A 144,179-nucleotide genomic window follows, 5' to 3' on the forward strand; every position below is an offset into this window, starting at 1 on the left:
ACTTATGTCCATGTGGTTTCCATGTAGGGGACGCTGGCTATCCCAACATGCCATGGCTGATCACACCTCTCCGCAACCCCAGCACGCCGGCCCAGCTCCGCTACAACACCGCCCATGGCCGGACAAGGCGAGTGATAGAGAGGACATTTGGCCTCCTGAAGAGCCGATTCAGGTGCCTACACAAGACCGGCGGCGCCCTCCCATATGCCCCGGCGAAGGTCTGCAAAATCTTCATGGTCTGCTGCATGCTGCACAACATGGCAGTTGAGAAAGCTGTGCCACTCATCCTGGATCAAGATGATCAGGACCATCCACCTGTGGAGGACGAAGGGCTTGGCAATGGGGCTAGTGATGTGGAGGATGTGGTACCGCAAGAGGACATCCGGAGTCGGCTCATACGCGACTTCTTTGCTTAGTGGTGAGTACCAGTGTCTGAGTGTGCACGCATTGGTCCCCGTGTGGCATGTGTGTGTCCATCTGCATGTATGCCACGTGAGTCAGAGGTGTGTGTGGATGTGTCACTCGAGTGATGGTGCCAGTGATGAGTGTATTTCCACAGTCATAATTGTGACCTAGCATGTTGTCATCCTTACATGTGTCGAGTACATGCACATGCAAGTGGATGTGCTTTTTGTGGCTGACTTCTTGTGTGTCTCTCATCCCCAGGTACTTGCGCATGCCGTCTGCTGGTTGCATTGTTGTGGCACTGCTATTCCTCATGGACACGTCATCGTGTGCTGACTCAGCGTTACACGCACGGACAAGTTTGGAAGTCTCCTTAGGGTAAGGGATGCATCAGGGGTGTATTGGGTGTGGCAGTTGTTTCCGATGTGTGCACACTGCCCCTGTCGATGTTTGGTTCCTCTGCAGACATGTCGCATCACCATGGGACACATGACATGTCGCTGGATACACCTGAATAGATGGTCAGACTTGTTGACAGTCATCTGTAATGGGATAGTGGATTGTGATGATGGCCTCCATGTGTGTAACACTGCCCTCGGACACATACGGTTTGCATTGGCTTGACATGGTGTGGGACTTCCACATCAGAGGATCAATGGTGTATGGCAGGCTCTCCGTGAGCAGCAGGGGGTGTTTAGCTGTTACCCGACACTTGTGTGCCAGTTCCATGGATATCAAGCATTTGTGGTGCAGAAGGGGGGTGCCAGTGTTGGACTCACATGTCACTCCACATGACCTGTGTATGTGTACTCCGAGTTGCCTCTGCATTCCGGAATACATGACTAATAAAGGTGTCCCTATGCCTCCAAGGTGCCTCTTCTCAGTCAATGCTGGTGTGTTGCCACGGTGCATACGGCATGTCTGGCATGGTTTTCAGTGATAGTGGCTATGTGTCTATGTGTAGAGTAGCAAGATGCAAGCTGTTTGTCTGGGATTAGACTCTGTATTGTGCATGATGTCCATGACTGTGTGGGTATTGTGACATGTGCCATCCCCATGCATCCAACGTTGGCCAGGCCACCATTCTCTGCATCCACCTGACTCAAGCTTGCAGGACATGGTTCTGCCACCTGTCTACACATACCTGGGTGCCCCCCAGGACACTCCACATGATCCCTGACCTCTGCGCATGACTGTTGCTGTACTCAATATGTCTGTCAGCACGGTTGTGCGGCCACCCCCTCAGCTGGTTGGGCCCATCACGGGTGTGTATGGTGCTCCATGTCTGTCTTGCCTAATACATTGTGACCCATGTGTGTCCTGTGCCAGACTCAGGCCCCAGGGTATGGATGGTTGAAGTCATATGAGAACTCAGGCATGGTTAGACTTTACAAAACACATGACAGGTAATAATGCAAAATGTAGGCATCATCTCTTGATCGTGTAAGTTTTTATTTGTGTTGAGGTACGTGTGGGGGGGGTATGACAAGAGGGGCTTTCCGGGTGTGTGGAATCCAAAGATCACTGGGGGAGTTGGTGTCCTTGCCATTGGAAATCATCAGAGTCTATGCCACAGTCTTTGTCAACATTGGTCAGACAGTGACCAGCAAGTCCATGTGGCAGAGAATGTCATTTGCTGATGTGCTGCTGTTGGGCCAGTGGGCCAGGTGCCAGGCCAGGTGTCCTGGGAGATGGTGCTGTTGCGCCGACCCTCACGGGCTTTTCCGTGGACGACCCGCCCTCCTGCGGGAACCCTCAGAAGCAGGCCGTGACGATGTTTGGGATGCTCCGTCGGATGTATCCTCCTCCTCCTGATCCCTCCCTGTGGGTGGTGATGTTCTTCGCCTGGTGGCACAGGGAGGGTTGCCCATGTTGTCGGCAATCCGACGGAGTGAACGGTTAATTCCTGTGAGCACCGTCACAAGCTCAGCCTGTTTGTCCTCCATCCGTCCTTGGTGTCGCAGTTGACAGGCATGTTGCTCCGCATGTTGCTGGGCCTGCTGGGTCTTGATCTCCTCGAGGGTCCCCTTCATCTCGTTGAGGGTGGACAAAACCTGGCTCATGCCCGTGGTGTCCTGCCGGTATGTGTCCAGGATGTTTCTTACATGGGAATATACCAGTTCCGCAGCCAACTGGTCAGGCTCGCGCCTCCGCCGTCCTCCATTCCCACCACCCCTGCCCACTTGCACCTGGCCTGCCCTTGTGGGCACATCGGGTCTCCGGGACCCCTGAGGGGTGGCATTTGCGTTGTCGCCTGCCTAGTCCTGGGTGCCCGGTACACCGTGTTCCTCCTGGTCAGCCTGGCTGCGTTGTGGTGGTGGGGCAGGGATCCTGGGTGTCTCCTGGGATGTGGCAGGAGTGGGGGTGGTGGTTGACCCAATTGTACCTGACGCAGGTGCTGCAGGTGGTTGGACACCAGAGGGGCCAGGTTGGTCGCGGTCTCAGAGTGGTGAGAGTCGTCGCTGCCGGTGGGATCATCCTCCCGCAGAGCCAGGTCCTGTGAGTCTTCCCCCCCAGTGTTGGGGGGTGATCCACGACGTTGACCTGTGTGTGAGAGAGACAATGTTATTTTTGTTCCATGCAACATCCATGTTTCATTCGTTTCAAAGTTGGCACATTTCCTCTGGGTATTTGGATATGTCTTGCATTCCACTCACAGTGCACTTGTGCATGGGTCTGTCCCTTGGCCACAGCTTTTGAGACTTTACCTATGTGTGACACAGTCTTACTTGCTGCGTCAGTTGTGACTGCAGTCAGCAGTGGAGTGAGCAGGTGTGGCGAGCCATGCATTGGCGCCTTCCGTGTTGCACTGTACGTGGGCACATTGAGTTGTTCCACGCACTTATATGATGCAGGTAGCTGGCGTTGTGCTCGTGCACAGGTTGAGACATGGCCCAGTGTTTTGCCATGGAGAAGAGAGGGGGATTCAGGCACTGGCCACCCTTGTCTACATGCACGCTGTCCACCTGCTGACGAGCAGACATTCCCAAACCACCCAAGGCTGAATTGGTCTCCCTGTGTATCCCTTTCTCACTCCCTCTCTGTCCCCCTCTCCCTCCCTCCCTGTGTCAGCCTCCTCCCTCTGTCCGTCTCCCTGTGTCTCCCTCCCTCTCTCTCCCCCTCTCCCTCCCTCTGGGTGTCACCCTCTGTCACCTTAGGCCAGCTTCCTAGGCACACACTTTTTGCAGATCTTTGAATGGCCCTTGGCTTGTTCATGTGAGTTTGTTTCTGATCTCCAGGCACCCATTGGGGGTAGTGTCTGTGTCTGCGCTGCTGCTGTGGTGGTGTGTGCTGCCACTCTTTCACAGTGTTGGCTGTTCATTGGCTGCTGTCATGTGCAAAAAGTGCCTTCACCCCCATGTCTTCATGCAAGGCGTCCGCCATTTGCAGGCAAGTCTTTCCTGTGTGGGGACACACTGTTTGTCTGGCTGTGACCTAGGCCATATGGGGAGAGGGCATTGTTGTCTGCTTCTGAGTTGCACTATGTGATTTTTGAGGCCCACACTCCCGCCATCCGGGTTAGCGTGTCTTGTGTTGGTGTTTTCTGTGGCCTGTGACTTGGCATTGTCCAGCTGGGTGCATGGGGCATGGTGGCGCTAGTGACATGTGCGTGTTTATGGAGTGTGGTTGAGTCATGCGATAGCTTTGGGGTGGTTGCGTGCATGATTGTGTGTTTGGTTGTGGATGACGTTCCCCCATGTGAGGTGAGTTGTTTGTGTACTCACCAGGCTCTTGGAGTCCTTCTACTCCCTCCACTGCCACCACCGGCAGTATGGCCATCACCTTCTCCTCCCAGGGATGGTATTGTACACGTCTGCGGGCCGGCCCTCCTCCAGTGATGTTGGCCTGGTTGTGGTCGTCGGTCATTTTGCGGCGGACCGTCCTCCGCAGATCGTACCACCTGGCTTGGCATTCATGCCTGGTCCTTCTGGTGGACGCAACAGCATTCACAGCATCGACAATCGTCTGCCACATGGCTGTTTTTTCGGAATTGCTGGTCTGTCTGACCAATGTTCCGAAGAGGTGTGGCTCGACTCTGAGGATTTCGTCGACAAGGACCTCCAACTCTTGGCTAGTGAACTTTAGATTCTTGTTAGTGGGCATGGTGAGGGGTGTGGGTGTGGATGGTTGTGGGGGGTGTGGGTGTGGATGGTTGTGGGTGTGTGGGTGTGGTTGTGCAGGTGTGTGAATGTGATGAGGGGGTGTTTGTGAAGGTGGTTGTGTGAAGGTGTGCAGGTGTAAGGTGTAGTGGAGGTTGTAGTATGGTGCAGTTGTTTCTCTGTGTGGTCTGGCAGCAGTGGGTCTGTTGCAAAGGATCATGGTTTGTGAGTGTTGGGCCTTTTTATTGGTCCATTGGTGGGTGTGGCTGTGTTTGAACTTTGGGTGGGTGTGTTATAAGGAGTGGTTGTGTTTTGGGCCTCTGTTTGGGGGTTTGGCAGTTGCAGGTCAGTGAATAGGTTGTATTTGTGCTTGTTGGACATGTTCTGTGGCTTTGTGCGATTCAAATGGAGTCTTCTGGTGTTGTTTTGCTTTGTCCTGGTTGTGTACGTGTGTTTTTAGCATCTGTACGGTGCGTACATCGCCCATTTTGTTGTACAGTGCTGTCCTTGTCTCTGGCTTGGTACGACTCGTACATGCGCGATGTTGGGTGAGGGTGCTGGTGTTGGGGCCTGGGGTGCGCTCCGTACTTAGACTGGTGGGGTGTGTGTTCGCTCCGTACATACGCGGGTGGGGCTACGGTCCGTACATACACTGTTGGGGTGGGGGTACGCTCCATACATACGCGGGTGAGGGTACGGTCCGTACATACACTGTTGGGGTGGGGGTACGCTCCATACATATGCGGGTGGGGGTACGGTCCGTACATACACTGTTGGGGTGGGGGTACGCTCCATCCATACGCGGGTGTGGGTACGGTCCGTACATACACTGTTGGGGTGGGGGTATGCTCCATACATACGCGGGTGAGGGTACGGTCCGTACATACACTGTTGGGGTGGGTGTACGCTCCATACATACGCGGGTGAGGGTACGGTCCGTACATACACTGTTGGGGTGGGGGTACGCTCCATACATACGCGGGTGGGGGTATGGTCCGTACATACACTGTTGGGGTGGGGGTACGCTCCATCCATATGCGGGTGAGGGTACGGTCCGTACAGACACTGTTGGGGTGGGGGTACGCTCCATACATACACGGGTGAGGGTACGGCCCGTACATACACTGTTGGGGTGGGGGTACGCTCCATACATACGCGAGTGAGGGTACGGTCCGTACATACACTGTTGGGGTGGGGGTACGCTCCATACATACGTGGGTGAGGGTACGGCCCGTACATACACTGTTGGGGTGGGGGTATGCTCCATACATACGCGGGTGAGGGTACGGTCCGTACATACACTGTTTGGGTGGGGGTACGCTCCATACATACGCGGGTGAGGGTACGGGCCGTACATCCACTGTTGGGGTGGGGGTACGCTCCAAGCATACGCGGGTGGGGGTACGGGCCGTACGTACACAGGTGTATATACACGGGTGGGTGTACGGTCCTTACGTACGGGGGTGTACATGCACGGGTGGGGGTTCGGCGCGTACATACGAGGGCTGGGGGGGTGGTTGGGCGCGTACATACGGCGGCTGGGGGGGTGGTTGGGTGCGTACATACGGGGGCTGGGGGGGTGGTTGGGCGTGTACATACGGGGGCTGGGGGGGTGTTGGGCGCGTATGAGGGCACATGTCTCCATGGTTGCTATAGGAGTTCGGTGCGGACGGTGTTTTTTCCATCCGGTTGTACCATCGGACGCATGGGATGGATCGTACTTGCGCGGTCGGACTTCACTTTTCACATTTGTACGGTAAATCGTCCGGGGACGTGTCGGACACATTTTCCGACCCGAGGACGTGTGGGGAATTATTCCCAATGCGATTCGTATGGACTTTTTCCCATGCGAATCGTACTTGCCAGTTTGTACGGCACTTGTACGATTTGTACGGTAAAAAGACCGGATACGGGGTATTTTTTTCCAGGATCATAATCGGCACCAAAGTCAGGGAAGATGCTGAACAGTAACCCTATTTAATTTACTATTCCCACTCCAGTTAACATAAAGTCAGGGAAGATGCTGTACAGTAACCCTATATAATTTACTATTCCCACTCCAGTTAACATAAAGTCAAGGAAGGTGCTGGACAGTAACCCTATATAATTTACTATTCCCACTCCAGTTAACATAAAGTCAGGAAAGGTGCTGGACACTAACCCTATATAATTTACTATTCCCACTCCAGTTAACATAAAGTCAAGGAAGGTGCTGGACAGTAACCCTATATAATTTACTATTCCCACTCCAGTTAACATAAAGTCAGGAAAGGTGCTGGACACTAACCCTATATAATTTACTATTTCCACTCCAGTTAACATAAACTCAGGGAAGGTGCTGGACACTAACCCAATAAAATTTAGTATTCCCACTCCAGAAACATGGTTGCTATAGGAGTTCGGTGCGGATGGTGTTTTTTCCATCCGGTTGTACCATCGGACGCATGGGATGGATCGTACTTGCGCGGTCGGACTTCACTTTTCACATTTGTACGGTAAATCGTCCGGGGACGTGTCGGACACATTTTCCGACCCGAGGACGTGTGGGGAATTATTCCCAATGCGATTCGTATGGACTTCTTCCCATGCGAATCGTACTTGGCAGTTTGTACGGCACTTGTACGATTCGTACGGTAAAAAGACCGGATACGAGTCGTACGGGGTATTTTTTTCCAGGATCATAATCGGCACCAAAGTCAGGGAAGATGCTGGACAGTAACCCTATATAATTTACTATTCCCACTCCAGTTAACATAAAGTCAGGGAAGTTGCTGGACACCAACCCTATATAATTTACTATTCCCAATACAACTACATTAAACTCAGTAAATGTGCTGGACAGTAACCCTATATAATTTACTATTCCCACTCCAGTTAACATAAAGTCAGGAAAGGTGCTGGACACTAACCCTATATAATTTACTATTCCCACTCCAGTTAACATAAAGTCAAGGAAGGTGCTGGACAGTAACCCTATATAATTTACTATTTCCACTCCAGTTAACATAAACACAGGGAAGGTGCTGGACACTAACCCAATAAAATTTACTATTCCCACTCCAGAAACATCAAAGTCAGAGAAGGTGCTGGTTATAACATCACTTAAAATATTAAAAATATAAATTTATTAACTATAAAAAATATTTTAAAAACAATCGAATTTAACAATAATATCGTTACAACACTACCCACCCCTATCCCATATTAACCCTAATTCCATATAAAAAATGTACAATATTTTTTCCCTAAAAATTGCAAATATACAATTATTTAATTAAAATTGTTCTTTAACATTTTAAATTTCACAATATTTACTAATCAATTTAATTTTTTTAATATCTATTTTTATACTATTATTTTTAAAAATAACTCCCCACCCTTCTCCCCTAATATACCCACATCCCACCCAAAAATACAAAATAGAAATAGAAATTAGAATTTCCAATAAAAAGTATATAATTAGGATTTTACATTAAATTTTCACAAATTTAAATTATTTCCGATTAAAAACTTTAGTAATTAATCTATAATTTTGTAATAATAATTTAAATACACTCCACACCCTTACACCCTAATAACCCAACTTCCCAACCATGAAACAAAAATATAATTTCGAAATTAATTTAAAAAATTTAACAAATTTTTGTCTAAATTACATTAAAATGTATAAATTTCTAATTCTTTAATATTAAATTTTAAAATCTATTATCTGATTTTACTGTAATATTTTAAAAACACTCCCCACCCTTATACACTAATAACCCTACATCCCACCCATAAAACAAAAATAACATTTCATAATAATTTTCTAATTTTAAATTATATAATTTCGAATTTACATTAAAATTTAGAAATTTCTAATTCTTCAATATTAAATATTTTTACATTATTATCTGATTTTAAACTAATATTTTTAAAACACTCCCCACCCTTATCCCCTAATAACCCAACATCCCGCTGCTAAAACATAAATATAATTCCTACATTATTTTCAAAAAAATTAATATATAATTTCGAAATTACATTACAATTTAGAAATTTGGAATTCTTTAAAAATTAAAAAGTTTATATTATTATCTGGTTTTACACTAACATTTTTAAAACACTCCCCACCCTAATCCCCTAATAACCCAACATCCCGCTCCTAAAATATAAATATAATTTCGAAATTATTTTCTAAATTAAAAATATATAATTTCGAAATGTCATTACAATTTAAAAATCATAATTATTTAATATTTAATATTTTTAAGTTATTATCTGGTTTTACACTAATATTTTTAAAACACTCCCCACCCTTATCCCCTAATAACCCAACATCCAGCTCCTAAAACATATCATACAATAAATTACTTAACACTATTAATTATATTTTAAAAAATAATAACGTAATTTTACATATAATTAAACAATGTACTCATTCAATATACACTAAATAGACATTTTAAACATTATGGTGCCGATTCCAATTCGGAAAAATAAAATACCGTACGACTCGCATCCGTATTTTTTTACGTACGAGTCGCTCAAGTACCATACAAACTGGCAAGTACGATTCGCATGGGAAAAACTCCATACGAATCACATCCGGAAAACTCCCCCACACGTCCTCGGGTCGGAAAATGTGTCCGACACATCCCCGGACGATTTACCGTACGAGTCGGAAAAATGAAGTCCGACCGCGCTAGTACGATCACTCCCGTCCTTTAGATTTTACAACTGTATGCTAAAAACACCGTACGGACCGAACTCCCACAGCAAGCATGGAGACACGTGTCCGCTTACGCGCCGAACACCCCACCACAGACCCCGCATGTATGCGCAAAATGCCCCCCGGCCGCGGATGTACGCGCCGAACCCCCACCGCACCCGTGCATGTACGGACCGAACCCCCACCCCACCAGTGTATGTACGGACCGTACCCCCACCCGTGTATGAATGGAGCGTACCAACACCCCACCCGTGTATGTACGGACCGTACCCCCACCCCACCCGTGTATGTACGGACCGTACCCCCACCCCACCAGTGTATGTACGGACCGTACCCCCCACCCGTGTATGTACGGACCGTACCCCCACCCCACCAGTGTATGTACGGACCATACCCCCACCCCACCAGTGTATGTACGGACTGTACCCCCCACCCGTGTATGTACGGACCGTACCCCCACCCCACCAGTGTATGTACGGACCGTACCAACACCCCACCAGTGTACGTACGGACCGTACCCCCACCCGTGTATGAATGGAGCGTACCAACACCCCACCAGTGTATGTATGGACCGTACCCCCCACCCGTGTATGTACGGACCGTACCCCCACCCCACCAGTGTATGTACGGACCGTACCCCCACCCCACCAGTGTACGTACGGACCGTACCCCCACCCGTGTATGAATGGAGCGTACCAACACCCCACCAGTGTATGTACGGACCGTACCCCCACCCGTGTATGTACGGACCGTACCCCCACCCCACCAGTGTATGTACGGACCATACCCCCACCCCACCAGTGTACGTACGGACCGTACCCCCACCCGTTTATGAATGGAGCGTACCAACACCCCACCAGTGTATGTACGGACTGTACCCCCCACCCGTGTATGTACGTACCGTACCTCCACCCCACCAGTGTATGTATGGACCGTACCCCCCACCCGTGCACATACGGACCGTACCCCCACCCGTGTATGAATGGAGCGTACCAACACCCCACCAGTGTATGTACGGACCGTACCCCCCACCTGTGTATGTACGGACCGTACCCCCACCCGTGTATGAATGGAGCGTACCAACACCCCACCAGTGTATGTATGGACCACACCCCCCACCCGTGCACGTACAGACCGTACCCCCACCCGTGTATGAATGGAGCGTACCAACACCCCACCAGTGTATGTACGGACCGTACCCCCCGTGTATGTACGGACCGTACCCCCACCCCACCAGTGTATGTACGGACCGAACCCCCACCCCACCCGTGTTCGTACGCACCCTACCCCAGGCCCACACACCAGCACCCTCACCCAACATCGGGCATGTACGAGTCGTACTAAGCCATAGCAAAGGACAGCACTGTACAACAACATGGCCCATGTACGCACCGTACAGACGCCAAAAACACTCCTACTGAACCATAACTAACCAAAAAAACACAAGGACAGTCAATCCGAGGCACACAACACCACAAAACATATCCAACAAGGACAAATACATCCTATACACTGACCTGCAACTGACAAACAACAGATAAACAGAGGCCCAAACCTCTACCACTCCTTATAACACACCCACCCAAATTTCAAACACAGCCACACCCACAAATGGACCAATAAAAAGGCCCAACACACACAAACCATGATCCTTTGCAACAGATCCACTGCTGCCAGACCCCAGAGACAACGCACTGCACCATACTTCAACCATCAATACACCTTACACTTGCACTCCTTCACACAACCACCATCACAAACACACCCTCATCACATTCACACACACACACCTGCACACCCACAACCATCCACACATACACCCATCCACACCCCCACCCCCACAACCATCCACACCCACACCCCACACCATGCCCACCAACAAGAATCCAAAGTTCACAAAGGACGAGCTGGAGTCCCTTGTCGACGAAATCATCAGAGTCGAGCCACAGCTCTTTGGAACATTGGTCAGACGGACCAGCATATCAGAAAAAACTGCCATGTGGGAGAGGATAGTCAATTCCGTGAATGCTGTTGGGTCCACCAGAAGGACCAGGCATGAGTGCCAAGCCAGGTGGTACGATCTGTGGAGGACGGTCCGCCGCAAAATGACGGACGAGCACAACCAGGCCAACATCACTGGAGGAGGGCCATCCCGCAGACCGGTACACTACCATCCCTGGGAGGAGAAGGTGATGACCACGCTGGAGCCGTTGGCAAGTGACGGACTAGAAGGAGTCCGAGAGCCTGGTGAGTACACAAACAACTCACCTCACATGGGGGGAACGCCATATACAACCCAAATACCAATCATGCACGCAACCCCCCCAAAGCCAGCACCGGACACAACCACACTCCAAAAACACACACATGCCACTAGCGCCTCCATGCCCCATGCCCCAAGCAAGGCCATGCCAAGTCACAGGCCACACAAAACACCAACACAAGACAGGATGTCCCTGATGCCGGGAGGGTGGGCCTCAAAACTAACATAGAGCAACTCTGAAGCACACAACAATGCCCTCAGCCCATATGGCTTAGGGCACAGCCATACCAACAGTGTATCCCCACACAGTACTGTTTTGCCTGCTAATGGTGGCCGCGTTGCAGGACGACATGGGTATGAAGGCACAATTTGCACATAACAGCAGCCAATGAAGACGCAGCACACTGAAAGAGTGTCAGCACACACCGCCACAGCAGCAGCGCACACTCAGACACTCCGCCCAATGGGTGCCCGCAGAGAAGAAACAAACCCACATGAACAAGCCAATGGCCTTTGCAAGACCTGCAAACTGTGTGTGCCCAGGAAGCTGGGCTGAGGTGACAGAGGGTGACACACAGAGGGAGGGAGAGGGGCAGAGAGAGGGACACAGACAGAGGTGGACACAGGGAGACAGACAGAGGGAGGGAGGAGGCTGACAGAGGGAGGGAGAAGGGGAGACAGAGGGAGACGGACAGAGGGAGGAGGCTGACAGAGGGAGGGAGAAAGGGAGATAGAGGGAGACGGACAGTGGGAGGAGGCTGACAGAGGGAGGGAGAAAGGGAGATGGACAGAGGGAGGAGGCTGACAGAGGGAGGGAGAAAGGGAGACGGACAGAGGGAGGAGGCTGACAGAGGGAGGGAGAAAGGGACATGGACAGAGGGAGGAGGCTGACAGAGGGAGGGAGAAAGGGAGACGAACACAGGGAGGAGGCTAATAGAGGGAGGGAGAAAGGGAGACGGACAGAGGGAGGAGGCTGACAGAGGGAGGGAGAAAGGGAGATAGAGGGAGACCAAATCACCCTTGGGTGGTGTGGCCATGTCCGCTCTTCAGCAGGTGGACTGTGTGCATGTAGACAAGGTTTGGCAGTGCCTTAACCCCCCCTTCTACCTTTGATAAACACTAGGCCATGTACCAATCTGTGCACGAGTACATCCGTGCTGCAGGCACAAACAGAACCGTACACCCAGTATACCTACCCACTGTGTTCGTCAGAACCCTGTCACAAATTGTTAAGTTACCTACCTGCATTCTCAAATAGCATGGAAAAAACACCATTTGGCCACGTACAGTGCAACACTTAAGGCGGCTCAGCATGGCTTGCTTCGGCCGCTCACTACACTGCTGACTGCGTTCCCAAAATATGCATCAACTAAGATTGTGTCACACATAGGTAAAGTGTCGAAAGCTGTGGCCAAGGGACATACCCATGCACAAGTGCACTGTGTGAGGAATGCTAGCCAAATCCAACCACCCAGAGGAACTGTGCCAAATCAAAAAAGAATGAAACATGGATGTCGCATGTAACACAATTAACACTGTCTCTCTCACACACAGGTCAACGTCGTCGATCTCCCCCCAACACTGGGGGGGAAGACTCACAGGACCAGGCTCTGCGTGAAGAGGACCCCAACACCAGCGACGACTCTCACCACTCCGTGGATGACCCAGACCAACATGGCCCCTCTGGTGTCCAACCACCTGCAGCACCTGCGTCAGGTACAACTGTGCAAACCACCACCCCCATTCCTGCCACATCCCAGGAGACACCCAGGAGCCCTGTCCGCACACAACAACGCAGCCAGTCTGTCCAGGAGGGACAAGGTTCTTCGGGCACCCAGGAGGAGGCAGGCGACACCGCAAATGCCATCCCTCAGGGGTCCCGGAGACTCGATGTGCCCACAACGGCAGGCCAGGCGCAAGTGGGCAGGGGTGGTGGGAGTGGAGGACGGCGGAGGCCCGAACCTGCCCAGTTGGCTCAGGAGCCGGCTATGGCACATGTCAGAACCATCCTGGACGCATAACGGCGTGACTCCAGAGGCATCTCCCAGGTAGTGGAGACCCTCAATGAGATGAAGGCCCTGCAGGTTGAGCATCATGCCAGGATGGAGGCAAGACATGCAGAGCACTTGGCGGTGCAGAGGGACCTGAGCCAATCCCTCCGTCAGATCGCCCAAAGCCTGGCAAACCCTCCCTGTGCCAGCAGGCGTAGAGCAGCACCAGCCCCAGGGAGGGAGGAGGAGGAGGAATCATCTGACGGAGCGTCCCTTGCACCGTCAAGCCAGGCGTCTGAGGCTCCCCGCAGGAAGGTGGGTCGTCCACGCAAGAAAACGTGAGAGTCAGCGGAACATCACTATCTCCCAGGTCACCTGGCCTGGCACCTGGCCCTATGGCCCAACAGCAGCACAGCAGCAAAGGACATTCTCTGCCACATGGCCTTGCTGGTCACTGTCTGACCAATGTTGACAAAGACTGTGGCACAGACTCTGATGACTGTCAATGGCAAGGACACCAACTCCCCCTGTGAACTTTGGATTCAACACTCCCGCCAAGCACCTCTTGTCACCCCCCAAAACACGTACCCCAGCACTAATAAAATTCATCACAATCACAAGATGATGCCTTCATTTTGCATTATTCCACTACATGTGTGTGTTGTAAAGTCAAACCATGCCTGATTCCTGAATTAACTCAGAACCACCATACCCTGGGTTCTGAGTCTGGCACAGGACACACATGGGTCACAACGTACCATCCAAGACAGACATGGAGCACCATACTCACCCGTGATGGGCCCAACCAGCTGAGGGGGTGCCCGCACAACTGTGCCCACAGACCTATTTAGAAGAGCAACAGTCATGCGCAGAGGTCAGGGATCATGTGGAGTGTCCTGTGCTGTGAGTCCCAGGTATGTGTAGACACGTGGCAGAACCATGTCCTGCATGCTTGAGTCAGGTGGATGTGGCGAATGGCGGGCCAGCCAAGGTTGGATGCATGGAGATGGCACAATAGGGTGTTGGATCACAGTGCCACAAGGTTGTGTTGTGGGTGTGGGCTGCATCCTGAGGGTGTGCGTGGATTGAGAAGGTCATCCTGCAGCTGGCAGTGATCCACTCCCCCCATCTCTGTTTGATGTTGATGTGGCCTGGTCGCCGGATGTAGTAGCAGAGCTGTGCAGATGCACCCTGGATGTGGACAAGTATCATGGGATTTCTAACGCACATGTCCGTAGAGTGAAGGGTAGGAGTAGACACGGATGTCATAGTTGACCTGGGGGATGGTCTCCCTCTTGCCTTGAGGTGGATGGAACTGGGGATCTAGTGCATGATGCAGAGTGTGCTGCCGCATGAGGCACAGATGCTGCTGATCAGCATAGCACATGTCAGCAAGCAATCCATGATGCACACCAGCTCGTTTGCGTGGACACTGGGTGCCCTTGCAGCAGGGCCTGCAGCAGCATGCACCATGTCAAGGAAACAATGCCACAAGTAGCACACAAAGACAAGGATCTCAGGAAGGAACCATGCAAAAGGTGCATGTCAAGGAAGGAATGTCTGGTTCAACATGGCACACACACACACAATGGATTCACATGCGGCACAGTGGCCGTCGTGGAGACTGACAGGCCACAAAACCTACACAGCCATGGACATCATGCACAATACAGAATCTAATCCCTGACAAACAGCTTGCATCTTGCTACTCTACACATAGCACCAGCCCCAGGGAGGGAGGAGGAGGAGGAATCATCTGACGGAGCGTCCCTTGCACCGTCAAGCCAGGCGTCTGAGGGTCCCCGCAGGAAGGTGGGTCGTCCACGCAAGAAAACGTGAGAGTCAGCGGAACATCACCATCTCCCAGGTCACCTGGCCTGGCACCTGGCCCTATGGCCCAACAGCAGCACAGCAGCAAAGGACATTCTCTGCCACATGGCCTTGCTGGTCACTGTCTGACCAATGTTGACAAAGACTGTGGCACAGACTCTGATGACTGTCAATGGCAAGGACACCAACTCCCCCTGTGAACTTTGGATTCAACACTCCCGCCAAGCACCTCTTGTCACCCCCCCAAACACGTACCCCAGCAGGATCATGTGGAGTGTCCTGTGCTGGGAGTCCCAGGTATGTGTAGACACGTGGCAGAACCATGTCCTGCATGCTTGAGTCAGGTGGATATGGCAAATGGCGGGCCAGCCAAGGTTGGATGCATGGAGATGGCACAATAGGGTGTTGGATCACAGTGCCACAAGGTTGTGTTGTGGGTGTGGGCTGCATCCTGAGGGTGTGCGTGGATTGAGAAGGTCATCCTGCAGCTGGCAGTGATCCACTCCCCCCATCTCTGTTTGATGTTGATGTGGCCTGGTCGCCGGATGCCACACACAGCCCAATGCGTGCACACTCAGACACTGGAACTCACCACTAAGCAAAGAAGTCGCGTATGAGCCGACTCCGGATGTCCTCTGCCGCATCCTCCTCCTCCACATCACTTGCCTCGTGCCCAAGCCCTTCATCCTCCACGGGTGGATGGTCCTGCTCATCTGGATCCAGGATGAGTGGCACAGCTTTCTCCACTGCCATGTTGTGCAGCATGCAGCACATGAGGAATATCTTGCAGACCTTCACCGGTGCATATGGGAGTGCGCCATCGGGCTTGTGGAGGCAACGGAATCGGCTCTTCAGGAGGCCAAACGTCCTCTCTATCACTCGCCTGGTCCACCCATGGGCGTTGTTGTAGCGGTGATCGGCAGCCGTGAGGGGGTTGCGGAGAGGCGTGATCAGCCATGGCATGTTGGGATAGCCAGCGTCCCCTACATGGAAACATCATGGACAAGAGTGGGTCAGGAGAAGCAGTAAGACAGGAAGATGACGTTAAATACAGGACTGCCAGAGTATACCCACCAACAATACATGCTTGTTCGTTTCGCAGCTGCAGCATCATTTCAGGCACCCTGCTACGCCTCATGATGTACGCATCGTGTGCTGATCCTGGAAAATGAGCACAGACATGTGAAATCGCCATGTTGGCAAGACACACCGCAAGGGCATTAATGGAGTGGTAATGCTTGCGGTTACGGAAGGCTACCTCCTGTGCCTGTGGTGGTACCAAAGCCACATGTGTTCCATCTATGGACCCAATGACAAGGGGCATCCCTCCCAGGGCATAGAACTCACGCTTGACAGCTGTCAACTGCTCAGGAGTTGGGAATTTTATGAACTCATCAAGGTGCTCCAACATGGCCTCTAAAAAATCATGCAGAACACGGCTTAACATGGTTTGGGACATCCCACCCACATGGGCAATGGTATGTTGAAAGGTACCCGTGGCCAAGAAATGTAGGGCTGCCATCACCTTCACCTTGGGTGTCAGTGCACCAGGATACCTGTGTAGCGGTTGGAGGTGTGCTGCCAGCCGTGTCGTCAAGTCCTGAATCAAACGTTGGGGGAAGCGGTAGCGGCGTGTACAGTCATTTTCCCGCATATCAGCCAAGTCCGGAATTGCTCGAGGGAGAGGCAGAGCCCTGCAGTGAATTAGAAGGGACAACGAAGAGTGAGTCCAGTACACCACCAATGTCAATGTACTGAGCACATGGTCAACAGGCAATACACATATGCTACATACAGAGTCAGGTCTGTGCAATATGCCCTGGACTCGTTTGCCAGCCATGTGACACTCCTACCAAGAGACAGCTCCAAACGTTTATTCTCAACCTCATAATGCCATGCCATGAAACTAGCTGTGGGCCAGTGTAAGTGAGCAGGCAGACGCATTGCAGGAGTTACAGACAACCAAATATGTGCAGAGGAAGGATGTTTATTGTACAGACCGGTTGCGGAACACTAGAGGCACAGGTCACATGTGATAGAAAAAGGACAGACCACACACCTTGCCATGAAGGATTACATTTCAAGAAAGATCCCACATACATTGAGAGGATGCAGATATGTCCTTATTTTGAAACTCCGTGTCGACGCATACACACACACCTTACGTCGGATTCCACATGTGGCATGGTATGCGTAACACTGTGCCATGGCCATCTACACACAGACGCATGTTGGTTGCAGCAACTGCAGATGCATTTGACCAAACACCTACAGCAAGCTAATGGCAACACACGACACATACATGACATAGTCACATCGTGCAACGCGGGTAGTCACATGTCAGGTGTGAAAACCCCTGTAGCTGGCATCAGGGGACAGTTGCGTGTGTTGTTGACTGTGCCATGGCAGTGACGCTTTTCACAAGTGTTCTGTACTACATGCACACATGTCAAAGGAGTGAAGGGGATGTCTGGCACACAGTCCACCATCACACATGACATCTGTACACATCTCATCATACATCTATTGCCTTCACAACTCAGGAGTAATGTGCCACATTACAGCCTGACACACCTGTGCCCCACACATGTAGTACTGCACAGACAATGCCTTGATGTCCAGCCTTGGACAAGTATGTCAGCTCTATTCCTTTCTGTGTGCTGCCTGTCACCACTGTCAGGTGTGAAATGCACCGTACATGCGCTCTGAGGGCGTGTGTACGTTCCCCATCACTATGGGAGTGTTGCCGTAGGCCTACCCATAGTGAAAAGGCCCGTACATGCATGTGTACGGGGCGTATCACTATGGGTACGCAGACGCGAGCAAAGCCATAGCGAAACGGCTCGTACACGCGCGTGTACGGGCCGTTTCACTATGGCTTTGCTCGCGTATGCATACCCATAGTGATACGCCCTGTACACACGCGTGTACGGGCCGTTTCACTATGGCTTTGCTCGCGTATGCGTACCCATAGTGATACGCCCCGTACACACGCGTGTACGGGCTGTTTCACTATGGCTTTGCTCGCGTATGCGTACCCATAGTGATACGCCCCGTACACACGCATGTACGGGCCGTTTCTATGCTTTTGGGGTTCCCTAGGGCCCTGGAACTCACCGTACCTGTGTGTGAATGTCCAAATTACATAGGGGACACATGAGGGACAAGTATAAAGCCCTACATGCATGCTGGTTGTCATGGAGACCGAGTTTCAAGTTTGAATTTTTTCATCAGTTGCCCAGCTAAAGTCGGTTTGAAAGAATCTACATTGTTGCAAAGTGGTTGTAGAGTTGACATCATGCTCATTTAAAAAAAATGCTAAGGCACTGACTGTGGTAGGTTTAAAGTTATTGGAGGAAACATAGGATGCAAATGTGAGTGACCAATCACTCTGTACTCCTGTGCATGAAACAGGGCAGCTAGGCAGATATAAGGCAGCCAGGTCCCATGAGAGAGCACTTGCCTGCACTACCTTTGATTCCACACCACAGCTGCTGCTCTGATTTCTCTGGCACCATGTCCAGGTCTGTGGAGAGGGCCCAGCCTTTCACCCAGGAGGAGAACCAAGCCCTGCTGGATGTGATCCTCCCACAGTACCCCATGCTGTATGGTCGACCAGGGGTTCAGGTGAGTGCTGAGTCCACTAGCAAAGACTGTGCCCCTTTTTGTGACTGTGACTTCTGCCATTGTGTCCAGGTGTAACACACATGCAATGTACTGTAGGGTGGGTCACGGGTGGGGGAATGCCTAATGTCTCCCAGCCAGAGCAGGCTGTGGTGCATGTCTGCTCTCCTCACTTGCATTGTGTGTACTGTGACAATCACTGCATGTGGCATTACACATTCTGCCTGTCTAATCCTCCTGGGAATGTTGTTACTACAGTCCTAATGTGAATCTGTGCTCCCCCCAGTGTGACAGGTGGCAGTACCCACAGATGTGTGTTTGTTTAGTGTACCTGTGCTGACAGTGTACAAATGATGTGTTTGTCCCCTGGACATTGGTGGGTGGGTGTAAGTCCCCTGTCATGTGGGTGAGTGCATATGTGGAGTGTAGCACCCCAGCTGCATGAGGGATGGATATACCCTGCCCATCTGATGTGAGCAGGGAGCAGTGCTGTGTGTCTGCGGTGATGGGCCAGCCCCACACCTGTGACACCCCCCAGTCTAGTGGCACATGTGCAGAGTGAGGTGTGTAGCTGCAGTCGGCAATGGCAGGTGATTGTCCCGTGGCTGTGTGTGTCTGTGTACTCTGCTGAGGGCGCCTCAGTGGCCTGTGGCATGTGACTGCTTTGAGGTGCTACACATAATCCTGGTGTCGCTTGTGATGCACAGTGTGTGGCTGGATGATTGATTGTGTCGTACCCCTCATGCCACCTGTGTACTCTACAATGCCACCTAGTGCATTTTGCCTTCCACAGAGGAAAATGTCCCTATGACACAGGTGTAATGAGTTTGATGCATTCTATGCCCTGTTAAAACCAGCCAAATTGTCCTAATGTGTGTCTCTGTGACATGTCGCAGGTGTATTGATGTTGTCTCACTTTTTCTTCCTCACAGGTAAGCACCTGTGCCAAGGAGCAAATCTGGAAGGACGCCGTCAGTGCCGTGAGGCAGACCGATGGTCGGAAGCGGCGCCTAGCCCAGGTGAGGAAACGCTGGCAGGGTATCTGGTGCTGGACGCGGAGGATTGCACGGGTCCTGCTGGGGGACTCACCTGTGAGCCAAAAGAACCATGGGCGCCGCCGTCTGACCCACATCCACAAGCGTGTGCTGGCGGTCGTCTATCCTGACATGGACAGGCGCTTACAGGAAAAGCAGCAGCAGGAAGGGGGTAGGTACATGTGTGTTTGTTGTGTGTCACCAGCATTTGTAAGTGCACAGTTGCATGGATACACTGCCAGGGTTTACATGTGCAGTGCAGTTCCTGGTCCCCAAAGTGTAGCGGTGCATTCCTTCCTCCCTTCCCCTCCTTGCCATGTGTACCCTGGTCTGTGTGTAGTCACACTTGCACAAGGTTATCTAGGCTGCCAGTTTATCGATGTGCCCAATGCTTGCAGCTTCATGTGTGGGGGTGGTGTGTAACAGGTTTTGGGACCTTGCCTGTGCCCTGTCCAGTTCAGTACTTGTGGGGTCCATGTCAGTTGGCACTGATGCTGAGTCCAGACATAGGAGTGTCCTATCTTGTGGCCTGTGACATGATGTGCATGAGTGTGAGATATGCTGAGTGCAGGGATGGTGGCTTGTGTTGCAGTCAGTACCATTCAGGACCATGGAGTAGTGTGGCCACTACTGTCCCCTGGGGCATCTTTTCCTAGGTATCATGTGTGTAATCCAAAAATGTCGACATTCTCCGTGTCTACAGCATAGGTTGTGCTCTGTGCCATTGTACCCTGCCACCATTTGTATTTACGTGAACTCTGCTACATGTGTCCACTGTACAGGCTGACCAAATGTCCCTTGTTCATACTCACGGGGGCCAGAGCCTGTGTGTCTTGGTAAAATGGTCTGATGATGGCCATTTGTAGATGATGTATTTGTACCGGCGCACCAGGGGTTTTTTGTGTCCAATCAGGATTTCTTGCAGGCCATGTGTTTTTATTCCAGACTAAGAGATGTAAGTGCTTCCTGTGTCTCCAAAAATTGTCTCATGTAGGGGGTGGTTGGTGCGGGCAAGGCCTACATGTCTAAACCTGGAGTCTCCTTGCTAGGTCTAGGCAGTGTGTGATGTTTGTCTGGACATACACTCAAGGTGCAGTGACCCATTAATGTTGGGCATGCTTTTAAGTATTACCTTTGCAGCATGTGCCTACAGTTAATAGACATGGTTCCTGCTCATCCCTTTTTACTCCAAAGCTGTGTGCCGCAGATGCTGTGCTGTATTGTCCCCAGTGCCTGGCTCCTCTGTCCTAATCCATATCATGTTATTTGCTTTTGTGTCATGCTCTCCATAGTTGCTCAGTGGCATGGTGGGTCAACCAACTGTGTGTTGCAGGGCCTACATATGTACCTTGTATTGTAGATGTTACTCATGTTGCTTTTCAGGAATAGCACTGTGACCTATGTGGATTCTACTCATGTGACATATGTATACAGGTGTCTGATTATTTTCTGTCTCTTCACCTTGCCCACAGCATCGTCGGGGGACACCGAGGGAGACACTGGCACGGACCGTGTGGAGGGAGCGAGCACCAGTGCCAGCAGTGCCGAGCTGTCTGGCACATCGAGTGGCACTGAGGCCGACGGGAGTGCAGCGGAGGACCTGTCCAGTCACACCACCAGCGACTATGACGCAGACGGGTCCAAGGCTGAGCACTCCGAGGGGGCAGTGGCTGGTCCCACAGCTGACACCAGCACTCCATCACTACCCGCCCCCTCCATTCCGATCACCGGCCTCCCACTTGCTCGTGTCCCTTCCCGCCGTGCTCGGTCACCACGTGTCTCCTTCTTGCCAGGCACCGCACCCCCTGCCCCTGTCTCCACTGCTGCCACCAATGCCGAGTCTGTGGACATCCTGCGGCAGTTGCGGGTTGGTCAGACTGCGACGCTTAATGTCCTCCATGGCCACAGCCAAGTGCTGAACCACATGGAGGCATACTTGGAGGGCATTTCAGCCGCACAGTCTGACCAACGCAACTTGCTGAGGTCCATAGACTCGACACTGACTGCAGCAGTGGGTCTCCTGCAGCGCTACGTCCCACCCCCTACCCCTGCCCCATCCACACTTCCCACTCCCATGCCTGTCCCACGTACACCCAGACGTCAGCATGCACGCACCCCACCAGACACAGGCACCACACCAGCACGGCAGGGCAAGCGCACACCTCCTGGCACGCACACACAGAGTGAGGTAGGCACACCCACTGGGTCGGGGGGCAAACGTAAGTCACGTAGCCAGAGTGGGAGTCCGCATTCCGCAAAATCCACTCCCTCCAAATCCACTCCCCTCAGCTCTCCTGGCCACGAATCCAGCAAGGATTCCTTCATGGCCGCTCTGTCCCTGAGCCCAACAGTGTCACCACCCCGCAAGCGGGCAAAGGAGTCCCCGGTCAGGGTGGTTGAGTGCCCCCCCTGTCCACACCCTCCCCCAGTGGCGCTGCGACCCATTCATCCGCCCTCCCTCCTTGGGGCCTGTGGTTCCTTCGGGTGCAGGGGAGACGATGGGGGACCTTGCAACCGTGTGCAGCTCCATCCTCACCACCTCCTTTGGCGCTGCCCCACCCCCTGTGGTGGAGTCCTCCGTCTCTGCACCCACAACGCCTGCCCTTGCCCCTCCTGTCCCTGCGGTGCCTGGTCCTTCCCCCCCACATGATGCCCCCCCCAGTGGAAGACAGGGTGGTCAGAACTGTGCAGGCAAGCTAGGGGGCACGCTTCCCACTGTGTCCCCCATCCAGCTGTGACTCATGGACTGCCCTATGGGCTTTGTAAATATTGAACTTTCTACGAACAAACAATTTTTGATCATGCTGATTAAAGCCATTTTTGTTTCCTTTGAACACTACTGCTTTTCTGATATTGCTGTTGGTGGGGCTGCTACATGATTTTGGGTGGTGATCATGTGTTGGGTGTGTGGGAAATGTAGTAGTGTGCTGGTCATAGGGGGGACCCTGGTATCTGTGTGCCATCACAAGGTGTTAGCTAAGTTTCTTTGTTCATGTAAGCAGTTACTGCATGGTGAAATTGTCCCAAGGTGTGTTCCTTCCTCTGTGTACCCTGACATCTTCCCTGCAGGGTGTTTCCAATATGTTGTGCTGAGCTGTGTGTACATTAGCTGGGTGTGTGACGGACCCCTTCAACTTTGGCCATGCATGCAGAGCGATGTCTCCACCTGCATCCTTCGTGGCATCCTTGGTGATCACTGTACTTGTGTATGTGGACTGTTGACATGACTTCATGTGGACATGTTCCCTTTTAGGCAGTATGCATGTGTGTACTCCTAGCCTCACACACATGTGTTACATGTACTGCAGGGTCTTTGTGCACCTGACTGACAATTGTGGCCATTGGATCTGTGGGTACTCCAACCTTTTTCTTTCCATGGGCACTGCTGGGGGCCGCTGCACACACCCCTCCTGTGTCTGGGCACTGCTGGGAGGACTCTGCACCCACCCCTCCTGTGTCTGGGCACTGCTGGGAGGACTCTCCACACACCCCTCCTGTGTCTGGGCACTGCTGGGAGTGATAGGCACCCACCCCTCCTGTGTCTGGGCACTGCTGGGAGGACTCTGCACACACCCCTCCTGTGTCTGGGCACTGCTGGGAGTGATAGGCACCCACCCCTCCTGTGTCTGGGCACTGCTGGGAGGACTCTGCACCCACCCCTCATATGTCTGGGCACTGCTGGGAGGACTCTGCACACACCCCTCCTGTGTCTGGGCACTGCTGGGAGTGATTGGCACCCACCCCTCCTGTGTCTGGGCACTGCTTGGAGGACTCTGCACCCACCCCTCCTGTGTCTGGGCACTGCTGGGAGTGATAGGCACCCACCCCTCCTGTGTCTGGGCACTGCTGGGAGGACTCTGCACCCGCCCCTCATATGTCTGGGCACTGCTGGGAGGACTCTGCACACACCCCTCCTGTGTCTGGGCACTGCTGGGAGTGATAGGCACCCACCCCTCCTGTGTCTGGGCACTGCTGGGAGGACTCTGCACCCACCCCTCATATGTCTGGGCACTGCTGGGAGGACTTTGCACACACCCCTCCTGTGTCTGGGCACTGCTGGGAGTGATAGGCACCCACCCCTCCTGTGTCTGGGCACTGCTGGGAGGACTCTGCACCCACCCCTCATATGTCTGGGCACTGCTGGGAGGACTCTGCACACACCCCTCCTGTGTCTGGGCACTGCTGGGAGTGATAGGCACCCACCCCTCCTGTGTCTGGGCACTGCTGGGAGGACTCTGCACCCACCCCTCATATGTCTGGGCACTGCTGGGAGGAATCTGCACACACCCCTCCTGTGTCTGGGCACTGCTGGGAGTGATAGGCACCCACCCCTCCTGTGTCTGGGCACTGCTGGGAGGACTCTCACCCACCCCTCATATGTCTGGGCACTGCTGGGAGTGATAGGCACCCACCCCTCCTGTGTCTGGGCACTGCTGGGAGGACTCTGCACCCACCCCTCCTGTGTCTGGGCACTGCTGGGAGGACTCTGCACCCACCCCTCCTGTGTCTGGGCACTGCTGGGGGGACTCTGCACACATCCCTCCTGTGTCTGGGCACTGCAGGGAGGACTCTGCACACACCCCTCCTGTGTCTGGGCACTGCTGGGAGTGATAGGAACCCACCCCTCCTGTGTCTGGGCACTGCTGGGAGGACTCTGCACACACCCCTCCTGTGTCTGGGCACTGCTGGGAGTGATAGGCACCCACCCCTCCTGTGTCTGGGCACTGCTGGGAGGACTCTGCACACACCCCTCCTGTGTCTGGGCACTGCTGGGAGTGATAGGCACCCACCCCTCCTGTGTCTGGGCACTGCTGGGAGGACTCTGCACACACCCCTCCTGTGTCTGGGCACTGCTGGGAGTGATAGGCACCCACCCCTCCTGTGTCTGGGCACTGCTGAGAGGACTCTGCACCCACCCCTCCTGTGTCTGGGCACTGCTGGGAGGACTCTGCATCCACCCCTTCTGTGTCTGGGCACTGCTGGGAGGACTCTGCACATACCCCTCCTGTGTCTGGGCACTGCTGGGAGGACTCTGCACACACCCCTCCTGTGTCTGGGCACTGCTGGGAGGACTCTGCACCCACCCCTCCTGTGTCTGGGCACTGCTGAGAGGACTCTGCACCCACCCCTCCTGTGTCTGGGCACTGCTGGGAGGACTCTGCACACACCCCTCCTGTGTCTGGGCACTGCAGGGAGGACTCTGCACACACCCCTCCTGTGTCTGGGCACTGCTGGGAGGACTCTGCACACACCCCTCCTGTGTCTGGGCACTGCTGGGAGGACTCTGCACACACCCCTCCTGTGTCTGGGCACTGCTGGGAGTGATAGGCACCCACCCCTCCTGTGTCTGGGCACTGCTGGGAGGACTCTGCACCCACCCCTCATATGTCTGAGCACTGCTGGAAGGACTCTGCACACACCCCTCCTGTGTCTGGGCACTGCTGGGAGTGATAGGCACCCACCCCTCCTGTGTCTGGGCACTGCTGGGAGGACTCTGCACACACCCCTCCTGTGTCTGGGCATTGCTGGGAGGACTCTGCACACACCCCTCCTGTGTCTGGCCATGTACACTCCATACATACACGGGTGTGGGTACGGTCCGTACATACACTGGTGGGGTGGGGGTACGCTCCATTCATACACGGGTGGCAGTACGGTCCGTACATGGACTGGTGGTGTGGGGGTACGGTCCGTACATACACTGTTGGGGTGGGGGTACGCTCCATACATACACTGTTGGGGTGGAGGTACGCTCCATACGTACGTGGGTGTGGGTACGGTCCGTACAAACTCTGTTGGGGTGGGGGTACGCTCCATACATACACGCGTGGCGGTACGGTCCGTACATGGACTGGTGGTGTGGGGGTACGGTCCGTACATACACTGTTGGGGTGGGGGTACGCTCCATACATACACTGTTGGGGTGGGGGTACGCTCCATACGTACGCGGGTGTGGGTACGGTCCGTACATACACTGTTGGGGTGGGGGTACGCTCCATACATACACTGTTGGGGTGGGGGTACGCTCCATACGTACGTGGGTGTGGGTACGGTCCGTACATCCACGGGTGGGGTGTTGGTACGTGCCGTACATACACGGGTGGGGGTACGGCCCGTACCCAGGCCTTTAGAACGTGGGTACGGGCTGTACCGCCATTATTGGGGTGACGTAGGGGTGGGCGTGGTACGACTCGTACCCACGCTCTTAAGGCGTGGGTACGGTACGTACCGGACTTGTTGTGTTGCCGGTTCGCGTCTACATCCACATCCGTTGCTAGACACGCCCCCACCCCCTCGAAGTGACCAGGCCCTGAAGGTCAGGTATGTCCAGGGCATGTATGCATTGTGACTTGGGTGGGGGTTTTGTGTCCTGCCCCTGCCCCCCCCCTTTGCCCCTGGGTGTTGTTCTGACCTTCTGCGGCGTCTGCGTCGGTTCCTGTAGAGCAGGTGGACTGCTATGAGGGCTGGGATGACACGTAGGTTCGGGTCCATGGCTGTCCGTCGCGTACAGGTGCTCCTTGTGCGCGTCGTCCTGATTTCCCGGCAGTTTTTGGCAGGCGGAGAATTTAATCCGTGCGGGGTGACGTCGGTGCGGATCGTACTTCCTGGTTCGTGAAACGCAGCCTGCAAGCGTCCAGACGTCACGTCGGCGCTTTCCCGGATCACATTTGCATGTATATTTTCGTCGGTCGGTGATTTGTACGATTCGTACGGAAATGGTGTTTCCGTGCGAATCGTACTTGCATGTTTGTAATGTTTTTTAACCGGGTACGAGTCGGACGGGGAATACGCTCCGACCGACGGTTCGTACCCGGTTTTTCCCGGATCGGAATCTACACCTATATATATTATATTTCGATATTTCTAACAAAACTAATCAATTGATATTATCTACAAACGATATTACTACATCGATATTTCATACTTCGATATTTTACTAAACACAAAAAAAACGATATTACTTACATCGATATTCTACACTTCGATATTAATGTTATATCGATATTTCAACTTCGATATTATTGTTATTCGATATTAAATTTTCGATATCATGTCTGTTTACCCAATTGTTGTATCCCGTGACTATCCTTATCTTGTTTTCATCCTTAGTCACTCCTACTCGTTCTTTCAAAGTGTCAGTCCTCTTAACTTGATCAATTCTATGTTCCGCCTTCCTCAAAGTTTCCTGATTGTACCCCATGTTCTTAAATCTCGCAAGGGTTCCCCTTTTAAATGTCTCAAAGTAAGTGTCTAAACTACAGTTACGCCTCACCCTGACTAGTTCCCCGTAGGGGATGGAGCGTATCTGGTGAGGTGGGTGTGAGCTAGAGGCGTGAAGTAAAGAATTGCATGCTGTTTCCTTTCTAAACAGTTTACTCTGTATACAGTTGTCTTTCACATAAAATTCTACATCCAAAAACGAGATTTTATCTCTGCTCTGTTCAGAGGTGAAATGAATATTATATTCATTCGAGTTAAGATGTCCGATGAAGGCAGTCAATTTGGTCTGAGACCCAGTCCATATCATGAAGCAATCGTCTATGTATCTTCCCCAGTCAAGTATGGAGTCATTCCACTCGGTGCCCAATGGGCCCCAGATTCTCATCGCCTCAAACCATCCCATAAAGAGATTCGCGTATGAGGGAGAAAATCTAGAGCCCATTGCGACACCTTGTTTCTGCCTATACCATCTCTCTTGGAACAGAAATACATTGTTATCCAGTATCAATTCTACCATCTCCATTAACAATTCTGTGTGACTCCAAGCATTAGCCGATCTGTTATTCAACATTCTTCTGATAGCCATCAACCCTACTTCCCTTTTAATGCTGGTATATAATGCTGTAACATCAAGAGTCACCATAATCATGTTTTCATCCCAGTTGAAGTCAGCCAGTATACTAAGAATGTGTTTGGTGTCTCTAATGTAGGATGGTAGATTTATCACCATAGGTTTGAGAAATATGTCCACGTACTCGGATATTCTTTCAGTAGGGTCCCCAATTCCCGATATAATGGGTCTACCTTGGGGAAAGGGAACTACCTTATGAATCTTTGGTAACGTGTACATGCACGGAAATCTCGGCCTGTCCACCTTTAAAAATGTGAGTTCATTATCATCAATCAAACCCTGTCCGTGCCAACGTTTCAAATGTGTGTTAATATGATCCGTGAGAGCCCAAATCGGGTTGATGTGTAGTAATTCATAACATTCTTGATTTTCGAGTTGGGTAAGAATCTCATTGTTGTAATCTTTACTATGCATAATCACCATGTTGCCTCCCTTATCCGCCTCACGTATAGTGATATCACTATTAGTACTTAATTCTCTTAAGGCAATACGTTATTTCACAGAGAGGTTGTTTGATTTGGTTTTAGATATAGTGTTCCTATCATCATGTTTGTCTAGATCTGCTAATACCATTTTGTGGAATAAGTCAATATTATTACCTGAAACCAACGTCGGGGTCCATTTAGACTTTTCTTTTAAATTACTAGAAATGCCATAATCAGTAGTGATATCTAGGTCTCTCATAATCACATCTGCAGTCATCGCTTCATCCTCACAATCTGTTATTGATAAAAGCAGCCTAGTATCCAAAATATATTGAATTGAATTATCACTCAACAATGACATACCCAGATTCCTCTGCATACTTTTATTGCCATCATTCATAGATTCAAAGTGCTTTTTTAATTTCATCCACCTGATAAATTTAAACAGGTCTATCTTAACATCACACACATTTCCAATAGTGTTCGGGCAAAAGCTCATTCCCCTGGTTAGCACAGAAATGGCATCTTCCGAGAGTTGCATGTCAGTCATATTCACTATATTGACGTTATCTACTTCTTCCGGTTCCATGACCTGGTCCTGACTCCTGGCTGTTCTTCTGCCCGTGCCCCCTCTCTTGCTCTTCCTGGTTTTTCTGCCTGTGGTTGTCGCCTGTATTCTTTGTTGCCCTTTTTGATTCTTGTTACCGCTAAAAATAAACTGTTACCAATAGTAGAGGCATTACTATTCTCTTCTAATTCATTACCACTTGTGTGTGTCGTGTCTAGAGAGGTAGAGCTAGAGCCAATATAGCCGCTCAGTGTTCATCTGTTGTTTCTCTTTAGGTATTAGGTGATCATACTTCCTTGCGAACGTGAAGATGCGACCGTCACAATAATCATGTTCGTCCCTTCGTAATTTTCGTGCCTTGCGTATTTTGATATCCGAAACGTGGCGTTCAATGATGTCATTTAAGATGGCATAGTTTTTAGTGGTACCTTCTGGTATATTAAGGTCTTTGATTTCTGATTCTAATAGATCTATATCTTTCTGTAACTGCATAACCTTCCTTTCACAGTTTTCTTTCAAAATCCCCATGAGTTTATTCGAGTTGTTATTCAATTCTTTCTCCCACTCTGTTAATAGGTCGGCTTCAAGATCTTCATATGTAGGAATGATTTGCGACCTCAAACCTCTCGGAATCCTTCTGAGCTTAATATTTTTTTTCAGAGTGGCAGCGTCCCACCACCGTGAAAGCTCATTTTTCTTTAATTTTTCCAATCTGACGAATTTCTCTTAAACCCTCTTTTCTAGAAGTTAGTCCACCTTGTACAAGTGTATTTAAAGGTGCGTTATTTGCAATGTTACTAAAGAGGTCTTCCGCCTCCTTGTCCCTATCAGGTCTATCTCTTGCATTTGAAGTCATTGTGCCTTTTGGGCTGCCACCTATTTATAACAGTTTTCAAATAGCAACGTGGTATCAGTCATAGGTGTATAGGTGCCACTAAAAGATTCACACACTAGTTTCCTGTTCTCTACTTCTATGACGGTGCTGAAAGTTGTAGAGAACCACAAACTCTACAGAAGGAAGCAAAGCTAGCACAAATTATTCTTATTCCCCAGCACACGTAAATATGAAAACATTAAAGTATATGTTTGATAACAGCAATTACAGCAAGCCAAAATGTATCGAAGAATCATGAGTCACGTCTTCTTCTTTTCTTTTTTATTCAAGAAGCCTTCATAAAAAACTCCACAGCCAACACGTGTTTCGTCGTATAAGGATAGTAGTCCCACGACTTCCTCAAGGCTGTACAAGCGAAAAATACAAGTAAAAGGCCAGTACATTGATTAAAAATTTCCAATATAATGGTTTCTATCGTGACTAGTTAAAATGATAAAGAGTGGAGAGAAATTCCATAAATTAAATAAAGCATTTCCATCACAAATCTCACAAAAACCAGTGAGTGGAATGGTGAATACATGTGAGAGCTAAGAAATTGAGGCTATGACCCCAAAAGGATGGAGAGAGAAAAGATAATCCAATCGCAAACACCGGAGATGGTAAACCCGAGCTCCGCAAAAATGAGTGATCTGAAAAGTCCCTTATGCCAACGTCAAGTGTCCTTCATGTTACACATGCAAACTCGTGATGGCTTCCACAGCCATATTTCACCAATACTATTCAAATTTACCTAATTTCCTCCTTTTGTCTTACTCCTGAAATTAGATGAATTGTGGAAAGAAGTGAAAGAAAACGTATCAGAAACAATTCAAATCGAGTCCGGTTATATCCTTATTTGTGCTAATATTTCAGGACAGTCACCTACTTGAAATGTGGTATAAATTCCAAACCACACAGGGTTCTAATATTCGACGGTGATAAGGCAAAATTATCACAATCCTGTTCACTCGTGTTACATCAAATCCACAGTAGGCTGTAAAAATCAAAAATAAACCACCGTGAAAACTCATATCAAGTACCCGGCTCTTTTGTATCAGGAAAAATCATCAAGAACATCCTTCAATCTCTAAGGGGCCAATATGCTCTGTTAACTAAACGGGTTAAAACCAAAACTCAACCCGAAAACACGCAGAGTACTACTGTTTGGACACAAAGGTGGCTAAATTTTGCTACCACATCCGTCACAACATGCGTTATTCAACTACTATTAATCACTCTTATATACTCTCACTATAAACAAGGACCAAAATCCTCTACCCAGAAATGTTTACGTTATCTCACCTATCAGTATGGTTGTGAGTGTGGGTACACCGTCCTCTGAAACCACGGCTAAGCCGAGTGCAGCAGCCTGTCTCCTGGCCATTTCCACCAAGACCTTGAATATTCTACAAACGGAAGAAACTCCCCCTGGTGACGTTAACGTATCGCGTCATCCATTAGTAATAAACATAGAAAGAAGACTCCGTAGTGTCTTAGAATCTCTCTATTTCGAGTTATGAAAAGAAGTATGTTTGAAGAGATATCTCTCTGTTTATAACTATGTAATTATCCAAAATTATAGATCCTCAAATAGGAATCAAAGGTGATAGTGAATTTCTAATTTCTTACTTAAGATGTGAATCGACGTCAAACATGTTGCGTTAATAAAGCGATTAGGTAAAGAAATATCTCCAAATAGCCGCTCCACAAATTTTGTGTGGATTTCAAATTCCGTGCCCTTTAATCTCTCCATCAATTCAGGTCATTACAAAATTCAATTCTATTCTCTAATTAGTCAAACGTGTTGCATGTCCAGTAAAAAAAACGATACATTTCAGTAAAATGAGAGACAGGTTATACATACAGTACAATATAGATATAAGACATCTTATTTATACTCTTCCAGTTACTTTCCCTTATTGAGTCAGGAGGCAGGCGTATACAGTTCTCCAGCTTGGATACAGTGATTAGCATTACATCACAGCCTGCTCCTGATCAGGTGTTCAACAACTCATACGAATATCAATGCCTGTCAGACATGACCACAGACATTCTATCTGCCTAGGAAATAGTGCAGCTCCTGATCAATATTCAAACCACACTCTGTACTCCTCAATTTCAGAATCCAAAGAGCTTCTTTTCGTCGTAATGTCAGTTCCTTATTCCCACCCCTCGGGTGTCTAGGTATGTGATCTATTCCATAAAATTCAAAACGTCTATTGGTAGTCTGTTCTGAACATACAGACATATGTGCCGCTAGAGGGTATCTCATGTCCCCGTGTTTCACAGCCCGTATGTGTTCTCCAATTCTGTCCCGTAGTGACCTGATTGTGCTGCCAATATATCTCTTACTGCATCTGCACTCAATGGCATAGACAACAAACTTGGTAAGACAAGTAATGTTGGTCCTGATCTTATATGTTTTGCCACCAGGTCCTTGAAATTCAGTTATCTTAGGATGTGCCCATTTACATGCCGTGCAACGTCCACAGCCAAAAAAAACACATGAGTTTTGGGTCAACCAATTTCCTCTATTCTTGGGTGTGGGATAACTAGGGCTCAAAATGTTCTTTAACGAGAGGCCTCATCTGTAGGTAATGTCTGGTTTGTCTGTGATGACTTCCTTAAGGGATCTATCAGCCTTAAGCAGGTGCCACTGTATATTCAAGCTTCGTCTGAGCACCCCTGACCAATTGTTGTATCCCGTGACTATCCTTATCTTGTTTTCATCCTTAGTCACTCCTACTCGTTCTTTCAAAGTGTCAGTCCTTTTAACTTGATCAATTCTATGTTCCGCCTTCCTCAAAGTTTCCTGATTGTACCCCCTGTTCTTAAATCTCGCAAGGGTTCCCCTTTTAAATGTCTCAAAGTCAGTGTCTAAACTACAGTTACTCCTCACCCTCACTAGCTCCCCGTAGGGGATGGAGCGTATCTGGTGAGGTGGGTGTGAGCTAGAGGCGTGAAGTAAAGAATTGCATGCTGTTTCCTTTCTAAACAGTTTACTCTGTATACAGTTGTCTTTCACATAAAATTCTACATCCAAAAACGAGATTTTATCTCTGCTCTGTTCAGAGGTGAAATGAATATTATATTCATTCGAGTTAAGATGTCCGATGAAGTCAGTCAGTTTGGTCTGAGACCCAGTCCATTTCATGAAGCAATTGTCTATGTATCTTCCCCAGTAAAGTATGGAGTCATTCCACTCGGTGCCCAATGAGCCCCTGATTCTCATCGCCTCGAACCATCCTATAAAGAGATTCGCGTACGAGGGAGAAAATCTAGAGCCCATTGCGACACCTTGTTTCTGCCTATACCATCTCTCTTGGAACAGAAATACATTTACTTTTGATTTTTACAGCCTACTGTGGATTTGATGTAACACGAGTGAACAGGATTGTGATAATTTTGCCTTATCACACTCGAATATTAGAACCCTGTGTGGTTTGGAATTTATACCACATTTCAAGTAGGTGACTGTCCTGAAATATTAGCACAATTAAGGATATAACCGGACTCGATTTGAATTGTTTCTGATACGTTTTCTTTCACTTCTTTCCACAATTCATCTAATTTCAGGAGTAAGACAAAACGAGGAATTTAGGTAAATTTGAATAGTATTGGTGAAATATGGCTGTGGAAGCCATCACGAGTTTGCATGTGTAACATGAGGGACACTTGACGTTGGCATAAGGGACTTTTCAGATCACTCATTTTCGCGGAGCATGGGTTTACCATCTCCGGTGTTTGCGATTTGATAATCTTTTCTCTCTCCATCCTTTTGGGGTCATAGCCTCAATTTCTTAGCTGTCACATGTATTCACCATTCCACTCACTGGTTTTTGTGAGATTTGTGATTGAAATGCTTTATTTAATTTATGGAATTTCTCTCCACTCTTTATCATTTTAACTAGTCACGATAGAAACCATTATATTGGAAATTTTGGATCAATGTACTGGCCTTTTACTTGTATTTTTTGCTTGTACAGCCTTGAGGAAGTCGTGGGACTACTATCCTTATACGACGAAACACGTGTTGGCTGTGGAGTTTTTTATGAAGGCTTCTTGAATAAAAAAGAAAAGAAGAAGACTTGACTCATCATTCTTCGATACATTTTGGTTTGCTGTAATTGCTGTTAACAAACATATACTTTAAAGGTTTCATATTTACGTGTGCTGGGGAATAAGAATAATTTGTGCTAGCTTTGCTTCCTTCTGTAGAGTTTGTGGTTCTCCACACCTTTCAGCACCGTCATAGAAGTAGAGAACAGGAAACTAGTGTGTGAATCTTTTAGTGGCGCCTATACACCTATGACTTATACCACGTTGCTATTTGAAAACATCACTGGGAGTCTGTCCCAGCTTTGGTACCGTGATTCCTCCCCCCAGGCCTCCTGCCAGACGCACCACAGCATTTTGTCCCAATTGCAGTGTTAAAGATATTTTTAGCCATGCCTATAGACTGTGCATTTGTGTCATCTATTATGGAATTCACGGCGGAGCCAGTAATCAGAGTGAATGCACCAAACCAACCTGCCTCGGCGAGGGATACAGAACATGTCTGTAAAAACAAGAGTTTATCTCAGGTGAGGTGAGCGCTAAAAGTCACATCAAAATCCAGCTACAAGAAACCGCTCCAGAAAACGTTTTCTTTAGTAACTCTGTTTTGCGCACAATTTGGAGGAGGAGGTCGATCATGGGGTAAGTCGTGAGGGGGTGACACCATGGGTTGCGCACTGGGTGACACCAATCCTAGTGACGCCGCTGTTTTTTAACACAAACCAGAGACAAAATGGTGTGGTGGAATTTACAATCAAACTCAAATCGCAATTTGCGTTGCATTGAAACCTAAAGAAAGGCAAGTGTGTGCAATGCGCTACCTTGGGTTACTCTGCATCAAGAGTGTGTTCCATGGGCATTCCCATGCAACCTAGGGTAGAGGATGTAGCCTTACGGCTAGAGCGGTCGAACTCGGACCTGGGGAACCGGGTTTGAGTCTCGGCAATGACGATCAACATCCTGTGATTGTGGGCAAATCACTTAATCTCTCCCTGCCTAACAAATATGAATGTGTTTATCTGTAACAAAACTGGTGCTCATGTAAAGCGCTCTGATACCCAATGCCTCAGGTCTAGTTTGCTCTATATAAAACTCTAAGAAATAAACCTCCCATGGCTTTTGATGCAAATCCCTAACTACAAAGAATTGTAGAAAAGAATGTGTGTACAAATCCTGCGCCTCCTTGATACAGACATAATGAGGAGAAATGTTTTCGCTTTCTCTTCTTTTTCCCACTTTGCATGTATGCTGCATTATACAGCACACATGCAATGTGGGAAACACCGTAAACCATAGTTTTTGTACTGAAAGGAACTCCCTTCACTACATGATCTATGCTCCCTACAATGCAGACAACCTTGCTCTATGGCCCAAGGGTGTTGGTGTTGGTGCATTGTAGACAAAAGTGCACCAGCTCAGGAAAAGAGCAGAAAAGTGCCACATCTTAGAGGAGATGGTGCTTTCCTCCTCTCTCTCTCTTTCATGCAGCGCAGCCAACAACTTTACTTGCTGCACTACATTTTGTTAGTTCTATGCAAATCTAGGCCTTAGAGAGCACGCCAGATAAATCACCAGACCTTAGTTTAATGCCCAGATGCATTTGAAGTTTGGCATTAGCCCCTACTAAAAAGCTCTGGGTCTCTTCATGATCTATTTTGGTGCATATACCTGTCTCAGGAAATTCCTAGCAGAAGAAAACAGAGGTTTAGCTGCCTGCATTTGTAGTTGCTTATTTTATGAAAGTGGAACTTGATTCCAAAACAAATACGAATGCCAGACATGTCCCCTACAGGCTATCTCAGGAAGAACTTCTTTCAGGATCCTGACCTCCCTCTTCCATGTCAAGACCACAGACCATAATACTTAGACAGTGGCATAGCTTGGTCAGTGTGCATTGGGGGGGAAGGGGTAGGGTCGCTTGACAATCACGCTACATAATGTTAAGTAATATTTGAACATATGAGAAGCATTAGGGAGGCTTAAGGGTCAATGGAAAGGGAAAGGAGTGCGGACTGTGAGGTCTACTTCAAACATAGTAATTTGTAAAATACCAATCTTTTAAGACCTTCAAACAAAAGTGTGAGTTTTATCTGAGTGAGTATTTAAAAATTCCAGGTGAAATCAGACAGACACCTTACCATACTAGACTGAAAGCTCCTGTACCCCACTATTTATTAAATAATACATTTATTATGTGTGTGTAACACCCCAAGCACCCTCCCTGAAGCTACGCAGCTTTACTTAGACCACTTTGAGGGCGATCATTTTGCCAGCAGTGCTTCCATTAGGAATGCCAAAAATGAAATGCTGGCCATCTGATTGGTCGTGGTAGGCAGTCAGCATTAACTTTAGATTTGCTGAACCAAATTGGCAAAATAGGTTATTTTCAGCATAGCAAATACCAGTGCACTTAAAAAAAGAAAGTTTTCCCGCATAAATAGAGCAGATTTGAGCGTAAGTCACAGTGCAAAACTCAGGTCAGCAGTTGGTATGCAAAAAACATTGTGAACCTGTAGTAATCTGAGTCGAAAGTCTAACCTTATGACTTTCGGTATTCACAAAGGGCATTTACAAGTAGTGGTTAGACTTTTGGTCAAAGTTTAGACCCAAAGTCTAACTTAGACCAAAAGTCTAACTTTACTACTACCAAAGTTGGACTTTTGGTCTAAGTTAGACTTTTGCTTTAAACTTAAACCAAAAGTCTAACTTTACTACTCGTACACGCCCTTTGTGAATACCAAAAGTCATAAAGTAAGACTTTCGTCTCAGATTACTTCTGTGAATCGGGCCCACGGTGCTTTGTGACCTCAGATCCTCTAATCTCTGTGCTGCTATCTGATCACTGTTTCTTTTCACTGCCATGTTTCTGACGCACAAGAAACTCAAAATACAATTACGATTCTGCGAGGTTTCTGCTGTAGAACCAGAATGTTATAAAAGACTGAGTCTAGCATATGCAATACATTTTCTAGTGCCGCTCAGACAGCCCCTTTATTTTAAGGATCTTAGAATACAATAAAGCATAGAACGTCCTTGAACCAGCATAAAAAAACTCTGAAATTCGCCATGCTTCGCTTGAACTCTCTGAACTCAGTTTATTACAACGAATGAATGAAAACACAAAGCAAACCCTGGAGATTTTCATCTTCAATATTAGTCTCAGTCCTATGATACCTCTATCTTATTACTCAGCAGCTGAAAAGAAACAACAGATTTAAAGCGCAAACTCTACACAAAGTGGCAGAAAAATACCAAAAAAGGATCACGATAACCTTACCATTACCTGTCATATCATTATATAGGAATTTGTTGATTTAATATAAGGCCACACTAATTCTGCAAAGCCCTAACTATTTCTACACATTTCTGAAATACATATACCACATTTGTATAGATGTGTATTCCTCTAGATAGGATAATGCTGCCTTCCACGGCAAAAAAAATTCACAAAGGCAGACTAGCATTACATCTTTTTATGGCCCCATACCACAATTTACTGCTTTCCATCAGAGTTATAACCCTTACTTACTATTGCATTCCAAGTGGAGTGCATGGTAATGATGGTCATATTCACCCCTCTTTCACTATGACTTTCGCTCTTCTCACCAAAGTCAGGAAAGATACCATACTGGGAATGTATTGTGAAGACAGCATTTGGACCTAACCTAGTGGATACAAGAATGGGATCTATTCGCACACTGCATTTTGTAGTATGTAAAGTATCACTTATGCAATACTAGTCCTGCACTACAAAATGCTATTCACAAGCCAGGACCTCTTCCTGTCCTGTCTTTTCTGTGCGGAGGAAAGGACTGCAACACATGCAGGCATACATTTCAGTAGTAAATGTGGGGGGACAGAGGGTGATGGCTGGAGAATGGGAAATAGTTACTCTTAATTGGGAGAGATTCTAGGAAATTTATTGAGGGGTTTAGTGAGGGACATATTGATACAAACACACACCAACAAAACAGTAAGACGATTGCTATTCACCAAGCTGCTAAGGCGCTAAAGGTGTGAAAAAAGGACGTATTTAACTTCAGCCCAGCTTTGGAGTGAGTGTAGCGTCACACATCACCACTCAAAGGTACTCATACACATTCCCATAGAGAACAGTGGAAGGAGGGAAATAAAATAACTTCCATTAGGAAATAATTAAATTAAATTATTTCAACATTTAAACAAACTTTAACTTTTCTTTTAAAATTAGGAATAATTTCAATTAATTAAGCACAAGTTTTGACAACATATAGTGCATATTAAATAAAAAGTAAACGTTTAGTGTTTTTTTTATTATTGTTTAAAATGATTATTTCTAAAGTAAAATAATATATCTAAGTAATTAATTATTTAACTCTCATGTACATTTATGACTTGGGGCCTGATTATGGTGTTGATTGAAATGACCGTCTGACCGACATGGGGGCATATTATCAAGACAGGCGATAAAATTATCACCGCTTTAGCGGCAGAAATCTGCCACTAAAACGGCGATAATGGGCTTGATAATATGCTCTATGGAATTCCATTTGAAGCCCATGTTAGATGTGAAGGACATCTAACCTGAGCTTCAATTGGAATTCCATAGAGCATATTATCAAGCCCTCTATCGCCGTTTTAGCGGCGGTTTTCTGCCGCTAAAGCGGCGATAATTTTATCGACTGTCTTGATAATATGCCCCTAGGTCACTGTGAGATTCTGACATATATCAGGCAATTTTCCGGCTGCCTCGGTCGGAGATGACTCGGACACGACCACGTCGGTCGTAAAGGAGTCTGATATGACCGTGTCGTCAGAAAGGCTGTTCTATATGTATTCGAACTCCACAAATGTATCGGTTGTACCGCCGAGCCGATTATGATGCATCCGACGCAGTTGCGGTTCCATGGCGGCAGGTCTGCCACATGACAAGTATAAATCACAGAGACTGATGCCAGTTAACACAACACCAACCATAGTATGCCTTTACAAACCTGCACAGCTGATGTCAATTCAAAGAGAAGACACACCTACCAATCCAACTATAAAAAAATAACATTTCCAGACCATGATCTTTTGCTATCACAATCCAGTAGAGTCTGATAGAGCACATTGCTGTTTCCAGTTACACTGCAGCCAGCCTTTCACACATTCATGCACCCCTATTGTATCACTCACTGCACATTTCACAGTTTTTTGGTTCTATCTTGTCTTGTACACCCCTTCAACCTCACACTCACACTCACTAATTCATGATGACCAAAAAGAGGCAGACACGTTTTTCAGATGAGGACTTTTTTTTTTTTTTTTAATTTTTTTTAATTAGACAACTCCCAAAAAATCACAGACAATGAGATCATCAATAGCGAAAGGAAAAAAAAAGAAAAAAGAAATAGGAAGCCAAACTTACATCAATGCCGGTACAATCGAAGTGAAAAATGGGAGCATAAGAATTTGTATATAATCCAAAATAGACAATAGGAACTGTTGCATTGTGAGAAACTTAGTACCAAGGGTTTATAAATTAATTTGGGACAGCTGCGATGCACCATAAAGTGACGGGGGACCAAATCTTATCTCCTTTTCTTTTGGCCTTAGGGCCCCTAGTTGCGTATATTGCAAGCTCGTAATTATATACAGACAGAAATCTAGAGAGCCACATTTGGAAACTAGGGGCATCACAATTTTTCCATAGAGCAGCAAGAATAATTCTATATATCGCAGTTCCGATGAAAAGGATAGCTTCCTCGTTGGAGTTCAATTTTAGCGTACAATCATATCCAAGCAAGCAAATCGTAGGGGACTCGGGCAATTTATGCCCAAAGATCGCCTCCCAAAATTCCCAGATCATTTTTTTTAATAATGTCAGCTTAGCACAATAATAGAACATGTGGGTTAACGTTGCGGGTCCACAATTGCACCTTGGACATTGATCATTGGTTCTTTTCCCCCATGAGAATAGCTTAGCTGGAGTGAAATAAAGATTATAGATAGTTTTGTAGAGTTGGGACCTCAGATTAGTGGAAAGTAATAGTTGTGTTGACATGGCAAGAACCTAATTGATGTCTATATCTGAGTTATCGAGCCTATTTACCCATTGTAGTTCTGTCTGTATTATATCATCTGGTGAGTTCTCGTGTAGAAACGTATAGATCATGCCGATTCTGGAAGAAGGACTGGTGGTGGCTTCAATAAGAGGGCTTCTAGTCCAGCTTACGTTGTGCAACTGAGAGTTTATAATTGATCTAATTTGGAGAAATTTTAAGTAATCTGTCGCAGGTATATTAAATTGATTTTGGAGAGTAGTAAAATTGGCCTTCATGTCTATACCCAGGAAATCATAAAGGGATATAATTCCTTGTCTCTCCCACCTGGCAGAGATAGCATCATTCATGTTTTGCGGTAATAAACATGAATGCCAGAGTGGAGTATATCGACTAAGTCTGGGGATATTCATAAATTTTTTGATTCTGCACCAGACTTTCCATGCCCCGATGACAATCTTGAATTTGACTTTCTTATAGTAACTGGGCTCGAGTTGTCTTAACAAAAGTCCTCTTGCATTATGTCCGAGGGCTAGTTCATATATGGACGGAATATCTAGCTCTTCCCGGTTATCTGCTAGGGTAACCATTAGGGTGAGTTGTTTCAAAAAGCAAGCCCAGAAATAAAGAAGTAGCTGTGGAATGGCAAGCCCCCCTCTGTCAAGTGGAAGAGACAAGTATTTCAGCGATCTTCTGATCTTGCCATTTTGCCAAACGAATTTAGAGAACTGTGAATCCAGAATTTTAATAATTGTATCGTCTACTAGCAAAGGGATAGCACAAAATAGATATAATACTTTAGGAAAAACAGTCATTTTGATAAAGTTCCCTCTCCCTATAATAGATAGCTGCAAACTATTTACCCTTGTGAGATCTTGGCTAATTGAGTCAATCAGTGGTTCATATTTAATTTTGATAATATTTTGTGCTGTTGTACATATATGGACCCCTAAATATGTTGCTAGTTCGGCCCGTCTCACATCCGCGCACTGTGTGTTTGCTGTACATAATATTATGGTTTTATTTTTATTCAGGGAGTATCCTGAATAGGCACCAAACTGCTGTGTGAATTCCTCTATCTCGGTTATGGCTGTCTCGGGATCACGTGTAACAATAGCAATGTCATCTGCATATGCTAGGACTTTTGTTTCATATCGGCCTGTCACCACCGGTGTAATCCTGTTACTTTCTAGCATTTTGAGTATCAGAGGATTAATGTAGAGGGCAAATAATATCGGGGAGCACGGGCATCCCTGCCTTGCTCCTCTTGAGATTTGGATGGTGTTAGATTCGCACCCCATAACGTGAAGCTTAGCCCTTGGGTCAATATACATTGCCTTGATTGATTTGATAAGCCCTTGTCCAAAATTAAACCGTTCTAAAATAGCCCACATAAATTCCCATGATACTCTGTCGAATGCTTTTTCGGCATCGAGGAGAATCTTTGACATCTGGCCACCCGTTGTTGCAGTGATATCAAATAATGTAATTACTCTACGGATGTGGTCGGTAGTGCCCTTTCCTGGGATGAAGCCATGTTGCCATGGCGTGACCAGAAGCCCAATGACCCCCCTGAGCCGATTGGCGAGTATTTTTGAGTAGAGTTTCGAATCTGAGTTTATCAGTGAGATTGGGCGGTAGGAGGATGGAGAATCAGTAGGTTTGCCTTTTTTAGCAAAAATGACAATATTTGTGTCCTGCCATGATGCTGGCGTGTGGCCGTTCCACTGGAATCCGAGAAATAGATCTAATAAAAATGGTAGTATTATTTTACCTAAGACTCGATAGATCTCTAACGGCAGTTTATCTGGGCCTGCTGCTTTCCCCGGTGCTAGTTCTGCCAGGGCGAGTTCTACCTCGGTTATTGATATTTCTTTCTCCAGATTATTTTTGATAGCATTATCTAGTCTCCTACCTGAGCAAGCTACAAAGTTACCCAAAAATGTATTAATATCCTCTTTATTATACAAGATGTCGTTCTGATAGAGGTTCTGGTAGTAGTGTTGGAAAATGTCAACTATATCTTTTATTTGCGTATAATCTTGTCCGTTTGATTTGATTAAGGAGATAGTGTTTTGAGATGCCTTTTGTCTTGCCCGTAAGGCCAATTGCTTGCCGACGTTTTCGCCATTCTCGTAGAGATTTCTTTGCTGTGTTCTATAAGTTTCAGCAGACTTTTTTGAAATTGCCTTATTTAGGTCGTTTTTTAAGATCAGGATCTGTCGTAGTAGATCTGAGCCATCCGTTTTTTGTGCTAGTGATATGGTATGCGCGGTTTCTAAATTGGCTAGTTCGCCCAATTTATTAGTGAGGTCGGCGGTCTGTTGTTTCTTGGTCCGAGCTACAAAGCTAATGGTTTCCCCTCTAAGCGAGGCCTTAAAACAATCCCACACTATGTTTCTAGGGGCGCTATAGCGGTTAATATCAAAATACCCCTGAGCCCAATTCCTGATAAAATCAACATAGTCACTGTTGGCCAGTAGTTTCCTATCAAACGTCCAGACTGAAGGTTTCCTGGTGGTGTTTGTTAGATTGATAGTAAGCACTAGGGCGTTACGATCAGAGACTAACTTAGGATATTTGACGATGGTTGCTGAATTGGAGATATTTCTGGTGGAAAATATATAGTCGATTCTGCTGTATTTATTGTGTGGGTTTGAAAAAAATGTAAACCCCGGATCCCCTTGGTGTTTGACCAGCCAGATATCGGCTAAATTATGACTCGTAAGGAGTGAATTAACAGCTTTAAACACCCTAGGTTGACGACCATAATACCTATGCCTGCCTAGAGTTTCCCGAACTGAATCTAGTGTGATATTGAGATCGCCAGCCAAGATCAGCGGGCCTGGCCAATCAGCCAATTCTACTTCTAAGCTTTCAAACATAGATGGATCGTCTATGTTTGGTCCATATACAGCACAGATGGTTAGCCCTATAGCAATCTCAACAATTATCCACCTGCCATGCTGGTCAGTTGCTTGGCGTATAGGGATTCCTAAATATTTCTTACCTAATATCGCCACACCTCGATTATTAGTTGTTTGAGTTGTAGTGGCCAAGAGGTTGTACCCCTGTATTTTTAATAGGCTTCGCATTGACCAAGGTAGGTGTGTTTCTTGCAGACAAATAATATCGAATGAATTTTGCGTTACTATCTCAGAAAGCCGCCCTCGCTTACCTCTGTCGTGTAGCCCTGCAATGTTCCAGCAACAGATACTTATCCTCCCCATATAGCTAAGGTTTCAGTCTTTTTACTAGTAATGGAATTTGATTCTAGATTTGTCTTGTAATACCGAAATATTTTATGATGTGTCATGATAGTTTGAGTTCCTTTGTTTGGAGTTGTCAGCATTTTCCCCATTTTGCTCCCTTCCCCGCCCTCCCCACCCTCCCCCCATCTTCCTGCCCCCCCCCCTGCTCCCACGTTCTTCAGATGAGGACTTAACAGTGCTTGTGGATAAAATCATCAGAGTTGAGCCAGAGTTATTTGGGACCCAAGTCCAACAAACTTCCATCACCCAGAAAAACCTGATGTGGGACAAGATAGTCAACAAGGTGAGCGTAGTAGCCAGCACCCTGCGTACAATGGAGGATATCAGAAGCGGTGGTACGATGTCAGGAGGAAGGTCAATCTCATGGTCAACGGAAACCACGGAGTCGCAGAACAGACTGGTGGTGGCCCTCCCGTGCCACCTGTTCCCTTTACTACCTGGGAGGCGAAGTTGTATGCCATCATGTTGCCGGAGAGCTTTTTTGGAATACTGAAAGGAATGGAGTCTGATAAGTAACCACTAAATATCTGCCACAAGTCAGCCATAACACCTTAGCACATATAACTGCAATGGTCCATTTTAAAAATTATGATTTTTTTGTACGAAGCAGTAGCCAAAGTATTGTATATGTGTAACTAATGCTGACAATCCGTATACCTGCACTGAACATCCATAATTAGCCAAACAATCACATTTACATGTAGGCTGTCAGTGTATACCCATTAACCCATCATGGCACCAACAACAAAATCTGTCAACATTCCCATAAAATGACCATTAACTATAGTAAGCAGTTATCAGGTATGTAATGCCAACCATTTCATCAAGTAATTCGATCTCCCAACAGGAAAGGACTAAACCTACCATCAGCCACTCACAATCCACCTAAGAAAAACTCTGCCAGCCATCTCTCCTCGCAACTTCCCCTCACTGGCAGGAAGCAATGGGCCCAGGTAGGCTGGCTGTGAACGGAGGAGGAAGACCCATTGCACTGACCACACTTCCCAGCAGGCCTTCTACTCCAAACTACAGGCACCTCTGTCAGCCATCATGCTACTATACTCCCCTCACTGGCAGGAAGTAATTGTTCAAGTGGTGGGGGAGGGAGGAGAGTTAGAAATGACTACACATCCCAGCAGGCCTTCTACTCCAAGCTACAGGCCAGGCACCTAGGTCAGCCAACTCTCTACTTCACTCCCCCTCACTGGAAGGAAGCAATAGGCCCAGGTGGGCTGGGTGTGCTGGGTGGGAGGAGAACACATTCCACTGACCACAAATCCCATCAGGCCTTGGAATCCAAAGTAGATGCACCTCTGTCAGGCATCTTTCTATCTTCACTCTCCCTCACTGACAGGAAGTCTCTGGTCAAGTGGGTGGAGGGAGGAGTATTAGATATGACCACACATCCCAGCAGGCCTTCTACTCAAACTACAGGGACCTCTGTCAGCCATCTTGCTACTACACTCCTCCTCACTGGCAGGAAGTCTTTTGTCAAGTGGAGGGAGGGAGAAGTTTTAGAAATGACCACACATCCCAGCAGACCTTCAAGTCCAAATCACAGGTGACTTGGTCAGCCAATTCTCTACTTCAGTCTCCCTCACTGGCAGGAAGCAATAGACCCGGGTTTGCTGGGTGTGCTGGGTGGGAAGAGGACACATTCTACGGACCATAAATCCTATCAGGCCTTGGACTCAAAACTACATGCACCTCTGTCAGCCAACTTTCTATCTAACTTCAATGTGTCTGGTGATACGGAGACCATGCACAACACACAGGAATAACAACAAATAAAATTTCTAATTGAGGAGTATGTATGTCATGCCAATTATTTAGATGTGTATCTCACTTATCCTCAAGTGCCATCTACAGAGCGTCCAGTACAAGTTAATGTCAGTAGACATGTTACAATTAAATTTGAGAACATGACCATATCAGCACAGAGGTGGAGCAAAACCATAATCCACATAATGATCAAGTTGCATTAGTAATGCCTAATAAAGGCTAACATCATGGGGATGAGTGTCAATTCCTCCATCTAAAACTGTTTTAGGATCCAGGGATTTACAGAATGTGTACCAGTTGAGGTACAATGTATAATCACATATTTGACTGTGTCATATCTGTACCAACAGGGCAATCTGGGAACACCTCCATGCCGAGTGAAGAAATCAGCCAGGCTCAGTCTCCAACCCTGAATGAGCTTCCCGGTGAGGAAGACTCTCCTGTACACTTGGGCGAGGAAGAGGAACTCTGCCAATTAGGTTTGGCTCAGCAGACGGCACCAGCATTTCCAGTAGGATCCACTGCCACATCTCCCATCTCAGTTACTAACACACAGCTGACCCCTATCATAACAGATACACAATCAACCATGGGCAACAACATCACCAAGGCAACACAGTCCAATCTGGAGTTGACGAACGCAAACCCAATCAATGAGGAAGGAGGATCATTTTTGTCTGTGCAGGCACAAACCGTGCCAGCCCGTGGGGGTAGTGGTGGTGGGAAGGGATGTGTGGATCATGTCAGCAAACAGCTGGTGCCACTGATGCCTAGTCTAAGCTCTCCTGGGTACTGGATGCCTATGAGGGGTACCAGGGAGCAATGGACCAGGTTTCTGAACACCTCCGGAACATTGAACAACTGCGGGCGTCCCAAGACCAAAGACTTGGGCGCTTCAAGGAGCAAATAGAGGAGGTCATAGGGGTGCTGAGAGAGATCAGTACCACCCTCCACCAGGATTTTCACAGATAAGTACCCGTCCCTGTAGGATGTCTCCATCTGTGTCCTCAAAATCTGTGTAAGCCAAAGGCAGAGACGCTGAGACTGGTGGAGTTGGCAGGGTATGCCCAGACGTGGGTCCCTTGCTCACTTTGCCACTGGATTCAAGCATGCCTGACTGGTGATGGCTGATTAGCCAGAAACCGTTCCCAGGATGCTTGTTTCTGGTCCAGGGAGGACATGACTTGGCAGTTCGGGCTGGACTGTTCCTATGAGGCACAGGGTCAGACTGATTTGCATATGGCCATGTCTGAACTGGGGTGGCGGAGTAGGCTAAAGAATGATGGTGGATTAAACCCAGATCAGTTGACTGGGAGTGAGTGCTTGCATTGTTCAACACTCCGTCCATCGTCCCCTTTGGTTTTGCTTTGTTCGCCCTAAGTTGGTAGGGTATGCCCAGACATGGGTCCCTTGCTCACTTTGCCACTGGATTCAAGCTAGCCTGGCTGATGATGGCTGATTAGCCAGAAACCGGTCCCAGGATGCTTGTTTCCGGTCCAGGGAAGACATGGCTTGGCAGTTCAGGCTGGGCTGTTACCATGAGGCACAGGGTCAGACTGATTTGCATATGGCCATGTCTGAACTGGGGTGGCGGAGTGAGCTAAAGAATGATGATGGATTAAACCCAGATAAATTGACTGGGAGTGAGCACTTGCATTGTTCAACACTCCGTCCATCATCCCCTTTGGTTTTGCTTTGTTCACCCTAAGTTGGCAGGGTATGCCCAGACGTGGGTCCCTTGCTCACTTTGCCACTGGATTCAAGCTAGCCTGGCGGATGATGGCTGATTAGCCAGAAACCAGTCCCAGGATGCTTGTTTCCTGTCAAGGGAAGACATGGCTTGGCAGTTCTGGCTCGACTGTTCCCATGAGGCACAGGGTCAGACTGATTTGCATATGGCCATGTCTGAACTGGGGTGGCGGAGTGAGCTAAAGAATGGTGATGGATTAAACCCAGATCAGTTGACTGGGGGTGAGTGCATGCATTGTTCAACACTCCATCCATCATCCCCTTTAGTTGTGATTTCTTCGCCCTAAGTTGGCAGGCTATGCCCAGATGTGGGTCCCTTGCTCACTTTGCCACAGGATTCAAGCGAGCCTGGCTGATGACGGCTGCTTAGCCAGAAACCGGTCCCAGGATGCTTGTTTCTGGTCCAGGGAAGACATGGCTTGGCAGTTCAGGCTGGACGGTTCCCATGAGGCTCAGGGTCTGACTGATTTGCATATGGCCATGTCTGAACTGGGGTGGCGGAGTGGGCTAAAGAATGATGATGGATTAAACCCAGATCAGTTGACTGGGGGTGAGCGCTTGCATTGTTCAAAGCTCCGTCCATCATCCCCTTTGGTTTTGTTTTGTTCGCCCTAAGTTTGCAGGGTATGCCCAGACGTGTGTCGCTTGCTCACTTTGCCACTGGATTCAAGCTAGCCTGGCTGATGACAGCTGATTAGCCAGAAACCGGTCCCAGGATGCTTGTTTCTGGTCCAGGGAAGACATGGCTTGGCAGTTCAGGCTGGACGGTTCCCATGAGGCTCAGGGTCTGACTGATTTGCATATGGCCATGTCTGAACTGGGGTGGCGGAGTGGGCTAAAGAATGATGATGGATTAAACCCAGATCAGTTGACTGGGGGTGAGCGCTTGCATTGTTCAAAGCTCCGTCCATCATCCCCTTTGGTTTTGTTTTGTTCGCCCTAAGTTTGCAGGGTATGCCCAGACGTGTGTCGCTTGCTCACTTTGCCACTGGATTCAAGCTAGCCTGGCTGATGACAGCTGATTAGCCAGAAACCGGTCCCAGGATGCTTGTTTCTGGTCCAGAGAAGACATGGCTTGGCAGTTCAGGCTGGACTGTTCCCATGAGGCACAGAGGCAGACTGATTTGCATATGGCCATGTCTGAACTGGGGTGGCGGAATGAGCTAAAGAATGATGATGGATTAAACCCAGATCAGTTGACTGGAGGTGAGTGCTTTCATTGTTCAGCACTCCGTCCATCATCCCCTTTGGTTTTGGAGAATCCTCAGTACCACAGTAGCCTGCAGTTGTTGTCCCGCTGCCAAATGTACGGTGGGTCATCCAAAGAAAGATAAGAGGGGGTCTGATGGTAGTGCAGAACCCCCAGCCAGTAAAAAAACAGCGTACCCAATATTCTTCTGTATGTGCTTGCCAATCACTTTGTTGATTATTCATACCAAATGTACCACATCAGATTAAAGTACACTGTTGGACTTTGGACTCTGATAACTGTGGCTATGATTTGTTGGATTTCATCCAACAACCCTTTCAACTTCTCTAAGTTGATATTTTAATTTTTATATTGATCCATATTGTGTGCCATGACCTATTCACAAAATGTGTCAAATAAAAACACTTTGCACATCAATTCCAGCTCATGTTGTGCCTTTGACATCTATCTCAAATTGTTGTAACTATTATGTGATCACTCTGATGAAAGAGTGCCACAAAATCAATAAAACATGGCACCACAAGATAGTCATACAGATTCAGTGTCTCATACAAACTTTAGTCCACTGTACCTATTCACCGATAGTCAGTTGTATGAATACTCATCACAGTTTGACATTGCACTCAACAAACTATGCCATCAACTTGTGTTGTCATGTTCAATCAACTAAACAACAATTTAGGATGAGCTACATCAGACAATGTCAACTTCAATGCGAGACACCATTTTTATTTTTTTGTGAACACCTCATAGCAGATCAGAAACACCATAAAAGCCATACACAATCAGTAGACAAAAGCAAAGCAAACAGGACTGTACTAATGGCCAGTGCGAACAGGTCCCATTACAACAAGTTTTGCTGCATCTTTAGGTAGGTTAAAAGCATATGTCAGTGGTGTGGCACTTGCAATGTGACATACAATAAGGACACACATCTGCCGCTACGTTTTCCCACATTGATTATCGAGGTAATATGAATGGAAATCATCATGGACTATTCCAACAACCACATTGTTTTTGAGCACACGATGGTACACATACTACAAAACAAAGTACACACAATGGGATGAGAGTCCATTGGCATTGTGGCAACTTACATTCCTACTATTGCAAGCAAGTGTCATAACATATATGTATCTTTAAAGTCTGTGTGGGACATTACCAGGATCCTTCAGGTTGTACTCAGACACAGCATCATGTTACTGGTGATGGCACAACTCAGAAACTCCCCTTATTTGATGACATGGCAGAGTGAACTGAAACAACAAAATGAAATATGATTAGCAAGGACAAATCATCTCTCACAAGTAAGGGCAAACTGAAACTTCAGCCAGAACAATGTCACTGTAAACCCTAGTTAGGCATGAATGACAAAGTGTGCATGTAAATATAACCATAGCCCAGACCTGTCCTGCATAAACATTGGCACAATCATCCTACATCCTGATGTGTACATACACATAGTCCACACAGCTACACAACAAGAAACACTGTTGAATTGGAAATACATCTCAGTGCATACTTACAGCCATGAAAGAAGTTGTTGATAAGCTGTTGTCGCAGGTCAACTTCTTCATCCTCACCACTGTCTCCATTGCCTAGTCCCGGATCCTCAGCCGGTGGCACCTGCTGGTCTCCTTCATCCTCAATCAGAGGGATGTTCTTCCTAATTGTCAAGTTGTGGAGCATGCAGGTGGTAACAGTGATCTAGTACACCTTTCCAGGAGAATATTGTAGGGACCCTCCAGTTTTGTCAAGACAGCGGAATCTTGCCTTCAGGAGGCCATAGGTCCGCTCCACTTTCCACAGGCTTCATTGAAGCAGAATTCTCCTAGGGTGACTGGATTCCGCAATGGCGTTAGTATCCATGGCTGGTTGGGGTATCCTGTGTCTCATCAATGGAAGTTAGACATGAGTACAATGTTCAATCAAGCATTCATGAAATAGACACACAAAACCACTCTCAACAAACATTATTAAAAAGCTTACTTACCAACAAGCCAGACATGCTCTGGAAGTAGTTGAGTCATCAAACGGGGTATGGCGCTATTGCGTAGAATGTACGAGTCATGGGCTGATCTGAGAAATCTGGTACAGACTAGGGAAATACACATATCTGGCAAACACACCACCCTCACATTGATTGAGTGGAAGTGCTTCCTGCTCCGATATACTTGTTCATTGGCCTGTGATGGAATCAAAGCAATATGTGTCCATCAATTGATCCAATGACATGTGGGATTTGCCCAAACCCATAAAATTCAGCTTGACTGGAGGTGAGTGCTTTCATTGTTCAGCACTCCGTCCATCATCCCCTTTGGTTTTGGAGAATCCTCAGTACCACAGTAGCCTGCAGTTGTTGTCCCGCTGCCAAATGTACGGTGGGTCATCCAAAGAAAGATAAGAGGGGGTCTGATGGTAGTGCAGAACCCCCAGCCAGTAAAAAAACAGCGTACCCAATATTCTTCTGTATGTGCTTGCCAATCACTTTGTTGATTATTCATACCAAATGTACCACATCAGATTAAAGTACACTGTTGGACTTTGGACTCTGATAACTGTGGCTATGATTTGTTGGATTTCATCCAACAACCCTTTCAACTTCTCTAAGTTGATATTTTAATTTTTATATTGATCCATATTGTGTGCCATGACCTATTCACAAAATGTGTCAAATAAAAACACTTTGCACATCAATTCCAGCTCATGTTGTGCCTTTGACATCTATCTCAAATTGTTGTAACTATTATGTGATCACTCTGATGAAAGAGTGCCACAAAATCAATAAAACATGGCACCACAAGATAGTCATACAGATTCAGTGTCTCATACAAACTTTAGTCCACTGTACCTATTCACCGATAGTCAGTTGTATGAATACTCATCACAGTTTGACATTGCACTCAACAAACTATGCCATCAACTTGTGTTGTCATGTTCAATCAACTAAACAACAATTTAGGATGAGCTACATCAGACAATGTCAACTTCAATGCGAGACACCATTTTTATTTTTTTGTGAACACCTCATAGCAGATCAGAAACACCATAAAAGCCATACACAATCAGTAGACAAAAGCAAAGCAAACAGGACTGTACTAATGGCCAGTGCGAACAGGTCCCATTACAACAAGTTTTGCTGCATCTTTAGGTAGGTTAAAAGCATATGTCAGTGGTGTGGCACTTGCAATGTGACATACAATAAGGACACACATCTGCCGCTACGTTTTCCCACATTGATTATCGAGGTAATATGAATGGAAATCATCATGGACTATTCCAACAACCACATTGTTTTTGAGCACACGATGGTACACATACTACAAAACAAAGTACACACAATGGGATGAGAGTCCATTGGCATTGTGGCAACTTACATTCCTACTATTGCAAGCAAGTGTCATAACATATATGTATCTTTAAAGTCTGTGTGGGACATTACCAGGATCCTTCAGGTTGTACTCAGACACAGCATCATGTTACTGGTGATGGCACAACTCAGAAACTCCCCTTATTTGATGACATGGCAGAGTGAACTGAAACAACAAAATGAAATATGATTAGCAAGGACAAATCATCTCTCACAAGTAAGGGCAAACTGAAACTTCAGCCAGAACAATGTCACTGTAAACCCTAGTTAGGCATGAATGACAAAGTGTGCATGTAAATATAACCATAGCCCAGACCTGTCCTGCATAAACATTGGCACAATCATCCTACATCCTGATGTGTACATACACATAGTCCACACAGCTACACAACAAGAAACACTGTTGAATTGGAAATACATCTCAGTGCATACTTACAGCCATGAAAGAAGTTGTTGATAAGCTGTTGTCGCAGGTCAACTTCTTCATCCTCACCACTGTCTCCATTGCCTAGTCCCGGATCCTCAGCCGGTGGCACCTGCTGGTCTCCTTCATCCTCAATCAGAGGGATGTTCTTCCTAATTGTCAAGTTGTGGAGCATGCAGGTGGTAACAGTGATCTAGTACACCTTTCCAGGAGAATATTGTAGGGACCCTCCAGTTTTGTCAAGATAGCGGAATCTTGCCTTCAGGAGGCCATAGGTCCGCTCCACTTTCCACAGGCTTCATTGAAGCAAAATTCTCCTAGGGTGACTGGATTCCGCAATGGCGTTAGTATCCATGGCTGGTTGGGGTATCCTGTGTCTCATCAATGGAAGTTAGACATGAGTACAATGTTCAATTAAACATTCATGAAATAGACACACAAAACCACTCTCAACAAACATTATTAAAAAGCTTACTTACCAACAAGCCAGACATGCTCTGGAAGTAGTTGAGTCATCAAACGGGGTATGGCGCTATTGCGTAGAATGTACGAGTCATGGGCTGATCTGAGAAATCTGGTACAGACTAGGGAAATACACATATCTGGCAAACACACCACCCTCACATTGATTGAGTGGAAGTGCTTCCTGCTCCGATATACTTGTTCATTGGCCTGTGATGGAATCAAAGCAATATGTGTCCATCAATTGATCCAATGACATGTGGGATTTGCCCAAACCCATAAAATTCAGCTTTGATAATGGTAAATTCCCCTGGTTTGGGTAACTTGATATGGCTGGCCATGTTTCTGGTCAATGCCTGCAGTACAACCCAATGTACATTGCTAAACATAGGCTGGAACATTTCACCAGATGTTGCCACTGTGTACGGGAATGACCCTGTGGCCAAGAAATGCAGCACAGCCATCACCTTAACTTTCGGTATCAGTGATGTAGGACAGTAGCGCTGTGGACGCAATGAAGGTGCCAATGCTGACACCAACCATTTATTGTCACCTTATTGAGACAGTATTTTCTGATCACATCCCTCTCTTCCATAGTCTGTAGATCAGGAAAGGGCATGTAGACGGTAGGCTGTCTTATGGCTCCTCCGCCATATCTATTTGTGAAGTGTAAACATAGTAGGTGTTAGTTCACTATGTCCCCAGCAGCATGTACTTAGACAAAAACCAAAGACCAAGTAACCACACATGACAGTCCATGGCAGTGCAAAGCAGATTTCACAGAACAAAAAGATGTTAAACATACCGCAGCATACATGTAATTTCTGAAAATGTATCAAAAGTACCATTACAAGTGAAGGAACGTACACTAAACTCATATCACTGACAGCTTTTTGAGGTAAAATAGAGCAGGACATAGGCCAAATCCCACAAGCCAAGAACACATGACAAGGTATTTTTTATGACCGAGCAAGTTTTGTCGTAAACACACATGCATCTTGAGTTTCACTCAGCACTTCATGCAAACAAATTTTACATGATGGACACTGTCACACAACCCATTGACAGTGTACATCTTTCTTAATATGCAGATGTACACCTAAGTATAGTACAGAAAGACCACTTACAATGTCCCATTTATCTTCAATGCCTCAGTAGGGTGCTGGAACATTTGATTGTATTCGCCCCCTAGGAAGGTAGAATTCTGCACATCAGACACACACACCCTTTCCTCCTGGACATCACACAGATCACACTCTGGGTGAAAGGGGCTTCCAACACTGTTATATGGTGTATTTACACATGTTAATGGACATGGGTTTCATACTGCCTGAGAGAAAGTCGAAAATCAGAAACTGTACTGTCTACTTTCATGCTGGTTTAGCTTGCAAACAAGTGTTTCAGGGTCCTTTCAAGGTGACTTCATCATGTGAATTTGGGCATTTAATTTGTATGCTCCTTCAACACACAATATAGTGCATCCAGGCATGGTTTGGTACAAAACAACATTTGCACGCTTTTTGTCACCAACCAAACCATTATTCCAAAGTTGCGACAGGTGGTTCGGAACTGAGGCGGACACAGCGCTGATTGTGTCCACCTACAGTGAAGACCGATGCGGTAATCTTCAATTGCTAATGTGGCAATCTTACTCGCGGACCGCCGGCTGCTTAGAACTGTGTAATAAGTGAAGTGTCAGTCAGCAATTGGATCCATTGGACAACTTCGAAAAATCAGACCGACGCAGACATATCCCTTTGACCGCCAACACAGATCTCCTATGAAGTCTACATATAAGTCTTGCGTTTTGCTATGCAGATCACTTGCCTTCAGAACCTGCACTTCTACAGAGCTCGCCATCTCTTTGGTTCTGTTCACATCCTCTGGGAGCTATGTCTCGCTGTACAGGTAGCAGGGCCCCTGATTTCACACCAGAGGTGCTGCAGATGCTGGTAAACACGGTCCTTCCCCTGTACAAGCAGCTGTATGGCACATCAGAGGAGCAGGCGAGAACAATTTAGACAGAATACATATTTTAAATGTCAGCTAGCCATGCACATGGGGCAGATTGTTGCAATGAGACACACATCTGAATCTGTAGACAATTGTTTAAACGTGTATTTGTAAATGTGATGGACAAGTTCACTGCTTTATGTGTGTCAGTACTGTTCTGGACTTTATATCACTGTTTTCATGTGAATATCTCATCCTCAACCACAAACTTTGTATGGTGTAATAGTTAGGCATGTACACATCAATTTGACATAATGAGGTCTTGTTTTCTGTCCTATTTCAAAATAACCTTGCTTGTTGAGTCATAGCTAATCTAACTCTAATGGTGAGTGTGAAATGTCATTTGCATATGTGGTTAAGTTGTTAATGTATACAGTCACAGCAACAACTCCACACACATGATGCAATATCAGCATTTTGTCAGTTACGTCACTAGCCCTCACATAGCAAATCACAGTGTTCAACAATGGTCATGTCAGATGTATGAAGGTGACCAGGTGTATGGGCTATATCTATTCAGGCCATGTGCAGATCGTGTTGAACGATTTTTTATTGACACAGTGTAATCATTGGTAAATAACCATACTAGGTAGGTGTATGTACAAGGCCAAAATGCTACTGTTCCCTTCTGCAGAAGACATAGGTGTGCTGAGGTTAGCCGTTATGAGATTTCATACCACCTGTGTTGTTCTCCCATCCACAGTGTAGTGAGAGGTGTTGCATAGTCACTTTGGGCAAGGTCAGGTTTGAGTGGTGTCAACAGGAAATGAAAATGTGTTATGAAATATGTAAATATTGCATGTTTGATAACAGGTGCAGTGCTGAGAATTCTAGTGTGCTAACTTGGATATTGGCTAAGGTAGCTATTCATGACCTATTTGATGAGGTACCTGCATATGTACATCATGCATGTTTACTTAGGGACCGATTATGATGCCGGTGGGACTGCCACAGACAACCTGTTGGTGGCGGTCCCACTGCCATCGGAATCATCTTATCTGCCCGACAAATTTCAACTGCAGGAGGGTGGTGGCACTCATCTGACGGGCTCCTTGAGCCCACCGGTGGGGGCTGCATTCCCTACCATGGTGGCGGTCTTTCCGCCCGCCTTTTCATGGCAGGCAGAAAGGAACTTTGGTGGCACGTACTTAGCCCCCCTTCCCCTTTGCCCTCCGATATTAGCACTGGGGGGCAACTATGGTGCCTGCCTGCAAATCCCTGCACCATGTGGTAGGCACCGTATGGTGCCTGCCACGTAGTGCATGGATAATGTCAGGTGCCCCTATTTTGAATTGCGGCGGGTGCTGTAACATAATGCCGATGTTGAGACCGCCGACAGCCAGTCGGGAGGTCCCATTTCCCTTAGGTTATGTCCGCCTGCCATTCTAATCAGCCCCTAAGTGTCCAAAACCATGTCATCCTTACAGGTCAATCCATGCATATTAGAAGGTTTTCCTGTGGAGGACTATCACCCAAGGAAAATGCGTTCCTTGAGGGGGTAGAGGGGAGGTCACACTCTGCGCAGTGTCCACTGCCAAAAATGGTGGCAGGACCTGGGAGGCTAGGCAAAGAAAATCACCGGAGTCCATCTGGGCCTGGCACCTCCATACATAAGGAGCGCACGCCACACCCTGACCCCCCTAATGTGTTGCATCTTGACTGTGGCATATCCCAACCTTGATGGGCAGTTGAGAGCAACACAGCAGCAAGGAGGGGGTGAGTATGTGCCTTGATGAACTGCATACAATACCATCCATGTTCACGTTTTGCAGCCAGTGTTATGACTTTTATGTTTTGAGACAATCAAGACCTATGTAATGTGTAACATGTAACATATGCAACAATAGTTGTTTGTGCATGGTTAGGTCCCTTGAATCAGGGACATGTAAGACTAAAATAGGCTGGGTATTGCCAGTAGTGCTATTCCATTGTATATTGGACACATGACACCTCAATGTGCAGAAAAAAACCTTTACGTATTTCTGAGATGCTCAACATAGTTCATCCCAAATACCATTGTTTGCCCTGGTCTCCGTATTGAGACAACAACACTTTTGTGTTATTTGACGCTTGTGAACTTGACCATGTAATACATTCAGGTACCAATGTGAAATATTTTACAAACAGCGCAGGTGCCATCTGTTGTCCAATGGAGCAGCTGGAAATGTTTAGACTTATGTGTACTGATGGCACATTTGAGACTTGACCTTACCAAAAGTGAGTGACAGAATACATCCTATTTAATTTTAAGCAGATTCCATGTTTTTGGCTACGTGTAGGCGTTAACAGATGTCTGTGAGTTAAGTACATGCATGTGAAAGTTACACATTCCAAATGGTATTGATGGTTGCTACATGGGACACTAATATTGTAGGCAAATAAAACTGGTTAAGCACTGTAAGTCAGATATCTGGAAATGTGGCTTCACCGACATTTGAGAAGGGCAGATACGTTCAGGTGAAGAACACAACAGCATCTAACCAAGACATTATGTGAATGATGATGTTTATCATGAAAGGTTAGTCTGACTTGTCCCTGTGAGATGTGGACATCAGCAAGATGTACACGATAATAAGTGTTGGCAAAAGGTATCAAGTAAAATGTTTTGCACTAAGTTGTGGTCACACAATGATTCTGGCTGACCTGGTGGTATAGTACGCCACATGTCCCTGAAGTAATATTCCGTCATTGTCGTTGGCAGTGTGATAAGCTGTGTTTACCTGGCAAACTTGTGTTTGCAATCTACCTACAGTTCATTTGATTATTGCACTATGCTGTCATGACACAATACTTGTAGACATACATTTTTGCTTTGCAATGCCTATATTCCGTGTGTAACTTCTATATGAGTTACACATCTGCTAATGGACCAATATGCAACTGTAATGTGATCCATGTGAAATAGCCTATTCCCTGACTCTTACATCTTGATGGTGACTTATCAAACTATATTAACCCCTTGACTGCTGGGCTTTTTCCCTCCCAGTGCTGAGCCCTTTTTTGACTATTTGGGGTAGTTTGCACTTAGGCCCCTGTAACATTTTGTCCACATAGAGTATCAACGTCAAATTTGCATCCTCTTCTTCCAACATCCTGAGACTTCTGAAGGTACCCAAGGTTTGTGGATGCCCCCGGAGGGGAATGAGAAATTAGCCAAAATACAGCTAAATCTTGTTTTTTTTGTCAAAAATGTTAAAAAAGTGCCGAAGAAGAGAGTGTCTCTTTTTTCCCTGCAAATGGTGTGAACAAGGCGTTTATGGTGATAAAATCACCATTGTCCCAACTTTCAGGAACAGGCAGAATTTTGTTAGAAAAACTAAGGGGCATATTACCCAGCTGGCAGCGATTAGCGTGAAATGATTTTTCGCCAGCTAGCGCTGGAAATCATCGCCATGCTAGCGCTGTATTAACAACGCATAGCGCAATGGCGATAATTATTCCAGCGACAGCGGTGTTTTCCATGGAACATCGCTGGTTTTCCAGCGATGTTCCATGGAAAACGGCGATAACCTTGCTGATACGACCCTGTGGTCGTATCAGCATAATCCACCCCCAATGTTTAGTATATGTAAGTCAGCATTTTAGCAGACGTTAGCTTTTGACGAAAACCGCGGTTTTTGCCAAAAACTAACGTCTGCTAAAATGCGTGGGCCTCCTAGTAAATATCGCGATGTGCACATCAGCGATAATTTACATGCAGTACTGCCCAGTGACGCCGAGTTTGCATCCCATTAGGGATGCAAAGCGAGGCGTCGGGAAAACGGGTGCTAACATGCGCTAATGCATGTTAGCACCCACTTGTAAATAGGGCGATAGTTTTATCTCCACTTTTTTGGCTTTTAAAGCCAAAAAAGTGTGGATAAGGCCCTTGTTGATATGCCCCTAAATTTTCTACACAGTTTTGGCATTTTAGTGGGACATAGTCTATTTTTTCTATTTTTTGTGCTTGCAACCTCCTTTCAGATAGTGCTAGAAATTGATATAAAACCAATAATGGATCTCAAAAAGCTATACATTTCTACAAAGTAGCCAAAATTCTGAATTCAGCAAAGGGCCATTTGTGAGGATCCCCCAAGGTTTTTATGTAGGAAGTAACAGTTGAAATTAAAACATATTGAAAACGAGTTAAAAGAAACAGCCATTTGTGCCTGCATTTTCACCTGTAACTTCTTCTAAGTATGACAGATATTTAAAAGCAATATACTGTTATGTCCACTGGAGCCTTATGGTTGCAGGGGTATATAGGGCTTGTAGGTTCACCAAGAACCCGAAGTGCCGAGCCAATAACTAAGCTACGCCTTGCCATGGTTTTTCATTGTGTATCAGGTATACAGCAATTCACTTGGTAAAATATAAAGAGTGAAAAATAGGTATCAAGGAAATTTATGAATTTCCGAAATGGGAACAACATATGGAGTTTAGAAGCATATATGTGGGTACCTATTCCAGCATGCGAATAAGAGAGCATTTTTGAAAATTAATTTTTTTTTACACACTGTCTTACATTTGGAAGGGAGGAATGCATAGAAAGTCAATTGTTCTACTATTGCGTGTTCCCTTAACTCTCCCGATAAAAATGGTACCTCACTTGTGTGGGTAGGCATAGTGCCTGTGACAGGACATGGCCCAAAACACAACAAGGGCACATCATTTTTACCAGTGAAAACTGACCCTTTTTTTGCAGTGTGCCTAGATGTGGTTTTTGGGCCCTAGCTCAGCTGGCACCCAGGGAAACCTAGCAAAACAATACATTTTTTAAAACTATTCACCCAGGGGAATCCAGAATGGGTTGACTTGTGTGGCTTTCATCAGGTTCTGTTACCCAGAATCCCTTGCAAACCTCAAACTTTCTAAAAAAAACATTTTCCTCACATTTCTCTGATGGAAAGTTCTGGAATCTGTGACGATCCACAAACTTCCACCACCCCGTATTTCCCAAACTCTCCCACTTGTGTGGGTAGGCCTAGTGCCCGTGACAGGAAACAGCCCACAATGCAACATGGACACATCACATTTTTTTTAGTGAAAACGGACCTTTTTTTTGCAAATAGTCTAGATGTGGATTTTGAACTATAGCTCAGCTGGCACCTCAGGAAACCTAGCACACTTATACATTTGTTGAAACTAGACACCCAGGGGAATTTAGGATAGGGTGACTTGTGTGTCTCTCACCAGGTTATGTTACCCAGAATCCCTATCAAATCTCAAACTTTGGAAAAACAAAAAATATTTCCTCATCGTTTTGTGATGGAAAGTTCTGGAATCTGCGTGAATCCATAAAATTGCAGCCACCCTGCATTCTCCAAAGACTCCAGATGAAAATGGTACCTCACTGGTCTGGGTGGGCCAAGTGCCGGCAGTGGGGAATAGCCCAAAACGTTTTGTGGTGACATCAAATTTACCTAGCACAAAACAACCTGGCTTTTCAAGGTCTGTCACCTGGCTTTTGGCCCTGGGCTCGGCAGTCATCCAGGGAAACCTACCAAACCCAAACATTTCTGAAAACTAGATACCCGGGGGAGTCCAGGGAGGCATGGCTTGCATTGCCCCCCCCCCAACATTTTCCTACCCAAAATGACCCGCAAACCTCAAATTTTGCTAAAAAAATCTGATTTTTTCACATTTCTGTGTGGGAAGGTTGTGACATCTCTGGGCCGATGCAAATTTCCTACCACCCAGCATTCCCCCAGGTCTTCTGATAAAAATGGTACCTTACTCGTGTGGGTGGGCCGAGTGCCCGGGACAGACAAGGGCCAAAACGCATTGTGGAGACATCAAAATTACCCATCACAAAACAATCTGGTTTTGCAACATGTGCAGCTTTGTTTTTGGTCCCGGGATCAGTGGCCATCTAGGGAAACCTACCAAACACACACATTTCTGAAAGCTAGATGCCCGGGGGAGTCCAGGGCGGTATGACTTGTGTGGAGCCCCCAATGTTCATCTACCCAGAATCCCTCCAAACCTCAAATTTAGCTGTAAAAAATCACATTTTCCACATAGTTCTGTGTGGGAAAGTTGTGAGATCACCGGGCTAACACAAATTTCCTCAGTGGTGGTTTGCTAAGGGAGTGCTGTGTGGTGGTGAGGTGGGGCGGGGGAGGGGCAGGGTGGGGGTAGTAGAGTCCGACATACAGCGGACAGGAGTAAGGTAAGTAATTAAATAAATTATACAATTTATCGTGCGTGCGCTGCATCGCCGAGTTGGCGATGCAGCGTGCGCAAGTTAAATTGTTTTATTTATTTAATTACTTACCTTACTCCTGTCCATCGTATGTCGGACTCTACTCGCCCCCCACCCTGCCCTCTGCCTCGCAGCACTCCCTCGGCGAGCCGCCACTGAATTTCCTACCACCCAGCATTCCACCAGGTCTCCCGATAAAAATGGCACCTCACTCGCGCGGGTGGGCAAAGTACCCACGACAGGCAAGAGCCCAAAACGTATTGTGGAGACATCAAAATTACCCATCACAAAACAATCTGGTTTTGCAACAAGGGCAGCTGCGTTTTTGGTTCCAGGCTCAGCAGCCATCTAGGGAAACCTACCAAACCCACACATTTCTGAAAGCTAGACATCTGGGGGAGTCCAGGGAGGTATGACCTGTGTGGAGCCCCCAACGTTTTCCTACCCAGAATCCCCAACAATTCTCAAATTTAGCTGAAAAAAATCAAATTTTCAACATATTTCTGTGTGGGAAAGTTGTGGGATGACCGGGCTGACACAAATTTCCTACCACCCAGCGTTCCCCTAGGTTTCCTGATAAAAATGGTACCACGCTCTTGTGGTTGGGCCAAGTGCCTGCGACGGGCAAGGACCCAAAGCATTGTTCGGTAAGCTACGTATTGTAGTGCATCATAATACTGCAGTCGGAACGACCGCTTCTGATGTGACATCGGGCGAACAGAGGGCCAGCAGGGAGACCTAACCTATAAGGACCAGGTTCACCAATGCTAAAGAGGACCAGGAACAAATAGACAATAAGAAACAGGGCAATGAAAAGCAGCACTGCGGGGCCAGGGTTAGAAGGATCAGGAGGGACATAAGGATGTGAAACAGGGGAATATGGGACCAGTGGACAAGGGTCCGAAGGTATAGAAGGGTCAGAGTAAGAAGGAACAGAATGTCCTGAACTATAATGACAAGGAGGGCTATGAGGACATGTGTGCAACAACCAGGACCAGAGGGATCAGGACAATCAGGGCTAGGAGTAGCAGACCAAAGATGACCAGTCCCAGGAAACCAATGGAGACAAGGATCAGAGACAAGAGGGCCAAGACTACAGATATTAGATCAAGGAGGACCATGGGACCAAAAGCAAAATGACCAAGACCAGAAAGACCACACCCAGAATTACCAGGACTAGCAGGACCTGGAAAACCTAGAATAGAATGACCTGAGGTTATTAAGGGCAAGGAATTCTAGGTCCAGTGGGACCAGGGTCAGAAGGTCCAGGGGTGTCAGATTCAGGGGGCTTCCAAACCAGGGTGAACCACAATATAGTAACTAGGAGGACCAGTGCCAGTGGGATGAGGAAGACCAGACCCAATAGGATAATTACGGCGAGGACCATGAAAGAGGGGCCCATTGCCAGATGAACAAGAACAAGGTGGGATAGGCAAACCAGGAGACCAGGAGGACTAGTAGGAAGTTCAGAGACTAGGAGGGCTAGGGAAACCAAGCCAGCTAGTAGTAGAAGAACCAATACATAAAGGCCAGACAAAGGAGTACTAGAACAATATGGACCAAGGTGACCAGCATCAGAAGGATTTGGTACAGGCAAACAAGGGGGGCTAAATAAACCAGGGGAGCAGGACCAGAAGGAATGATGGATGAGAATTAGAGTGTTAAGGATGAAAAGGTCCAGGATTGGAAGCCTGTGAAACAGGAGACCCGGGATCCAAATGACTACGGGAAGGATTACATGGGAATGTTGACCAGTCAAACCAGGAGCAGGAAGTACAGGGCCCGGGAGTTCTTAGACTAGAATGAACCGGGGGTCAAGGAACATCAGAAATAGAAAAGGTTAGGAGGGTCTGTGACAGGACAAGTTGTTGCAGAGCCATGCGGGCAAGGAGCAGGAGGACGAGGACCAGGAGGATCAGGGCCAGATTGAAGAGGCCTATGAAGATCAGGACCTAAAAGGCAATGACCAGTTTGTTCATGATCCAAGGATAAGCAGGACAGGGATTAGGAAGACCGAGGGGGGAAGTACTAAGGACACCTAAAAGACAGAGCAAAAGGACTAGGTAAACTAAAAGTATAATTACCAGAAGGACCAGAAACAGATTTAAGAGGTTTATGACTATCAGGACCTATGGGACCAGGGCTCGGTTTACCAAGTGGGACAGATCAATCATTACAAGTAACAGGACCATGGTGAAGAGGATCTGAGGTGAGAAGGTCAACCAGCATCTGGAAGACCAAATAGGCTCAGGAGAAGCCGAACAGTGAGAGCCTAGATCAAGAGGACCTGGATCAATGGCTGCAGTACCAGCAGGATTAAACGGACAAGGAGCAGTTCCAGGAGAACAAGGACAACCCAAACCAGGAGGACAAAGATTAAGAGTGACAGGAAATGTGAAGCAAGATAGACCAGGACCTGCAGTTCCTGGGCTAGGAGGTTGACGGTGAGAAGAATTACAACAAAGTGACTAGGACCAAGAGGACCACAAAGGAGCAGGGCCAGATGGGTCAAGACTGTGGAAATCATGAAGGTTCATGGTGGCCAAAGGGCAAAGTATATGAGAACAAGCACAATTGGACAAAAAGGACCAGGACCAAGGAGACCAAGATTAAGATAGCAGGTGGGCCATATCCAGGAGAACACAGCCTACAAGGAATAAGACCAATAGGATCAGTAACGATGATCACAGAGTCTCTAGAAGGACAAGGACTGTGAAAAGAAAGAATAGGAGGACATTGCCCAGCATTGCCAGGTAGCTGAGACCAGGGAGACAGACAGCCAGAGTCAGGCGCATACATTCTAAGAGGACCTAAAAACAAAGGACTAAGGGGACTAGGAAGATCAGGGTAAAGGGGATCAGGACCTTGAGTATGAGTTATATCAGAAAGAGGGGGGAGATACGAGGTATTACAGAGGTAGGCTCATCCTCCTTACCCATGAAAGTACCACAAAAACAAGAGACTTACTCAAATGTGTGGACTAGTCCTCGCTTTAGAAAAAGAAAAAAGCTTTTTATAGTGTAACACCCATCAGGGTCACCCCTTGGTGGCATGCTTCTTCATTGGGTTCATCCCGTTCCACTGCAGAATGAGGTATGCTTCTACCTGTGTGTTACATGGGAGCACTATGTATTATCTAACCACAAAATGATGGATGATAGAAATTGGATGGGTCCTAGTCAGGTTAAAAATACATGTCTGGTAGGAAAAACTATGCTTTATTCAGACCTCCAGGTGGTTTGATTAAAATATGGGAAGAAAAGGTAGAAAGTATCCTCAGGTTTAATAACTCTGCTTTGTTTCCTAACACTCAGTCTTCATGTTTCCACCACCTTTCCCAGTGGCTTTCGTCAGGACTATGAATCTCACTCCCTAAGACCACTCCTTATTTTTACATTAATATAAGCGCAAAGTGTTATACCATCACACACTCTGAATGCAAATATAAACCATACACCTACTTGGTGTCTGTTTCGAAATACCTAAAAAATAAAAAGGAGAATTTGCTTGCCATGATAGAGGGCACTATGTAAGGTCTGTAGCAATCGTAACCGCCACTTGCATTCAAATTCATTATATAATGATATCTGTCCATGCACCTAAAAAAGAAGCATACACACTGTTGTGTGAAATGAAGAAAATATGTGAACACATCTAATGTACTTGCTGGACGCAACCCCCTGTGAACATTCACATCAAACATTCTACATGAATACTGGACAGTACATACTTAGAGTAAACACTTCTCACATTAAGAAACACTATTAGTGTGTCATATGTTCCATGTTCCATAGATTAACCTGTTGTCACACTCTGTGTATAAAAAGGGAGGCCAATTAGTTACTAAGTATGAATATGCATGATGCTGCAGCAAGGACTCACAAACTGACTCACCATACTTTGTGAAGATCTTGCCTGGTTTAATAGCCTAGAATTACATGCATGTTCACGGTGAGAGCCTGCTTGCTCAGCTTTTAAGTGCTGTGTCTTGCAGAGTGCGCATAGCGTGCGTGTGTGTTCCCACTAAGTTGCTGGGTGCCGGTAGGCTAAACCATGCACCCATCGGTAATGGTGGTTGTAGGAGAGTAGGATCTGCACTTATGTTGCCCCCACTTTTTTTCTGATATTAACACTGGTTTCTGGCTATAGTCTGGCTGGGTCCCTGCTAATCAGGGCCCCAGTCTCTCTGTTATCTCTAAACAACTTAGAGGGCATATTAGATGCACTAGTGATTGGATACTGTGGTACCTTATGAGCCCCTAGTATATGGTACCTCAGGTACCAAGGGCATAGGTACTTCACAGGCCTACCAGGGGCTGAAGCATGTATTATGCCACCCCTGGGAAGCAGGCTAAATCTGACACCACAGGCCTGCTACTGCAGCCTGGGTGAGGTAGTGTTAGCACTCCTCACTGAGGTATAGGTTCCTATATCATACCATACACACACATATAAACCTATCAGTCACCCCTAAGGCAGGCCCTATCCATCCTGACGGCAGGGTGCTTGGTTTACAATGTGAGGGGGGTGCCTCTGCATGAGCAGGACCCCTCTGCAGCTGGCAGAGTCTATCCTATGTGGCTGTTTGTGGATGCGGTTAAACCATATACTCTTAAGTGCATTATAACCTACCGGTAAATGCTAACTTTGGAATGACTGCATCAAAACATGTTGTGTTTGGTGTCAAACAACTTGAAATCATACCCCCACACCAGTAACTGGTGTGGGAGTATGATCCCACCCTTCTAGAGGGGACGACATGTACCCACTGTGGAAACACTATAGAAATCTGAAAGAGCCCTGGCATCACAAAATGTATGCAACCAGCACAGACACTGGGCTGCCCTCCTGCTGCTGACTGAAACTTGCAGTGGAGGAGGCCCAACAATAGGCCTCCTGTCACAGGGAGGTGTAACCACCTTCCAGACAGGATTTAGTGTATTGGAGCTGGGTGGGTGCACTCCTAGAGTGCTTTGAAGTCCTGCACTGGGGGAGCAGTAGGCTCCTCTGTGCATGTGCCAGCTCAAACCGGTTTAGGGGCTACCTGTCCCTGCTCTGGCACGAAACTGGACAAAGGGAAGTGGGTGTAACCACCCCCTACCCTGACCCTCCCAGACGAGTGGTCATAGAGCTAGTCCCTCCCTTTCTTTTAGTATAAGATAGGGAACCCTTGCCATTGCAAGTTAGATATCCCTGGATGATGCTTTACAAGAAAGATCCTGGTCCTTCGACGTTCCACTACCTTTGGAAAACAGAAGAATCTCCCTTGGAGTCAAGGAGTGACTCCCCTGCTTGGCAGGCACCAAAAACGTGAATCAACAGTCGCAAACTGTCCCACTCCCGCTAGAGTCCGAAGTCCGTGCAGCCCTGGAAGTGGATTTCCTGACTTCTCGACGGTCATTGTGAGTCCCCAGCAGAGCAATACCCGGGTACCATGCACTATTGTCAAGTGCAACCCCTTCATGACGTTCTACGAACGTGTGAATTGGACCACATGTGGTCCAAGCCTCCAGCAGGATTTCCCTCGAAAAGCAGAGGCCTACCTCGTCCCGAGTGACCGTGGGCTTCTGTGAAGTGAATCCTCACAAGGCATCTTTGCGATACCTTGCCCAGTAGCTTGTCGGTCCTCTAAAGACTTTCTCATCAAACCAAAGGACTCCCCTGGTTGCTCCAGACCTGCCCTCATTTACCCTTGCTGGGTGAGTCCCTCAGACCTTGCTGGTCTGCACCACTGACTTTCTTTAATTTCCACAAGACTTGCTGTTGCCAAGGCTTGTTGGCTCCAATCCGGTTGCCGACACCTCAGTAAGCTGCAAACTTTCTGGGACACTCGGAATCCAGCTCCTGGTTGTCGTCGACGCCTCCTGGACCTCGTGGCTGAAGAGTCAAAACACCCTTGATCACCTGAAATCACCCGACTTCCGTGGGCATCCATCCTCCTGGCCCCGGGTCACTTGCAAGTGACTGTGAACACTGTCCCTTCTGCTTTCTGGTCTTCTTCATCTTGAATCCAGCCTTGGATTCCACCGGACAATTCTTCAGTCAACACAAGCAGCAAAAGTTAATCGGCTTCCATAGAAAACGACGACGCGACCCGACACCAAAAGACACCTATGCACCCGGCTTCCCTGGGTGAGGTAACTCGTGCACTCCGGTGCTCCTGTGGGTGTTCGCCCTCGAACTACTTACCTTGTAAGTGACTTGCTTGTAGACCTCCTAGAAGTACCCTTAAACTTTAAAAATCCAACTGTGACTTGCTCCATTGAAATCAATAGGGAACCCGCGGCTGTGTTCTCACACTGCACGTGCCTCCCGTGGGTCCTTCACTTACCTGCCTTGGGTGGATTAGTGAAGCCTCAGCGATTCTACAGGTCCTAGGCCTTGTCCCCTTGCAAGTCGACTTTCCTAAACCTCTTTTTTAGTATATGGTCTGGTACGCCCCTAGGGTCCCAGCCATATTTGTGCTTAACTTATTGTGAAACGTTGATATTTGCATATGTTCCTGGCTTCTAATCTCAAAAAGAGATTAGTAGAGTGTGTCTAGTGATAAATAGATACATATTTGATATATATACCTGTGTGGTGTCCTTTCATTTGGTAATTCAAGAGATTATAAGGTAAAACAAGCTGCTTTACATTCCTCTGAGACTTAGCCTGAAGGCTGCTCTCCACAGCTACCACTAGGATAGCTTTCTTTAAAAGGTTGTCTTAAACCTATCTACCATAAGAGTCGAATTGGACTGGTGCAAGGTAGCCCCTATAACAAGTGACCAGCATGTGCCAGGCCAACTTCTCACATTGGTGGGCAGCGTGTGGGATTCCAGTTTGCCATTGTTTTACCAGAAAATCTCTATTTGAATTACTAACTGAAAACCAGTAAAGGTACTCAAGGTACATATAAAGTCAAGCTTAGTATCAATAAGTTCTACTGAACTTAGAGCTGTTTGTGAAGGGATAGCACACCCTTGCTACAGCTCAAGCTAGGATCGGTAGGCCACAAACTAGTGTAGGTAGTACAACACTGCACAACACTAGAATGTCCTCAAGGGATGGAGCCAGTGGGTCCACCCAGCCTCAGTATAAGGACATGACTTTCTTTGACTTGAAAGCCATGTGTGTTGCAAGACACCTGAAGATAGGACAGAGTCCCTCAACACTAGGCCTGATAGATCTGCTAACAACAGATGATCTGAGGTTGGCTCTAGGAGCTAACAGATCAGAATCAGGGAGTGGGTCAATTACAGTGTCTGTGTCAGATGATGAAAATCATGATGACTAGGACTCTGTGATTAAAGGGCCAGATCCAGAAGGGTCTGAACAGAACAGAGGAATTTTCCCTAAGAGAACTGACAGAGTAGAAGAGAGGGTTAGGTCCCCTTCAAGGGAATCTGACCACTCATATCACTCTGGAAGAGAATCTGTTCATCAGAGGAGCTCATACTTTAATAGAAGAGAGACCTCCACTGAAAGAATGTACAAACTGCTACAGTATGAGGAAGCAAGATTTGCCCTTAAGGCCAAGCAGTTGGCATTAGATAAAGAAGCCTTGGAGCTCCAGAGAGCTTCAAGGAAAGAGGGGTTAGAAACCCCTGGTGGCAGCAACAGTGTCCCTAGAATCAGAGATTATATCCCAGACCATAGGAACCTGTTCAAGGTTGTTCCTCCCTACCAGAGTGGGGATGATATCCACAAGTGGATAACTGCTATGGAGAGGGCCTGTAAAGTACAACAGGTCCCCCAGAAACAGTGGGTAGCAATCTTGTGGGTCTTCTTTTCAGATAAAGGTAGAGACAAGCTCCTCACTGTTAGAGAAGAGGATGCTGATGATTATGATGTCCTGAAAAGTGCATTAATAGATGGGTTTGGCTTAACCACTGAACAGTACAGGTTGAAATCCAGAGACACCCAAAAAGCACAGAATCAGGACTGGACTGACTTTGTTGATTGTGCAACCAAGGCTCTGGAGGGTTGGCTGGTTGGTAGTAGAGTTACTGATTTTAAGGGACTGTATATTCTTAAAATGAGAGAACAGATCCTTAATAATTGCCAAAACCAGTTGTTGCATCAGTACCTGGTGGACTCTGATCTGACCTCTCCAAATAATTGGGAAATAAGGCAGACAAATGGGTCAGAACCAGGGTGAGGCAGAAAACCCAGAACCAAGGGGGTGACACTAAGAAGCAGGATCCTAAAGGCTCTGAGAAAGGTGGGGATGAGGCAAAAGACCAGAAGTCTTCACAAGGGCCCCAAAAATCTGCATCTGGTGGGGATTCACAGTCTACAAAGGGAAAAGGCCAAAAGAAGCCCTGGTGCAAATTCTGTAAACAGAAAGGACACTGGACTTCTGATTGTACCAAGTCCAAAGACCAAACCACCACCACTCCTGCCCCTAAGGCAACTGTTCCCCCCAGTGCAGCTACTGGTGGAGGTGGTAATCAGAATAAGGGTGTAGTAGGGTTGACCCTGGGTTCCGAAGTGGACTCTGGCCTAGTCAGAGTACCCACTCAGGCATTGCTGGTTTGTGAGGGAGACATTGATATGTCCTTCCTAGTGAGCCCTGTAATCTGGGCAAATACAAAAAAGCAGCCTGTAATAAATGGCAAAGAGACTTTGGCATTCAGGGTCACAGGTGCTAGTGTCACCATGGTGGCAGAGGATCTGGTGGACCCGAGCAGATCATCCTGGGTGAAATGTACCAGGTTACCAATGCAAGCAATGTCAGGACCAACCATCGTCTGGCAGTTGTGAATTTCTCCTGGGGAGGGGTAACTGGCCTCAAGAAGGTAGTAGTCAGTGCAGACCTCCCTGTCGAATGTCTATTGGGCAATGATCTAGAGACATCAGCCTGGTCTGAAGTAGAGTTATGGACTCATGCTGAGATGTTGGGCATACCTGCAGAGGTATTTGCTGTGACCAGGTCACAGGCCAAAATGCATAAAGCTGAACCAGCTCTGGATCCTGAAACTATGGACCAGATGCTACCCAAGAGGAGGAGCAGTAGGGTTAAGGCAGTGCCTTCCCCTCTGTCTCAGATCTCAGATTCCCCTCCTGAGGGAGGAGAAGCAGATCCTGAAGAAGGAACTGCCCCAGAGGGACTTGAGCCTGATCAGGTTGAGTTCTTGGGGCAGGGGGGCCTTCCAGGGAAGATCTGAGGAAGGAGCAACAGTGCTGCCCCTCTCTTGAACCCCTCAGACAGCAGGCTGCTGCTGAGGCTGCTGGGAGTGCTAGTGGGTCCCATAAAGTTTATTGGGATGAGGGACTCCTATATTCTGAGGCTAGAGATCCTACCCCTGGAGCCACCAGGAGGTTGGTAATACCTCAGAAGTTTAGGGGGTTCCTCTTGACCCTAGCACATGATACCCCATTGGCAGGACACTTGGGCCAAAACAAGACCTGCGAGAAGCTTGTTCCACATTTTCATTGGCCACACATGTCAGAGGACACCAAGGAGTTTTGTCGCTCCTGTGTCACTTGCCAAGCCAGTGGCAAGTCAGGTGGCACAACAAAGGCCCCCCTGATACCACTACCTGTGGTGGGGGTACACTTTGAAAGGGTAGGGATTGACATTGTTGGTCCCCTTGACCCTCCAACAGCATCTGGGCACAGGTTTATCCTGGTGGTAGTGGATCATGCTACCAGGTACCCAGAAGCCATTCCCCTCAGGACCACCACAGCCCCTGTGGTGTGTTGTGTCCAAATAATTATTCCAAGGGCCACACTTACCAGTGGCCCGCAATATTAAGTAAAATAAGGAGCAGTTGGCAACGTGGAAGGTTCAAACGTTTAATAGCCACCACAGAACTCTATATAGAGGAGCCTCGTCGATCCTCACCCATCAGGTGCGCCGAGGAAGACTGCTGGCTCCTTGACAGTAACACACTTTTATACATTATCAGCTCAGCATACAAAACCTTATATGTGGAAAAGTACCAGTTAGTCCTGGCGCTCCTAATGAGCTCATGCCTATATCTAGTTTCGGTTACACATACAAAGGGTTACTATCTTTACAGAGAAGGTCGAAAGGGTGACTCCCTTCTCGTCCCAGGTCTAGAGGAATTTGCTTGATACTCCCTTTTAGCAGATGTGACCTTGCTTCTCAGCAATTCAGCCTGTCCCCTAACTAATGTATGAAAAAGGGGGAGCAGATGGTGTGCGGAAGAGACCATGTGATTCCTGAGCGAGAGAGCCACAATCCAAGATGGAGGCGGTTCGGTTCTCGGCCCTTTCAGTCGTACTAAGCATAACAGGAATTTCGAACCCTTGAAAACACCATAACTAATCATACTATCATTAGATATACTGCGCTAATCATACCATAGCAACCTGAACACCTCAGAACGGCCCTTTTAGCGCAGCATAGCTAATGGCGGAGTCAGTCTTTAAAAATACCCTCATCAATCTGCATTAAGTCATGCATCTCCTTCTGAGCCCGCTGGGTATCCATCCTGGTTTGGGTGGGCCTGGGCCTAGGGATAGATTGGCGAACCTGAGTAGCGCAAAATGCACAGCAAGCAGGCCCGCACTGGAGACAAAGGCAGCAGGTGAAAATGAACCCTACTATTCCCAAAAGAATCATGAATAACTTCCATCCCCAGGTAGTCACCAAATCCCAAAACCACCCGGACAAGGACCAAGTACCAGTCTCGGTGTGGATTTCAGAAGCTAGCCGATGCAGTTTCTGGATGGCTAAATGGACGGAAGGGGCGGAGTCAGGTATATATACACAACAGGAACTGCCGATGACTCTACAAGCTCCTCCACGATCAGCCAGGATAACATCTAAAACAAGACGATTTTGAAGGGTCACAAGCCGGGTCGCCTGGAGCTCCACCGTGATCTTAGTTAATATCCCTGCAGTAGTATTAACCACCCCTTCCACCACTCTGGATAGCCTCCTAATTTCTTTACTAGTGAGGATGGGTCCCCATATGGGCAACACCCCTTTCATGATGTCAACAAAGTGTTGAGCTGGAGTGTCAGTCTGGTCAGTGGCATCGTTACTAGCGGCTCTAGCTCCCAGACTCCGCCGACTCAGGGAATGGGACCTATGATAATCAGAAGGGGCTATGTAAACCGGTGGGTAAAGGAAAGATAAGTAACACCTACCTGCCCATCCTCTGGGTAGCCAAGTGTTTGCGTTTTCACTGCACACAAAATAAACATTGGGAGGGGTGAGTGTTGGGGGACTGCTGAACGTCTGTAGTCTATAAGTGTAATTACATCTGCTATAACCTACAAACAAATGTCCAGTACCCTGCACGCAGAAGGAGGAGGATGTATTCAGCACCGGGACCGGAATGATTTTTTCATCTGAGACATTTCGCTCCTGAAAATATTTGAAATACTCAGTAAAGTTAAAAGTCACGAAATCCAATACTTCATCCCTCAACCAGGTATCATTTTCGTGATCAGTGTACACGTTCATGCAGGCGGTAGGATCAAGGGTACCATCTGTTCCCTCAGCATTAGGAGTAAAACCTTGGTGTTTCTCTCTATAGGCTAGAATCAAGGCATAATCCTTCTCTGAGAACCGACGTTCATCTATAGTGTAGTGTTCATACAGCATGGATAACATTTTGAACCAGGCTTCGCAACTACCTACATAAGATAAGGGCATTGATATAAACAAATCTTGCTTATGCATCACTGACGGGAGGAGACCACAGACCCAACAATCAGTAACATTTGTGGAACTATGAGTCTGGTGCAGCATCTCAATGAAGGCATTATGTACATACGTCTGTCGGTGCCTTTCCTTATGAGGGGCAAAGGTCTGGAAATGATGTTCCTTAGGAGCAGGAGTAGACACTATCAAGGTGTGTACAGGATGGCGGAACTCTAGATATATAAACAAACCTAAGCACAGTACGAATGATACAATCAATATAGAAATGAAAACAATTTTAACACGCAAACTCCATGAGGAGAACATTGGCAAATGCGGGGGAATGGTACGGGGTACTATGGGACGCCCTTCTTCAGGGACAAAACGAGCAAAAGGGTACATTTTCTCACTAAAAGTCCAATATAATCTCGGGAAAAAGGGGTCTACAAGCAGTCCGACCTGCCGGAGGGTGCTTCTTTCCTGTGTCCGTATAGAGCCTCACAGGCAGACTCCTATTGTTCAGAGAAACCAAAAGGTAAAAAGATAAAAACTTCTCGCGTTGGGGTCACACTTGACACGACCCGTGTCGAAAAGGAACTCCACCTGGGCCCCACCAACTGATCAATGTCTCTATCTTCGTTCTGAACAGAGCTTTACTTAAAGTTCCATTCTCTCAACGAGTTCAGTCCAGTGTTCCAACAATCCTCAGGCCTTTGCTGGAGCCTCCAACTTCACTCGCCGAGGCTAGACCTGGGATTCTCTATTTCCGGGGCCGCAGGTGATATCGATCCCGACCAGGGGTTTCAGGATTAACAAACAAAGTGGGCACAGTGGGGTCAGACGAGGAGCTGGGCTCCCGACCAGATACTTTGCTTTGGGCAATTGGGTGGCCACAAAGAGGGGTTTCCAAGCTCACAGCACTCTCCCCTTGCCCGTCAACCTCTCTGCGGGTGTCCAGGGAAAGTGATTCTTCAGTACTGGGCTCGCCTTGAGTTGGCAGGCCTTTCTCCTGGTCAAGCTGCTCCCTTGGCAATGGGAGGGGAACTCGCTTGAGATGGGAGATATGGATCCAGTGCTGCTTCCCTTCGACTTTCACCACCGTTCGCGTAGCCTAGAGCACCTGGTACGGCCGGGACCAGCGCGGATCCAAACTCTACTTTCGTTGGTAGTTTCGGACCAAGACCCACTGTCCAGGTTCTACGCTGTGTCCAGGACCCTCCGGCAGGGGCTGCAGTACGGCAGATATCTGTTGTTGAATGGAATGAAGATCTTTAGTCAAAGCATACAAAGAGTCAGTCAACATAGGATGGTCAATGTCCCTGAAAGATTTGGGCCGGGGTACTCCCCACACGTTGGCAGGTCTGCCAAAAATTACTTCATAAGGGGAGATACCGCTCCGTGAATGGGGAGTAGTTCTCACAGACAACAGGGCCAGGGGCAGGAGATCAGGCCATTTTAATCCTGTCGTGTCCTGAAGTTTAGCCAGTTTCAACTTCAGAATCCCATTATATTTCTCAACCAGGCCCGCTGACTGAGGATGTCGGGCTGCGTGAAACTTCTGCTGGATGGATAGACCTTTGCATACATACTTAACTAAGTTAGCATTAAAATGTGTCCCATTGTCACTCCAAATCACCCGTGGCAACCCATATCGAGGGAAAAACTCCTTTACCAGAGCTTTCGCAGTTGCCAGGGCAGTATTTTCTTTTGTGGGATACGCCTCCACCCATTTACTAAAAGTACAAATCACCACTAGCACGTATTTCAGATTGTTAACTCGCTCTAGCTGTATGTAATCCATTTGGAGTACTTCAAAAGGCAGAGTGGGTGGCGCAAAACTACCCGCCAGGACGGGAATACTAACCCCAGGATTATGCTGGAGACAAATTATGCAATGCTGGACCAAGCTCCTAGCTGTCTTATGGATATTAACATTATACCAGACAGGACCCAATGTTGCACAGATGCCCTGAACTCCCACATGCGAAGGTCCGTGTGCCATGGATACTACCGCATTTACAAATGCGTTTGGCAGCAACCAGCTACACCTTTCTGACAAGTCAGTCCAACATCCATTCTCATCAAGCCTCCCCACCTGTTCTTGCCAGTATGTCAGCTCTTCCGGGGTCACTTCCTTTTGTAGCTCTTTCACACTATCTATGGTGTTGTTAAAAACCCCTGCTTCTATCATTCTTGTTACTACAAACATCGAAGTGGTGTCAGACTGGGCCGTTTCCTTGGCGATTCTATCCGCAAAGAAATTTCCCCTCCCCACATCATCAATTATAACCTTGTGTGCACTGCATTTGACTATGGCCAAGGTCTTGGGCAATGTTAATGCGGCTAGTAATCGTTCAACTAATGGTCCATTCTTTATTTTCTCGCCATGGGATGTCAAGAATCCTCTTTCCGCCCATAACCTCCTGAAGCTATGTGCTACACCGAACGCGTACTGGCTGTCGGTGTAGACATTTAGCCTCAAGCCTTTCCCCAACTCACAGGCCCTGAATAATGCAACCAATTCGGCCGCCTGGGCCGACCGGTATGGTATCTTTGCTGCCTCAACTACCGTTTGCAGGGTAGTGATCGCATAAGCCGCAGCTGTCGTACCATCAGGTAATTTGAAACATGACCCATCAACGTACAATTCTCCTTGGGCATCAGATAATGGGGTGTCAGTTAGATCTATCCGGCCCTTGGTTTCTTCTTCAGTTCGAAAGATACAATCATGTATGTCTTGTCCACCGTCTCCCAAAGGGAGGGGTAACAACGTGGCAGGGTTCAAATTAACACATCTTTTGATCGTTATATGAGGTGCGAACAGGGTCAATTCGTACCCTGTAAGACGCGCACTAGTTAAGTGCTGCGTCTGTGTCCTGTTTAATAATACGTCCACAGCATGAGGCACCATTACTGTCAGATCCGTATTCAGGACTAGCCCTTCCGATTGTCTGATTGCTATGGCCACTGCCGCTGCAGCCCTCAGACAACTGGGAAGTGCTCTGGCAACATTGTCCAAAACCGCCGAGAAATATGCACAAGGCCTCTGCTTACCACCAAAGTCCTGTGTCAACACTGAAAGAGAACAACCGTCCACCTCATGCAAGTAGAGCACAAAAGGCTTCCGGTAGTCAGGGGTGCCAAGCACAGGAGCAGAGCAAAGAGCAGTTTTCAGAGCGGAAAAAGCAGTCTGGCATTCATCAGTCCAAGGTAAAGGTTCATGCACATCCTTCGTAGTTAGATACAGGAAAGGTTTAGTCAAGAGGGAATAGTTAGCAATCCATTGGCGACAGTAGGAGGTTATACCAAGCAAAGCGCGGACATCACGTTGCGTGCGAGGAACAGGCATGTTAGTTATGGTTGCAATGCGCTCAGAAGTCAACCGTCTTCCCTCCTTCGACAGGAGATGACCGAGATAGGTCACCTCCGGTCGACAATATTGAAATTTAGAGAGCGACACCTTGTTACCGTGAGTAGCCAAATGGTGTAGCAGGGCAACCGTGGCATCGCGGCAACCATGTTCTGTATCAGAGGCCACAAGGAGGTCGTCGACATACTGCAGTAGGACATTACCTGACGGCAATTGCAACGTATCCAATACTCTTTTTAGAGCTTGGCTGTAGATACTAGGACTTTCAGTATACCCCTGGGGGGCGCGACAGAACCTAAAGCTGCAGCCTCCCAATGAGAAACCGAACAAATGTCTACTATCTGGATGAATGGGAATACTAAAGAAAGCATTCTTCAAATCAATCACCGAGAAAAAGATCGCTGTGGGAGGAATCATTGTTAAAATAGAATTAATATCTGGTACCACAGGATATTGGGGCACCACAATCTTGTTAATCTCTCGCAAATCAATCACAAATCGATAGGTATCAGCATAATAAGGGGACTGGGGTACAGGAGCTCGTTTAAGAATCGGAAGAATAGGGCTGTTGCAGATATTGGAAGCCGTTTCCTCCACCACCCCTGTTTTAATCAAATCAGAAATAATGGCCAGTAAAGCGCGTTCTCCCTCGGGGGCTATTTTGTACTGTGGGATCCTCGGCAATTTGGCATTCTGTTTCAAAGTGATGGACACCGGGGGAATTTGTAGGAACCCTACATCAGTGTCCCCCAGGGCCCAAAGATCCCTCGGGAGTTTTGCAAGCGCAGGGGGTGGGGAGTCCGTTTTTGAAAAACATTGAATGGAGGGGATAGAGGTATTCCTAATGGTCAGGTAAACTCCATCGGGGGAGCAAAAGATGCGGGCATGCAGTCTCTTTAATATATCCATACCCAGGAGATTTTCCCCACACTGGGAGGTGAGGAGGAAAGGCGATTCTATCGTTACCGGTCCCAGAGTAAGGGAAAGTGGCTTAGAAATGGGGCTCACCACCGGAGTTCCAGAGAACCCCACGGACACATTATTCTGGCCAGACAGAGCGGCCCCCGGGACCAGGGCACGTGAAACAGAACTGTTCATAGCCCCTGTGTCAACCAAAAACTTACCTGATGCATCCAGTAATTGTGCATGGACATAAGGTCCAGCTTGATCTATCGGGATTGACACATGCCCCTTACTCTGCCCTTGGCTGTCCTATGCTTGAGTATATCCGGAGCCTTCATCCGTCACACGTCCTTCATGGTAGTACTGTTTACCTTGGCTTTGGTCGAAATAATTCTGACTATTCTCACCTCGGGCTGACTGTTCTTGTCTCGTGTATCCACCTCGGTGCCCACTCATCCTTCCCCGTCTACGACCCCTTGAAGCATTATTCTGCTCATACAACAACGGGCACTGGGCTCTCCAATGCCCCTCCTCCTTACAGAAAGCACATTGATTTATGCCTAGATCCGTTCGTCCAACCGTTTGCGTGGGTCCCGCCCCTCTTGGAACGAAATTCTGCAACCCTCTTCCTCTTCCTCTACCCCTCTCTACTTGCTGTAGTAACACTCGTGTTTTCAAATCCTTCGACTTCTTTTCTGTCTTATCCTTGCTCTCATTTTCCCGATGCTCATAATACTGGGCCATGCTTAATATTGTGGAAGGCGTGGTGGTCGTCCAAGTACTCTCAGCTGCCTGTAACCGGGCCGATACCTCAGGTAGCAGATTTGTTACGAATCTATTAACAAATAAACGCACACCCCCTTCCGTGGCCAGGTCCTGTCCGCTGAAATCAATGAATAGCCCCTCAAACCTCGTAAAAAAATCGGATACACTCTCATCCTTCTTTTGCTTACAAGCCGTCAGTTTATCCCAATCTACTTTCCTGGGTGGGATCAATGAATGCATATAGGTTATTATTTTTTCAGGCAAGGTCAGTATCTCAGATCGGGGCTTGTTCCCCGGTTTACGATCTCTATCCCAGTTTCTCAGTTGGTCCCATGTCCCACCAAATTCCGTAACATGGTCCTGGTCATGTACCTGGCGCCAAATGTCCACCGGTACTAATAAGGCAAAGAATAATTCAATATCTGCCAGCGTCATTACTGCTGACGAGGCGGCCTCGGTCAGTTCCTTGTAATATGCAGTGGGGTTTTTTCTAGGATCTGGCAACTGGCTTTTTAGGGACAATACCTCACTCTGTTTCCAGGGGGTATAGACCCATTGTTCCTGGAACCGGGCGTCTATTCTCGGACGGGTGACGACACCTTGGGCATCCACCACCTCGGTAACCTCAGGATGGAAGATAGGGTGCACTTCTCGCATAGGGAACTGGGAGAATCCGGCGGGAATGGCAGGCTGCAAACGAGTTCTATAAGAAACCAAAGTCTGCACCTTCCCATACACTTCTTCCGGCGTCAATTGAGATTTGTGAACCTGATCAAGGATATCATACAATGTAGCCGGAGCTCTCCCTCCTTGGTGTACCTGTTCCCATACAGAAATAAGACGGTTGGCCATATGTTCCAGGGCATGCTGTTGCATCACCGGTTCATAGTCTCTCATAGTACTCCAAATATCGGAAAGAGTATAAATAGGATGCTGCATCCATTGGGACGCTTGTGTGGCAATAGTTTCCCTTTCTTCCGTCCCCAAGGCAGAATGAGTGAACAACATCCTATCCTCCGTTAGACTGGCCGGATGTATTGGAGTAGTTACAGCTGTTACCGGCGTTGTACTGGCGGAGGAGGAGGGCAGAGCAGAAGGGGAAAACGTTGACCCCGGCAACAGCTGAGGGGTCCCGGCTGCAGCTGCCGTCAATAAATTAGGCAGCATGGCCATAACTTCAGACACAGATGTCGGCAATCGGGAGAGCTCCGGCAGGGAGGGAGGGGTAGGAGTGGCCGGGGGAGCCGAAGCCGTGGCCCCCAGAGACATATTCGGGACCGGGGCCGAGGCCCCTGGCACCTCCGGATATATTCTCTGTGGTACATAAGGGGGCGGTGGCCTGGTGTCTAATAAATCCTCTATTTCATCTTCCGCATTCGGGCGGGTCACATAGCTCTTATCAACCTTTAATCTAAATTCGCGATTCATGCAATCCAATCCCTTTTCTACTCTGTCTCGGTCATAGGCCATAGCTTTCTGAGTTATATTCTGTCCTGCCTTGGCTCTAGCTACTTTCTCTTCCCTCATTCGCCGTTGCTTGGCCTCCTTCTGCCATGCAATTAGAGCATCGAACATGGCCTGCCTACTTCTCCTAGAAAACAGTTGTTCCTGTAGGAACGCAATTTTCTTCTCATCAAATGAACCCGTCTTGGGCCATCGTAACTCCTCATTACCCTTGGTGTCCTTGTGCCACAGAGTGCAGAACAATAAGGGAGAGATCCCATGTTTGACGTACATAAAATGGATAGGACTGCCCTCCGGCGGGGCGGGTTGGCTCTCAGCTAATCTGGAGTCACTTGTTCGGCAGCAGCAGCCAAAACAATTTAGCTTACTAAAACAGGACATTTTGGTTAGTTTTCAGACATGTACACACAAACATTCAACACGAATCATACACAATATACGATCGGTATCGGAGAACCAAGCCCGTCGACTCTGGTTCACGGTTCAGTCACCAAACTGCACGCGGGATTCCCGCCACCCTCCCGGCTCACCACTAAGACCAGCCCCCAACGAGGTCTAGCCCCGTCTGGAGTATGCCTTGTGGCTACCCAGTCTAGGCCGCAGGTCCTTTCACGTGCAATCCATCTATATTCCTCCGGCGCGCCATTTTAGTCAAATCAATCAAAAGGTACGTACTTCGAATCAAAACACTGTAATGCTAAACCGATCAAACAAGGCACCACTCTCCGGTGCGCGCCTTCAAATCAATGCATCGCTGTCCAGCGCGAGCTTCAAACAAATGCAGCCAGTGTTCATATCAAAAATGCATCGTTCTCAATGAATGCTCTCAAATCAATCAAATAGCGCACCGTCTCCAACGAGTGCTTCAACAAAATAATGCACCGTTTACAACGCGTGCTTCAAATCAAATCAATCTATACTCACCGGGTGCACCCAGATACGAATGTTCATTCTCCGCTGCCAACTTCTCCCGACCAAATCAGTCCATTTTCTGGGTTAAGCCCGTAGGACCCCGGTGAAGGGTGACTAGAAGCAGGGGACGTACCGAGAAGTCGTGCAGAGTGGGAGAAATCCTCAAGCTCCTCTCCCGCCAACCGATCAGGACGCCCCCAATCCCACCACCCGAATACGGGGGGGGAGACCCTGTCACGGGGTCCCTTCGTGGTCGCCAACTGTTGTGTCCAAATAATTATTCCAAGGGCCACACTTACCACTGGCCCGCAATATTAGGTAAAATAAGGAGCAGTTGGCAACGTGGAAGGTTCAAACGTTTAATAGCCACCACAGAACTCTATATAGAGGAGCCTCGTCGATCCTCACCCATCAGGTGCGCCGAGGAAGACTGCTGGCTCCTTGACAGTAACACACTTTTATACATTATCAGTTCAGCATACAAAACCTTATATGTGGAAAAGTACCAGTTAGTCCTGGCGCTCCTAATGAGCTCATGCCTATATCTAGTTTCGGTTACACATACAAAGGGTTACTATCTTTACAGAGAAGGTCGAAAGGGTGACTCCCTTCTCGTCCCAGGTCTAGAGGAATTTGCTTGATACTCCCTTTTAGCAGATGTGACCTTGCTTCTCAGCAATTCAGCCTGTCTCCTAACTAATGTATGAAAAAGGGGGAGCAGATGGTGTGCGGAAGAGACCATGTGATTCCTGAGCGAGAGAGCCACAATCCAAGATGGAGGCGGTTCGGTTCTCGGCCCTTTCAGTCGTACTAAGCATAACAGGAATTTCGAACCCTTGAATACACCATAACTAATCATACTATCATTAGATATACTGCGCTAATCATACCATAGCAACCTGAACACCTCAGGTGGCAAGAGCCCTCATTGGAGTTTTCTCCAGGGTGGGTTTCCCTAAGGAGGTTATATCTGACAGAGTTACAAACTTCATGTCAGGGTATCTAAAAGCAATGTGGAAGGAGTGTGGTATAAACTACAAGTTCACTACTCCCTATCACCCACAATGCAATGGGTTAGTTGAAAGGTTCAACAAAACCCTAAAGAGAATGATTAAAGGGCTCCCAGAAAAGCTTAGGCGAAAATGGGACCTTTTACTTCCCTGCCTTCTGTTTGCATACAGGGAGGTTCCACAGAAGGGGGTTGACTACAGCCCTTTTGAACTTCTGTTTGGGCACCCTGTAAGAGGTCCATTATGTTTGGTGAAGGAGGGCTGGGAGTTACCTCTAAAACCTCCCAAACAGGATGTGATGGACTATGCACTTAGTCTCCGCTCCCGAATGGCTGAATACATGAAGAAGGCAACCAAAAACCTGGAGGCTAGCCAAGAACTACAAAAAGCTTGGCATGACCAAAAGGCTATACTGACTGTCTATCAGCCAGGACAGAAAGTGTGGGTGTTGGAGCCCGTGGCCCCAGCAGCTCTACAAGACAAGTGGAGTGGCCCCCATACAATTGTTGAGAACAAGGGAGAAGTCACCTACTTGGTGGATCTTGGAACTCCCTGGAGCCCACTTAGGGTGCTCCATGTCAACAGATTAAAGCCATATGTTGACAGGGCTGTCATGGGCTTGCTCATGGCAACTGATGAGGAACAGGAGGAGGAGAGTGACCCTCTTCCTGATCTGCTATCACAGAACCCTGATGATAGGTCAGTAGATGGTGTTGCTTTGGCAAGCAGCCTTACTGACCATCAGCAAACTGATTACAGACAAGTTCTGCAGCAGTTCACACATATGTTTAGCCTGACACCTAGTCAGACTTCCTGGTGCACCCATGAGGTGGACACTGGAGACAGTCTGCCTGTCAAGAGTAAAATCTACAGGCAACCTGACCCTGTCTGGGACTGTATCAGGACTGAAGTCCAGAAAATGTTGGACTAGGTGTAATTGAGCCTTCAGATAGCCATTGGGCTGGTCCAGTAGTCCTTGTGCCTGAACCTCATACCCAGGGTGGTAAGAAAGAAATGAGGTTTTGTGTAGACTACAGAGGCCTCAATGCAGTCACCAGGACTGATGCCTATCCAATTCCCAGGGCAGATGAGCTCATTGATACTTTGGCCTCAGCCAAATATCTGAGTACATTTGACCTAACAGCTGGCTACTGGCAAATCAAGTTAGCTGATAACGCCAAGGCCAAAACAGCATTTTCAACCCCTGGTGGGCACTACCACTTTGTGGTGATGCCCTTTGGTTTGAAGAATGCACCTGCCACTTTTCAGAGGTTGGTGAACAAAGTTCTGACAGGTATGGAAACTTATTGCTCAGCTTATCTAGATGATATTGCTGTCTTTAGTTCCACCTGGCAGGATCACCTGGTCCACCTCAGAAATGTTTTGGAGGCACTGCAAAAAGCAGGCCTCACTATCAAGGCCACTAAGTGCCAGATAGGGCAGAGTCAGGTTGTGTAACTGGGCCACCTTGTAGGTGGAGGCCAGGTTCAACCATTGCAGAGCAAAATCCAGACCTTAATGGAATGGGTAGCTCCAACTACCCAGACACAGGTGAGAGCCTTTTTAGGCCTGACCGGGTACTATAGGAGGTTTAAGGGCTATGGATCTATAGTGAACCCCTTAAATGATCTTACCTCAAAGAAAATGCCAAAAAAGGTTCAGTGGACAGCTAGCTGTCAAAAGGCATTTGATGACCTAAAGCAGGCCATGTGCACGGCCCCCATCTTACAGAGTCCAGACTACACAAAAATGTTCATTGTCCAAACAGATGCTTCTGAGCTGGGTGTGGCTGGGTGTACTGTCTCAACTGAACGATGAAGGTTAAGACCAACCAATAGCTTTTATAAGCAGAAGGCTGACCCCTAGAGAGAAACGTTGGTCAGCTATGGTGTGGGCCCTGAAGAAGCTGAGGCCATACTTGTTTAGCTTCATGTCACTTCATAGTTCAGAATGACCACAAGCCCCTCCTATGGCTCAAACAGATGAAAGGTGAAAATCCTAAACTGATAAGGTGGTCCATTTCCCTACAGGGGATGGACTATACAGTGGAACATACATCTGGGACCCAACATGCCAATGCAGATGGACTCTCAAGATATTTACACTTAGAACACGAAGACTCAACTGGTCAAGGTTAGTTTAGTGTCCCTGCGTTTGGGGTGGTTGTGTAGGAGAGTAGGATCTGCACTTATGTTGCCCCCACTTTTTTCTGATGTTAACACTGGTTTCTGGCTATCGTCTGGCTGGGTCCCTGCTAATCAGGGCCCCAGTCTCTCTGTTCTCCCTAAACAAATTAGAGTGCATATTAGATGCACTAGTGATTGGATACTGTGGTACCTTATGAGCCCCTAGTACCAAGGGCATAGGTACTTCACAGGCCTACCAGGGGCTGAAGCATGCATTATGCCACCCATGGAAAGCAGACTAAATCTGACACCATAGGCCTGCTACTGCAGCCTGGGTGAGGTAGTGTTAGCACTCCTCACTGAGGTATAGGTTCCTATATCTCACCATACACACACATATTGTTATTGTTATTGTTATTGTTATTTTAATTTTATACCGCGCCTAATCACCTGCAGGCCTCTAAGCGCCCGGAAAGATGGAATAGGACAATAACACAACAGGTCAGAACAAAAGATCGCATTGGATTAAGCCATGCTCAGGCTTCTCCTGAACAGTAGCGTTTTCAGGCTCTTTCGAAATTTTAAGAGGTTTCCTTCCTCACGTAGCCCTCCAGGCAAGTTGTTCCACAACTGGGGAACCAATACCGAGAAGGCTCTGCCTCCCTTCGTCACTAGCCTGTACCGAGAGCAAGTCAACAACTGCAGGTCCGAGGACCGAAGTGATCTCGTCGGGCAGTACAGTTGTAGGCGCTCCTTGATATAGGCCGGAGCCTTACCGTAGATGACCTTATGGGATATACACAGACTCTTGAATTCCACTCTCTCTTTTATTGGAAGCCAATGTAGGTTTTGTAGTAGAGGAGTGGCTCTAGACCTCCTAGGGAGTCTAAAAATCAGTCGGGCAGCATCATTCATTAGAATCTGAAGCCTATTAGTAAGGGTTTTCGGTAGGCCAAGATAGAGGGCATTCCCATAGTCAATTCTGGAAATGATAGTGGCAGTTACTATTGAGCGCATCATGGGCTCTGAAAGGATAGGGGATAACTTCCGCAGTTGCCGGATGATATTAGTACAGCTGCCTACCACCGACGCGATCTGAGGCGCCATCGATAGGTCAGCGTCCAACCGAATCCCCAAGCTTTTTACAGCCAGGCTTAGTTTCGGGGCCGAGCCCAACTCCATGGGCCAGTAGAGGTCACTCCAAGGTGAGAGGGTGGATGGTATAACCAAGATCTCAGTTTTGTCAGGATTGACTTTTAAAAGGTTATCTGTCATCCATCGTACCGTGAACCTCAGGATGTTCTGGGATTGGAGTTGTGCGGCCGAGGTGTCATTTATACTTAGCAGCAACTGCGTATCGTCCGCATAGTTGAAGACTTTACAGTCCATCGCAGCCAGCGCAGCGATCAGGGGTTGCAGGTATAGGTTGAATAGAAGAGGGGACAGGGCCGACCCCTGCGGTACTCCACACTCTAAAACCCCGACCTCAGATGTTTCATCCCCCAGTTGTATCCTTTGAGTCCTGCCTGTAAGGAAGGATTCCAACCACTGCAGCGCCGAGCCCTTAATCCCAAAGCTCTTCAATCTGTCCAAGAGCAGGGTGTGGCTGACAGTATCGAACGCCGCTGATAGATCTAATAAAATCAGGGCGCTCGCTTTCTTACAGTCAGCCCTACCTCTTAGTTCGTCCAGCACCGAGAGCATCACCAACTCGGTGCTGTGATGTGCTCGAAAACCTGCCTGTCTATCGTGGAGTAGATGGTGAGATTCCAGATAGCAGGACAGGGACTGAAGAACATGTTGCTCAAGGATTTTTGAGAGAAAGGGCAGCTGGGAGATGGGTCTGTAGTTCTTCAACACAGCGGGATCTGACCCCAGCTTTTTCAATAAGGGTCTTACCCGCGCCTCCTTAAGTTCACTCGGCAGGTATCCCATGTCTAGCGATCTATTAAGGAGAGAGATGATGTATTCCTCCAATAAGGGACGCGCAATGCGAAAGATCTCAGGTGGACAAGGATCAGCTGGAGAGCCAGATTTAATTTTACACATCAGTTGTTCCAAGATTAATGTATCCATCTGTGGGAACATTGTAAGAGAACAGTCGCTCGCCTTATTAGATGTTAAGGCAATTGCAGTCCCTGTTGCCGCCATATTCTCTATCTCCTGGACAATGATCTTCACCTTCTCCAGGAAATAGGTCTGGAAGGTATTACAATCAAAAGGGGGCTTAACATTATCCGGCTTCTTACTCAGCTCAGCCAAGATTTTAAAGGTTTCTTTCTGGATATTAGTGGCCTTGCTTAGGCGCGACTCAAGATAGTCCGCTTTAGCTTGAATCATAAGTTTTTTATATTGGTGGAGAAAGGCCTTATAGGTATCCCTATCAGTATCCTGCTTGGATTTCCTCCACAGCCTTTCTAATCTCCTTAGCTTGGTTTTGGTTTCCCTTAAGAGCGGAGTAAACCAGGGAGCTTTCCCAGAGCCCTTGATTTGCTGTGTTTTCACTGGCGCTATCTGATCGATGGCCCGAATCAAACATCTTGTTAGATCAGAGTAGTCTCGGTCCAAATTACAATCTGGCTCTAAAACCTGGGGGGGTTCCAGATGTGCCTCAGTCAGGGCTCTCAGATTGACTTCAATCCATTTCCGGGTTTTCCTGAAGCTATGTGAGTTATGAACAGCCCCATTGCTGAGGGGGACCTCACACGAGACCAAACAGTGATCCGACCAGACACAGGGCGCTGCCTCACTAAATGTTAGAGTGGCATCGGTGGTCCACATAAGGTCAAGAATGTGCCCTTTTTCATGGGTTGGGGTATCCACAATCTGTGTGAAGTCCAATGCGGACATTAATGTGTCTAACTGGCGCATAGGTGAATCCCAGGTGGGCTTATCCCAATGTAGATTAAAATCCCCTGTAACCAAGATTTTTATATATCTTGACCTAAGGTCAGATATAATAGGACAGAATAAGTCAAAGAAGGTAGGGGTTGCCTTCGGCGGACGATAAACAGACAAGATCACCCAACACACATTGTTTACTGTGACCTTTACCCCAAGAAGATCGGCTAAGTCAATCGTCTCAGTTAGTATTTTTTCAACCGTCATGGTCTTCCTATACAAAATAGCTACTCCACCCCCCCGTGAGCCCCCTGGGCGGTTATGCCACATTATATCATATCCGCTTGGTACAGTGGCGATGATATCCGGTAACGAGTTCTCATCTGTCCAGGTCTCTGAAAGAGTCAGGACATCGATGTCACTATCCTGAAGCATATTATATACCTCCAGATGATGGCAGTGCAACGAGCGGGTATTAAGGCTCGCTATTTTTAACGTGGAACATTTATTCAAGGCAGGTGTGACCCCAACATTCCGAGAGATACTGTACTTTTTAAGCAACAGCAGGACTGCTTTGTCCAACATGGGCTCGCCTCTATTTAAAGATTTAAGCATTTCTGAGGAGTAAGTGCGACGATGGCCAGCCGTCCCAGCCCCTGCGACCGCCTGTGCGCGGACGGGCGCAGACGGGCTGGACACATATAAACCTATCAGTCACCCCTAAGGCAGGCCCTATCAATCCTGAGGGCAGGGTGCTTGGTTTACAATGTGAGGGGTGCCACTGCATGAGCAGGACCCCTCTGCAGCTGGCAGAGTCTATCCTCTATGATTTTATGCAATTTGACATTTGATTGGTTTTATCCTTGTATGTATTTGCTTACTTTTATGGCTGAATAAAGCTGTTTCTGATTCTGATGATTCTAATTCTGACTACATAGGGTAGATAGTAGATAGTAGGTCCTAGGTTTCTCTTGTTAAAAGCAGGGGCAACTCTTCCACTAGGGCAGAGCGTCACCCCACTGCTTTCTCACAGTGTGAGAAGCAGAAACAAAAAATGGTAATAACTTTCAGTTATTACAATTTAATGTTTGGCTGTGGGCAGGCTGCTCTGCCAGAAGGCAGGGGGAGAGTAGTGTGCCCACTCCTGAGTGTGCGATGAATGTTTGGTCGGCCCTGTGGAGCCGCTCAGACCAGTCATGTGCGCTCTGCCGTTCTCCATGCAGGCTGCAATGCAGCCTGCATAGAGAACATGGCCTCCCCATAAGTGCCTGGATGGGCACCATCCTGTCCAATCACAACGCTGCTTGCAGCGTTGTGATTGGCTTAGGGGAGGGAGCGTGGATGCCTGCCTCCTGTTCCTGCCGGAGGCAGGACAGCAAGAGAGCAGGAGCCGAGATGACAAGGCACCCGGCCAGCAGAAAGGTAATTTTTAAAAAAAATGTGATTATTAAATTAAACTCCCCCCTCAAACCACCCCGCGTGACCGCCCCCGAGAACCCCACTGCCTCCCACCCGTGAACCATGCCGGCAGCAACTGGTTAAAAGTGTCAACATTTCTAAGCAGGGCTGCTGAGACATGGGTTCTGTGCTCACTGTGTCACTGGAATGTAGATATAACTTGCTGATGAGCCCATAATAAGGGTGAAACTGGTCATGGGTTCAGTGGCCGTCCGTGCAGGTAAATGCTGTGAGGCAGGGGCGGGAGGGCAAGAAGGCAACAGAAGATGGAATACGGAAAAATAAATAAACAAATAAATCCTATTCCTTTTGTTGACATCCCCCCAGTTCGGGCTGAACTCTTCCAATTGGAGATGGGTCAATGCTAATTTGCATATGGCTGTGTCCAAACCGAGGTGGCATGGTGGGTGAAAAACAATGGATTGGGATGCAGTCTGAGCAATTACCAGTGGCTGAGATTAATTCAAGCATTCATTCCATCACTTTGATGTTGCTGCATTTGCTGCCCTTTTGTCTATGCCTAATGACTACTTAGAAAGGCTGATAACAGCCAGGTGCTGAGACCTCATGCTTCATTGTGTCTATGTTTGAGGTAATTCTGCTTGGAGCCAGCACTATTGCTATTCCTGTAAGAGCTATCATTTAACACAAAGGCTGTGCCATGAAATGATATTTGAAAGAGAAGCACCACAAATCAGTTCTGAAATCTCAATGGTGCATCCACATCCCATTCGGAAAAAAGATTTAGCCCATTGAACAAGTTCACATCATGCTTACCTTATTCCAAATGTATTCAAATAGCCACTCAGTAAATATAAACACTTTAAAGTAAATAATCGTGTTCCCCTTTATTTATTTATTTATTTATTTGTTTGATTTGTAAAGCGCCCGAATCACCCCCGAAAGGGTATCCGTGCTGTGGAAGTACCATCGGTTCAGCATAGGGACAGAGGAGAGAAGTTACTGAATCAGAGGGGGGGTCAGGAAGAGTTCCGTTTTAAGAAGCCGAGTGAATTGCAGGTAATTAATGCACTCGCGAAGGTGTATAGGAAGTTGATTCCAGTATGAGGGGGCCAAGTAGTAGAAGGGATTTCTTACTTTGTGGGACCTTAAGAAGCAATTTTGAACCGGATCGAAATGTTCTTGAACGTTGATACCATGTAAGTCTGTCGGCTAAATAGCTGGGGGCATTGCCATGGAGTGCCTTGTGTACTATACAACATATTTTAAACCGGATGCGCTTACGAATGGGTAGCCAGTGTAATCCCTGAAGCAGGAGCAGCAAAGCGGTCCTGGCTGGAGAGTTGGAGACCAGTCGGGCGGGCGTATTTTAAACCACCTGGAGTCTATTAAGAGAGGGCTCATTTGCTGAAATTAGGAGGGCCCTTTTAATAAATTCCATCTTCATCATCATTTTACTCAGAACTTTGAAGAGATTAAAACAGACACATAGTTGTCTCAGGTAAATCCTTGAACGAGGGAGGTATTACATTCTAATATGTTCACATGCTAGTTCTAGTGGTATCCTATGCTTTGGTGTTCTCTATGCCCTTTGTACTGTACCTGCTGACAGTGTGGAATGGAAGTACTTAATGCAACAAGCTATCCTTGGGTTCCCGGTTCTTGGAATTTGGGCCACTTGCCTAACAAGTGATGGTCCACTCTGGAATATGGTCATTGAGATACCACACACTGCATCTGTCTGCTATTGGTGGCGTCTGATAGGTATCCCTACATACCATGTCCCAGCATTTGGTGCCCATCCTTTGGATGCAGGGGTTACCCCATGCAAATAGTGGTCATCCCTGGAAAATGACAAAGGCATGATTGGTGTGTTTATTAAACAAAGTAAATTTATATGTGATGCCAAAATTATTGTATTTTCAGAAAATAACAAGCTGAAGCTGATGTGGAAAGCACCACTCCCATCTCACCGCTGCTGCTTTTGTTATTTTGTTTCAGGGGGCCGAGGCCAATGTTGCAGCTATGCTCCAAACCGGCCACCGGTAACAAAAACGACCCCCAAGGGGTCCAAAATCAGCCCCCACTCTGACAGACCGCCGCGAAATGCCCGGGGCCCACTACGGCCAGTCCAGCCCTGGTCGTACTGTAAGGTGTCTGTAACCTAAGATGCAGTGCCCCAGGTTAAAACTAGGATTTTGAGATATGTGTATGTTTTAATTGTTTCATCCTGCCCTTTCCATTATTCTCTTAGTTGTATAACATGGCCAACAGTCTGCTTACAGGATGCAGAAAGGGGAAATCACATGAAGTGTAAAGCACAGGTAAAAACGTGTTTTATACATTTTGAAAACCGATAGCAGGCCCTTTCAAATGGACTACTCAGAATATTTGAAATATCTGTATACCAAGGATTTTCTTTTTTTTTTAACAAGCCGGGGTTATATTACTGTAAAGTGCACCATTTTACCACATTTTCTACAGAATGCCCATGGTGAAGAAATCTCTCCAAACACCCCTGAGAAGAGAGGGGTGGTCTTTGAAGGTGACACGTTTATGGAATATTTAAAGAATACATCTCTAGAACTACTTGTAAGATCTACAGCTTTTTAGACAATTTGTGTCAGGCTGGGTATGCATTCAAGGTACAGTCCACAACAGACAGTGTTGGCACTTATGTGCCTACGTGAGACGTGGGCACACATTTCAAGACTGAAGTCAATGGAGGGTGTGTGAGATGCATCTAGGGACAATGCAACATAGTTATCACAACCACAGCTAAGTGCAAATGTCCAGATTAGAGTAGTGGTGCTGAAACGATTTTCAGAGCTGGTGTGCTGAGCAGTGACCTCAATGCACTGAAATCATGGGGGATTAAACATTTTTGAGTTACTGATTAAGCCAGTGTTGCATATGAGCAAAAGCCCTGTACCAGGGTTTTGTGCAGACCTCCAAAAGACATCTATTGTGAAAAATTAGTGCTAGTAGTGCAATTTGACACATACATTCCTATTTATAGTAGTAAAATCTGGCATGATTTACAGTGAGCACGTTCTCCAGCTAAATGCCCATTGGATGTTAATGAAACACAAAGGAACCAGTAAGAGGCCAAACCAGTGCCATATTTTCAGAAGAGCTATATCCTAATTGTGCTATTGAGCTTACAATGGCTATTTTTGCTTTCTTTTACCTGAAACTATTGTTTTTGATCAGTTTACTAAAAACATCAATAAATGAGAAACATGGTGTGAAATGAAACTTGGGCCAAATATAGTAAGAGTCCATTTGTAAAAGGTGGTTGCAAATTGCAAGCCGACTTTTTGAGAACTGATTATGTGAAGCGGCCCATGTACTTATAAGTCGTGTCACAAAATCACCATTTGCAGGGCACCACTGTTTAGGATAAACAAAAAAATATAAAATATTGGTATGGTGACCTCCTTTTTCTTGCAAGCTAGCATCCCTCTGCAGTCAATTGGAAGGTGGCACAAAGATCGACTGCATAGTATTTGGGCAGATCATTCTGTGCCCTCTGGAGAGTTTGCAACACAATCTATTTATTCACAGGTCACAGCGCATAATTAGAGGCAGGTCGCAAAAGGTTGGCGCGCAAATTGCGACCATTATTTACTACCTATATCTTTGTAAATCACATTCTTAGTTCCTGTTTGAACAGTACAAAGCAGTCCCTAAGAAACCATGGGGCATCTTTACAAGCCCCTATCACCAGAGGAACGTCACTTTTTATGACATTCCTGTGGTGATAAACCCTCTGCCTTATTTACAAGATGGCGTTAAGCCACTTAACGTGGCTCATTGCCACCTTGTGAATAAGACCCTCGTTCACGCTATATTAAGCGTGAAAGGAGCATACAGTGGGTGTTACGGTGGGCGTTCCACCGCAACACCCATTAATTTTGGCACTGCCCCCTATTTTCAAGGGTGGCGTTAAAAGGAGGCATGCTGAAATTAAGACCAGGGAAAACCTGATCTTAATATGACAAAAAGCGAAGAAATGCTTACTTTCTCCTCGTTTTTGCTGTTTCTATGTGTGCTGCATTCACAATCATTAAAAAAAAATAGATTTTCAACTTCTATGTGTGCTGCACACCTTCCTGCACATAAACAAAAATTCCCTCAACGCAAGCACCCTTGCACTATTGTGCAAGGGTGCCTGCGTTGGGGCTAGGCAGTTGAGTTTATAGCCAGCGATAGGGAAAAACCTGGGATGTGCCGTACAATTGTAAATATGGCGCAACACTGCGTTGCCACAATGGCGGAGCGTGATGTTAGCAATTTTTGTTTAACGTCCCGCTTCGCCATTCACTTGTAAATATGCCCCAAGTGCTCTATTCACAAGCATATTTGCACACAGAAGATCACTTCACCTGTGCAAATAATTGATTTTGGCCTTAGAATTTCAAATCCGCATACACAGAATTAGAGAGTGCTGAAACTCCCACTCAAATCTGGGGACAATTTCATAGTCCAGGAAAATTCATCCCACAATCAAGGTTTGTGCATGTTGGTGTTTCCAAGGAACTGGAAGGGTGTTGCCACACAATATGCTGAAACACCCACAAAACCAGAAATTTGTTAGTCCTTGCAAACATTTAATCATGACAGAAAATATACAAACATTTCCTTTCAGTACACAGGAGAAACAAGTGGGTTATTGAACTGTCACATTGTAATGAACATCTCCATAGGTCATGTGGGTTTATAAGAGATAGGGGTTTCTCTAGATTTTCAGGTGAATTAAAAAGGAATAAAGTTAAACATGGTCATGTGCCTGCCGTCTATGTTAACTCCTGCACATATTTCCTCTGTTGACGATTTGCAAGTACTAAGCAATTAGAATGTGTATGATAATGTATGATTTATGTACATTTCCATGTATATTGCTGGGGATTTAATGAATCTCATAAAAGTTGAAAAACTATGCAGATTGTGGACGGAAACCTAGAGGGCTTTCTTCACTATGACTGGCGGATATCTGAACCTGCAGGATCTAAGACAATGCCCGGGTGCATATCACAGACTTTTTTAAATTCACGAAGGTATATCTAATTATGCTTGGAAACCTGCGACACTCACACAGTTCCAGGCATACTCCTGGAAGACGTTTGTGAATTCCCACATGCGACTCTGCTGAGGCATGTCCATGTACAGTTGCACATACGGTGCTAATGAGCATGCAGAGCATTTGTTTTGTGTTTTTTTTTCACTAGCAGGAAACATTTTCCCCTGAAGAATTTCTTCCCCCTTGTCTCATCAATTTTGAGGGCGTTCTAAGAGCATTCCAACAATGAAAAGAGTCTTACTTCTGCCTCTAGCAGGAGTACATTTTAGCCTATTTTCAGTGTTGGAATGGGCCATAAAAAGGTCTGTGAATATCCACCGACTCTCCGGTTTGTCAGTGTTCTCCAATTTACCAGGCCATTCACACCCCAGGAATACCACACCCACACCCCTGTGGCAGGGGTTTCCTGCAAAATACGAAAAATACGAGGCCACTATGTGATAATGTTGTGCATAAGGGCTAGAGAGCTGCCGACTTTGGAGCTTGGGAACCAGGGAGCATATCATCAAGGGCCGGCGTTAAACAATATAGCTGCTTTTGCGTCCGTTTTCGGGCGAAAAGCGGCAATAATGTTAACGCCCTATCAGCATGGACACACTAACATGTGAATCCATGCCTTGGCACCCATAATCTTATCGCCTCACATCGCTAATGAGATGCGAGGTAGGCGTTCCTGTGTGAACTACAGCGATATTAATCACTAACAGGCGTTCTCCCCAGGGCTTTAAGTGGGAAGAAAAAACTGGGGGGTCACTCAAGGGGGTGTGGCCAATGTAAATAAGGGCGTGGCTTAAAACATGTAAGTTAAAAATTTGTGCTTAGCATAGTGTGCCGCCCGTCTGGTATTTTGTTGTTTCTGTCATTGCATCCAGATATATGATACAACAAGTAACATCATACCTACATCAAGTCAGGACTATTGGCTTTGTCAATGGTTGTTAGTTGCATAAGATAAATGAGCAGCAACTATGACTTGTATTAATATTGAAAAAGGTTCACTTAAAGCCCTGGTAATACCATGACAATGTTGCTGCTCCTGAGTTTCAAAAAGAGAAGGGAAATCCAGAGAGAACATGACTCTCTTTAAAGGATTTCCCTTCCCCTAGAACGCTCGAAAAAAAACAGACCGCCTGTGCCAGGGCACAAAACAGAGCCCGAAAGAGACCCGTCTTGAGGATTCTTAAAAAAAACTGCCGGTGCTCCGACCCGGTGAGACCCGGCCCACTTAAAGCCCTGGTTCTCCCTATCATCAATCAAATCGCTAACCGGCCTAGCGACAATAAAACTAACGCTAACCCGGCTACATCGCCGGTTTCTAACACCTACTAATTTTCCGTGTTAGCCATGTGTATCATGGGAGGTGGACTGTTATGCTAAATCCACATCTCCCTATCAGCAATGTTTTTTTCTAGAGCAGTTTTTCATCGCAGGTAATCCAGCGATATTGATGCCTATCGCCGCTATTTCCAGGATTTATTTCGCCTCGGCGAAGCGCGTTGGATTTTGTACGATACACACGGCCAGCGATAATTATCGCTGGCCGTTGATGATATGCCCCCAGGTGCGAGTCTCGGCCTTGGGAACCAGGTTCGAGTCTTGGCATCGGCTCAACATCCTGTGATTCTGGGCAAATCACAGAATCTCCCTGTGCCTACCAAATACGAATGTGTCCTTGTGTAACGTAACTGGTGCTCACGTAAAGCGCTCCAGTACCCTCGGGTAGAGTTCGGGCAATATACAACTGCAACAACAACAAAAGTCACCTTTTTGTGAATGAATACAGTGCACTTGTAGATGAGGCCATTTGCTCGCATCCAGCGTGAAAATTCTGGATTTTAAAAATGTCTCGGATTCGAAGGTATAGTTTCTACCAAGAGATTGCGATTTCTTGAAAATGTGACTTACACTTACTTATTTGATGTACTCAGAATCCTGAACACTTGCCCAGCTCTGGGCGCCTAATTTGTGCTGCTTTAACTGCCACGAGCAGGCAGGCTTTTACTAAGGTGGAGATCAGGCGCCTGCAGTTATCTCACCCAGTTATTGACATTTGTGTGCCAGATTGTCCCTGAAATTCGCCAGTTCTCGTCCTTCAATAGCTCCTTGAATATTAATGCCTCCCATCCTGCCGCTCCCTGGTCATGGGTTCACATCATTAACGGCTCTGTCTTTTCGCTTGTCTCGTAAAGGTTCAGGGCATCCAATTATTAGTTACATCATCTCACCAGGGCTGTTAGTCATATGTGCTATTTATGCCATCTGTCAGCGGCGCTGGATAGAGATGTCTGAATCTAAAGCTGTAGGCTTCCGCTGTACGTTTGCACGAGGCTCATCTGCGGGTTGCTGCAGTCCAGGCTATGCAGGACGGCATTCATTGGCTGTAGGAAAATGTAAACAGAACCCAGCATTCTGCAGCCGTATGGTTGACGACACAAGCTGATGAAAGCATGACCTAAATACACCGAAGGATTGCACCTTGTTTACTTGAGAATCGAGCGCTGAATTTGTACAATATCTTTGCTATCTTGTGTATGGGGACAGAGGAGTTTTAAGGCATGGGCAAAGTGGGCTCTGGCCCAGGGCCCCAACCTTTAAGCCCCCCCCCCCCATAGAGACAGCTTTGTTCTGCAGAGAGTTCTGCCCTGATGACCTTGAATACTTTTTAAACAGATTGTTGTGAATAGCGTTTTTCTATCATATATTTTTAATGTGTGATAGTCAATTACAGACGTTTTGCAGACAAAAGGGGTTATGGTTTCATGCAACAGCCATATAAAAAGTTTCTTTTAGATCAATAGAGGACCTCACATGTGGGAAATGGGAGGGTGTCACAGAGATTATTTGCAGTAATATTAGTGAGCTGCTGCTGTGCTACAATACTGAAAACACACATCCCTGTCTCGAAATATCAGATACGTATTGTGCTGTCTATGCATTATTTCTCAGTGCACTTATTTTACATATACATTTTGGAATGTTACTTTGTACTTGCCAAAGTATTCCATGTATTACATGTTTGGAATGTTTGGGTTAGAGGCTGGAATTGCTTCTCTAGCAGTTGGAGCAGCCACCTTGAGCCCTCTACACCTGTATACCTGTGTATCCTGTTGACTGCAATAAATCCTCTCAAAGAGTGAAGACTCCTAGTCTACTTGAATTGCTGTACAGCTTTATTGAAGAGAACCCACTTCACGTACACATTTTGAATTTGATCAAAGAGGGCATGAAAGAGTTGAAACTGGATCATAAAATCAAAGCTGTTCTGAACAGGGGCCCTAAAAATACATTTTACCCAGGGTCCCCAAAATCCTTAAAACGTCCCTATATGGCAATAGTTCTTAACCTGGTCCCACGGACCCCCGTGTGTCTGTGACTAATATCAGACTTTACTCCATAATCCTATAATTCAGAGTTTCCTTCAAAATATTAACAACCAACTCCTCCTTTATTCTTTTTTTTGGTAGTTGCCCCCAAAATCCCCCCTTTTTAGATATTTTTTTGGGAGAGAGCCCCAAACCGCCCCATTTTAAAAAAAGCTCCCATCTTCCATTACCTCAACCCACCTCTGAATCCTAACAAATCCTTTCACCTTTACATCCACCCACCCCTTAACCCTTAATTCATCCTTTGCCTCCCTTTACCTCTACCCACCCCATAACCATAAAATCACCCCGCCCTCCGTTACCTATGCCCACCATAAACTCTAAAAAAATGCTTAGCCCCCTTTACCTGTACCACCCCTAAACCCTATAATTTACCTTACAACCCTTTACCTCTATCCAACTCATTAACCCAAAAATCACCCTTACCCTCCTTCACCTCTACCCATCCCTAAACCTTAATATTACTCTTACCTCTACCCACCCCTTAACCCTAAAAACATTTACCTGCAGAGTAAAGCAATGGGGAGTAAAGGCCCATGTGGAGTAAAGACCGAAGAGAAATGCTATGTGGACTAAAAACCACTGAGTAAAGATTACATGCCTTTGTGACTCCTACTCAGAGCGCTGGTGAGTGTTTAGAAAATTAAATTATATTTGCAGATCAATAAAGTATAAATACATCAAAAAAACACAAAATGGAAGATTACATTTTTGAAAAGCTATGCAAAAGTGAAGGAATTATATATTGGAGGCTAAAAATTACAGTGCAGATTTATCAATTTATTTCACCCAACACAATGCAGCAAGACCAGACAAGAATGCACCATATTCAATATTATATGGCACATTTCTGTCCTCTTCTTGCGCTGGAGCATTTTTGGCTGCTTAGCCTCCACACACATACCCTTTCGTTATGGTGTGAGAGTGCCTGGATTCGAGTCAAAATTGTTTTTGTGCCGGAAGGTGTCCCTTCCGGAACAAAAACAATCCTCTGAGGCTTTTTCCTCTTTCTATGTGTGCTGCATTCTTCAGCACACATAGAAAGAAGAAGAAACAAGAAGAAATAAAAACATTTCTTCTCTTTATGCCTCCTCTGGGACGGCGCAGCATTTTGACGCATTCCCAGGTCTACCACTCATGGTATATCTGGGAATTAGTCTGAGTCCATGGTTGGATGCATGGGAACACCCACGGTCCACCCATGTAATGCCTCCCTGGGGCAGAGTAATGCAAGGCAGCAACCTGTGCTGTCTTGCATTACCCCCAGGTCCCTTATGTCCTCGTCCCATTCATTACAATATGGAGATAACCATCTCCCGACAGAAAAAAGACTAAAAGAATGATGGGACACTAACCCCGCCCCTTCCACTGGGAGTATATAAGGAGGACTTACTCAGCATTCCCCTGTTCTTTTTTTCTGTCTGTCGACAGAATGTGGATGTGGATGCTGGTGCTGCTGCTGCTGGGCTTGAGTGGCTTCTTCTCCTGCTTCACCCCATCCGGCTGCCTTGCTGTGCGGTTGGGGTATCTGGTTCCTTGCCTCCCAGCCTGCTGGGCTTGCTGGGAAGCTTGGTTTTCGGCCGGCTCTTTGTCTTCCCTGCATGACGATTCCTGACGGCCCTTTGCGGCTGGTGAGCCGGCCTCCCGGGTCCTTCCGGGTTGCTGGCTCGTCTTCCTGTGGATGTCGAGAATTTTTTCCCTGCCTTCCTGTTTCCCCCCCAGCCTTGTGGGGGTGCGTTTGCTGCTTTGGGCTGACGGCGGCTTCGTGTGGAAGGTGGAGGGGGGGCCTTGTTGCTGTATGGAGCCCCCCCGGGTGAGTCCCGCATAGCGGATTGTTTTGTGTCTGCTTTCTCCATTTCGAGCCTGAGGGGGTGTGGGGTTTTGGACACTGTTATTGGTGTGGTGTGGTTCCATTTCGGGTCCCGTACGTTGTATTTCACCTGCCTGGTGCCTCTCTGCGCAGCTCATACTTCGGGTGAGGTGACTGTTACTTGGTGGTTTTCTGAGTCTCCGATCGGTAGCGCTGCTCTGTGTGACCTCTTTTAATAGCGCGGGAGCGGCTTGCATTTCACCTCGTGATGTTTGCATCGTGAGCCTCGTTGTGCATATCTGCCATTGTATAGCCGATGGCCCGTGCCAGTGGTTCTGAGGTGATTCCAGGAAGCGTACACACCGTTTTAGGCACTTTTCTCCTCTGTTGTTCTTCTGGCATTTCGTCAGTGCGGGCACTACGTGGCCGTTGCCACTGTACGTTTCTTTTTTTGGACTCCGCCTGTGTTTCGTCCTAGTTCTACTGTGTACGCGTTCCTGCCGCTGCCGTGCACAAACGCTCAGTTCATGCCTGCTTGTGTGTGCATTGATGATGCCTTTCTTTATTTCACTCCACACGTTGTTTTTTGGCGATGTACTGAGTCCCATTGAGTTGGATTATTGTTCCATCTGTCATTCGGCACCTGGAGCCACCGTCTGTGCATACATGTGCTGTGTGTGCGGTGGCATGCTGGTGGGTTGTACTCTGTGACCTGTGGGGTGTGTGTCATGTTGCTCGGTCTGCATGGCACACGCGCTTCCTCGAGCAGGCGCGGACCGGCTAGGATTGCCTTCGCCGGTGTCTCTCCCGCTTCGGTTCTTTACATACACATTCTGGTGCGGCGCGAAGGGGCGCTTGCTGGCTCCAGGCTTTCCGCTTGCCGCCCTGCGCGGCCGGGTTCGTGGACGGCTGCCTCATGGCTTTCCAGTGGTTTGTCGGGTGCTCTGCTACACTGGAGGCGGTGGCTGTGGGCCGATTCTCTTGAGTGCGCTTCTGGGTTTTGCCCGTGGTGTTGCGCCTCTCTACATACGTTTACGGTGCCCGGCTCTGTGATGCTACTGTTCTTTGCTCTGGCAGTGGGGTCTCTCTAGTGCTACCCGGTCTCGGTGTGCGGGTGTTCTTTGATTCCTGCCTCTTTGCTTTCTCCGGCTTCTGGTTGGCTAGGTGATCGTCTGTCCTGGGCCTCGATGTTGTGGTCCTGGCTTCCGGGGGTTTTTCCTGTGGCCTTTCCTCCCTGGGGATGGCTTCACTCCTGAGTGGGGTCACCCGCTTAGGTTTCGGGTTGAGGTTGTTTCCACTTTTTCTGCTTCCCCGGGCTGCTGGTTCTTGGTGGGTGCTGTGGTGATGGTCTGGCCTACTTTCAGGGTCGGTCTCCCTTGCCGGTGTGCTTGGGTTGCCCTGATCGGTCGTCTTTAGTCCCCGCTGCTGCGTGGAGTTTTGGGCACCGCGTCTGCTCTGGTGCCTCGGTGGCTTCTGGCTCCCCTGGGGTCTCTTGTGTTTGGCCTCTTGGCTGGTGGCTGTGCCTCCTCCTTCGGTCTTTCCTCCCTGCTTCCTATGGTCTTGTCTGGTATCAGTGGTGCTTCTAGGTAGGCTATGTTTTGATGCCTGGATGGTTTCCCGGGTTCTGTTGTCCTCCGCTGGGTCTCTTCTGGCCTGCGGTGTTCTTCTCCAGCTTGGTTCGCTGTAGATGGGGATGCTTGTCCCTGCCTTTTCTGGTGGTTCTTTTGCCGGGGTTGTGCTTCGGTATTTCCCTGTTCTCTTGATGTTCCGTGGTCCGTGTTTTCGGTCCTCCTGGTCTGCTGGCTTGCGACTGCTTCTGCTTGGCCGTCATCGGTGTATCCTTGTGGTTGCCTGTTGCCTTCGGCCTTTCTCCCTGCTGCCTGCAGTTGTGGCCTCTTGGCTCTGTCGGTGTCTGTTTGGGGTCTGTCGGCTGCTCCTCCCTGCTTGCCTACTCTTGGGTCTCTGTTTGGGCAATGCCGGGGCTGTTTGCTCTCTGGCCTGTGCTCTGCTGGGGCCTTCCCTTCTTTGGCCTTCCCCCTCTTGTGGGTTGGGCCTTCGGGTCCTTCTGGTCTTGCGGTTCAGAAGCCCCCTCGTAAACGTTCAAGCCTAAATAGACATTGTTAAACGGGGGAATTTATTGCGATTCTTTGTAATAGATCGAATACCTCCAAGTATAAGGGGAGGAGATAGAATTCGAAGACTGTGCCAGTTGGAGTCCAAATATATTCTAGAGCTTGATACCAAGATCCCGGGCGGTTTCAACTCTGAGGAGGAGCTGTCTTGTTTTCTTGGAGAATAGTTTTATGAATTGCCTTCTGTATCATTCTTTGCATCTTTTATGAAAAGTATGTTTGACTTGGACTCATAGTGCTTCTAGCTGTGCATCTGTGTTTTTAACGTTTTAAGTACCTCATTTTCTTGCACTAGTGATGTTATGTAAATTGGTTACCTGGTCTCGAGCCATGATCTGTTCATTTTGTCTCCCTCATTTTTTAGGTGGTGAGAATTTGTGAAGAACAATATATTTTGAACATTCAATATGACTACTGCTGTTGAAATAGTATTAGGCCAGGATTAATTGGATAATTTTGAGGGCATTTTGCTATATAATTTTGCTATTGATCGATTCACCCACCAGGGAAGAGAGTCTCAAAAATATTTTTTGTTCTAAAAAATTCCTTTTTTTAGCCCTGTTTTATTCCCTAGCCCACTTGGGTTATTGATATAGTATTGTGCAATATGATGCAATTTTGGTGTAAAGTCAGGAGGGACATGCACCTATTAATTGGGAGTAAGAAGCGATGATTTAGGATAATTATGCATTTTTATTTTCCCACTTGGGTAGAATATGCATGCTGTATGATCTGGCTATGAGGTATAATGTTTAGAATGCAAAAAAAAAATGCTATAAATAAATATGTTAAAATGATTGAAAAATGATAGCAAGATTGAAAGCAATGGGCATATATGAAATACGTAAGTGGGTGTAGTCCATTGTTTATGTTTATGGAATCATGTGCGGTGGTCTGATATTTTATCAATATGCATTCACTAATTGAGTGTAAATATGTTTTTACTGCCATCAGATACATGTCGTTTTATGAGGATCATATCATGATTAATTTGGACTGAAATGTTTTGAGCAGTATATAGAATTATGCGGGTATGGACGTAAATAACAGATGTTAATAATAACCTGCATCTCAAAACACAACTCTTGCATAATACTTGAGATTTGATTAAGTGGTTAGAATAATGCCATGGAAAATAGATTTAGTTCCATCGATGTCCAAATATTTGACAAATAATGGAAAACTCATGTTTGTTTTACTTCTTTAAGATGGCGGCTCGACTAGGATCAGGATTACTGTCTTTTGTCCTTTGTTTATGTTGTTATTTTTTTCACGTTACGTACAGAGTAAAGTGCATATAATTTGTTAAACGGAAATAATGTATTTACTCGTGATCAAGGCAATTTCGCCGAAACGCGTTGGATATTTGCGGCTTGGATTTCTGCGAGAAACTGCCTTAAAAGCCCCGAGATTGTGCTGATTTGTTCGGAAGGAGTGCATATGTACTTCGTTGTACGGTGAAACTTTATATATATATATATACATAAATATATATATATATATATATATATATTTAAAGAATGTCGCAATCAGTGTTCTCCTTTTTCAACCACCTTTATTAGGTAGACACCCCTGTCACACCTGCTGTGACAGAGGTGTCTACCTAATAAAGGTGGTTGAAAAAGGAGAACACTGAGTGCGTTGTTCTTTGTCCATAAAATTATTGAGGGCTCTACAGGTTCAGACCGTCATCTGCACCCGTAGGAGAGCGCGCTGGGGAAGAACCTATCTTGTTGGAAATATGTATATATAACAAATTTGGGGGGATGCTAGGTCACGCACATCCAAGATAGCCGCACACCTGTGAGGCTCGGGATGCCTGGCGCCTTTTATCTGATAACTATCCTCACTTCTACTGAACAAATTGCATAATATCACTGTTTACCTGTTCTCAAAGGTTTCAAGAGCATCTGGGGAAGAAATCGCGTCTCTCCTGGCCTCGGGGGCCCTGTTTGCCGACCCCTCCAGTGGCCGCCGTGCTGCGTGACCATCGCCTCGTAATACCTGAGCGGCTACCAGTGCCACGCGAGGCCCGGGGATTACATGTGGTCTCGGGGCCCCTCCACATCGGGACTGCTCTCTGTCCGGACCCGAGAGTAAGGATCCGCGCACTGCCAATTCCGCCTCCATCAGCGACGCCGATACAATAGGAGGGAGCACCCTGCTGCGAGCGGGGGAGGGATGCGGCGCTTTGCCTGACATCCGTGAAATTATCTCCACCCGGTAGGAGCGCGCCATTTTGTGAACCCATTTGCTGGCTCTTGAACTGCTGATCGCGCTATCCTGCTAGGTGTCTGCATGCCTGGCACCCTGGTGGGGCTGGCGCGCTTCTCCTGCCCCAGTGTCTACTGCTGCCATTGGTCTGGACTGCGGGGGACGGCGGAGGCGCCGCGCCAGAAAATCCTGAGGTGGAGATATTGCCATTGAGCGCCCTGGGACCCCCGCGCACCTACCGGCCCAGGCTGTGACAGGAACGTCGTGCACCTGCCCTGTGTGCGCCGATCCTCTTCCTTAAGACACGTGCCTGCTGGCTGGGCTCTTCACCACGACGGGAGCAGTTGGTGGATTGAAGCGAGGAGACCTCACTCGCCTCGCGGGGGTGCGCTCTCACTGCTCCTGCCCAAGCGAGGTCTGGACTGTCTGCCCCATGGAGATTGCCGCTCACTAAGCCATCCTGAGGACCCTCCAGCGCCGCGCGGACTCTGACACACTGCGGGGGTTGGCGCGCATTGTGATCCACGGCCCACCACCTGCCAAAAACTCTGGCGCCATCTTTTTTGTGCAGGACTGAATAAATGCTGGCCAGCTGTCTGATTGCTGCACCTCTAGACTGGAGCTATTTCTTCGACATCGGCCGATTATATAGTATCATCGGAGCGCCCGGGGTTCAACTGTTGCCCTATCTGCCTCTGCCTGCTGCGGGGGATCCTGGGGAGTCAAATGCAGACACGCTGACACCGCTGCCCCCCCTGCCTGAAACACAACCCATGCGGTCTGGCAGGACCCCTACCTTGTACCAACATACCCCTATCTGATCAGAAGACACTCAGGGACCGCCCTGCCAACGAAAATGGGGAAATATGATGGCCAACAACCAAGGCTCACCTTTGAAAATATAAAGGCCTCTAACTGATCCACTTCTGCAGACTCTTACCCGGCTCAAGCAGATCAGGCCTTGGCCTCCAGGTCATCCCCTGATGACGACATAAAGACACTACTCCTAGCCGTTCAGCACAGCCTCACTGACCTCTCAGGGAAAATGGACACAATGAACACTCGGCTAGATTTCCTTGTTCAAAAAGTGGATAAATATGATGGGCAACTGAAAGAAGCGGAACTCCGGATTTCTGAGAATGAAGACGCCACCTCGCAGATGCAACAACAGATGTCACAAATGAATAAGCTCCTCAAAGTTATTGCGGCAAAACATGAGGACATCGAAGCGAGGAGTCGTCGCAACAATATTCGTATCATAGGTATCCCTGAAAGTATCAATACGGGACGAATGGAGGAATACGTGGAACGTCTCCCGACGGGCTCCGTTGGCGCAGACACCTTCTCCCCACAGGTGGAGTGGGCTCATCGCTCCCTTGGTCCCCGTCCGCCGCCGGGCGAGATTCCGCGTCCCATTATAGCCCGGCTCCTGAATGATCGGGACCGGGATACAGCATTGAAGAGAGCCCGGGAACTGAAGCCGCTGCAATTTGAAAGCACCATCTTTAGCATCTATCCGGATTTCACAATAGTTGTACAGGAGGCACAACGTAAATTCCTTCCAGTTAAGCAGAAACTGCGCAACGCTCAAATAGAGTATGCCATCATGTATCCTGCACGCCTTCGGAAATCGAGTCACGGCAAACACATATTTTGTATGAATCCGCAACAAGCAGAGGACTTCCTGAAGGCTAACCAACGATGCTCGCCGAGATAAGATGATGCTTCTCGATCCCCTTCTCCAGTCTGACAATGTCCGCAGAACTTCATGAACAATGGCTTGTAAACGACCTGGGATCCACTGAAACAATCCTGCAAGCGCTGGTAAAGCATGTTCATGTCTGGATGGAGGACATGGCTCGGCTCCCATCACGCTGAGGCCCTCTCTGCACCCTCGATGGGACTACCCTTCTTCGAGATGACACCGGCAGCTAAGTGCCCGGTTGGGCTTTGAACACTATTAATGGCTCCCAATGTGCTCTTACGTTGTTCCCCTCTATTCCTCAGGTAGATTTGTACTGAGTGTCGCCAGGCACCCTTCCCCCCTCCACTGCGCTCCTTCAGATGTCACTTTGTGGCGCTCGGAGCTAACATAGCAGGTAGAGGGCTGGGATTGGGAAGGTTTAAGTCCACTGGCGCCCCCCCCATATGGGAGATCCCCCTACAGCGTTTATGTTAATGTGGTTATAGTGCTACTTTTTTATTTGCTTCAGTTGGCCCCTTTGGCCTTAACGGACAGGTTGGAATGTTCTGGGGGGGTGGGTGGGAGATTATATGCCAGCATGATTGCGATTGGGGTGCTGTTGTGGGTGGGGGAGGTAGGGGAACTTACCAGCTGTAGTGCAGATGGCTTCCTTAGGCTACTGTTTGAGGAAAGTGATGAGAAGGTGATGTTAATTACTGTTATATGTATCATGGACAGCAACTCTCGCATGCACCACTATCTACTGACACGAACATTCAGAGGGTAAACAAGGAAATATCCTGATCTTTTCAAGGGTACCGCATGCCAGTGATGGCGACTCATAATGGACAGCTACGCATTAAACTGTTGACATGGAATATCAGGGGGTTACGTGACCCGCACAAACGGCGACAAATCCTTGTATACCTCGATCGTTATCATATAAACATAGCAATGCTGCAAGAAACATACACTGACCCCCGCCGCCCTAACTGCTTTAGTAGTAAATGGGCTTCTATCCGTGTGTCTTCTTCCTACTCATCATATTCCCAAGGCATGGTTATTCTAGTTAAAAAGAACACGCCATTTATACTAGGAGGTATGTACAGCGACCCTTCAGGTCGTAGTTGCTTACTCTGGGGTGCACTGGGCACACAATCTATCACCTTAGCATGTTGCTACGGCCCTAACACGGACGACCCTGGCTATTACAATACACTCTGGGGACACATACTCAAGGTTGGGTCCACGCACGTCATTTGGGGTGGGGATTTCAATACTGCCCTGCATCCCCCTGGGGATCGCTCCAATCCCCAGCCATACCATTACACTAACACCCAGGGCAACCTCTCTGGTCTATTACTTGAGCATGGGCTAGTCGACACGTGGAGGTTTCTACAGCCGATGGACAAGGAAGGCACCTTTTAAACGGCTGGTCACCAGACATGGTCGCAACTCGACTACTGGATCTGTTCCCGAGGGGTGGCCCTGTGGATTCTCTCAATAGAGCACCTGGTCGCACATATTCGGACTACGTAAGCCTGGAGATAGCCCCCCCAATCTAATTGCTTCCCCTGTTGTGAGACTTGTGCCGGAGGCGCTGCTGGATAGCGTTTTCCAGGCTGAAATAGGGGAGGAAATCACTGACTTTTTTTATAGTAATAAAGGCACGGTAACTCAGGTGAACACCATCTGGGAAGCCTTCAAGGCCACTATACGTGGGTCCTGCATGGCAAAAAGGTTTGGGGTACCTAAAGATATTCACAGGAACCTTGTTCGCTTAGAAACTGAGATAAAGCAACTTGAGGCCACCATGGGCAGTGAGGGGACTGGGATAGAGAAGGCCAGGGTTCGGGAAAAACTCACGGACTATACTGACACCGCAAATAGAGAAATTAAATTCAGAGGCAAATACTTTGTTGCCCGGAGATACGGAGAGGGAGACTGGCCTGATCACGCACTAGCGAATGACATTAGACAACCCCGCTTCTCTAACTATGTTACGGATGTGGTGGATGTGGAGGGGGTACGACACAGGGACAGCCAAAACATTTTGAATACTTTCACCACCTTTTACACTGACCTCTACAGTACTAGCCGCACATCCCCCCCTGACTTTTCCCCCTACCTCCGGGACATAGCACTAGGCTGGCTGGACAACCACCATCGGGAATGTTTGGCAGCACCATTCGAAGAGGATGAATTTCGCGCAGCAATCATGCAGATGCAGTCAGGCAAGGCGCCGGGGTCAGACGGCCTTCCAATAGACTTTTATAAAACCTATATGGATCAACTCATCCCAGTGTTAAAGGAGGTGTTCCTAGAGGCTCACAAGGCGCAGATTCTCCCAACATCCATTGGAGAGGCACTTATCACCTCGCTGCTTAAACAGGGTAAGGCTGCAGACCAATGTGAGTCATACAGGCCCCTCTCCCTCATAAACTCAGATGCCAAAATCCTCGCAAAGCTTACAGCAAATCGACTAGTCCTACTAATGGAGAACCTTGTTGCCCCAGACCAAGCAGGCTTTCTCCCAGGAAGAGCGACCTCCCACAACCTTAGGACACTGTTGTCGATCCTCCAGGCCGTAGATCCCAAACTACAGATGGCAGCGGTATTTCTCGATGCCACAAAGTCATTCGTCGAATGGGACTCTCTATTTATTATTTTGCAATGTGTGGAACTCCCTGTAAGCTTTTTTAACTTGGATAAGACTCCTATACAGTTCCCTGACAGCAAAGATACTTCTAAATGGGCATGTCTCTCAATCAATTCCCCTTTCCTGGGGCACTCGGCAGGGTTGTCCGCTTTCACCCCTCCTTTTCACCCTTGCCATGGAGCCCCTTGTCACTAAGATCAGGCAACACCACCATGACAAGGGCCTTCGGAGCTTCCTCCGTCCTATCCTCATTTCCTTATACGCCGACTACGTCACCATATATATCAAGGACCCACAGCAGAATCTAAACCCACTGCTCCGTGAATTCATTAAATTTGGCGGCCACTCTGGCATCCACATCAACTGGGCCAAATCCCAAATCTTTCCATTAACTCCTGCAGTCATACTGTTTGCAACGGACTTCCCTCTCGAGTGGTGCGCTGATGATGCCAAATATTTAGGAACAAGAGTCACCGCGGACCGAGAAGAGCTGATGAGAATCAACTATGGCCGAATGATGGAGCACATTTCTGGGTGTATTAACAGGTGGATTGCGCTACCCCTGACCATGGCGGGACGCATCTCCCTTATTAAAATGGTCATCCTGTCTAAATTCTTGTACCTATTCCTCAATATCCCATTTGACCCTGGCCGACCACTTCTTTACAACCCTCCGATCAGAGCTGATATGACTAGTATGGGGTGGCAAACAACCTCGCATACAATGGGACACACTTACGCGACCATACACACAGGGTGGGTTTGATGTTCCCAACTTTGAGCTCTACTATATATGCGCCCAAGCACATTATGCACACTTCTGGTTTCACCGACCCAGCTACACGCCACATGTTGCTTCCGAACACTGGCTCGCTGACCCTACACCACTGGAAGGGGTTATACTGTCTAGAGAGGGCACACTGGGGCCTCAGCCCTCTTCTGTGGACTGTATGATTAAGGCATGGGCCCGCATTGCCGACCGTCTACAAGCACCCTCCCTACTCCCTCTGGTCTATCACCCAGACCTTTCACTGTTGCAGGAGACTCTGTTTCAGAAAATTGCCACTGCCCGTCGCATCCGTTGCTGGGTCGACTTGTACCTTAATGGCCGATTTCATACTCTAAGATAACTGTTCCCCGACCCTCCACCCACCACCATGGAAACTTTCCTGTACATCAGACTTAGGCATGGGATAAGAAATTGCACTCAGTCGTATCCCCAGGAGCCTGAGGCGGTCGCTCTGCTGCACCACATCCTCTGTACACCCTCAGCCTCGCACCTGGTCTCCAAGCTCTATCACATCTTATACACTGACACTGACACTGAATATCCTCCATGCGCAGCTAGAGCTAAATGGTCTGCAAGTTGGAACAGGACATCACTGATGAGCAGTGGTCCTTCTGTTGTACTCAAACGACCCAAGTCTCTTCTAATAGTAGGCTTCGAATCATTTATCACAAGTTTCTACAGTGATGCTACCACACCCCCCGGTGAGACTATACAGATTTGGTCTATGCAACATGAACAGATGAGATAGATGTAAGACGTAGGCTTCAGACTTCCTCCACTTGGCTTGGGGATGCCCAGAAGTACACGCGTACTGGCAACGGGTCTTCACGACTCTAGATTCCATGATTTTACTAGAGATCCCTAAGTCCCCTCTTACAGCACTGTTGGGTTACACCAAACAGATCCCTGCTACACAACGGAAATTTGTGTCCTTCAGTTTGGTCCTAGCCAAGCATTGAGTGGCCTGCCGCTGGAGCCGGGGACGTTCCCCAAAATTCAAAGAATGGCTGAACGACGTGATACATTGGCAGGACCAAACATGTACATACGCCGAACCCACCCTCCTCACGCCCGCAGGACATATGGGGCCCACTCAAGGCATACCTACTGGATCACACATTAGACAGTTAACAGCTGATCCAGGGCTCATGAATTCTCACCACAGGCCTGGACTACCCTATATTCCAACCACCATAACCCTGCACCCTCCATCTCAGGACTCTCTTGCCATCACGAGCCTCAGGGGAAAACGCTTTAGCCTTCTTGACTGACCCTCTGCCACTCCACTACTGAGCTGCCTCTGAACATGAATGCAATTGTTAGTTGCCCTTACTGTGTATTATTAGTGATGCTACGCATGCCATTCTCCTCACCAGTCCCTTCTCTGTGATACTCAAGTTGTATGTCTAATGCATATGTCAACCTGTAACTGTATTATGTCAATAAAATAATAAAAACAGTTAAAAATATATATATAACAAATTTGGCACTCACCAAAGCTGCTGTTTGAAAGTTCTAGGGTGATTCGTCAGGTGGGGGCTGAGAAAAAGGGAGGGGTGCCACAATGCTTTTTCCCCATGCAATTTCACGTAAGGATAGAGGTATCCTGACTTCCCAGTCAACCTCCTACTGCGCTCGGCCAAAAAACATGCACAGTGTGCAGTTGGCAGCAAGTGGATATTTAGGTGCGGCTAAGCCCTATGGCCAACCTCCCGCTGTGATAAAGAAACATGAAATTCACAGAAAAAATTATAGGTTACGGGGACAATATAATTAGTAATTAGCATTTAAAAGCCTTAGAAATTTCTCTGAAAATAACAAAGGTCACAGGGACATTATAGTTAGGGTCTGAATTTACATGCACAGAATCATAGATATTCAGCTGTTAGAGTTATTTCAACTAACCATAACTCGTGCCCTAAGGTAACTATACCTAGCGCCCTCACCATGCACAGGTAATTACCCCACATATTACATCATTGATGAAATCTTCTATGGCATCATTAGTATTATCACTGCAACATTTACAATAAAATTATTGAGGAGAAAACTGCGCATAGCGAGGGCGCAATTATAGTTACCTTAGGGCATGAGTTGTAGTCTCTTGAAATAACTCTAACTATAACAGCTGAATTTCTATGGTTTTTTGTGTGTAAATGAACCTGACTATAACATCCCTGCAACCTTTGTTTTTTCAGTCATATATATATAGACACACACATATATATTGATATACAATGGATAACTATGTAACATGCAATATAGGACCATATTAGACATGGCACCTGTTATTTATTTTTTATCTTAAATGTCTATTTAGGGATAATAAGTTTTAAAATGCTCTTTTCTTCAAAGTGTAGCTATTAATGGGCACTGATTGCAATCAGAATGTTTAGATTTGACATTCACAAATAAATTATTGATAAAAAAATGGACAATGGTTAGGGCTAATGGATTCATACAACTCTGTGGCTGCAGCGTTTCCCATATAAATATGGATTTCTCATATTTGCCACATATATGCATACTTTCCAGATTTCACAAGCAATGTAATTTCCAATTGAAATGGATGAGAATAATGCTGTTATAGAATGCCTCAACTAATTTACCTTATTTTGCAGAATAATTTAGATAACCTTGCACTTAATTTAGATAACCTTGATGCATAATAGTAGTAGACCTGATAATGGTTTAGCTTTGCAGAGTGTTTTAGGTGGGCTGTCATTATGACAAAGCATTTATTTCACCGGAAATCATGAAATATTTCCCTCAATGTACAATTCTCTGTGTAATATGGATTTCAAAGCACTTTACTTTGTTCAAGAAAAGCACCCACACAGGTAATATATTTTGAATATGTGTAGATGAACAGAGTGTGGGGAGGGGCCATGACTCCCAAGAGATGAATCCTCGAGTTGTCCTTGATGCACCCCCAACACTGAAAATGATGATAATTATCATGTTACATTATGCGCATCTGAGTGTAGCCTTTATACAATAGCGTTCTTAATGTGTATTTGTTTTTTTGTTTTTAAAAAAAGGGTATTTAACCACAATAAAGGATTAGAGCAAAAATATGTGTGCAGTAAAAGGTCAAATCAAATGGAAGAGGCATCATCCTTATGGAGAGAGGTTTTTCATGTGTTGTAATTGTAAAGTGCAAGCTGAGAGTAAGCAAACAATGATTTTCTCATGTGAACTTCACTCAGCTGTGGTAATAAACTGAAGCATATTTTCAAGGTGTGTATACTTGGATTTAGGAATAGTAAATCTTCTTTCATGATGTCCTAGTTGTCAAAGATTTGCCAATTTAATTTTTGAATGCTTATATTTCTGAACTTGTTTTTCTAACATGTAAGCCTCATAAACATGTACTGGAGCTGTCCAAACACTGGCACAAATGAAGCAACATCTGTCATACCTTACAGTGCAGTGTAGGGTGGATCACAATTACTATGAGCAGTCTCAATGGCTGGGAATCATACCCCTGCATCCTGCACCACCAGAGCCTAACTGGAAAGCGGAAGCAGTACTGACACAAGTGTTCAAACCAAACCAGACGACAAGAGGCCAATGAGACATGGGGTAGTGATAGCAGGAAACACTGCACTGAAACCAGCCCTCTTACCTGCAGCTCAACGGTAAAATGGCAGAGTGGCAGGTTGGCCAGTCTAGTTCTTTGCACCTTGGTTTTTTGAGGAAATGAGATCCGTAGGAATGGTCTCCCGAGCAATTTGACGAATCAGATTTATGGTCGAGCTGAGGTCTTGCATGGAAGATGCCAACTATTTGTATCACTTTAAAAAAAAATTATAAATCAAGATTAGAAAAGATACCATCACTTACCAGAAAAATCGGGAAAGGCGGCATCTAGCACAGCCTTATATGGAGTCTATGTTCCATCAACTCATTATAGCAGAATGAGAGATGACTACTGGGGATTCAGTGCATTTATCAGAGTGCGACATGGAGTTTGGGATCCATCATCTTTAAATACACATGAGGACACTCGACTACCAGGGTTTCAGATGATCTAGAGCTACTGTTTAGTTTAGCTGATATTTTGGAGTGTGGGAAGTGTACCATCAGAAAAAGATAGTGAATTTAGCACTATTTTGATGATATTTGGTTTGTAGGCCTGGTCAGAATTGGTTGGAAGATTTCGGTCCATAGCAGTTACGCTGGTTGACCTGAAAACCCAGAAGGGGCCCTCGTCCTGCCCACCATGTTCATATTTGTTAAAGTTCAACTTGATCTGTAACCAGGAGAATCCACACTGTCCTGGGCAACAGAAAGAAAGTTAAGCACATTTGTTAAAGTTTAATAATATCTTCACATTTCAGGGAAATTCTAGAATGGTCAAAAATATATAGGACCTTCTTGCAAGTTAGGCGGTCTGTCCACCTGAGACCTGCGTCTGCAAGTAGACGACACTGCAGGCGGTCTTCTGACTGCCATATTACGAGTTGACCACCGTGTCAGCGGTGTGGATGTTGGGCTTTTACGGCCATGGAGAGTACTTTTACCCAAAATATCGATGCATGTGTGTGCATTAAAACTGCATATGTGTCAGATGCACACATTTGCATGATATATGTGGAAATATAACATCTACCTATTGCCGGGTTCCGGTCCTTATGTGAGCAGTTCTGGCAATGGGTATATGGTACAAAAAGGGCTCACTTGTATATCGTTGCACACAGGGTCGTAATCTTGGGGTGAAGATTCTACTGTGAAGGAGGGAACTTAAGAAAGGGTTCCACGCCGGACTCTGCCTGGTAGAACAAGAAAGGGGTGAGTATGCACCTCAAATCCTTTATGTTTGCCACCTTGAAGCAGATGGTCGGACTGCTGAGGCTGCTCATGGAAAAGGCAGCTTGTAATATGGACAGCAGTGCAACTCCTCTGTATCGCCCATTGGCGGCTGCTTTTCCCCGACTGTGGGCCCTGTGGTTGGCAATCTGCTGGTGGTCTCGGTGGTTCAGCCACTGACTTCTGAAACACAATCTGCCCAACTCATAATATGGCAGTCAGACAGCCAAAGCTCTTTGCCATCGGACCGATGGTACGGCAGGCCACGGACTGCCAAACTGGTAGTAAGGCCCATAGTGACGTTGACATTTACATTTTCAAGGCAAAGTGCTAAAGCCTGGGAAACTGTTTAACAAGTAAGTGACCATTTAGGCAATAAGACAAAATGTAGCAATTAGAATTATTATTACTTACAAGACCTGAAAATTATTAGAAATAAGGGTAAAATGCCAGTCATTGGAACATATTGCCTTCACATACACAGAATAGGCACATTCTCACCATCATCCCCTCATCTTCCAGTGTCCCCACACAGGAGGAAAGGCCAGCATGGCCTTACTGGGCATTGGCCATTTCCAGGGAAGGCGGAAAGGAGGGTGGGTGGTTTTGCAGCAGTGCCTAATCCACTCAGCACTCACTTTCATTCTCAGTCTCCCTGTGTTTTGAAATTTGTTATGGTTTTAAAAGCACCCGCTGCAGAGTTCCTTATTTATCCAGCAGTTTTCAGGAACAATAAAAGTGTCGCTGGTGATTATTATCCCTGCTGGAGAGAGATTGGAGTCTTGTGCAGTGCAGTTTTTATTCATCTAAGGTAGCACAGAGGGTTTATATGCCTATTGCAAAGAATGTGCTCACGCAGATCACAAAAACTCTATTTTATGTGCATAGCTCAGTGGGTTACTGCTTTTGTCACAGGCAGCCTTTTGTAACTGTGCAGTTCATAAGTTACAATAATAATCTATCACCGTGAGTCATGAGATCAAAGAGCTGCACGTAAACTACATGGAGAGGTTAGATACTTATGTTTTTTTCAAGTCTTTCGTTATCCTAATGTTGCTAAAAAAGGTTTGTTGGGTAGAAATAAATTCTTATTAGTAAAGCCACCCCTAACCACTGTGTTACATTTTGAATCCTGAATGCGTGCTTCTCCAGTCCAAGCACTCTTGAAAAATGTGCACCAGTATGGATGACAGGTGAATACTACACAGTGTAGTCCCCCTAGTCTTATGTAACATTTTCCATACACTGATTTACACACGTATTATTCATTGTCTCTATGTGTGTGTTATGTAAATTGCTTCGACACCCTTCACTGGTACTAGAGGTGCTATAAAACAAATGAAACACATGTGAGAAAGGAGCTATGGAGACAGGGCCTGACTGGCCGTAGCGGGCACCGGGCAATCCCCCGGTGCGCCGCACAGGTGGGGGCTGGTTTTGGGCCCCCAGGGGCCGTTTTTGTTACAGGGTCGTTTTTGCAGCATAGCTGCAAAATCGGCCCTGTAACCAAATCGGCTGAAAACCGGCACTGGCAAAGAGCTCAGCGGCACACCGGGGTGCCGCTGAGCTCTTTGCCAGGGCCGGTTTTGGTTCCCAGTCCGGCCCTGTATGTAGAGATGAGGGGCACTGATGGAGGATGATAGCAAAGCAATCATAGAAGGGCCCCAACTAAGATTGTCGTATCCTGGGGCACTGTAAGGTCATCATTTGCTATACTTTAAAAGCAAATGCAATTGAATATATAATGAAAAATGCATTATAGAATGCACCATTTTTGCCATTTTCCCCCACATTAACTTGGGGGTACAGTTCCCCCTAAGCCCTCCACCTTCTAGTGGTTAAGCTAGCTTGCTGTGCTCACTCGCTACACAACGTGTAGGGGCTGGTCTGACAAAATTTGCCAGAGCTTCTTTGGATTCCCAGTCTGTCCCTGACAAACAGGTGACTCCATCAGGACACAGAGAAGAGAATCATCATGGTGAAACAGAAGGCATCACAACTGTTGGCAGCAAAGACAGTTGAGAAGTGTTGAGTAGCCTCCAATTCAGAATAAATGACCAAAGGGCCACCCTAATATGAGAAATAACCTAGATGCAATCCCGGCTGCAATAGGTGAGGCCCAAGAGGCAATAGAATGTAAGAAAGACAGTACTACACTAGTCTTTGGTCTATTGAAAGCAGACTAAACCTAAAGCAAGCAGTGATCTTCATAGATTTCACGGTGACACGTCCACAAGCCTTTTTTACATGGGAATGCCCACCCTGCATACATTATACCTGATGCAGAAAGTGATGCAACTTCCTAGATGCTTCACTTTGTAAATAGGGCGCAGTATGGTGCATTGATTATGCCACCGCAGCGTCACTGAAAAGTGATGAAACAGTGATGTAAGGCCTTCACAAATACGATCTTTAGTGAGGGAGCTGAGTCTAAAGTACATGCTACTCTTTTCTACAAAACCAAAATCGGTGGCCGGTGAATAATCTTATGTCTTCAATGATCCAGTGATGGCCAGAGATTGGGCAGAAGCTTGGGCGATTGAGTTCAGTTAACAGAACATAACAGTCCATGGAAGGCACAAATCTTTTTAAAAGAATTTTGCTTTGAGCAATCCAAGATGGTATTAGAGTTCTCACAGTGAAGAAATGCTGTCTCAAATCACCAGCAACATCACAATTGTCAGACTCGGGGGAAAAGCAAGTTACATAGATACCCAGGAGCACCCAAGCTCACACCATTGACATCAGAACATACAATCTGAGGATCTCCAGCCCTGGTCTTTGCATGAAGAGCCCTCAAATTGCCATAAGGTACTTAACCAATGATGGATCACTGCCCTAGCCTCGGTGGCCTTATAGCTGTCATTACCTCTAATAGTTTAATATGGTGGGCACGCAGACACTCAAGCGATATACCAGACAACACCACCACAACAAGAGAGGTAGCTGCAGGAAGCAATCAACATGCCTACTAGACATACACCCCGACCCCCTTCCATATGTATTTCCTGAATGGTCCAGGGATGATAGGTTTTCAACACCAGACTTTTGTAAGTTTTGGGTGTTTGTGGTTCGTGGCCACATCCCAGGGAGAGTTTGTTAGTTGCTCAGTCATTGTTTATTGACTGTTATGTTCTAGTCTTACGGAGACATGCTGACACCAGAAGCAGGAAGGGGTGAGTTTAGAATCACACACAAAGTGAAGGTTTCCCACATTAACCCAATTGATGAATAAGAAACCCTAGCAACAGAGATAGGGCAGTGTGGTGACCCATGAACCACATTTTTATGACCCTTGCTCCTTGTGCAAAGTCTTAACTTGCAGTATTAGGAAGGACCCCAGTGGTAAGCTATGTAATATGTTACTATTTGAAGAGAGGTAGAACAGACATTGCATATATACTAGAGACAAATGTATTACATTTGGAGGGATAAAATATTCAAACATTTTACACTTCCTAATCCTCATTATAAGGGGCATATCATACAAAAGATGTGACTAAATCAAAAGAGCCCATATGTTTTAGTTGATGCAACCTCAAATTCAAATTTTATTTGATTTAGTTCTTTACTGAGAACAACAAATAGTTCAATATAACATTAAAATTACATTCAAAGTTAATAATATTTATAAACGTTGATGTTAATACAAATTTAAAAAAGTTTTAAAAAATGTAAACAAGTTATAGCATACAAATTCATTAGGGGGTGATTTGAGGATGGAAATCAAACTCTGTACATTTGTGGAATTATACTTTGTTCGAATTGGATTTAAAAATCGCTTTCTGGCATTGTGGAATTGGGACAAACAAACAAAATGTGCATCAGATCTTGAACTCCTCCTTTGCAAAGGTCACATAAATTACTAGAATTATCATCATTTGACCATTTACAGATTAAAGATTTGAGAGGGAGAATCCCAAACCGAAGTAAGATCATACAGCACCGAGCACCATGGCTTAAAGTAAAAGTAAGATATTGTTGCCGTTGTTTAAATACAATTGAATCAGCATAAGCCTTATAACATTGCAATTTTGTACAGTGCTGGAAGTCGAGATCATAAGATATCCTTGGAGTCAAATGTTTTAAGAAAAGTTTCAAATGTGCCGGAGTCCAAGTTCTCAACAGATCAACTGTGCATTCGGACAACTTCTATGCAGCCATTAAATTTCGATAAAAAACATATTTTGAAGATCCTTCGTCAAAGAGTTCCAGTTTTAGTAGAGCTCTTAGAGTCCCTTGTTCAGCATGTAGGATGTTATATGCCCATCGAATAATACTAGTGATTCCTCTAGCGTATGTGCTGGTTAGAGAAAACTCGAGGCGCAGGGCCTGCAAAGGTACAGCTTGAGACATTTTGGTTAATTTCCGAAGAATCTTACTCTCTTTGAGTTGTATTGGATGCCATTGATTTATTGGAATATGCTCAAGGGCGTATGAAAGAACTGGAGGGATCTTAATACTGTAAACTTGTAGAAGGGTTGAGAAGTGCCTCTGCCCTGTGGAAGAGTATAATCTTTGAAGTGCCCCTGCGTGTACCTCAGCTTTGTTAGCCAGGTGCTGGAGATGAGATAGATTTTTTAGAGATTGAGAAAAAATACGACCTAAGTAGGTATATTCGTTCACTATTTCTAGCGGCTGCCCTCCAGTTGTATTTAACATATCTTCGTCTTCCTCGGAAAGGAACTATTTTTGTCTTTGTTATGTTAGGAACCAAAATATTTTTATCAGCGTATGATGCAAATGCGTGTAAGTTTCTTTGGAGGCCGAATGGAGTAAGATCGAAGATAATCACTTCATCTGCATACAACAGAGTATGAATTTTTCGTTGTGATATTTTTGGCGGAAAATTAATTATCTGCATAAAACAATCTGGTAGATCATTAAGGCAAAGGGAAAATAATAAAGGAGCTAAAAGACACCCTTGTCGTAGGCCATTTTATGTTTTAATTGGGGATGTAAGGCCCTTCTCTTTCCCCAATAGTATTTGACACCAGGTTTCGGAATGGAGTGACACGATGATATATAATAAGTTATCCGGAATTCCCAGATTTTTTAGCTTAGTCCAAAGTGTTGGTCTGTCCACTCTGTCAAATGCTGTTGAAAAATCAACAAAGACAGAGTAGACAATCTGTGTTTTAGAAACCACATACTTATCAATTATTATTTGTAACATTGCGAAGTTATCAGTTACCGAATGTTTGTTGCGAAACCCAGCTTGGTTAAGTGGAATTGCTCCAATTGAAAAGGCCCACTCTTTAAGATGGTCCAGCACACAGGCCGTGAAGATCTTTCCTGTCGCATCTAACAGTGCGATCTGTCGGTAGTTGCCAGGGATCAATCGGGGAGCCTTCTTATAGATAGGGATAATTATACTTCCTTTCCACGATTTGGGGATTTCGCAAGTGGTGAAAGTATGGGAAAAAAGGCAGGCTAAAAACAAGCTCCATTCCTTTGGATTCTTTTGAAGCACCTTTATTGGAATTTGATCTGGACCCATTGCTGCAGATGTTCTTGCGTTTCTTATATGAAGTTCAATTAGAGATGGTGAAGGGGCGAGAGCATCAAGATTAGTGACCTGTGTCTTACCTGAAGGTTGTAACGTGATTTCTTTCCTCCCGTTTGTTTTGTATAAGTTTTTTAAATACACTTCTCATGCCCTAGGAGGGACTGGTGAGGGTTGTAACAGTTTTTTTGTGCCAGTTTCTTTTGCAATAAGAGTCCAGTATTCACAAATGTTTTTTTGTTTAGCCGCTATCTGAATATCCATCCATTTGGTATCCTGTTGCGCTTCTCTTTGTTTTTCTTTCGCCCTCCTTTTGCGATTTAAAAAAATTTTAATATCCTGTTGTCTACTGTTAAAATAACATAGGAATTGTCCCCGAATTAATTTATTAAGCAATATTACATTTTTATCTGTTTTTTTGTTTTTGTTTTTCCTTGATTGAGAGGATTGAAGGGTAAATGATTTTTGCAGGAATGTCACCAATTTCTTTAAAAGAACTTCAAAATGTGTTATTGGTCTATAGAATGTGTAGTATCAAATAGTTGCAGAAGTGCCTTTTCTATATTGTTATTATCCAATGCTCTCATATTCCACATAATTCGTCCTTGTACTTGATTCACGAGTGTAGGGCTTTGTGCATAGATGTTATAGCCCGCAGAGGCAGTCTTCACAATTAGGCCAGTTGTAAGATTAAGAATGGCATGATCACTTCCCTGGTTGAAAGTAATATTTAAGTGTTCATTCTTCCTAAATAAATCCTGGCTACATATCATGTAGTCTAGTATCGAGGAATTAAATATTCCTGTTCTTGTGGCTGTTGCCGGTATATCTCCTTCTGTGTTACCATTTAAGATAACTCCATTGAAGGCTGATAATGAGTAAAGTATCAATTTCCCCCGTTTGTCAGCTTTGATCCCGGGGGGAAAAACTGGTGTTGGAGTTAACTGGGCCTTATCGTATACTTCGGATTCCCATTTCTCTCACAAGTCATTGGAAATTTTCCCGTTAAAGTCTCCCATTAGGAAGACTGACGGGAATCCTCAGGTTTCTTTTACTTCTTCTAGTTCTTCAAATATTTGACACATAAGGGAGTCCAGCTTAGAGCCAGGCGGAATGTATAAATTAAAAATAAGTAAATCCTTAGGTGTATCTACTAGGTCGTTCCGGCACTTAACCTTTATACATTGGCTATTTGATGTTTTCATGGAGATGATTTCCTGATCCCATAAGAAATCTTCATTTAGCAGTAGTGCTAATCCCCCCTTAGCATGTCCCCGACTGACTGGTTCCGCTGGGATATCATATACAAAATACTTGTCTAGACGAAAAGTTGTAGTTGACCATGTTTCCTGGAGTGCCACAATCCCTGGGTCATCTTTCATAATTTTAATTAGTTTCTCCTGTGTTTTCCCTGCGATATTCCATGAAGTAATACTCAGGCCTTGGTTAAAAAGGAAGTAATTTTGCCCTTCCCTGGGATTTTCCATTTAGGTTCTCTGCAATCCAGGACCAGTGCTTTTCATCTGTTTTGGTCTCCACTTTGGGAATGGAATTATTCCAAATCCTTCTTTCGCCGTTCCTAATTGATATGGTTAGATTTTCATTTATAATAGGTATCAGGTTAGTATGACCATTATGGCCTTGAAGGACTGTGTAGTTTTTGACATCAATACTCTTTTTGGGATTTATCCAATTGTGGGATTCCTTATGGTCAACTGGTATGACATCATATCCGTTTTTAAACAAGATTTCTCTTTCCTTTAAGATAATGCTCGGGATCACAGGGGACCAAAACTCTACCACGGCTACCGTAATTTTGGATTTTAAGGGAAAGTGTACTAATTTCATCTCTGCACTTGAGAACGAGTGTAGCACATGAATCTTTTGTATGAGTTTTGTTATTCTCTCCCGGTTGAGTGGGTCATTCCCTGATGGAAATAGATCAGTGAACTCTAAGGTATGTAAATAAGTTTGCTCTTCACAAGGGTTCCAGAGTTTTTCTATCGTTTGTGTGGGCACTGGGAGGGAATAATTATTACAACTTAAGGCAGTTGAAAAGCTAACTGCCAGAGGGTTTAATACTTTGTTGGTCTCTTTTACTTGTGTATCAATGTGCTCCATTGTGTCTTGATTTGGATTATTTTCCAGAGAATTCTTCTGTTCAGATGATTGAGGTTCGGGAGATAATAAGTTTGGAAATTTTAACATTCGTAATTTTTGTTTTGTGAATCTTCTTGTTGTTCTTTTCTTCTGCCTTTTCTTTATGTTCTTAGTAATTCTCTTTTCCTTATTAGGTAAGAGGGTATCCGAGGGGAGTAGGACTGAAGATGTGGACGGTTTTGATCTTTTTTTAATTTCAGTTGTAAAAGAATTTTTTAATTGGTCTGCTGTAACTTTGGAAGTGATCTGGTTGAAAATTGGATAGTAGGGTTTAACCTGGATTGAAGCTTTGTCATTGTCTGATTCCTTAAAGAGTTTATTAAGCGAAAATGTTTGAGAAATCTCAGACTTTTCCTGTGGTGCTTTACAGTTGTTCCTTCCAGTTTGGGTTGATGTTTGCTTTGTCTTTAATAAAGTTTCTTTAATTTGAAGTTTGTCCTTATGGGTGAGAAGATTGTCCTCAGTTTTTCCCCTTCCTTTTTGCGGGGGTGACTGGCAAATACATTGGTTTTTCCTTTTTTTGTCAACGAGATATTGCAACATACCTATTTGTGTATCCAGCATCTGGTCTGAATTATCCATCATATTCCCCAAAAGGTTAAGAATTGATTCTAAAAATTTTTGAAGAGAAAATAAAGAATTTGATATCGGTGTATACCCTTTTGGAGATTGTAGGTGCATGGTAGAGAAAAATTCTGGTGGCAGGGAAAGATTCCCTAATGAAATTGGATTTGAGTTTTTTTGAGGGGTACTGTTTTTAACTGTCGAATGGTCCTTCTTCTCACTAAGCGCTTGATTTGAAAGAGAGACGTTAATGCCTGGTAAAGTAAAGTCAGTAGCAGGAATTTGTTGTAAACTGTGTTCCAAGGGGGATGGTGAAGTTTTTATATGATTGTGCGATGATTCGATAGTTACCTGATCTTCGATGTTGTAATTGCTGATTTTTTGCCCTTTAAGGTTATTTTGAGCTTTATTGAGATCAGTCTGAGACACTTTATCGGGATTTCCGTCCTGCAGTGCATTCCCTTGGTCGTTAAGTTCATTCGTTTGTGGATTTATTTTTGGAAAAAATGCCGTTATCTCAGGGGTCCCCGCAATGTATCCTACGTGGATTTTCTTGCATGCACTTTTGTGTATGTCTTGCTGTGTTCCAATTCTTCTCATAACTATCGTACGGGATCTTAATTTTTTTATAGGTCATTGTGGAGAAAATAAAAACAAAAGTTGCTACTGGGCTGCTGTGGTGTGCTCTGCGAGGGCCCGCAGAATACACTCCTGCAGTCTCTCTTAGAGATACACTGAAGACTCTGGCTCAAATAGTTTAAGTTTAAGGTAAGTAATATCGTTTTTAAAAATATCAAAGGTATTAATATCGTTTGCAAAATTATAGTTGTTAAAAATATCGTTTTTTTAGTTAGTGTTATGTATTTTAGTATGTATTTTAAATGTGTGTTCTATTTTTTTGTCTTGGTATTGCATTTGTTTTTTAAGATATGTATTACATTTTATAAGTTCTTAATTTTATTTTAAGTAATTTTTGCGTTTTAGGTCCGTAGCAGGTTGTGGGTTTATAGGGGAATAGGGCTGGAAGTAATTTAATTATAGGTAATTTATTAATAACTTTTAGAAGTTTTAATTTAATTTTAATTACATTTTGCATTTTAGTTCCGTAGCGGGTTGTGGGTTTATAGGGGAATAGGGTGGTAAGTAATTTAATTATAATTAATTAATGAATATTGGTTATTAATTAATATTTACGTATTTAATATTTAGCATTATTAATTGTGGTAATTAATGTATTAATAATTATTTATTAATCGGTTGTTAATTATTATTAATTAATCGGTAATTATGTTAATTGTGTCTTTCTTTAGAAGCGGGTTGTGGGTTGATAGGGGAGTAGGGTGGGAAGTAATTTAATTATAATTAATTAATATTTTTTATTCATAATGTGTATGTATTTAATATATATTATTGTTAATTGTGGTAATTAAAATATTATTAATTAGTTATTCATTGGTTGTTAATTATTATTAATCAATTGGTAATTATGTTAATTGTGTCATTTGTTTAGGAGTGAGTTCTGGGTTGATAGGGAAGGAGGGTGGGAAGTAATTTAATTTTATTACATGTTTTAATATTTTTATTATAAAATGTAGTTAATATTATTTTATATTGGTAATTGTGTGAATTAATTTTTAATTTTTTTTTTATTTTGCTTGTCAATTGTTATTAATTGATTAATTAATTGTTAATAAATTCTGTTAACATTGGTGATGTCATTTATAGCGGATTATGGTGGGAGGTAAATTATTTATAAATATTTAAATATTTGTTAATTAATTAATTACAATTAAATATGCTAATTGAGGAGTAATTTTGATGTCTGAGTTGTGGGGTTTAGAGTTGTAAATTTTGGGCAAAAAATGAATTTATGATTTGATGTTAATTGTTATTACTTTATTAATGTAAAATTAGTTATGGAAATTGTGTAAAAAAATGATGTGTGTGTTTTGGTGTTTATTGGGGTAGGGGTTGAAAGTAATTTAGTTTAAATAAATTAAACATTAGTTGATCATTGATATTTATTCATTAATTGATAAATATTTTTGGTAAATGTTTTTTTTTTATTTTGTTTGTGGATTTATGTTCAATAGCTGCAATGTTTGGTTTTATCTCCTCCGCTATCCAACACTATCACTAGTGTAGCACTCTTTGGATTAGGAATAGTAATTTATTCTCCTCCGCTATCCAACACCTTCCCTACTGTTGCACTTGTTGGAGCGGGAATTGTAATTTTTACCCTTCCGCTACCCAACATTTTCCCTACTGTTGCACTCCCTGGAGTGGGAATGGTAATTTTATCCCCTCCACTATCCTACACTTTCCCTACTGTTGCACTTGCTGGAATAGGAATAGTAAATTATTCCCTTCCGCTATCCAACACTTTCCCATGTTTTACATTCATAGGAGGGGGAAAAGTAAATTTTTCCCTTCCACTATCCAACACTTTCCCTACTGTTCCAGTTGTTGGAGTGGGAATAGTCATTTTTACCTCACCGCTATTTATTTAGTAATTGTTATGTCTCCGCTATCCAATACGTTCCCTACTGGTGCACTTGCTGGAGTGGGAATAGTAATTTGTTCCTCTTCGCTATCCAACACTTTCCCTAATGTTGCATTCATTGGAGTGGGAATAGTAAATGATTCCCCTCTGCTATCCAACACTTTCCCTACTGTTGCACTCGTTGGAGTGGGAGTAGTAATTTTTACCCCTACGCTATCCAACACTTTCCCTACTGTTGCACTTGTTGGAGTGGGAATAGTAATTTTTTCCCCTCTGCTATCCAACACTTTCCCTACTGTTGCACTCATTGGAGTGGGAATAGTAAATTATTCCTCTCCGCTATCCAACACTTTTCTTAGTGTTGCATTCATTGGAGTGGGAATACTAAATTATTTCCCTCCTCTATCCAACACTTTCTCTACTGTTGCACTCGCTGGAGTGGAAATAGTAATTTTTACCCATACGCTATCCAACACTTTCCCCTACTGTTGCACTCCCTGGAGTGGGAATAGTAATTTTATTCTCTACGCTATCCAACATTTTCCCTACTGTTGCATTAATTGGCGTGGGAATAGTAAATTATTCCCCTCCGCTATCCAACACTATCCCTACTGTTGCACTCCCCGGAGTGGGAATAGTAATTTTTACCGCTACGCTAACCAACACTTTCCCTACTGTTGCACTCGTTGGAGTGGGAATAGTAAATTATTCCTCTCCGCTATCCAACACTTTTCTTAGTGTTGCATTCATTGGAGTGGGAATACTAAATTATTTCCCTCCGCTATCCAACACTTTCTCTACTGTTGCACTCACTGGAGTGGGAATAGTAATTTTTAGCCCTACGCTATCCACCACTTTCCCTACTGTTGCACTCTCTGGAGTGGGAAGAGTAATTTTATTCTCTACTCTATCCAACACTTTCCCTATTGTTGCATTTATTGGAGTGGGAATAGTAAATTATTCCCCTCCACTATCCAACACTTTCCCTACTATTGCACTTCCTGGAGTGGGAATAGTAATTTCTACTGCTACGCTAACCAACACTTTCCCTACTGTTGCACTCGCTGAAGTGGGAATAGTAATATTTACATCTACTCTATCCAACACTTTCCCCACTGTTACACTTAGGTGCCGATTCCGATTGGGTAAAAAATTTCCCGTACCACTCTCATCCGTATATTTTTACGTACGAATCGTACAAGTCCCGTCCCACCGGTGAAGTACGATTCGTACGTAAAAAATACATACGATTCGTATCGGGAAAAGGTCTACGAGACGTACCCGGACAGTTTTACGTACAAATCGTAAAACTGAAGTCCGAGCGCACAAGTACGATCCATACCGCCCTTCCGAATACACAAGCATATGTAAAACGTCCCGTATGTAGCGAACTCTGTACCACTCGTATCCCGGGTAAACTTGTGCCCGGGATGCGAGTCATACAGCCCCCCTACCCCCGCATATGTCCACAAGTACCCCCGTATGTCAGCACCGTACCCCCGTATGTCAGCACCGTACCCCCCCATGTCCGCACCGTACCCCACCCCGTACTTGGACGCACCGTACCCCAGCCCCGTACTTGTACGCACCGTACCCCAGCACTGTACCCCAGCCCCGTACTTGGACGTACCGTACCCCAGCACTGTACCCCAGCCCCGTACTTGTATGCACCATACCCCAGCACCGTACCCCAGCCCCGTACTTGGACGCACCGTACCCCAGCCCCGTACTGGTACGCACCGTACCCCAGCCCCGTACTTGTACGCACCGTACCCCAGCACCGTACCCCAGCCCCGTACTTGGACGCACCGTACCCCAGCCCCGTACTTGTACGCACCGTACCCCAGCACCGTACCCCAGCCCCGTACTTGTATGCACCGTACCCCAGCCCCGAACTTGTACACACCGTACCCCAGCACCGTACCCCAGCCCCGTACTTGGATGCACCGTACCCCAGCCCCGTACTTGGACGCACCGTACCCCAGCCCCGTACTTGGACGTACCATACCCCAGCCCCGTCCCCCAGCATCGCGTATGTACGGACCTTACAACAACATTGCGTATGCGAGCACGGTACAACAACATTGTGTATGTACACACCTTACATACGCGAAAACGACTCGTACTGAACCAGGACACTGTAAAACAGCACAAGGAGGGTCAATTCGACTCGCACAACACCACAAAACACGTCTACAGTAGAAAAAACATCAAAATGACTGACCTGGCACATCCAAACAGGCAAACAGAGGCCCAAACTCACAACCACCTCTTATAACACACCCACCAAAATTTCAAACTCAGGCACACCCACAAATGGTCCAATAAAAAGGGCCCACACACACAAACCATGAGCTTTTGCAACAGACTCACTGCAGCTACAGAGCACACCCCAACAACTGCACCCATACACCTTAACATATACACCTTCACACAAACTCCTTCACACATACCCCCTCTTCACATTCCCACACACACCTTCACATTCACACCCACACACCCACAACCATCCACACCCTCACCTCACACCATGCACACAGGCAAGAATCCAAAGTTCACAAGGGAGGAGCTGGACATCCTTGTCAACGAAGTCATCAGAGTCGAGCCACAGCTCTTTGGAACATTGGTCAGACAGACCAGCATAGCCGAAAAATCACGCCGTGGCAGAGGATCATCGATAGGGTGAATGCTGTTGCACCCATCAGAAGGACCAGGAATGAATGTCAAGCCAGGTGGTACGATCTGCGGAGGGCAGTCAAGCGGAAAATGAACGAGGACTACGCCCAGAGCAACATCACTGGAGGTGGGCTGCCCCGCAGACCGGTACATTACCATCCCTGGGAGGAGAAGGTGATGGCCCTGCTTCCGCCGGTGGGAGTACACAGACTTGAAGGACTTCCAGAGCCTGGTGAGTACACAAACAACTCATGGAACATGGGGGGAATGGCATCCACACCCCAACTACACAAAATGCACGCAACTACCCCCAAGCCCTCACCGGACACAACCACACTCAAAAACAACGCTCATGTCACTAACATGTGTATGCCCCATTTACAAAGCAAGGCCATGCCATGTCCCAGGCTACACGAAGCACTAACCCAAGACTGGATGTCCGGTATGCTGGGAGGGTGGGGCTCACAAAACACATTGTTCAACTCCGAATCAGACACCATTGCCCTCAGCCCATATGGCCCAGGTGCATACCCATGCACCTTGCTCAATGCACAGGGACTGGCAAAATACTGACAAGGTAGCTGACACTTGGCCCTGCTGTAGGCAGCACAAGGCCCTCCTGTGACCACTGCAAACTCAAACACCAACACAACAAGCTCAGATATCTAGGACAGGAACTCACACTCACTGTCATGGCAGCATGCTCCATGGGGGGGACAGATACATCACCTGGGAGACCCACTGCCAAATCACACTACACCCACCAGCAGGCCCTGTCACACACACCCCTTACACAAGCACACACCCCCTGGGGCAGGCAATGGATTTACCCACTCTCACAATGGACATGTGACAAAACAAGATCAATCCACAGCCAACGAAGCATCCAAGCCAAAATGACGAACACTCAGGAGAACATATCAATCTGTCCCCTGCAACATACCCATCCACAAGTGAACATTGAGGAGAATGCTAGGCACATACAACTACCTGGAGGAACTGTGCCAACTTGAATATGTATGAAACATGGATGTCGCATGAAACAGCATTAACATTGTCTCTCTCTCACACACAGGGCAACCTGATGGATCTCCCCCCAACAATGGGGGTGAAGAATCACAGTCCCAGGCTCGGGATGGAACCTGAGCCCACTGGCAGCGACGCCTCTCAACACTCCGCGGATGACCCCAACCCACCTGGACCTTCTGGTGTCCAAGCCCCTGCAGCACCTGCTTCAGGAACATCTGTGCCAACCACCACCCCCATTCCTGCCACATCCCAGGAGACACCCAGGAGCCCTGCCCGCACTGAACAACTGAGCCAGTCTGACCTGGAGGGACAATGTTCTCCGGGCACCCAGGAGAAGGCAGAAAACCCTGCAACTGCCATCCCTCAGGGGTCCCGTAGACCTGATGTCCCCTCAACGGCAGGCCAGGCTCATGTAGGCAGGGGTGGTGGGAGTGGAGGCAGGCGGAGGCGAGAACCTGACCAGCCAGCTGAAAGGACCGGTATGTCACACATACACAACATCATGGACGCATACCGGCGTGACACCAGGGCCATCAGCCAGGTAGTGGAGACCCTCACAGAGATTAAGAACCAGCAGGCCGAGCAACACACCAGTCAACAAGAACACCAAGGACGGATGGAGGCAAGACTGGCTGAGCTCTTGGCGGTGCAAACGGACATAAGCCGTTCACTCCGTCAGATCGCCGACAACATGGGCAACCCTCCCTGTGCCACCAGGCGAAGACCACCACCAGCCACAGGGAGGGAGGAGGAGGAGGATTCGTCCGATGGAGCGTCCCAGGCATCGTCAAGGCCTGCATCTGAGGGTCCCGCGAGGATGGTGGGTCGTCCACGGAAAAGACCGTGAGAGGCAGCGGAGCATCCACATCTCCCAGGTCACCTGGCCTGGCACCTGGCCTTCATGCGCAACAGCATCACCTCATTCAATGACATTCTCTGCCACATGGACTTGCTGGTCACAGTCTGACCAATGGTGACAAACACTGTGTTCTGGACTCTGATGACTTCAAATGCCAAGGATCCCATCTCCCCCTGTGAACTTTGAATTCTAGGCACACTGTATAGCACCTATTTTTTCCCACAAACCACGCCCCCCACCGAGAATAAAACTAAATTTCTTTAATTAGATGTTGCAGTCATTTTGCATGAGTCCACAACATGCGTGTGGAGAAATGTCAAACTATGCCTGAGTGTTGAACTAACTCCAGCCATCCATACCCTGGGATCTGAGTCCGGTACAGGACACACAACAAAGGGTCACAATGTATCATCCAATACAGACATGGAGCACAATACTCACCCGTGATGGCCTCAAGCTGCTGAGGGGGGGCTTGCAATACTGTGCGGACAGACCTATTTGGAAGTGTATCATTAAGGCGTAGAGGTCATGGCTCATGTGGAGGTTCCCGGGGAGGGAGTCCCAGGTATGTTTGGCCAGAGAACTATCTCCTGCATGCTGGAGTTCGGTGGATGTGAAGAATGGTGGCCAGGGCAAGGTTGGATGCACGGAGTTGGCCCAACGCGGCTTGGATGACAGACGTCCAAGGTTGGTTTGGGGTCTGGGGTTGTGGACTGCCTCCTGAGTGTGGGTGAGGAGTCTGAAGGTCATCCTGCAGCAGACAGTGATCCATTGCAGCTATCTCAGGTGGACGGTGATGTGGCCGGGGCGCGGGATGTTGAAGCTGAGGTGTGCAGATGCACCCTGGATGTGGGCAAGTTCTCCGGGAGTTTGGTTGTTCTTGCTCCGTAGAGGGCGGGGCTGTAGTTGACACGGCTGGTGTCGTGGACCTGGGGGACGGTCTGTCTTGCCTTGGAGTTGATCTAACTGTGGATCATGTGCATCATGCGGAGGGTGTTGCAGCATGAGGTACAGATGCTGGTGAGTTGCATAGCAATTGTGAGCGACGAGTCCATGAGGCACACCATCTTGCTTGCGTGGCCACTGGGTGCTGGTGCAGTGCCCTGGCGGGTGGGACACAAGGAGTTGACCCAGCTGTAAGGGGACAATCCTCAGATGATTACCTCAGTCCTGGCCAAGTCCAGCCTCAGGAGGCTGATGTTCAGCCATTCATCAAAGGACCTCATGCCTTCTTGAAGGTTGGAACTGGCAATGGCTGTGTCTTTGGTGAGGGTGAGGAGCAGCTGGCTGTCAATGGCATACGAGATGATGATGAGGCTGTGTGCGCATGTGATGGTGGCGAGGGGGGTCATGGACACATTGAAGATTGACACGCTGAGAGATGAGCCCTGGGCCATGTGCAAGATGACGCCACTGTACTACATGCTTAAGGCTTGAGTCCCACTCCCATGGCCTTGCTGGTGAGCTACCTGGTGATTTCATCCTGGTCCATCCTCTGGATACCAGTGTTGGAGATGTGTGAGCTGACAGTGTGTGAGCACATCGTGTATAATGCTGTGGAGAGGTCAAGGGGGGTGGCCTCACCATTGTTGAGCAGGGCAAAGTTGTCGGTGTTGGTGGCAATGATGATGGTTGCAGTGTGGTGATTACTGTGGAAGATGGTCTTGTGCAGGTTGCCTGGAGCTCTTTGCATGGAGGAAGTTTGTCAGTTGCTCGTTGACTGTCTTCCTGATGACATTTGCTGGCTAGGGAAGCACGGTGATGTTCTTTGAGAGCCTGCGTTCCTGCCGTCCGTTGTCTAAGAAGGGCCTGGGTCACTGCATGCCTCTATCTACCATGGAATGTGGCCAACTCCAATGATACATACATGACGTGCTGGACGGGGGCTACAAGGATGGGGAATGATGTGGTTGAGATGTTGTGTGGGAAGGGGCCTGATGGAGATCCCCAGGGGATGTTGCACATGAGCCGGGTGTTGTATTTCCTGATGATGGAAGTCCAAAACCTGAGGGGGGTTGGTCCCGCGTATAATAGTGCGTTCTGCCTCTGTGTGCCAAGGCGGGCGTGTATGTCCATGAGCTTGCAGTGGTAGAAAGTTGCAAGGGATTGGCTCAGCCTTGCAAGGGTGGGGTGTCTTTTGGATGGAGAGCTGATGTCAGTGCACTCACAATGCTGATGAGCTCCTTGATGTCGTGCATTTTTTTGCCTCGGCCCCATCTGAAGGATCTCCAATTGTCCTTGCTGATGATATGGTGATGGCTGTGTGTGCCGTTTTCCAGGGTTGTAAGGCCACTGAGAGTTATTTGTGTTGCAAGCTGTGCACAAGAGTCCTGCTAGACGTGTATGATTCCAGTAGGTCTGCCTTGTCCCAGGTGGCTTAATTGTTGTTGTGCGTCACAGGAAAGTCCGTCAAAGTGGCTAGATTGTTGGATCAGTTGCTGATCCAGTGTGTGAGGTTGCAGGGTGTGGCGGTGGTGTTGGTTCCAGTGTCCCACACAGCATGTCTTTGTTGACTTACATCAAGCATCTTTGGGGGATTGGTAGCGGGGTGTGTGGCAGTGTGTTGCTTTTCGGAGACGTGGATGCTAATGTGGATGGACCAATGATGGATGCTGGTGTGGTTCTCATCCAGGCAAAAGTTCCTGGCCCACAGCCACATGTATCCTGTGGATGTGAGGGCGTGTGTGAAGATGGACTTGTTGATGGCTTTGCGGAATTGTGGATGTAGGCCTGGAGATCTGTAGATGAGTGTTACTCTGAGGGTTTGCAGGGGGTTTGTGCCAAACCGGATTTGTGACCCTGAGTGCGTACTTGTGAATAAATATCAATTCATCCTCCGGGATTGTTAGTGCCGTCCCTGCGGGTGCTCTTGTATCCGTCTGAGATGGCAATGAAGAAGTTGTGTGCTGAGGATGCTTTTATCCAGGTCACTGTCATGAAGGTGATGTGTGGGCCTGTTGTGTTGAGGAGGTAACAGAGTCCAATGGCGTGCTGTTGGACGGAGCCGGTGTGGAGTAGGAGGGACATTACCTGGTTGGTGTGACAGGGCCTGGAAGGCGGGGCAGCGCTGTGTAGGCAGTTGGAGTTGCACACTCAGCATGCGAAGGTGTCGTGTGTGCGCTTAGGGTAAGCCTGAGAGCAGGCGGTTGATTTTCGGTTGGACATTGCTTGGAGGGTGGCTGCATAATGAGACTGTTGTGTGATGTGGGTCATGCAAGGACATGAGGGTCGTGCAATGTGCACGTTGCATGCGCTGGCGGTCCTGCCTTTGGCACGGCGTGGCCGCAACAGTGGCACAGACAAGCTGATGACAGCCTAATGATTGGGTGGAGGGAGGAAGGGAGGAGCATCTTGGAGGCGTGTGGGTTGGAACTTGGTGGGCCCTTGCCACAGGGGCCGCAGCAGCAGGCGGCATGTACTGGAAACTAGGCCGAAAGTAGCACACAAAGACAAGGATGTCAGAAAGGACAACTGCAGCAGGCGTACGTAAAGGAAGGAGTGTCAGGTGACTCATGGCTCACCCAGAGAAAATGGATGAACAATCATCAAAGATGATTGACATCGGATCAGGAAACAGAAGGCCGAGCTGCGCACAGGAGACACACCCTCAGCAGGCGTTGATGGCCCATTGGGGGGAGCAACCTGCCCAAATACATACACAACCATGGACTTCATGCACAATAGAGATTATTAGCCATGAAGAACAGCATGCATGTTGCCGAACTACACATACACTCATATGCACAATCTTTGACAACTATGCCAGAGATGACGCATGCAAAGTGGCAAGAGACCTGCATTGACAGAGATGAGGCACTTTGGAGGGTGAGGAACACCTTTATTACTCAAACTCACACTAAGGGAAATGCATCAATGTGAACAGACTCACAGGTCATTTGACTGAACATGTGGGACCTACACTGGCCACCCCCTTCACAACACGGATGTTGTAAATCCCAATGAACTGGCACACAAGTTAAGGGGATGAGCCAAACACCTCCTGCTGCACACGGAGAGGCTGCAATTCCCCATTGAGCCTGTTATGGGGATGTCCCACACTATGTCCACCCGTAGCATCCTGTATGTTTCAGAGGGAAGTTTTACACACATTGATGCCTTCATCAGAATCCAAAATCCATTACAGATGACTGTCACGAAGGGTGACTATCAATTCATGGGAGTCATGCTACATGTTATGTGCCCCATGGTTGTAGACATGTATGCATGGTAACACAACATGCACAGAAGCAGTCCCCACACATTCCAAACACGTACCACCCCCAAAATGCCTTGCTGCAATCCTTACCCAAAATGACATTTACCCATGTCCGTGCATGGAACGCTGATTCAGCACACGTTGTAATACTCATGAGGAATAGCAGGAGGACAACGATGACACGAGCAGACAACATGCGCAAGAACCTGGGAATGACACACAAGAAGTCAGCCAAAAGATTTTTCTCTGCATACATGGCCATTTACTAAACATGAACAATGTTGTCCTATGCAAATTTAAAAGAAAGTGTCTCTGCTAAAATGTGTGGAATGACATCATCACTCGAGTGACACATCAGAACACACATCTAAGTCACTTAGCATACAGTCAGCTGGACACACACATTGCAACACATGCCACCCAAGGCTACAAGCGTGCATACTCAGCCCTAGTGACTCACCATTATGAGAAGAAGTTGCGTATGAGCTGACTCCGGATATCCTCCTCCTCCTCCTCCTCCTCCTCACTTGCCTTGTGACCAAGCCCCTCATCCTCCACGGGTGGATGTTCCTGCTCATCCTGCTCCAGGATGAGTGGCACTGCGTTCTCCACTGCCATGTTGTGCAGCATGCAGCACACGAGGAAGATTTTGCAGACCTTCTCCGGTGCATATGGGTGGGACCCGCCTGTCTTGTGAAGGCACCGGAATCGGCTCTTCAGGAGGCCAAACGTCCTCTCAATCACTCGCCTGGTCTGCCCGTGTGCATTGTTGTACCGGTGATCTGCAGCTGATCTTGGGTTGCAGAGAGGTGACATCAGCCATGGCATGTTGGGATAGCCAGAGTCCCCTACATGGAAACATCATGTAAATAAGTGGGTCAGGAGATGCCGTAAGAGCCAAAGATACCGCAACACACAGGACAAACAGAGTATACCCACCAACAAGACATGCTCATTTGTTGTGCAGCCGCAGCATCATTTGTGGCACCCTGCTACGCCTCATGATGTAGGCATCGTGTGCTGACCCTGGAAAACGTGCACAGACATGGGAAATCAGCATGTTAGCAAGACACACCACAAGGGCATTTATAGAGTGGTAATGTTACGGTTGCGATAGGCTACCTCCTGTGCCTGTGGTGGTACCAAAGCCACATTTGTCACATCAATGGACCCAATGACATGGGGCATCCCTCCCAGGGCAAATAAATCACCCTTGACACCTGTCAACTCCTCAGGAGTAGGAAAATGGATGAATTCATCAAGGTGCTCCAACATGGCTGCCAAAACATCACGCAGGACACGGCTGAACATTGTCTGTGACATGCCACCAACATCAGCTATGGTGAATTGAAACGTACATGTGGCAAAAAAATGTAGGGCTGACATCACCTTAATCTTGGGGGTCAGCGCAGTAGGATACCTGTGTTGCAGTTGGAGGTGTGGTGCCAGCTTGTCGGTCAAGTCCTCAATCAACTGTTGATTGAATCTGTAACGTCGGATGCAGGCACTTTCCCTCATGGCACCCAAGTCTGGCATTGGTCGGGGGACAGGTGGTGCCCTGCAGAAAATTGTATTGAATAACGAAGATTGAGAGCATAACAACATCAATGTCAATGAACAGAGCACATGCTAAACTGCTACTACACATCAGCTAAATACAGAGTCTGGTCTGTCCAGGACACGTATGCCAGCTTGGTGATACTTCTACGAAAAGCCAGATACACCCGTTGATTGGAAAGTCTACATGACATGCCCTGAAACGAGCTGGGGGCCAGTCTGAGTGAACAGCAGAGACATCACAGGAGTGACATACATCCACATAGCTGCATTTAAAGGATGTCATCTCATACAGACAGCTGACGGCAAGCTAGACGCACAGGTAACATGGAATGTCAAATGTACAGATAAAACACATTGCAATGAAGGGGTACACGTGAAAACAGAAAACACAGACATTGAGACGACGCAGATATGTCCTCATGTGAAAATATGATGTCCGATGCATACAGACCCTGCTTACGTGGGAATCCACATGTGGCATGGTGTGCGTAGATGTGTGCTATGCCCAGCTCCACACAGACACATGTTGGATGCAGCAACAGCAGATGTAGTTGACGGAACACTAACAGCAAGCTCATGGGAACACATGACACACTCATGACATAGTCACATCGGGGCACGCTGATTGTGAAATGTCAGTTGTTAGTGTCCCTGTCCCTGGCATCAGGGGACAGTTGCGGGTGGTGGTGACTGTGCCATACCAGTGATGCTGTGCTTGACACGTTTGTACTACAGGCACACATGTGCAAAGTGTGAAGGGGAAGTGTGCCACATAGTGCCCCATCACACATGACAGGTGTACACAGGTCATCACACATCAATTGTGCAACTACATGAGAAGACATGTGCAATATCACTGCCTGATACACCTAGGCCCTGCACATGTAAGTCTGCAATGACAATGACTTGATGTACAACCTTATGCGAGTCGGAGACCTCCATTCCTTTCGTGTGCGCCTCCTATCACCAGTGTAAGCGCGTGAAACGCCCCGTACACACGCTCTGAGAGCGTGTGTACGGCCCGTATCACTATAGTAGTGGTGCTGTAGGAGTACGCGTGGTACGGACCGTACACATGCTCTGAGAGCGTGTGTACGGCCCCTATCACTATTGGTATTGGTGCCGTAGGAGTACGCGTGGTACGGACCACACACACGCTCTCAGAGTGTGTGTACGGCCCGTATCACTATAGTGGTGGTGCCGTAGGAGTACACGTGGTACGGACCATACACACGCTCTCAGAGCGTGTGTAGGGCCCGTATCACTATAGTAGTGGTGCCGTAGGAGTACACTTGGTACGGACTGTACACACGCTCTCAGAGCGTGTGTACGGCCCGTACCACGCGTACCCCTACGGCACCACTACAATAGTGATATGCACCGTACCCACGCTATGGATGTGTGAGTGCGGTGCGTATCACTATTGTAGTGGTGCCGTACGTGTACGGGGACGTGTGAAACGCACCGTACATGTTTTTTGGATTACAAAATTACATAGGGGACAAGTATTAGGCCCAAAATGCATGCTGGTTGTCATGGATACAGAGATTTCAGTTGCAATGTGGCCATCATGTGGGCTTGAAAAGTCAGTTGGCCCAAAAATTACAATGTTGCAAAGTGATGTTTGCCTTGCTATGATGCTCAAAATTTTAACCATGCAAATTCGTGTCATTGGTGTATGTTTAAAGGGATTGGAGGAAACGTAGGATGCAAATGAGTCTGACCAATCACTCTGTACTCCGGTAAATGAAATCTCCCAGCAAGACAGATATAAGTCAGCCAGAACCCATGAGAGGGCACTTGCCTGCACAACTTTCCTGTCGACCACACTGCTGCTGTCTGTGCTTCCTCTGGCACCATGTCGCGTACTGTGGAGAGGGCCCAGCCATTCACGCTAGAGGAGAATGAGGCATTGCTGGATGTCCTCCTCCCACAGTACACCAAGCTGTATGGGAGACCAGGGGAGCAGGTGAGTGCTGACTCCACTACCTTTGACTGTGTACCTTTTTTGTGACTGTCACTTCTGGCATTGTGTCCAGGTGTGACAGACATGCAATGTTGTTTAGAGTGGGTCCCAGGGGGTGAAAGGCTTATGTCTCTCATGCAGGGCATGATGAAGTTCCTGTGTGCACTCCTCACTTGCATTGTGCTTACTGTGACATTCACTGCATAGTGCATGACACATTCAGCCTGGCAAATCCTTGGTGGCATTTTTTGGCTATTGTCCTGAGGTGATTCAGTGGTCCCCCCGGTGTGACAGGTGACTGTACCCACAGATGTGTATGAGTTGAGTGGACCTGTGGTGAGAGTGTCCGAGTGATGTGTACGCCCTCCTGGACATGTGTGTGAATGTTCCTTGTCATGTAGGTGAGTGTCTATGTGAAGTGTTGCACCACAGCTGCATGGAGGAGGCAACAGCTCTACCCATCTGATGTGAGAAGTAAGCCGTGCTGTGTGTCTGACTTGCTGAGCTAGCCCAACACCTGTGACACCCCACAGGCAAGTGGCACATGTTCAGAGTGAGGTTTGCATCCGCTGTTGCCAATGGCAGGTGATTGATCTGTGCCTGTGTGTGTCTGTGTACTCTGCTGAGGTTGCATCAGTGGCCTGGGGCATGTAACTGCTTTGAGGTGCTGTCCATCAGCCTGGTGTTGCATGTGATGCACAGTGTGTGCCATGATCAGGGAGTGTGTCGCACCCCTCCTGCCACCTGTGTACTTTCAATGCCATGTAGTGCATTGGGGCTTCCACAGAGGCCAATGTCTATATGAGAAAGATGCAATTCCTTGGCAGCATCCTATGCCCTGTTCAACATATCAAAGATGTTCAAATGTGTGTCTCTGTGACATGGAACAGGTGTAGTGATGTTGTCTCACCTTGTCATCCTCACAGGTAACTGCCTACAAGAAGGGGAGGATCTGGAAGGAGATCGTCAGGGCCGTGAGATCGGCGGGGGATCGCAGTCGGCGCCTAGCCCAAGTCCGAAAATGGTGGCAGGACATCCGGTGCTGGACCCGGCGGATCACCCGGGTCCAGCTGGGGCTCTCACCTCCACGCCCCCACGGCGGGCGCCGACGCCTGACCACCCACATGACGTGTGTCCTGGCGGTGGTCTTCCCTGACCTGAATTGGCAGTTACAGGAGAGACAGCAGCAAGGAGGGGGTAGGTACATGTCTGTTTGTTGTGTTGTGTGTCACCAGCTTTTGGAAGTGCTCTGTAGCCTGGGTACACTGCCAGGGTTTATATGTGCAGTGCATATTCTGTTCCCCAAAGTCAACCGGTGCTCTTATTCATCCCTTCCCCTCCTTGACATGTGTCCCCTGGTCTGTGTGTAATCACAATTGCACATGGTCATCTAGGCTGCCAGTTAATCCAAGTGCACATTGCTTTCTGCATCATGTGGGAGGGTGGTCTGTGACATGTGTTGGTACCTTGCCTGTGCCCTGTCCTGTTCACTCTGTTGGGGGTCCATATTTGTTGGCACTGATGATGAGTCTCAACATAGGAGTGTGAGGTTTCAAATGAACACACTTGCAGCATGCATGACCAATGTTGTGGCCTCAGACATGATGTGCATGAGTGGGAGATATGCATAGTGCCAGGATGGTTGCTCATGTTACAGTCAGATCATTCCAGGAACAAGGAGCAGTGTTCCCACTACAGTCCCCTGAGACACCCTTGCCTCGTAATCATGTGTGTCATCCAACACTGTGCCCATTCACTGTGTGTTCAGCATAGGTTTGCCTCTGTGGCATTGTTCCCTGACCTCATTTGTATTTATCCAAAGTGTGCTACATGTGTCCACTGGACAGGGAGACCCCATTTGGCTTGTGCATACTCACACTGGGCAGTGCCTGTGTGTCTATTCACAACTATCTGTTGATGGTTGTTTGTCACAAATATGTGTTGCCAGCCTCACAAGGTGATGTGGAGTACATTTGGGAATTCTTGCAGCACATTTTTGTAAACCCTGATTAAGAGGTGTCACTTCTTGATCTGTCTCAATTTTGTGATTTGTGCGGGCGACGCCTACATGGCCAAACCTTATGTCTCCTTGCCAGGTCTGACCTGTGTGTGATAATTGGCTGGACAGAGACTCAACGTGCAGTGACCCAGTGATGTTGTGCAGGGTTTAATGTTTGTGCTTTGCAGCATGTGTCAATTGTTTACATACATGATTCCTGCTCATACACTTTTTGCACCAGTGTGTGGTCCAGATGCTACGTAGTTTGGTCTTTGTGTGCTGACATCTGTGTGGACATTCTCGCTTGCCATGAGGGTGTCTCCTCAGTGCAGGTATGCCTTTTTACAACACAATTGCAGGCCCATTAGCTTATGCATTGTCCTGGGTTTGGACATGTGTGCCACTCCACATGACAGGCAGTGGGTCAGATGTGTTGCCAACTGTGTCATCAGGTAAACAGATGGCCATGTGACAACCGACGTAATTCAATTTGTAGTCAAAAAGTATTGTACCTTGGCACTCACAACACTTGTCAACAGGTCTTCATGTTTTAAATGCTTTAGTTTGATGTTTTGTTGTTAAGAACAATAATGTGCCTGCATGACAGATGTCTCCCAAGGAAGTGCACAACAAACCACCTTTACACTTTCAGGGAACACGCTGGCACATTTTAAAAGAAGGCACTGTTCTAATAAGACTGTTTTTCAGATTATACATATACATGTTCCCACAGTGTTGTGGAATTTGGGTAAGTCCTTGGTTGTTGGTGATACCAACTTACGAGTGTCAGGTCATCAAGACCGCGGTGGGCCCATGTATATGTACTTTCTGCAACACCATTTCTTTCTAACAGTGGCTTCTTTAAATAAGGCTGCCAGCTTCTTCAATGACTGGGTAAATGTAGTTTTGTGTGCACCTCCTTGGGAGCCATCTTTTATGAAGGCACATGTGTGTTCTGTTCACAAAATGGCACATTCCCACATTCTAAACATGTCGATTGTGTAAAGTCCCAAGGGACCAACATTTTTTCGTTTTCTGTTCCAAAGTACTTACAGGTCTCTGAGTGTGGGGACACCTTTAGTATTGAGGTGTGTTAGTTTGCCTTGGGTGCACCACTACTGTTTCTTTCAGGGTAAACAAGAGGTGGCATGACTTAATTGTATTGCTGTGCTCACCTGTTCCCAGACACTAGCTTCTCAGTGTATTTCTCATTCAAGTTTTGGGCTGGTGTGTCCTATTTTTCCTTGTGTCCAAGTGGCATGGTGGGTCTACTAACTGGGGAGTACAGGGCTTACACATGTGCGGAGTAATCTAGCTGTTACTCATGATGCATTGCCTGATATGCACTGTGACCTATTGGTTTTGTACTCATCTGTCAGATGTATACAGGTGACTGATGTTTCTCTGTATCTTCACCTTGCCCACAGCATCATCATTGGAAACCGAGGGAGACACCTGCACGGACCTGGAGGAGGGACCCAGCACCAGTGCCACCAGTGCTGGCGAGTCTGTGGGAGCCAGTGGCACAGAGGGCGAGGGGAGTCAGTCAGAGGACCTGTCTGGTGGTGAGCCCAACTACGACGCAGACGGGTCCGAGGCTGACCTAATCAAGGGGGCGGAGGCTGCTACAACACCTGGCAGCAGCCCAACATCTGTCCCCGCCTCCTCCATTCCCATCACCGCCCTCCCAGTTGCTCCGGTCCCTTCTGTCTGTGCAGAGCCCCACCATGTCTCCTTCGGGACAGGCACCGCACCCCCTGCCCCTGTCACCCCTGCTGCCCTCAGTGCAGAGTCTGTGGACATACAGCAGCAGTTGCAGGTTGGGCAGGCATCGGTGCTGAATGTCCTTCATTACACCTCGAAACACGTGTCCAGGGATGGCTAACGCTATTCACACTTGCACTCACGACACGAGCATAGGTGTATCCGCCGACGCTGACTACAGGGACCACAGTTCTTTGGGGTAACACGCAGGTAGGTCAGCAGTGTGCGACCATTTGGATTTATTTACTGAATGTCCTTCATGGCCACACCGCACTGCTGACACAGATGGTGTCGTTCATGGAGGGCATGTCAGCAACGATGTCTGACCAACGCAGGTTTCTGCGGTCCATGGACTCTTCCCTGACGGCAGCAGTGAATCTCCTGCAGCGCTTCGTCCCTCCCCTACCCCAGCCCCATCCACACTTCCCTTTCCCATACCTGTCCCATGCACACCCAGACATTCCCAAGCACGCAATCCACCAGACACAGGCAGCACACCACCAAGTAAGGGCAAGCGCACACCTCCTGGCATGCACACTCAGGGGGATGTTGGCACACCCACTGGGTCTGGGGCAAAAAGACATACACGCAGCCACAGTCTGAGTCTGCAGGCCTCACAACCCAGTCCCTCAAAAAGCACTTCCCTTGGCTCCCCTGCCAAACTGTCACCCAAAGAGGTCGACATGGGTGAGCTGGCCCTCACCCCCACTGTGACACCACCCCGCAAGCGGGCGAGGAAGTCCCCGGGCAGGGGAGTTGAGTCCCCCCCATGCCCACCCCCTCCCCCAAGAGCGCTACACCCCATCCCTCGGCCACCCCCCCTTCCGTTGGCCCTGGGGTTTCTTGCGGTGCAGGAGTTACTCTGGACGCCCTGGCAGCAGTGTGCAGCGCCGAGCTCACCTCCACCTTTGGCGCTGCCCCACCTCCGGTGGTGGAGACGTCCACCCCTGCACCCACCACACCTACCCTTCCCCCTCCTGTCCCTGTGGTGCCTGGTCCTTCCCCACATGATGCCCCCCCGGTCGACGACCTGAGGGTTACACTGTGCAGGCAAGCTAGGGGAGACGCGTGCCCATGTGTCCCCCCAAGGGCTTCTATTATGGACTGGCCATTGGCCTTTGTATATAGTGTGATTTCATAATTTGCTTTTTATGCTGAAAAAAGCATTTTATTTTTACTTTGAACACTATTGCATTTCAGGTATTGATATTGGTGCTGAGGCTCCAGGAGTTGGTGTTGTGGTAATGTGTTATGGTTCTGAGAAATGTTCTAGTCTGATGGTCATGAGGTGGACCATGGTATCTGCGTGCCATCACAAGGTCTATGCAAAGAATCATTGGTAGTGTGTGTTATTTTGGTTTTGAGACATTGTCCCAAGGAGTATTCCTTCCTCTGTGGCACCTGACATCTTCCCTGCAAAGAGTTGCACAATTGTTGTGCTGACCTGTGTCTACATTTCCTTTGTTGGTGACGGATCCCTTCAACTATGGCCATGCCTGCTCAGCAATGTCTCCGGCTGCAGCGTCTGTGCCATCCTTGCTAGTCACTGTAATTGTGTATTGAGTATGTTGAAATGCCTTCGTGGGGAAATTCTCCCTTTTCAGCACTATGCATGTGTGTACTCCCGGCCTAGCACACATATGGTACTTGTTCTGCAGGGTATTTGGGCACCTGACTCACAATTGTGGGCATTGTATCTGTGGGAACTCCACCCTATTCCTTCCATGAGAGACAACATCTTGGTGGCTGGCCCAGCACCTGTACATTCCTATCAGTCCTGGGATGTGCGTGACAGTGTGTGTTCCCTTAGTTTAGTAGGCAGTGACATGACTATAGTCTTGTAGCATGATCTCAGTGCGTGTATTGTTCTGCATCCGCCAGGGGTGGTTATGCATGTGTTATTTGTCCTCACACCCACATGTGGTGTGTCATGCAGTGGGGGAAAGACATCCATCCTCCTGGGAGTGGGACACTGCTGTCAGTGATGTGTTGTTATGGCACTATCATCATTGTCCAAAATTAGGGATGCGGACATACACCCATGCAGTTGTGGTCATCTGATAATGATGTACACCCCCCATGTCTCTGTCCACTGCTGGGAGTCCTCTGTACCCACATACATATGTGTGTCCACTGCTGGGAGTCATTTACACCCACCCCTCACATGTCTGTCCACTGCTGGGAGTGATATGCACCCACCCCCATGTCTCTGTCCAGTGCTGGGAGTACTCTGCACCCACACACATATGTGTGTCCACTGCTGGTAGTCATTTACACCCACCCCTCACATGTCTGTCCACTGCTGGTAGTGATATGCACCCACCCATATATGTCTGTACACTGCTGGGAGTCCTCTGCACCCACCCCTCACATGTCTGTCCACTGGTGGTAGTGATATGCACCCACCCCATGTCTATGGCCACTGCTGGGAGTGATATGCACCCACCCCCATGTCTCTGTCCACTGCTGGGAGTCCTCTGCACCCACCCCTCATATTGCAGGCCACTGCTGGGAGTCATATATACCCACCCCTCACATGTCTGTCCACTGCTGGTAGTGATATGCACCCACCCCTATGTCTCTGTCCACTGCTGGGAGTCCTCTGCACCCACCCACATATGTCTGTCCACTGCTGGGAGTGATATGCACCCACCCCCATGTCTCTGTCCACTGCTGGGAGTGATATGAACCCACCTCCATGTCTCTGTCCACTGCTGGTATTCATCTGCACCCACACACATATGTCTGTCCACTGCTGGGAGTCCTCTGCAGCCACCCCTCACATGTCTGTCCACTGCTGGTAGTGATATGCACCCACACCCATGTCTCTGGCCACTGCTGGTAGTCATATACACCCACCCTTCACATGTCTGTCCACTGTTGGGAGTCCTCTGCACCCACTCACATATGTATGTCCACTGCTTGGAGTCCTCTGCACCCACCCCTCACATGTCTGTCCACTGCTGGGAATCCTATGCAGCCACACACCCACCCACCCACCCCCTTGGTGCAGTACACTGCTGTCCTGGGCCTACACACACACCAATATAAAGGTAATATGCTGCACCAGGCCGTAAGCCAACATTCGTGGTGTGTGTACACCTTGTATCCCAAATGTACTGGTGCCGTAGGGGTACGTGTGATACGGACCGTACGCCCGCATTCATAGGGTGTGTACGGTCCGTTCCACGCTCTGAGAGCGTGTGTACGGTCCGTACCACGAGTACTCTTACGGCACCGCTACAATAGTGATACGGACCGTAAACACACTCTGAGAGCGTGTGTATGGGCCGTACCACGCGTACCCCTACGGCACCACTACTATAGTGATACGGGCCATACACACGCTCTGAGAGCGTGTGTATGGTCCGTAATACGCGTACCCCTACGGCACCACTACAATAGTGATACGGACCGTACACACGCTCTCAGAGCGTGTGTACGGGCCATACCACGCATACCCCTACGGCACCACTACTATAGTGATACGGGCCGTACACACGCTCTGAGAGCGTGTGTACAGTCCATACCACGCGTACTCCTACGGCCCTACTACAATAGTGATACGGACCATACCCACGCTATGGATGTGTGTGTACAGTGCGTTTCACTATTGTAGTGTTGCCGTAGGGGTACGCGTACACGTCCACTTCCGTTGTTGTGGGACGCAGGGATTGGTGGACACGCCCCCCGAAGTGACCAGACCCTGGAGGTAATGTATGTCCTCAATATTGTAGATTTTAATTTGGGTAGGGGGTATGTTTCCTGACCCTCACCCCCCCTTGGCCCCTGGGTGTTGTTCTCACCTTCTGCGGCGTGTGCGTCGGGTTCGGTGCACCAGGTCGTAGGCTAAGAGGGCCGGGATGACACGTAGGATGGGGTCCATGGCTGTCCGTCATGTACCGGGGCTCCGTTTTCGCGTCGGACTCAGTTTTCCGGCATTTTTTGGCTACCGTAAAAAAATAAATGTGCGGAGTGACGTAGGGACGATTCGTACTTGCTGGTCCGTAAAACGCTGCCTGACTCCAGGATCAGACTCGTAGGTATTTTTTAGCCGTACGGTGTTTTGTACGTTTCGTACGGAAATGGTATTTCTGTACGAATCGTACTTGCTGGATTATACGGTGGATTTCCCGGGTACGAGTTGTACAGAGAATACGCTCCGTACAACGATTCGTACCCGGGTTTTACAGGATTGGAATCGGCACCTAAATGTAGTGTAAAATGTAGTTTTAAAAACTCATAAATAGTTTAATTTATAATATTTAATTTTTATTTTATTTTTAATGTTACAGGTGTATGTATATATTTATGTGTCCATAATTTGTAATATATTTCCAGCATTTTATAATTTATTAAAATAATGATTTATTAATTATTATTAAGTAAATATATATATATTACATTTTATATATGTATGTTTATTTTTTTTACATTACATTTATTACTAATAATTGTTAAAATGTTATAATAATTCTAAGTTACATGTATTATTTAATTTATTTTACATTATTTTTTATACATTTAAAAACTATATTTTTTACTTTAATATTTTTAGCAACTATATGTTTTTTCCCCGATATTTTTGATCTTACCATTATGTAGACAGGATGTCGATATTTTTAACATCGATATTTATGTCCCGATATTTTGGGACCAAGATATTTTGACCTTTGATATTTTGTCAGTGATCCATTCCCCTCACAGCACTGGCATCCACTTCATGTCAAAGAATCGACACACAAATTTAGATGAATAAGCTCATGTTAGCTTGTAATAGGTGAACATATGTAGACCCCGCCAATTGCCCAAGGGATAAGATGCAGGCTTTTGTAGGTTTTCTATTGCTGGCTGAGTTCTCATCTCTGTAAACAGATGAAATGGATGACCCTATTTCAATGAGAGAAATCCATTTAGCAGTCAGACATATAGTTAAGGCAAAAGCCCCTAGATGTGATGGGCTCCCTACCCAATTTTATGCTGCATTCAGTGCCTCAATAGTCCTGAGACCTATGGCAGTGTACACAGTGGCATATTATAGAGACGGCCTCCCCTCCTTCATCAGGGAGACAATTATAGTTTCATTGCCTAAACCACACAGCAATGACTCAGGCATTTGATCCTACTGCCCTCACTCAATGCTCATCCTGGACCGTAAGATCTTGGGAAAAATTCTGCCCAATAGAATTTCATCACAGTTGACATGTACAGTCCATAGGGATCAATCCGGCTTTATAATGATGAGAAACACTGTCATTCATGTCCAACGCCTAATGCATGTAGTGAGCAAATGTCCAATAGACACTAAGCAACCAGGATTAGTATCAGTCGATACGGAAAAGGCATTTGATACATTGTACTAGGAATATCTTGTTGTAGTAATGGAAGAAATGAAAGTGGAGTACACATCTGGGCTGCTCCCTCTTGCCCCTCCTGTTTCCTCTAGTAGTGGGGCTGTTTTAGTATTCCACGAGAGAAGGGAATCCTGGAGCATCTTAATCTGACTATATATTACACATATAATATCTCTGTAGGTACATGGTGTTCCTCTTTGTACTTCAGAAATGTAGGGCAAGCCTTGGAACTGGTATTACTGGAGTTGGATATATTTGGAGAGGTATCAGGCCTAAGATTAAGTAACGCAGAGTCTTGCCTGCCCCGCTGATTGCAGCAGCCAATTATATGGAGGGGGTACTGCCAGAGCTGCCACTTAACTGAGAGTACTCTTTGTTTTGATATTTGGGCATTTGAGTTTACCACTCAGATGCAGGTTATGTAACTTTGACAGTTTCAAGCTTCTTGGAATCTTCATCCTTTTGGAAACATATGTAATGTGTTGAATAGCGCTGACAAAAGTGATAGTACTTCCTTGACTTTTGTATTTTTATTCCCTCTGTGCAGCTAGGAGTTTTTTCAGTGAACTTAATGGTATAATATCAGAACTTCTCTTGGGAGGGAAGAGTCCCAAACATCACTGTGTAAATTGGGCTCCCCGTGTTAGAAGGAGGGCTAAGTGCTCCTATCATCGAGCTGTACTGCTTAGCTTCTCAATAGCAGTGGGTGGAGAGATGGCTCTGCAAAAACAACTGAATGGAAAGCAGTGTGTTCAGGACATTTCGACCAATGCAGGTTTCCTGTTTTCTCTCCACATAAGGGATTTAAGAACATCCCTG

Source organism: Triturus cristatus, chromosome 1_2 (genome assembly GCF_964204655.1).
Source record: "Triturus cristatus chromosome 1_2, aTriCri1.1, whole genome shotgun sequence".
Taxonomy (NCBI): Eukaryota; Metazoa; Chordata; class Amphibia; order Caudata; family Salamandridae; genus Triturus; species Triturus cristatus.